Source organism: Callorhinus ursinus, unplaced genomic scaffold (assembly GCF_003265705.2).
Source record: "Callorhinus ursinus isolate GAN/ISIS: 27379988/994484 unplaced genomic scaffold, GSC_fseal_2.0 scaffold14, whole genome shotgun sequence".
Classification (NCBI taxonomy): domain Eukaryota; kingdom Metazoa; phylum Chordata; class Mammalia; order Carnivora; family Otariidae; genus Callorhinus; species Callorhinus ursinus.
This window is the reverse complement of record NW_027397076.1, coordinates 26984323-27124938: the sequence shown is the minus strand read 5'-3', so window position 1 is coordinate 27124938 and position 140616 is coordinate 26984323. Positions and strand designations below refer to the sequence as shown.

The following is a 140616-nucleotide window of genomic DNA, read 5'->3' as shown; positions in this document are numbered from 1 at the left end:
GGGGGGGGGGGGGGGGGGGGGGGGGGGGGGGGATGGTGCAGAAAGTTCTGCTGAGCGGAAGCAGTGCTGGCAGTGGGCCGTGGAGAGAAGGGAGCCTAGGGCTAGAAGGGGCTGACAGGCTATGCTAAAGACTCTGGACTTTGTCCTGATTATAAGAGAAAACCCTTGCAAGAGTTAAAGCACAGGAGCAACAGATCTGATCTGCTCTTCAGAAGGGTGCTTCCAAGTGCAGTGTGAAAAACAGATTGGAAGTAAAGCAAGGCTAGTGGCTGGGGGATTAGTTAGGTTACTGCACTAATACAAGTCAGAACTGACCATATAGGGAAAACTGGAAGGTACTGGGGAAGTTTATCCAAACTCTCTGTAACGCCCTGCCAACCCTAACAGCACTGGACTCCACCAGGAGCAAGAAGATAATAGTTTTGTAAGGAGGTAGTGCTGAGGCTGACAGCCGGCCCTATTCCTGCTTTTGGTCTAAACTTTATATTCAACCCCCTCTAGACTTGGCTTCTCTTTTCAGACCACCATGACCATAAAGATGCTCACCATGTGCAATGGAAAATTAGTTTACTCTTCATAGAGTATGAAATTGAGAGTCAGGAACACTTGGATTTCAAATTCCTACTCTGCCATTTTCAAACTAGGTGACCTTAAGTAAGCCATGCCATTTCTGATCTGTTTTCCTCAAATGTGAAATTTGGAAGATACTACATATATCTCATAGTTTTTACTGAGGGTTGTGACTACAAATGTAAAAAGAAGCCTTGTACCAGGTCTGTCCTGTAATGGGTGCCCAATAAATGTGGTTCTGTACCATTCAAGCCCTCTAAGATGGTAACTATGTGGTTAAAGTTGCCATCATAATTCTTCAATGAGAGCATGACATTGGAGAGTAGTAAGTAAGCCTTAGGCCCGGTACTGTCAATATTTTAGCAAGCTAGGAAAGACTATTCCACTAACAACCTAGAAATAGGTATTTGCCCAGATGACAAACATAAGTCATTTGCATCCATGGCTCCTTAAGTACGATTTCAAAATCAAATATATTTAAATTAATTCCTAAAAAGAAAGATCTGAGAGCTCCTCAGACAAGTCATCAAACAGGGCTTGTTTACACCCAAAAGGAAAGGCCAAAGTTCCAGGTAAAGTCTCTCCTTTCTAGCGGTTCAGCATAACTCCCAGGCAGCAGACCATATAAATAGTTTGAGGCACTGAACAAATGGAATGCTGTCTGGAATGATAATGTGGAGAGAGAAAAACAGTTCGTGTAAACACAGCAGGCAATTTAATATAAAGAAACACATTTAACAAGCCACCTAGAGCTTTCTAGGCACAAGTGTCTGGTTAGGTTTTTATGCAGAAAGGACTGCATTTAAAGAACAGGCAAGAATAGAAAGTATCACAAAATGTCTTAAAGCCTTACTTAAGGAGCTTATTGTTATCAGCACTAAAACCAAGGTCTTTACTCTCCTCCTTTCCCAGGTTGCAATTTCTAGTGATAAAATGTAATTTTGACACTGATGTAACCTAGTAAACGAGCCCCTAAACTTCTGGAAAGATTTCTCTCTCTCCCTTTCTTTCTCTCACACCCACACCCAATTATCTTCCATGTATTTGAATGTTTCCCTCTCACCCTCTTCCTATCCTAAGAAAATTTATCTCCAAAGAAACAACAACCTTCCCAAGTATTTTTCTTTCTTCGCGCATCACTGTAATGGGTTTCCGAAAGCACAAGGTGGCAGAAGCGCACTAGAAATGCAACTGGAATCAGCTTGGGCATCCTGGAAACTGCAGCAACAATCAAGTTATTTTTTAGAAAAATAAATGAGACTTCTCCGTTGTAAGAACAAATATGCTCAATAAAGTTTGGGAAATATAACTGTAAAAAGAAGAAAGCGAATTCTATCACCGAGAGATACAAATGTTTATTTCTTCTTCCAACTATCTCAGTAGTTGTGATTATACTAGAATATGCAACTTTATATCCTCCTTTTTAAACTTTAACAAGGTAAGTACTTTTGAACCTTATTTATTCATATATCTCATTTCAAAAAAGATTTAAGGCATCTTCATGTGTCCATATTTTTGTAAACCCTTTAAAAAGAACATTTATTAGACTGTAGCTTATTTAATCTAGCCATTTTCCTATTACCAACTACTTTAAGTGAAACATAATCAATAATGTCTCACCCAGTAAACTTACATTTTTAAGATGCCATTTCCAAAAACAAAATATCAGAGAGAATCAGAACTGAACAAATATAATGGTAACCATTTTTTTCTAAAACAGAGAATGAAATGATGGTATCCTTCTCTGTCCAAACAGCATCCACTCAAAGACCTTTGTAACTCCAGTAAGCAAGTACAGAACATATGATCTCTTGAGCTGACCTGTATGTAACTGGATCTTATTTTTCAAACCTATATCTATAGTGTATAATATGAGTTATATGTGTGTATAATTGTATATTTATGTATAATTTTATATGTAAGAAATATTACCTAATAAATTTTTTAAAATATTTAAGTTCTTCCCAAAGCAGCCAAAGGTCATTTATACTTTTAAAAGATTGCCACTAATTAGATTTGCTCCTGGAAAATTAACCAAAGCCAAAATTTATTGCTGCTTTGGAATCATGAATCTGAATGCTGAAAAGAACAGTATACAAGTACCTTTGGTCCAGTCACCCATTATTATTCCCCTCTATTCACGCAAGTGAAGCCTGCACCAGTATCAGGCAACTAAGTAGGAGGTGGGGTACTTACAACTGTGTAGCACCTGGAAAAATTTCGTATGTTTCAGGTCCTTAATTCATACCTTTAACACACAGGTCAAACTGAGAAATTAGAAATAATGTGATGACTCCTCCCCTTTTTTAAATGAAAACTTAATTTGTTAAATGAGCAAAATACTGACTTCTGTAGGAGGGAAAATTCAATTGTCAGGAACAAATATTATTACATTCAAGAAACTCCTGAATGCTAAGTCCTGACTCTCTCCTTTGTCAGAACTTAGTAGGTATCACATGAAATTCCCTTCAAAGAACAACTCCACTCCCCCCACCCCAGTCAGAACTCCAACTAAAGGGCTCTCACTCTGATGACTTCACTAGCTCCTTCCCAGGCAGCTTTGGAAAAGTTTCTTTTTTATTCAAATGCTCTCAGTCAGTTCACAGAGGGGATTTCTTCTCCTCTGAGCACCAATGTTAAGTGTTCAGGGTTCAATACATTGCAAGTTGGAAATAGTGGAAGGGGGAAAAAATCAGCTTAAAGAAATTCATTATTAGTGCAGGAACTTACTGCACTTTCTCCACATTTCTTCTCCTTAGGCCTATATAAGAAGCTCAAGAGTCCAGATAATCTGACTGTAAACTCAGTTCCAGAAACTTTTCCTGCCTCCCTGATTGCTGAGGTTCCCCAAAGATCAGGCTTATCTACTTCCAGAGTCCTGGAGAAGATGAAGAAGCAAGAGCCTTGTCTATGGAGCATCCACATGTTAAAAGCCTAGAGACTGTGGTTTGGGAAAGCTGGCAAAGTAAACACCAACCATGATGACTGGAGAAGCCGATCTTGCCTTTGCTCAGTCTTGTCCCCAAACTTCCAATAAAAATAATTTAGGTTTTTGCCCTCAGAAATATTCCTTACAGAAACTGCTTACCACCATACAAGAATAGCTTCCCCTACTTTTTGTTTATTTGTTTTTCCTCTATTTCTATTCTTTCCCACATAGATTAAACCAAAATAAGATTAGCCAGACCGAATTTGATTCCAATCCAAACCACACACCCTATGTATTCCATTCCAAATCAAGCTTAATTTACTGACTTCCTTGGGTCCCAACTGAATGACCTACTGGAATTCATGAACGAGGTCACAGAATATTACTGCAGGCCAAAAAAAGAATGTGAAAAACACAAACAAGCCTGGAAACAGATTGGCCCAAAGACATGACTTGGTTAAGATGTTTTTTGTGGAATTCAAATGATAAAAGATCAAGTCTACTGACAGAAAAAGCAGCTAACAGAGAAGCAAATGCATTTGCATTTACATATCATTCATTCATTCATTCATTCAGCAAATATTTATTATCTATCATACAATCAGCGCTTCCATACTTACAGACCTTAAAATAGTATAGGAGACTTGAAGAGAACATCTGCTTTTCTGGTGCCCAATTTTGCACTGAACTGTATGTTGTGAAATCTGTGAGCATAAGCTTTATTTTTTATCTGCTTTATCTTTTGGTATTTTAGAAGCTGAATTAAAAACCTCCCTTTTGATTCTGGCAACCCATAGCTTTTGGATTCTTTAATCCAAAGGATTTTAGACTTTTTTTTTTTAACCTTCTTTGAAGTCAAGACTGACTCTAAAAGATAGAGCCAATTTCATCTGATAACAATGTAAGAGCTAATAACATAACAGCTTTATATGGTTTTAAACTAGTGATAAGTCACTAATACTGTTATAGCTCATGTTACAAACTTCCACAATATTTTTGATCGAGAATTCCTCCCTATGATTCAGAAGATTCCTGTTTAGTCCTAAATCTTTGCTTTTGCTTTAACAACACATCATCTGCCCCATTTGGTTTAAAAACAAAAATTAAACACATGATAACAAGAGTATAAATAGATCAGACTTTCATAAATAGAACAAAAATGTTCACTTCTTGGTTAGAGCATGTCATTTTGGTGGACAGGAAATCAGAAAAACTTTTAGTTCCCATTTCAGCATTTTTAGCTGATTAACTTTGGGCAAGTCTCTCAAGTTCTGTGCCACAATTTTACACACAATTAAATGGGTATGAAAATTGTCCTTTAAGTTTTACAAGCAGTACAAAATCACTAATTGTAAAATATTTTACGTAGTTTCTAGTGCTACTGGTATATGAATTCTGAAAGGGTCCAGAAAAAAAACCCATTTCCAGTTTCATCTCATGTAGTATCTTGAGACAAGGTACATTTTTTTGAGGTTTCTTGTTTAATATCTAGAATATTGTGTTCACATTCATTGAATTCTTTAAATTCCTTTTACTGACATTCATTTGGACCATGAATTCACAATCATGTAGGTATTTTCCCTATTACACCAATGGACTGACTGGTTTGCTCAAGTTACACAGTTAAGTTAGTGGCAGGATCAAAGGTCAGAATCTCTGCTCCATAGCCTACGCATGCCAGGATCATTAGGTAACACCTCTGCTATCAGGTGAGAACTGTGACACCCTCTCTGATGTCAGCAGAATTCTCTAAGCTGAGCCTTATTTTAGCCATCAGTTTCTCTCAGTTCACATACTACATCTTTTTACCAGGTCTGCGGCCTTCTCTCTCTACTAATGCTTAACCAGCACAGACACAGATAAAAGGAGACCTGTAAGTGCAGAGGCAAAGAATGTGAGTAATCCACGGCCGGAAACCTGACTTAAATGAGGACTGACCAAATGGATCTCTTTTCTACAGTTTAGAAAGTGAATTTCCTGAAATCATATGTTGAGTCTCAGGATATACAGCAAGGTCCAATGTGAGTGCAATTGAATTTCATTTCCATGAGAACTTTTACATAGTCATAACGTGGAAATGAGAAAGCTCGTAAGTTGGTTTTACTAAAAGAGAAAGAAAACACCTGTCACAACTCTGTCACCAGAATAAAACAGTAAAAAATCATCAAAATCTTCCAGAAAAGTTAGTATAGTCATCCAAAGTAATTTATAAATTGGCTGGAGAAGATCCATTGGTAATAGACCCATCCTCACAGATTAGGAAGAACTGGAGGATAGAGACAAAGCATATGTGGAAATAACACCAATGGTTCTGCATTTACCATATGACACATACTGATCCAGGCATTCTTTACATCTTACTTCTTACAAATGCTAGATCCGTAAAAAGTTTCACCAATCCTTTCAGAAAATTAATCTCTCCTTCCTCTGTGCTTGTTTATATTATGTCTATCCTTTAACTATATGTAAATTTATTGAAAACAGAGGCAGTCTTATTGCTTTTAGTACTGCCTTGGGCATCTATCATAGTGCCCTGCCCAATAAACAGTACAGTTTAAATGAGTTGTTTTCAAACTTTGGATGCATAAGAATTATCAACAGATTTGTTAAAAGGGCAAATCCCCAGACTCCAGAAAACGGGACTCAGTCAGTACAGCTGAACTGAATCTAGTGATTAATTCAGATACTCAAACATTTATTAAGTACTTTATGTGGTACATGTTATTAACTCCACTTTATAGACAAAGAAAGACATGGGTAAAGTAACTTCCCAACGGTCATAAAACTTGTAATAAATAAGACTCAGAGTTAGGCTAACATAGCAATCAATCAAGGCTCTCATTCACTCATTCATTCTTTCTTGCATTTACTTATTCAACAAGTATTTGAAAACCTCCTATGGGCTTTCAAAAGGAAAATGGAGGCAGACACTAAATGTCAATTATTTCTGTACCATTAGCTGACAGTCCTGGAAAAGCTTTCCCCTACCAATTAGCCCGGAGTAGCCATCAGAAAGGGTGCACATCTAGAAGAGAAAAGGGATGTCCTACAGTTTTATTTCTAGATACAGCAGCACTTCACTATTTTAGGAATAGCTTTTTACTTTGTATACTAAATTTTTTCAATTGGGAATATATTTTTTAAAATACCCTTTCAATCTCTTTTCCTGTGTAGTGGCTTAGTTGACTATTTTTAAGACATTAAGAAAATCCAATTATCTTCTTCAATCCATTACCTTTGGTACCCCCACCAATTTAAACTGAAGTCCCAAATATTTTTAGTTGAAAAACTAAACTCTATTGCCTGCCTTAATTTCTCTTACTAATCTCACTCCTAGGGAAAAAAAAGTTCCTATTTCTGAACTTAATTAAAATAGAGATTGGGGCATCCGGGTGGCTCAGTTGGTTCAGCACCCTACTCTTGATTTCAGCTCAGGTCATGATCTCAGGGTTGTGAGATCAAGCCCCACATCGTCATCATCGGGCTCTGTGCTCAGCAGGGAGTCTGCTGGAGATTCTCCCTCTCCCTCTGCCCCTCATGTGCAAACGCGTTCTCTCTAAAAATAAATAAATCTTAAGTAAAATAGATTAAACTTTCTTATACTTTACAAATTTCATATAATGACAAGTAAATCAGCTGTTTAAGCTGAGCAAGGGAGGATCCTACTAGAGTGATATTAATCAGATATGTAAGATCTAAGAATGGGCAAGTATAAAATCCAGTATTTGAGGAAAGAATACAACAAAAGGAATGAGACTGTGCGTACAATTTCAAATTAATATGTATAATTGGACAATAAAATGTCCACATTCCAGTTAACTCTTTTTTTAGCTGGACAAACATTACTTTCAAATTTGTGCAATTCAGAAGGAAAAATGTTTTGTTCTAATCCTTTTTTCAATACCCCTGTGGCATTGTGCCACAGTGATAAAAAAAAAAAAATCATCCCCAGTACCTACACCTATAATTGCCATCCTCTGTTTTGCTGCCTTACAGTATGCATATCCAAATCAACAAAAACTCCTTCTTGTTATCAAGGAGCCAGTCAGTAGACAAACAACCTCTTGCTTTGATATGCTTCCTGTTCTCTTATTAGGACATACTGGTCACTAGTAATCAGGTACACTGAAAAAACAAGTGGAGAAGTAGAGAAAGAAATTGACTTGTTGCCAACCTTCGTGAATTCATGCTGATTCACCCTGTTTGTTTAATTCCCGTATCAGCTTGGCTAATGACACTGCCCTGGAACATGTTTGTCCAGGAGTCCAAGCAGAGGCATTTCTTAGTAGGAAAGCAGGCCAAGGATGAGGCTGGGGATTTGGAAAGAAGGGAGACCTACCTGGGAAATACTCAGAGCTTCTCAAGTAAACTAACTCAAGCAGCTCTTTATTTCTTAAAAGATATTTTCCTTTACCCAGGACTTTGCTCAATGTTCCTTCAATAGCTACATTTAGCAGGGGATATAGAGATTATATTACATTTGAATCAATATATACTGCATTCTTTTTTAGGACAGAGTTTTGACTTGCTTCTAAGGACAGATAACCTCCCTAGAAAAACAGAAATTTAAAACCAGATGGTAGTTTTATTACTTATCCAGAGCTTCCTGATTTTTTTTTTTTAATTTCAGGAAAAAGAACCATTATAATGTTCTCAACTTCACTGGCACAAATCACACTATAAGAGTTACTTCATTTTAATTCTTTTCCCATCATAGCCATAAACAGGCATTGTATCACATATTTTACATGATTTATCTCATTTATTCTTCACAATTGACAAGTTAGTACTACTTTGTCTTGTTGCAGATGGTAAAATTATAAAGCAACTTGTTCAAGGTCACACAGCTAACAGGGGTACAGCCAGGATCTGAATTCAAGTAGGTCTACCTTGGAAACTCGTGCTCAAGTGGGTTGGAAGCTGCCACTTCAATAGGTAGTGTGTATACAAAGAGCATTAGATGCGGCCCTCAGCTGTAATACCATGATTCATTAGATGACGAATACATTTCCTAAATATTCCTGGCTATGGTTGATACCAACCCTCCCTCCCCAACTCCTTCAAAGTTTGCTTCAAATGCTAGGCCCTAAAGAAGTCTACCCCAGTCCTTTAAGAATTCAATCTCTCACTCCTCTTTTACTTGTGTAGATTCTATTCTTTAACCATATGTAAGCTTTTTGGGAAGAGACAGTCTGACTCCTTTGAATATTCCTGTGGATGCCAGGGGACTCGGGTAGAAAGAGAGCAACTACCACACTTGAGCACAGCCTCCAACTATTTGTGACACTGAATTGAAATCATGTTCTAAAGAGATAAGCATAAAGAGTTAATTTCTCCATCAAAAAATAAGTTTTATAACTTTCTGTATCTTACAGTATTTTGTAATCTCTAACCTTCCCTCTAAACAGACCCATGTTCTAGACTAATCTTGTCAGTAGTCAGACACCTCAGTTTTCAGGTCCTAGCAAGATATGATTCCACTTACACCACCACGTAACATCAGGGGAAATGACATGCTCTTCTCAGTCTTACCTCCTCATCTGCACAGAGATCAGCTTTTTAAATGTTAGTCAGGAAGATATTATAAACCCATTTGAGACCAAATAAGAGAACCTCCTCAAGTAGCCTGGGAAAGAGAAACAGCTCATACCAAATTGCTATTTTTAAGAGTTTTTAAAAATCTAAGTATAAAAAGACTAATGCTAATCTATAAGTGAACCAAGGGTAAATCCTCAAAAATGGATCTAATGCTCCCACATATGAAATGAAATAAATTTTTTGGGCAAGAACCACAGCAAAAGGATAAAATATCCTAACCAATTACCAAAAAAAAAAAAAAAGGCAATTGATGATTTCATCACAGGGGAAGTGTTTCTCAAGTAACTAGACAACAAAAGTACACTGTACTTAGTTCCACCTCAACTGCAGAACTCAGAAGAAAAGAAAAATTCAGGAAGAAATAGTTTTATTTAGCTGTGGGTGACTTTGGGAATTTTATGAGCTATAGGAACACAGATATTTGAGATCCATTATAAAATTAAACATAGAAACTGAGTAATTACAAATGCTTCAGAAGATCAGAAGGTACTAGAAAACTGGGGCCTTGACTCCCACTGAGGACTTACTAGCATGAGCCATTGAAGACATGATTTTGGGGAAAAACTAAAATTCATATAACAAATTAATGACAATATGAACTCATGCTCTAAATCCACAATCACTCTCAATTTCTCAAGATCAGGGGAATAAATCCTTTCCAAACATTAGATTTATAAGCATGATTTTGAGAACACAAACTATATAGCCCATGACATGTATTAAGGCTACCACTGCCGTCAAAAGATAAATGAATTTCAATTCTCATCTTTTGGAAAGGTCCAAAGAACATTCTAAGAAGCAACCACTCCTCAACCCTGTGTCCACTTTTTTACTGGGAAATAAAGAATAAAATGATGTAGGTTAGGATTTTTTCACTGCTGTCCCTTGTACCTAGAACAAAGCTTAGCACAAAGTAAAGTATTTGTGAACCAATGCAAGATGCAAGAATTTAGGCTACAGCTGGTTTCCATATTCAGGAATAAAGGAGTGGATCCTTCCATCTGGATGAAGGTATTGGCAGGAGTAAAGGATTTTGCCAATATTAATTATTAGGTGCTCCCCTAGGATGGCTGCTAGCAACTGGGTTTTACTCTAAGCACAGTTTAAGGAGTCTTGATGGCCCAATCAGTCACATGGTAACTTCACAACCTGCCTCTAGCCATCATCCAACTTTTTTTTCATTTAAAAAAGTAAAGTAGTTTATATTAAGCAACATGTACCTTAACACTCAACTTGATGCCTTTTAAAAAAATCTAATGTAGGCAGCTCTTTCTGCCAACCGGTCCCGTCCCCCTTCTTTAATAAACCACCATTTTGCAACAAAGACATCTCAAGAATTCTTTCTTGGTGGTTGGCTCCAGACCTCAACCCATGGAACCTCACCTATATTCCAAAACCACATCATACGGCGACTGAACATGGGGCTTAGAGTCTTCACATCTGAACTCAGCTTCGGTGCAAACTTGATGTCTCAAGAATTCTTTCTTGGTCGCCGGCTCCTGACCTCAACCCACCAAATTTCACCTATAGTCCAAAACCCCCCATCAAGAAGAGCACCCCCTGGACTTACCACCACCCACTTCAGATTTCCCCACCAGGTGCGGGAACCTCAGGATATACTGGGGACCTTGAGAAGAGGAATCTGCCCACATCTATATTCTCTCTCCACTTAGTGCTGAGACTCCTTCCCCAAGATGAGTTCACATCAACAGATGATTCTTACCACCCACAGAGATACTTCCTTACTGACTTCCTGTCAGCCTTGATTCAGCTGCCTCCCCTTTCTCGTAACTCCCCCAGGTAGGGACATCTCTATGCCCCTTTTCAGCAGGAGGACGTTTTACAGAAAATGAGACCTTCCGCCTTCAACAACGTTAGATTTAAGGGTCAAAATTGCTCAGGGAGGAAATGAGGGAGCAGAAGGGGCTAGCTGAAGACAAAGTGGAAGCATACACCCTGCAACCTCTTCCACCCCCACCATACTCCCCCCCGCCCCCACTCTGGATAGGACGTGTGTGACATTCTTCCAGGAATCTCCCAACTGTTTTCAGGTTAATAGCTTTCTGGGGGAGAAACAACCCTGACAATGGCAAGGCCTCTGGTATCTTGTAAATCAGTCCTCTTTAGCATATGAAAGTTCTTTTGAAACCTCCCTTTTCCTTACTTGCCCCAACACGGGGACAAGACCCATGGTTTAATAAACCATTTTGCACCAAAAAAAAAAAAAAAAAAATCTAGTATAGTTAAAATACAGTGTGGTATTAGTTTCAGGTGTACAATATAGTGATTCAACAATTCTATTATGTTACTCAGTGCTCATCAAGATAAAAGTACTGTTATAACTCCCTCACCTATATCACCCATTCTTTTTCTGGTAACTCTCAGTTTGTTCTCCATGGTTGAGTCTGTTTCTCAGTTTGTCTTTTTTTTCCCCCCTTTGTTCATTTGTTTCTTAAATTCCACGAGTGAAATCATGTCTTCCTCTGACTTATTTCACTTATACTCTCTATCTCCACCCATTTACCACAAATGGCAGGATTTCATTCTTTTTTATGGCTGAGAAATATTCCATTGTATATTCCATATACCCCCGACCCCCCACACACACACAATTTTCTTCATCCATTCAACCACCAGTGGACACTTGGGCTGCTTCCATATTTTGGCTATTGTAAATAATGCTGCAATAAACACAAGGGAACATACATCTTTTCAAATTAGTGTTTTCATATTCTTTAGGTAAATAATCTGAGGTGGAATTATTGGATCATATGGTAGTTCTTTGTTTAATTTTTTAGGACCCTCCATCCTGTTTTCCACAGTGGCATTCCATCATCCAACATTCTTGGTCCTCCTCACCAGGACTGCCTCACAACCAGCTGTGAAGACTTATCAATGGCTGGCACCTCTGCATAGACTCTCATTCAGAGGTGGCTAGAGATGGAAATGTCTAGTCTCTATTAAAATCCACAGTATGAGTTTGAGTCAAATTTTAATGTGATGGGGTGAAGAAACTGCAATTTGGTCACTTTTATTATCAATTTTAGCTTATTGTATAAGCTCTCTTGTTCATGCCCAACTTAATGAATATCTATACATTTTTACACAGTTATGTGGCTGCATTCTAACTCAAACACTTTCAAGTGATTTACCTACTCAAATAAAATCTTGACTTTTATAATTAATCTGAGATTCTCAACAAGCATGAATAAATTTCAAAAAAAAATCAAGATATGTTTAAGATCTACCTTCTATTTGCACAGAAAATGAATGAGAAAATAAATGAAAAATGGCAAAGGAACAAGTAGGTTTCTGTCACCTCTCCTTAAAAATTTTCCAGTAAAAGTACAAGTTGGAATGTTTCAATATCCATATAGCTTTCACAGTTAAAAAGAGCTCTATAAATGTCCTCTGGTTTTTATACCATCTGATAATTTCAATGGCTATTAAGGCTTTAATTTTCCACAAAGAAAGGTAGCTCCTGATTCCAGGTCCTGAACGGGAATGTACAGGATGAGAATGAACACCTTATGCTGGAAAACAAGGAAGGGCCAAAAGGACACAAAAGCCAACTTGGAAGGGACCCCTACTAGCTAAACAGGAGACAATTTGGACATAAAAATAATAACTGCAGTGGACTAAAAACACACTAAGAATATAAACAAAGACTTACCTTTGGAGGTTCCTTTGGCTGTAGCCTATTATTATTAAAATGATAAAGGGAAACAATATGATCTTATCTTACTCATATTTTAAGGAATCAAGTAATTGATAAATGAAAGTTTCTCTTTAAAGAATTACAACTACAATTCCAATGTAAACAGAATGATAGAATTAGAAAACTATATGATCTAATGATTTAATGGGTCTGGGCAATAATTATCAATGTTTGCTAAACTATTACATAAAAGGTTGATGAGAAACTTTAAAATAGAGTAATGAAGCTAAAAGTATCTGAATCTGTTATTCTTAACATTACTAAAAAGCGAGAAAAGAAAGTACACACGACCTATGAATTATTGTCCAAAAGTGTATATATCGAATCTAATAAAGCCTTTACATCTAATCAACAATTTGCAGGAAACAGCGGGGATAGAGGAACAAATTAAACAACATCATTAAGATGTAATCAGTCAAATCCAGAATGTGGAAAACTCTACAAATTATCTAATTTCTTCAATTTGAAAAATGGCATAAAAATTGGAGATGTGTGTAATTTATAGGCTAAATAAAAAAGACTTAAGAGACACACCAACCAAATGACTCTCATTTGGATCTTTATTTGAATAAACTAACAGTAAAAGGACAGTTTTGAGGTATCTGGGGAAATTTGAACGTAATGTAGTTACTACCTGATGTGAGAGCCATGCAAAGGGGCCTCTTCTAACCTCCTACTGTGGGGAGGGTAATTGACAGTTCTAGCTGCTGTGGTCTGAATCCACCATGGTCTTCAACGGCTTATCCCTGCTTCCTACTTCCTACGGCTGTTCCCTGCCAACAAAAGAGTACAGCAGGAATACAAAGTCAAGCCCACTCCTATAAGAGATGGGTCTACTCTGATGAACAGGCACCTGTGGTCTGAGGACTTTTACACCTTCCTAAAACTTTTTTCAAACTGCACTATGTATTAAGACTGCCTGCTCAGCCATCCTTCCCTCTCTCCTTCACAGTAGTCAGACCTGTACTGAGGTCTCCCAGCTTCTCCTAGCTCCTCACAGGTGTTTTCCCCCAATAAATCCCTTGCAGTCCTTCCCCTCAAGAACCCAATCTAAACAGATGACATCAAGAAATTAGCATTAAATTTGTTAGGTATGATAATTTGTGGTTATTTTTTAAGTCCTTATCAGAGATACATTCTCAAGTTTTTATAGGTGAAATGATAGGATGATTGAAATTTAACTTTAAAATACCCCAGCAAAAAAAAAAGGGGGGGGGCATAAAATAAGAGCAGCAATATAGGGATTATTATTTTATCAACTTCTGTGCATATCTGAACATGGCCATAGTAACAACTGAGAAATACCTGACCCATAATCCTCAAGAGCTCATCAAATCCTGTCAAAGTCATCAAAAATAAGAAAAGTCTAAGAAACTGTCACAACTAAGAGGAGTGTTAAGAAATATAACTACTAAATGTAATGTGGTATCTTAGATTGGATCCAGGAACATTAGGGAAAAAGTGAGTAAATATGAATCAAGTATGGACTTTAGTATTAATGTATCAATATTGGTTCATTAATTGTGACAAATGTACCATACTAATGTAAAACATTAGTAATGAGGAAAACTGGGTGTGAGGTATTCAAATACTCTCTGTACTACCTTTACAGTAATTCTATAATCTAAAATTGCTCTAAAGTATTTAAAAAGCGGAAATAATTAAAAATAATAAACTATCTGGAAATAAAAAAATTATTCTAAATCAATAAACATAGATTTTAAAATTTTTCTTTACTCACTGATATATGCAACACTGGATTTCTCCTCACTGATCAATTAGCTAGAAGTTGTTACTGATTTTCTGAGTTTACAGTAAACTGAAGATTCAACCTCCCCATGGGCCAACCCAGTGTCCACATATGGAAAAAACAAAATAAAACAAAACAAAGACCAATAAAAACAAAACTGTAACTAATGAAATATACATTTATTTGTTCCAATCAAGTTTTATTAAAATTTGAAAAAAATGCATTCCTTACTAAAAACCTTCAGGCAATAACAGAGATCAAGCTTAACACAGTAAAACAAAGATTTGATTCCACAGTCTCCTGGACTTAAGAATCCATTTGAGTTCCAGAGATGATACTAAACTAATGCAGTTATGTCAAGCTGCTGATCTCCACACTGGGGCTTTTCCTGATACAATCTTTTGCATTGTAAGCAACAACGAAAAGATCACTTTTTTTTTTTTAAACAAGTTCATGTTATTTATATAATGTCCAAAGAAAGACCAAGATCTTTACCTAAAAATAGAAATGCACAATGCAAATTTGCAAGCTTTGACTTGCATCAGAATCACTTGAAGGGCCTGTTAAAACATAAATTGCTGGGCCCACCTCATTCAGGTGTTGGGTGGGGCCCAAGAGTTACTATTTCCAATAGGTTTTTTGTGAAGCCAGTACTACTGGTGTGAAGACCACACTTTGAGAACCACTGGCAAAATGTTTAATAGGACAATGATTATGTCATAAAAGTGAGTATGTTACAGTGTAAGCACAAAGCACTGCTTCGTAACTTTGGGAAAATTACTCTTCCTAATCTGTACTTTGCACAAGTTTTAAAGAATCAAATAAAAACAATATTCAAAGCACTCAACACAATGCCTGGCAAATAGTGCTACTATTTGAATTTCTAATTATTTAATGTTTTTATGCTATACTACATTAGTGTTAAAGTTGTGCTCAAATTGTTAACTAAGTGAGTCACTGTACTTAGCTGAACCTCTTAAGGTACACTGATCTTAAAGGAGTTACAAGAAACAAAAGGCACTTTTAGGCCCCCTATGATCATCAATTAGCATTTACAATGCCAAGTCATTCATCCCACTACAATTTTCACTGATTCATTTTAAAGAATACAGTTAATGTGACAGTTACTGGCATAATTTATTTTTTTTAAGATTTCATTTATTTATTTGAGAGAGAGAGAGAGAGCACAAGCAGATGAGGGGCAGAGGAAGCAGCAGACTCCCCACCAGGCAGCGAGCTCAATGCATAATTTTACTTTAAATTAGTGATGTTGTTCACTGTCCCAAATTACCCATACATGAAACTTTGATCTGCTATGGAAAGCTAATAATTTTCCAACTTTCCTTAACATTATATCAAATGAATGCATTCTTATCAAAAGTGATTGGCAGGTTCTTCAAAATGGGATTTCCTATGGCTTTGACTGATAGCTTTGGTTATACTTTTGCACTATAAGAATAATAAATCAGATACCTTTCTATTAATTTTGCACATTTTAATGTGAATAACACACTTAACTGTCAAAACTGTTACTTTTCTTTCACATGTGTAAAGTCAAAGTCCAATCTACCTTTCTTAACTGGTTCATAATAATTTTTTTCATAATGCTCAACTATCTGACACCAAGTAGAGAGCCTCTTCCTTTATTAAACCTATCCTGGGCACCTAGGTGGCTTAGTCGGTTAAGCGTCTGCCTTTGGCGTGGGGTCCTGGGATCGAGCCCCTCATCAGATTTCCTACTTGGTGGGGAGTCTGCTTCTCCCCCTCCCTCTTCCCCTGCTCATGGTCTCTCTCTCTCAAATAAATAAAATCTTAAAAAAAAAAAATTAAAAAACCCATCTTTACTCAGTCACACTAGTTTTTGAAAGTGAAGAGTAAAATTGTGCATTTGGTCCAATATTAAAAGGGAAGTTTTGCTTTCTAGCTTCCTTTTTAACCTTATCTGGTTAGACATCAAAATAAAGTGAATGAATTGTAAAGGATATTATAACCAGTCCTATCTCTTTAACATGAAGGTCCAACATTACATAAATTTTCTCCAAAATGTAACTCTTGTAGAGGTGAAAAGAGAAACTAGACACAGGAGATTAAGAAAATATGTGGGTAGTATACAGCTACTGATAGAATTGTGTGCATGCACAGAGTGAATCTAGAAGAAAAAAAATACGGATTTGATGAAGTCTAAGATAAAGGGCTCCAGGTCCAATTAGACTAAGAGACCTTACAAGTTTTTTGATAGGCTTGCTAATGGAGTAGGTTCTTATATAAGGACTTGAGACATTATCTAAACAGTCTGACTGAAGGATGCTTGTTCACTTGTTAGCCATGTATGACATTACTGAGAAGATTAATTTAGAGTTCTAGAAGTAAAGAAGACTGATTAGCTTGTGCAGGTGTATGAAGAATGACACATTAGCAAAAGGTTATGTAAACCATTTACTCAAAAAACAAAGACCGGATTTGTACATTCTCAGACTCCTACTTATCTTTTTCAAACTATGAAGGACCTGAAATTCTTTGAACACCATCAGATTTAGTTGATAATAGTTCCAATTCTGAATTAAGAAATTATTCATGTAGTTTTAAAACAAAGACAATTAAAATTTTTAGTCAGATTGAACATGTGTATACTTCCTTTCTTCAAGAAGTCCCACCATTGAAGTATAAAGATCTTATCAATATAGCGTTTTTTTTTTTAAACATTTCTCCTTCCACAATAATGTATATACTAAAGATTTATATGTACTGCATACTGTTTTAGTAAGAGGCACACAAATTAATTAGAATATTAACATTATCCCTTAACTCCGAAAGTAAAACTCATAGTCAGGGTTTTACTGATAGTTCAGGGAGAAAAAAATTAATAACCAGCGTTGAAAAATAAATGAAAATTTATTTTTTTACTGAGTATTTATTATTTTACATGCAAAGCCTATTAAAAGTGAATCTATATCAAGCTGACTATCCCACCATGAAAACCTATGCCATGGGAATTATGAAAGCTCTCTACACAATACTAATATGGTCAATAAATTATCGAGGTGTTTTTCTACAAATATTTACTTAACTGATTTTTCAACAAACCAGTAAATTTCAGTTTTCATATGGTTGTTGCTGGTAGCAGCAGCCATCTGATACTTAAATTTAGAAGAAAAACCCTGACTAAAATAGCCAAATCTTCCAAGAAACAAGTTCACCAAAAAAGGCAATGTATATCTCTTAGGTATCCAGAGGAGGAATCAAAACAAAACAGGCATGTAATTAGTGTTCATCAAGTGATCATCACTAACATTCTCTTGTTACCAAAGCAGTATGTGTCAGGATATGAACAGTTTATTAGATGTAAATACCTAAAAACAAACCAGTAATCAATAATGTACAGAGAGAATACCATTAATAGTTTGTTGTATCTGAAATACACTGAATTCTTTTTACTTTGTTACTGCTATAAATTCCTTAACAATGTTCTTTTCATAAAGCATAATTACCTAAATGAAATATGGTAAGATATTTCCCAACATGCATCAGGTCTTCCACTCCACCATTCAGTAAGTGCTGCAGCAAATTAAATGGTACCTATTAACTAGACCTAAAAGACAATGGCTAGATAATACAAAAAAAAAAAACAAAAAACACACTTTTGAATGAACTATTCAGATTAGACCAGCTAATGCTAATTAAGATTGCACTTTGCGCTACTGACACACACTACATAGATAGTACACTGCTAAATGAAGGGCTGGTCAATGTCCATTTTTAAAAAAACATCTATAAGAACTGTAATTAGATATCTACTAGACTAATAAATACTTGCTAAAAGAATAGATATGAAAATTTAATGTATTTATAGTCCTCATCCATATTCCTCTCACATATTGACACGTTAATGGGTACAGGATTTTAACATGCTGTGAGAGTCTAGCTAAGTAAAATAAAAAAACAATATGGGTTCAGGTTTTCTAGGGTAATCTAGGTAATTTTTCAAGTTTGAGAATGACAACCAACTTCTAAACTTCAATGAGAAATTTAACAACATGGGGGAAGCACCTGAAGAGCAAAATGTTTGTTGTCTATTAGTATTATGCTTTCAATTAAATGGAACAACAAAAGTGGCACTAGTTCTCACATAAGTAATATATAAATTATGATCCTAGTTGATGGGATGTCCTTTAACTTATGAGAGTGAGCATAGGAAGTCAAGCTTACTGTTACATATTAGGAATGGTTCAGATACAATAAGAGAATGTTTAGCACTGACTTTAACATATTATTTTAAAGTTCTGACTCCTGAATGCTAGTTCTTTCTCACTTACTATTCCTCCCAATGAAAACCTGGTGTGTTTTGTTTCTTATATTACAAGATGAAAATCTATGCCTGAATTTTGTAACAGGCTATTAACTAAACCATGAACAGTTATTAAATAAGTGCCAATACTGCATGGAACTTACTAGGCATGGACTCAAGATTATAAAACTACAAAAAAGATGAAAGATGACTATCACTGTACATATGAATATTGTCTAGGACATCAGATCAATGATCAAACCAAAGGTCTTTCCTGTTTTATATTACAGTGTTAAACTTACAAAGTCTATTATACTGACTTGTATTTTCAACAAAGTATTAGTGGACTCAAAATATCACATTTTAATTTCTAATTATAAAAATCCAGACTAATCCAGAAAACATAAACCCACATATAATTGAGGTAGGTTTTTCACCTTAGGAATACATTGCTTTAAACCACAATTAAAAAGTTAACTTTAAAAAAAAAGAATACACTGCTTCATGCGTCTGCCCCCCGATACCTAATTTTCTATGTTTTAAACTGCTTGAGCCAGTATGACAGTGCTAATCTCTGTATTTAGTAAATTCCCTTAGAAATACATAAATACCACCCTCTTCCTCTCTAAAGGTAACTGTAGTGCAATAAAATTAATAACAATTCTAGAAAAATGAAAAATGGAGGTTACTTTGTAATTCTCAAATTAATGCATGTCAGAAATCAGGGGGACAAGTCATGTTCACTTTAAAATAAACATTGTTTTGAAAATAATATCATAAACACAGTAAAACTTTGAATATGCTTTATTATGCCTTAAAGTCCCAAGAAATATAATTTCTGAATGGAACTAGTAATTTCACAAATACTAGCACTTTATTGACAACAGCCAGGTTTTCTAAGGTAGTGCACATGTATTTACCTTTTTAAAATCTCAATGCTTTTTATACATTTTAAAGGGAAATTGTAGCAGATCCTACTTAATTTTTCAATATTCAGTGTAAAAATCTTTAAGTGATATAAATACACATTTTAAGGACAGGAGGAAGGACTGCTTGTGAAATGATCTGCCTAAGTTGTCAGGCTTCTGTATTTGCACTAGGTACCATTATGTAAAAAATCATTGTTGGAAATTTTCCTAATAAACTGAAGAAAAGGAAAATTTAAAAACAGCTCAGTCTTTAAAAGCACTAATAACTGGTATAATTTTTAAAAGAGAAATGAAATATTCCTTTCCTTACATATGGATTAAATAGAAATTTCAAAAACTTTACTGAAAAACCAGCACACTATAATGCTGGATACTAACAGCATTTTCACAACATCCAAAGCTTGGATGTAAAACTACGTAATACCAATATTTCTGCAAAATACCTAAGGGTAACTGAAGGGAGATGAGTGCCTCACAGCCAAGGCAGTGACTGAGCCTGGCATACCCCTCTGACATGTGGACAGCAGGTCACTGTTCCCATGCTGGGTAACATTCTCCAAAAAGGATGCCCTTATGCAGTAATTCTGCAACTATATCAAGTTTGGTAATCTAACATTGAAATTTTTGGTAAATATATTTAAACATATGAAAACTTCCCCAGAGACCAGATAAATTATTAAATAAACTAAAAGGGGGACAAAATGCTGGTAACTAACATATGTTAATTCTAGGGTGTCCAGTGGAAGATATAGAAAGGAAAGAGGCGACAGCAGCTATTTCCAAACTTAATTATGATCGGAATCATCAGATGGTGAGCTTTAAAAATTCTATCCAGGGTCTCAACCTAAATCTATCTAGAAATTACAGCCAGGGAATTCTCTGTGAGCAATCCAAATGATTCTAATGATCAGCCAAGGCTGAAACTTCTGAAATGAGAAGCCAATCTAGGTAACCGCAAAGAATTTTTAGAATTCAACATGTGATATTTATCATTTACATTCTGTCCAGTTGTCTCACTTCCCTATTTTTTTAATAGTAAATAATGAAGGGACTTGGCAAGTGAAGAAAAAGAGACAGTAGGTTACCCAAAATGGATTTTACTACGTTTAACTGGACAAAACGGTATCAGTATACTGTTTAGGATTCAATTATCAGACAGACATTTCTTAATGTTAATATATTTTAAAAGAGGGGGTTTCCTTACTCAACATAAAAATTTAATATACAACTCTAAATATTAAATGATACTTAATAGAAAACGTATATATTTCTTCAAAATTTTTAGAAAAATTGTTTTTAAAAATCCAACATTAGGAAGAAAATCCCTAAAATTTGAAGTAGGGGAATAATTCTCTCATATGAGAACAACTGTATCACAGTGTTATTCTCCAAGTTAGAAATAAGCAAAGTATTTCAATACTATTTCTGTTTATGTATTGTTTTGTAAATGTAACTGTAAATGTTTTAAGTGTGGATAAATATTTTGGTTTTGTTTTTAATGCAAATGACAATTAAAAATATGGATTTTTTTTCTTTTACATTGAAATTGTACACACTCTCCAGGACTGATGAATAAACTTTTTAAATATCCCATGTTCATTTATAAATCTTGAAATAATAAAAAACAGTACCTACATAAGAAATTTTACAATGAAATTACAAGTGTATGTCTTTCAGAAGCTAAAGTGATTTTAAATTTTCTTCAACATTCAAATACAAAAATTGTATATTTTAATTTACTGTAGCACAATTCAAGTATTCTTTAAAATTTTATATTTAGCCAACTAGTACATGATATTAATTGACTTTTCATAATAGCTTTCCTTTTTAAAGATGACTTATACAAAATGGTGACACTCTATTACTCTAAATTGCTTAGAATAAGTTGAAAGAACAAATGACAATAGACAAAGCCTTTATGAGTAAATCAACAACACATATAAGTTTGCACACATCAGTAATAAGGCAATTGCTGGTAATTCCCCAAAAGTATTTGAATTCATGTAAACAAAGACTATGTGTATTCCTTTAGGGAGAAAACACACTACCATAGATAAAAATATATTCAAATGGTTGTGACTTTAAACCATGTATTACTTGAATACCACACAAAACCAAGAGGCATAACCTATCATTTTAATAACTGAAAGATGTTACTTATTCGTGAAATAGAAGGTTGATACTGTTTTGAAATAATGAAAAAGAAGTATTTTGAAAATAAAAACCCACTGTTTTCTAGAAATAAATACACATACTTAATGTATTGCAGCATAGGAATATTGTCCCCACCATCAACTATAACATTCAATCAGTAGTTTTAAAATATTTTTTCCACACTGGGACTTGAATCTTCTACCTTGTTAGCTGACCAACAACTTTCAAAAGAGTTTTATTTTCCTGCTTTAGTTGTTCATTTTCATCTTCTATGTCATCTAGGTCCTTAAGGAAACAAAAAATGAAAATAACAAAGGAGTTTTTTAAATAATTAAAAATATAAGGTGATAAAAGGTGATAAAAAACACTTTAAAATACACACATTCAAAGATAATTCATACAAGCATTTAATTTGGAAACAAGGACAAGTTCTGAAAACAACTTTAGATGAAGTATGCCCCACCTGAAGGGAGCATCCACTACTCAACTCCTTCTCATTATTATCATGATAAGACAGATACCTCTTGCCAGATTTTTCATTTTTTACGAGAAGTCAAAAATCAGAATTCTTTAATTGTGAATCTTCCAATTTTTAATCATTATAAATAGCTTAATTTTTCAGTTAAAAACAAATCTCCCCTTCCCCCAAATTGAGGGCTAAACAAAATACATATGTGGGCAATAGGAGGTTCAGGGCCTCGGATAACACAGCCTGTGTCAAATGAGGCATCAAAAAGATAAAAGAGGTACAAGTTCTGGATGTACTCCTACCACCTTGTATGATCTTTAAAAAGGGTGCGTGCTGGGAGGTGAAAATCTGAGGAAGTGATAAAATGGAGGCATACAGAAAAGGAGATCTGAAGCAAACAGAGTTGATCTGGTTCAATTCATGTTAGGCTTCTCTATAACATTTTGTTTGAGGAAAAGGTTTTAGAGCTTTAAAAAAAAGTGAAAGCCAATAAACTAAGTAATGATCCTCCAGGTTTAAAGTTATATGATTCCAGGTCTATGTTCCCTATGTTAATCCTAGAGGCATATATACAACCATGTAGTAAATATGAAGATAATCCACTCTAAGTTTTAGTTAGAAGAAACTATTTCAAGGCACAATGCTTACTGATAGTTGTAAAAGCACATATTTTTAGATTTATCCTTGTAATTCAAAATACTAAAACTTGGAGTAATCAGTTTAAATTATAAGCACGCTACTAGACAGCAGCATTCTGATAAATTTAGCATACTGCCTTTGGACAATTAGGCAAATGTTTTTAAAATGTGCAAAAATAGAATCTGCATTTACTCACAAACCAAATGAATGATGTTGGGGAACTTACCTGTTGAAAGCAACAACAATAAATATACAGGATTCGAAAATTACTACAACTGAGACCTATCCAAGATTTAGAATTAAATAATAAAATATATTACTGTATCATTACTTGATTATAAACTCTGTAAAAGCAGGTGTTTTATTATTCTTTTTAATGCACAGCACCTAAGACAGTGCTAATATATCACAGACTTCAAAACTATTTTCAGATTTTATTAAATCATATTGCAAAACCAATAGAGGAAGAATGCCTGTGTTCTAAACCAAGATGAAAGACTGTCTACAAAAATGGAGAGCTCAGAATTAGGATTTTGGAATACCTGACGTCAAATACTGGCTCAGATAGTTACCCCGTGATTACTACCTATGACCTTGAGCAAGTTAAACTAAATTTTGTGGTCCTCATCTATTACGTGTAGCTAATGCCTCAGGAGCTTTATTTAGAATTGATCTACATAATGAAGCCTCTTTATTTTCTCTTCTTTCATTGTTAGGGTTAAGACTGGATTAGGAATCTGTTCCCTTTTTCCCTGAAGCCAACTTATTTCTTTCCTCCATCTTATCTAATGTCTTCTAATATGCAAAACTATGGAATCTCTTCTCATTAACATTACCTAAGTACGGCCCAGCACTAATACCTGCTTCTTAAGCAGAAGGTAAATTCTAAGGCTGAAAGCAAGAAAAAGAGTTACAAAATAGTGTAATAGAGACCTAGTATAATGCTAAACCTAAAGTTGGAGATGGGTAAGTATAACTAACTGGGGAAAAAAGGTGGTGAAAATACATACAAAGACATCTGGAGTGTCTTATGGCAAGAAAGTAGCAAGTTTAGCTCTTCACTGAGGCAACTCTGTACCAATACCCTTTTATGTGTGGTGGTGACCAAGCTGCCTCTCACCTCCAGACTCTAACAAAAACACTGAACAAATCCATTCATCAGTCCATCCCCAAAAGAACAGTATTAACTGAATACAATGGATAACTGGCCAGAGGAAATCAGTTTATAGAATGAAATGATGGTTCTTATTACCACAAGTTACCATCTCATTAACAAAATAATGAAATTACATAATCTCTTCATACATATGTATTTTCATCCAATTGAAGGGGAAAAAAAACTATGAAACTGAAATGTGTGAATACTTACTCTATTTAACAAATCAATTTCTTCTTTGAGTTTTCCGATCATTTCCTCTTTATCTTGCATTAGTCTCACAAGTCTTAAGTTTTCTTGCCTTTCTCTTACTACTTCCTGGCAGATATAATTACAAAGTATTAATTGGGAAGTAACTGGTTGTTTTTAACCTTAAATGATATGTATCTGCCAAGTTTGGTGAAACACCCTAAATACAGGAAGACTTCCAAATGCATTTAAGTCACCTGGTGAGAGAAGGAAAAACCCATCCTAGGAAAGACCCAAAGAATTAGAGGAATACAGGAGTTTTAAGATATATATATATTTTTTAAGGATTTATTTGACAGAGAGAGAGAAAGAGAGAGTGCGCACATAAAGGTGAGCATGGGCGAAGGGGGAGAGGGAGAGAATCCAAAGCAAACTCCGTGCGGAGCATGGAGCCCGAGGCGGGGCTTGATCTCACAAACCATTAAATCATGACCTGATCAGAAACCAAGAGTCATATGCTTAGCCATCTGAGCCATCCAGGTGGCCACATATTTCTGATTAAACCTATGTTTACACAATTCTTTAACAAATACTAATACCCAATGACTTACCCTCTTTAGTTTATCACCACCACTGTTTTTTTATGTCATGTTAATCACCATACATTACATCATTAGCTTTTGATGTAGTGTTCCATGATTCACTGCATATAACACCCAGTGCTCCATTCAGTACTGCCCTCTTTAATACCCATCACCGGGCTAACCCACCCCCCAACCCCCTCCCCTCTAGAACCCTCAGTTTGTTTCTCAGAGTCCATAGTCTCTCATGGTTCATCTTTATCACCACCATTGTAATGATATATCTTATTTTTTAAATGGATAATATCCTGTTTGAAGAAATTCAAATTTTTTATTCAAAACACAAAGTTTAAGGGGCATCTGGGTGGTGCAGTTGGTTAAGCCTCTGACTCAGGTAGTGATCTCTGAGCCTCTTGTCAGCTCCAAGCTCAGCGGAGTTGGCTTGGGATTCTCTCTCCCTCACCCCTGTCCCTCCCCCATCAAATAAATAAACAAACAAACAAACAAATAAATAAATCTTTAAAACACACACAAACACACACAAAGTTTAAGAAAAGGAGATGGCTCTGGAAAACTCTAAACAGAAAAACAATGGTCCTCAATGTTACTTGTGGTTCTACCAGTTAATGGATAAAATAAAGGAACTGAAATAGATTACTGGTTTTTAAACTTTTTTTTTTTTTCAAACAATGCAACACCTTTTTCAAAGAAATCTTATTTAGAATCCAGGGCCTTGGGCTGGGTTGACTACCTTGGGGGCAAAAGAAAAGCAGAACTGAAAAATTTCACTCAGAATTTAACCTCTTTCCTACTAGCCCTCAGAAAAAGCAGCCAGCCCACCTCATTAAACAGCTGCTGCCAAACTACTCGGAACTGGATCCAAACTCATGTGGAACTCTAAAAGCCTTTCTAAAGAAACCCTTTAAACCGATTAGACTATGTATTCCTTAAAGTTTTTAAAATTTAAACTCACAGAAACTGGTATTAAAGCTGAGATATGAACTAAAAACAATCATAATGCTATAAAAATTTTTAATTAAATTTCTACTTAAAACAATCTTTGTATCACAGAGAATAATTTCAACTCAGCAATACAAAACATATTTTCAACAATCAGAAAGTAATCAGTACCATTACCAACTTTACATATTAAATGTTGACAGAAAAATACCTGAGACTATATGGTTAATATATTTATGCCAATATTCATTTGCCTTGTTGTACTCAAATACACTCCTAAATAGGTTTATTCTGACAACTGTTTCAAACACCAAAGATGGCTCTAAGCTCTAACCAGAACCCAGAAGAAAGTCTACAAATGATAAACTATACAGATAATATAATAAACACACAGGACATATTGCCAGCACAGACTTATAACCACTTCAAACACAGAGACTGTCTTTAATATGTTAGAGGTAACACGTAGCAGAATGGGAGTATCCATTAAATATTATGGAATACAAGAATTGGCTCCATTTCTAAAAGTTTTAACAACAGAACTGGATAGGAAAGTATTAAGGGAATCAGAAAATGCCTAGCCACAATGTATCTGGAAAATATATACTTAAGACAGTGATTTAAAACTGCAACTTGACTAAATATGGAAATACCAATTAATACTAATCGTATCTTCCACTAGCATCTCTCATTCTTTTCCCTTTGTTGGCACGCTCTCTCCCATACAAATTTCAATTTATTTTCTCAGCTGCTATGAAAGTAAAAAAAGGAATCCCAATGGTATATTAGATTTATCAATCTTAAATAATTTGTAATTCATACCTTTTCAAGATCTTCAATTTTCTTTTCCAACATGCTACTTGAGACCAAATTACCTGAAGCATTTGCATCCCTGTTGTATCTGCTGAACCCACTTCTATCTGTTCGGGGATATCTACTTGAGACATCTTCTTCAGAGGCAGTTGTGCTATGGAAATAAAAAGATGTATTTTATAAAAGTACCTAATACTCAGCAAGAAGAATACCAAGAATATTTTCTATTCACTATAAATAATTACCATTCCCTGAGGACACATGGTTATAGTAGCCAACTCATTTATAACTAAGGAAGTTAATCATTATTCCAACACAACAACAAAAAAAAGTTAATTCTTTTGACTAATAAGTACTGAGTAGCTGGCTGAGTACCAGACACTGTTCTGGGCATGAAGATATAACAGCAAACAAAGACATGGACTCTACCTTTCACAGAGCTTTCAGTTTAACAAGGAACATAACGAATTATAATAAAAGCAAGATGACCATCACAATAAGGTAAGTATAGGGTACTATGACAACTGACAGGAGACTTAATGTAGATTATCTGTGGTGGAAAACCATTTTGTTTTCTTTTTCCATTTTTTTTTTTAAATTCCAATCCATCATGGACCAATACTTTTTCTAAGATCAAATAAAAACTAGTGGAAAAACAAAAGTTAAAAAGGCCATATAAAATACAAGTTCAATGTTTTATTAGCCACGCCCATAAAATTTTATTTCAATAATATAATTAGAATGAACAGAAAAAAGAATTACATAAAATTGTTTACTTTCATTGAAATGTGCATATAAGCAATCACAGAAAACAGACATCACACTAATCATTTCATAATTTTATTTAACCCAAAGTGAGGACTGAAATGGCAATTCTTCATATTAAACAGCAATTCACATTCCCTGAACTAATAGCACATGTGTTAATATTTAAAGTTTTTAACATAAGTGAGTTTGTTTCTTGTTTTTTTTTTTTTTTTTTTTTTTTACTTTCCTATTACTGCATTAAAAGTTACACCAAAACTTAGTGGCTTAAAACAACACATACTTATCTCACAATTTCTGTTGGTTAGGAATCTGGAAGCAGTTTAGCAGGGTGGTTATGTTTCAAGGTCTTTTATGAGGTTTTGGTGAGGACTACAGTCATCTGAAGGCTTGACTGGTCTAGAGAATCTGCCTTTGAGCTCACTCACATGGCTGATGGCAAAAGGCTTCAGTTTCTAACTGGCTGTTGACCAAAAGCCTTAGTTCCTCAGTATGTAGACCTCTCCACTGGGCTGTTCACCACATGACAGCTGGTTTCCAGAGACAGACAAGACAGACACTGCAGTATCTGCTATGACCTAATCTTATACATCAACCCTATATACACTGCAGTGTGGAAGGGGATTACAAAGATGTAAATACCAGGAGGTAGGGCATCCTGGGAGCTCTCTCAGAGGCTGGCTACCACATTTGCTAAATGACCTATACTAGGTTAGACTGATGACAATGCCACCCATGAGGGATAAGGTATATCTAAACTACTTCTATGTATTCTTTTAATAGCACCCATAACAGAAAAACTAGTTTCATAGATGTATGTTAACAGGAGTTGAAGATATTTTGAATAAAGCAATTTCAGCTCAGGATAGTAATTTTTAACTTTTACCCAAAATCCAGAAAATGATGCTTTTTAAAATTTGTCTTCAATCCTTCATTGGTAGCCAATATCAATAATTTATCCATCAAAACTATAGCTCAATCCACAATAGTTTTTTATGAAAAAAAATGGATTCCTGAGCTATTAATTTCCTATGTACTGGCTTTCTTTTGATAAAAAATAAGATTCAAAGTGTGTCTTACGAAATCTGAATCTGACAAACTTCTTACCAAGTTTGTCTTACCAGTTTGATTTTAACATTTTATAAATGTGCACTACAAAAATCATCAACTACTTTACTGATAATTTTTACTGTGAAACCCATCATAACAATCTGTGGAACTTTTTCCCAAAATTTCTAACTTTCATTTTTGTCCTTTGATATTATATAACATTAAAAACATCTGACATTCTTTCCGTGCATGGAAGGCTAAGATCATTTTTAAAAAAGAATAAGGCTATCAGACAAATAAGTCTAATTCACATATTTAAAAAGTTTGGGAACCAAACTGGTTCCTTATCTTGCAAAAACACTAAGCATTCGTCCCAAAGTTCAAACACTTTTGTCTGACCATCTCCCTTTGAAAATTATTGTATTCCTTAGCATATGGTAACAGTTGACTGGCTCTGCTTCCAAACTATCATTTTTTTTAATCTCAAATTTAATGCATTAGTGTTTAAGCAATTCACACTTTTGTGAACTACTGTTAATTTAGGTGATACAGAAAGTACAGTTTAGTTCAGCTGATAATAGCAAGACTTTCTCAATGAAAGAAGCAGGACATTGATTTACATTATTGCACAAGTTCCAGCATGTTTTTCTTGTCACCATCTCTCTATAACCAGAACATACTCCTACAAAAGCAAAACTCCAGACCACATTTGTTGATTTGTTAACCCTTCAAAGTTTTACATAATTCACAATAAGTTGTGTTTGTCAGCAAGGAAGTTGAAAAATAAATTCTGCCTTCATATCACTGTCATATTAACAAAATCAACGTGTTCATCAAATTGTAACAAAAATTCCTTTCCTATCTTTATATGTCTACGGAGTCAGTCTTCTGTATCACTAAACTGTTCCTAAATATATCAAGCTATGGTGTTGTCAGAAAGTATTACATAAACTATCTTCTTTGTAACGGCTTCATCCAACATTTCCAAACACCTTTGTCTTTTCATTTGTGTGTAGTTGTTTTTAATGTTAGCAACATGATAATGAGACTTTTAAAGAAACTAAAAAAGCCCTAATGATTACATAAGAAATCCTGAAGATCCGCTTCTGCCAGCTTAACTGTAATATTCCTTCTTTCAAATAATTCATTTGTGGTTGTGAATGCACTTATGTAATACATATAAATGCCACTTAAATTTTGATGGTATTATTGTCGTAGCAGCCAGGACATCACTGCAAATAACTCACTGTGGTTTTAGCACTTCCCCATCAATTATGGGTAAAAATTGGACTCAACACAGGCATTCCTCGGAGATACTTTGGGGTTTGGTTCCAGACCACCACAATGAAGCAAGTATTGCAATAAAGAGAGTCAAATGAATTTTTTGGTTTCCCAGTGCATATAAAAGTTATGTTTACACCATAGACTATTTTTTAAATTTTATATAACTAAAAAATGTTAGTAAGTTTTTTTTTTAATTTTTATTTAAATTCTAGTTAGTTAAAACACAGTTCAATATTGGTTTCAGGAGTAGAATTCAGTGATTCATCACTTACATACAACACCCAGTGCTCATCATAACAAGTGCCCTCCTTAATCCCCATCACCCATCTAGCCCATCCCAACCCACCTCCCCCCTCCCTCAACCCTCAGTTTGTCCTCTATCATTGAGTCTCTTATGGCTTGTTTCCCTCTCCTTTTTTCTTTTCCCCTTTCCCATATGTTCATCTGTTTTGTTTGTTAAATTCCACATATGAATGAAATCATATGGTATGTTTATTTTTCTTAGCATAATATACTCTAGCTCCACCCACATCATTGCAAATGGCAAGATTTCATTCTTTTTGATGGCTGATTAATATTCCATTGTATGTAAGACTACATCTTCTTTATCCATTCATCAGTCGATGGACATTTGGGCTCTTTCCATAGTTTGGCTATTGTTGATAACGCTGCTTTTATAAACATCAGGGTGCATGTACCCCTTTGAATCTGTATTTTTGTATTCTTTGAGGAAATACCTAGTAGTGCAATTGCTGGGCTCATAGGGTAGTTCTATTTTTAACTTTCTGAGGACCCTCCATACTGTTTTCCAGAATGGCTGCACCAGTTTGCATTCCCACGAACAGTGCAAGAGGGTTCCCCTTTGTCCCCATCCTTGTCAACACCTACATTGTAGCCTATTAAATGTGCAATAACATTATGTTAAAGAAACAATGTAATCAATGAATCATGGAACACTACATCAAAAACTAATGATGTACTGTATGGTGACTAACATAACATTAAACAAAGAAACAATGTACATGCTTAAGTTTAGAAATATTTTTTAAATGCTAACCATCATCTGAACTATCAATGAGTCCTAAGTTTTTTGCTGGTGTTGGGGGTGGGGGGTCTACACTACCCAAAGCAATCTACACATACCTCAGTGTTGATGGCTGCTGACTGATCAGGGTGGTGGTTGCTAAAGGCTGGGGTGGTTGTGGCAATTTCTCAAAATAAGACAACAATGAAGTCTGATGCATTGACTGACTCTTCCTTTCGCAATCTCTCTGCAGCATGCAGTGCTATTACATACCATTTTACCCACAGCAGAATTTCTTTCAAAATTGGTTGTCATGCTCTCAAACCCTGCCAGTGCTTTATCAACCACGTTTATGTATTATCTAAATCCTCTGCTGTCCTTTCAACAAACTTCACAGCATCTTCACCAGGAGTGAAGAGGAAAACACCCATCTCAAGAAACCACTTTCTCTGCTCATCCATAAGAGGCAACTCCTTATCCAGTAAAGTTCTATCATGAGATTTCAACAACTCAGTCACATCAGGCTTCACTTCTAATTCTAGTTCTCCTGTTATTTCTACCACATCTGCAGTTACTTCCTCTACTGGTCTTGAACCTTCAAATTGTAAAAAACACAGTAACTACGAAGTACAAAAAAGCAAAGCGCAATAAAACAAGGTATGCCTGTATAAGAAAACTAATACTTCCCAACAAAACTAGCACAAACTCTTTTGGTCTGTAACTCTTTAAAATTACTTCTATCATCAGCATCATTTGATTTTGCTAGTGTCGAATTCAGAAAAGGTATTATCTTTTCCTATCAAAAAAAGTCTAGTAAATCTTGTTTTATTATAAGTAAATGGGATTAAAAATAAGGAATATAAATTTTACTTCCTAGATTTAGATACACTAACAAAAGCAGAAATTGAAAAGGATGAAAAAGATTTTCTATGTTTATTTTTATTTAATTATATACTTACGTTTTAATTATCTTCTTTATGAAACAAGAATAAATCTGATTAAATTCAATGCAAGATTTTTAAAGTAAATAACTCCTTGTTGTTTTCTTCAGTTCTTACACATTTGGGGTTACAACTAACCTAAAAAATAACACACATACAGAAGAATATTCTTTCCCAAGCTCGCATGGTACATTCATCAAGACCGACCATATTCTAGACCATAAAACACATCTTCACAAATTCAAAAGAATAGAAATCATACAGTGTCTGCTCTCAGACCAAAATAGAATTAAACTAGAAATTAATAGCAGAAAGGTAACTGGAAAATTGTAAAATGTGTAGAAATTAATTAATAGACTTCTAAATAACACATGAGTCAAAGAAGAAATCTCAAAGAATTTTTATTTGAACTGAACAAAAATGAACCCACGACTTAAAATTTGTGGGATGCAATGAAAACAGTGCTTGTAGGGAAATTTACAGCACTGAATGCATATGATAGAAAAGAAAGAAAATCTAAAATCAATACTTTTAAGTTTCTGGCTCAGGAAACTGGAAAAGAAAGAATAAATTAATCCAAAGCAAGCAGAAGAAATAAGAATCAGAGAAGATATCAATGATATCGAAAACAGGAAACAAAAAGAAAATCAATGAAACCAGAAACTGTTTCTTTGAAAAGATCAATAAATTCAATAGGCCTCTAGCTAGGCTAAGCAAATGAGGGAACACAGATTATTAGTATCAGAAATGAAAGAGGGGACAGCACTAGAGAGTCCATGGACATTAAAAGGAATACTGTGAACAACTCTTCTCACAAGTTTAATAACCTAGGTGAAATGGACCAATTCCTTAAAAGATACAGTCTGCCAAAACTCATACAAGAAGGGGTGTCTGGGTGGCTCAGTCGTTAAGCGTCTGCCTTCAGCTCAGGTCATGATCCCAGGGTCCTAGGTTCGAGCCTGGTATCGGGCTCCCTGCTCAGCAGGAAGCCTCCTTCTCCCTCCCCCATGGCCCCTGCTTGTGTTCCCTCTCTCGCTATATCTCTGTCAAATAAATAAAATCTTTAAAAACAAAAACAACCTCACACAAGAAGTAAACAATCTGAATAGGCCTGTATCTGTTAAAGAAATTGAATCAATAACTGACAACCTTCCAAAACAGAAAGCACTAGGTCCAGACAGGTTCACTGGTGAATCCTACCAAACATTTAAGGAAGAATTACACCAACTCTCTAAAATCTCTTCCAGAAAAACAGAAGCAGAAGGAATACTTCCTAACTCATTCTCTAAGGCCAGCAATTACCCTAATACCAAAATCAGATGAAGCTATCACAAGAAAACTGCAGACTAATATCTCTCATGAATATACAGATGCAAAAATCCTCAACAAAATATTTGCAAATAAAATTTAACACTGTATAAAAAAAATATAGGGGTATCTGGATGGCTCAGTTGGTTAAGTGTCTGCCTAGGGCTCAGGTCATCCTAGCCCCACGTTGGGCTCCCTGCTCAGCGGGGAGTCTACTTCTCCTTCTTCCTCTCCCTCTGCCTGCAGCTCTCCCTACTTGTTCTCTCTAATAAATAAATAAAATCTTTAAAAAATTATATTAAGCAGAATTTCCCAGGTATTCAAGGTTGGTTCAACATTCCAAAATCAATTATTGTAACTGAGAGCTTTCCCCTAAGGTCAGGAACAAGACAGGATGCCTAGAGTCTCACCACTTTTATTCAACATGGTACTGGTGGTCTTAGCCAAAGCAATCAGAGAGCATAAAGAAATAAAAGTCATCCAAATTGATAAAGAAAAAGTAAAACTCTATTTGCAGATGAAATGATACTATATATAGAAAATCCTAAAGAATCCACTAAAAGACTACTAGAACTAATAAATGAATTCAGTAAAGTAGCAGGATACAAAACCAATGTACAGAAATCTATTGCATTCCTATACACTAATAATAAAACAGCAAGACAGTGAAATTAAGAAAACAATCCCAGGGGCGCCTGGGTGGCTCAGTCGGTTAAGCAGTTGCCTTCAGCTCAGATCATGATCTCAGGGTCCTGGGATTGAGCCCCGCATCGGGCTCCCTGCTCAGCCAGGAGTCTGCTTCTCCCTCTGCCCCTCCCCCTGCTTGTGCTCTCTCTCTCTCTCAAATAAATAAAATCTTTAAAAAACAAAAATCCCATTTATAAAAACTGAAAACAAAAGCAATAAGATATCTAGGAATAAATTTAACCAAACAGGTGAAAGACCTGTACTCTGAAAATTATAAAACACCGATGAAAGTAATTCAAGATGACAGAAAGAAATGGAAAGACATTCCATGCTCATGGGTTGGGAGAACAAATATTGTTAAAATGTCTATACTACCCAAAGCAATCTACACATTAATGCAATCCTTATCAAAATACCAACAGCATTTTTCACAGAACTAGAAAAACAATGCTAAAATTTCTATGGAACTACAAAAGACCTCGAATAGCCAAAGCAATCTTGAAAAAAAAAAAACTAAACTAGAAGTATCACAATTCCAGATCTCAAATTATATTACAAAGCAGTGGTAATTAAACAGTATGGCACTGACATAAAAATAGATGCACAGATCAATGGAACAGAACACAAAACCTGGAAATAAACTCACAATACATGGTGAATTAATCTTTGACAAAGGAGGAAAGAATACACAATACAAATGGTGTTGGGACAACTGGACAGCAACAGGCAAAAGAATGAAACTGGACCACTTTCTTTCACCATACACAAAAATAAACTCCAAATGGATTAAACACCTAAATGTGAGACCTGAAACCATAAAAATCCTTGAAGACAGCACAGGCAGTAATCTCTCAGGGCCATAACATTTTTCTAGATACGTCTTTTAAAGCAAAGGAAATAAAAGGAAAAATAAACTACTGGGACTACATCAAAATAAAAAGTTTCTGCACAGCAAAGGAAACAACAGAACTGAATGGGAAGAGATATCTGATATGGGAGGATAAACCTGACAAATGGTTAGTATCCAAAACATATAAAGAACTGTATAATTCAATACCCCAAAACAAATAATCCAATTAAAAAATGGGCAGAAGACATGAGCAGACATTTCTCCAAAGAAGACATACAGACAGCCAACAGACACACAAAAAATTCCCAACTTCACTCATCATCAAGAAAATACAAATCAAAACTACAACGAGGGGTGCCTGGGTGGCTCAGTTGGTTAACCAACTGCCTTCGGCTCAGGTCATGATCCTGGAGTCCCAGGATCGAGTCCCGCATTGGGCTCCTTGCTCAGCAGGAGCTGAGCTTCTTCCTGACCTCCTTCCCTCTCATGCTCTCTTCTCTACCGTTCTCTCTCTCAATAAATAAATAAAAACCTTTAAAAAAAAAAACTACAATAAAATATCACCTCACACCTGGCAGACTGGCTAAAATCAAAAACACAAGAAACAGTGTTGACATGGATGTGGATAGAAAGGAATCCTCTCGCACTACTGGCGGAAATGCAAATTGATGCAGCCACTGTGGAAAACGGTATGGAGGTTCCTCACAGAATTAAAAATAGAACTACCTTATGACCCAGGAATCACACTACTGAGTATTTAACCAAAAAATACGAAAACACTAATTCAAAGGGATACAAACACCCCTATGTTTATTGCAACATTATTTACAATAGCCAAGATATGGAAGCAGCCCAAGTGTCCATCAATAGATGAATGGATAAAGAAGAGGTGGTGTGTATATACACAATGGAATATTATTCAGCCATAAAAAAGAACCCTGCCATTTCCAACAACATGGATAGAGCTAGAGGGTATAATGCTACTCAAAGTCAGTCAGTCAGAAAAGGACAAATAGCATATGATCTCACTCATATGAGGAATTTAAGAAAAACACAAATGAGCAAAGGAAAAAAGAGAGAGACAAACCAAAAAACAGACTCTATATAGAGAGCAAACTGATGGTTACCAGAAGGGAGGTGGGTGGGGAGATGGGTGAAAGAAAGGATGAGATTTAGAATACACTTCACATGACAATAAAAAAACAAAAATAAAAATCAATTAATGTAATCCATCACATCAACAGGCTAAAGAAAAAAAATCAAATGATCATACCAGTAAAGAAAAGCACTCCTTTTCAACATCTTAGAGGAGTCCTAGCTAATGCAACAAAACAAGAAAATGCTACATGACATCATTGTCTATGTAGAAAATCCAAAGAATCAAAAAAAAGAATCAACAAAAAAAAAATTCCTGGAACTAACAAACAATTATAGCAAGGCTGAAGGATACAAGTTTAATACACAAAAGTCAATCAATCACTGTCCTATATACTAGCAATAAACCAGTGGAATTTGAAATTTAAAAAAAATATTGAAAAAAACTCTGATGAAAGATATCAAAGAAGAACTAAATAAATGTAGAGATATTCTCAGCTAATGAATAGGATGATTCAATATTGGCAAAATGTCAGTTTTTCCCAACTTGATCTGTAGTCAATGCAAGCCCAATCAAAATCCCAGCAAGTTATTTTGTATTGACAAATTCTGAAGTTCACACAGAGAGGCAAAAAAAAAAATCCAGAATAGCTAACACAATATTGAAAAACAAAGCTGGAAGACTGATTATACCCAACTTCAATACTTACTATAAAGCTACAGTAACCAAGACAGTGTGGTACTGTTGAAAGAATAAACAAATAGAACAACAGAACAAACAGGGAGCCCAGAAATAAACTCACATAAATAACCCACAACTGATCTTTGACAAAGGAGCAAAGGGAATACAATGGAGCAAAGATAAAAGATAGTCTTTTCAACAAATGGTGCTAGAACAACTGAACATCCACATGTAAAAACTGAAAAATTAAGACAAAGACCTGAATCCCTTCACAAAAATTAACTCAAAATGGGTAACAGACCTAAATGTAAAATGGAAAACTATAAAACTCTTTTTTTTAAAGATTTTATTTATTTATTTGAGAGAGAGAGAGAGAATGAGAGATAGAAAGCACAAGAGGGAAGAGGGTCAGAGGGAGAAGCAGACTCCCTGCCGAGCAGGGAGCCGGATGTGGGACTCGATCCCAGGACTCCAGGATCATGACCTGAGCCGAAGGCAGTCACTTAACCAACTGAGCCACCCAGGCGCCCGAAAACTATAAAACTCTTAGAAGATAACCAACATAGGAGAAAACCTAGAAAACCCTAGTTATGGCAATGACTTTTTAGACTCAACACCAAAGGCATAATCTATGAAAGAAATAATCGACAGCTGGACTTCATTAAAATTAAAAATTTCTACTCTGGGGGCACTTGGGTGCTCAGTCATTAAGCGTCTGTCTTGGGCTCAGGTCATGATCCCAGGGTCCTGGGATGGAGCCCCGCATCGGGCTCCCTGCTCAGTGGGAAGCCTGCTTCTCCCTCTCCCACCCCCCTGCTTATGTTCCCTCTCTCGCTGTCTCCCTCTCTCTGTCAGGTAAATAAATAAAATCTTAAAAAAAAAAAAAAAATTCTACTCTGTAAAGGACAATGTTAAGAAAATGCAAAGGGGGTGCCTGGGTGGCTCAGTCGGTTAAGCATCTGCCTTTGGTTCAGGTCAGGTCCTGGGATCAAGCCCCCCTGTCTGGCTTTCTGCTCAGCAGGCACTCTGCTTCTCCCTCTCTTTCTGCCTGCTTCTCTCTCCTTCTGCCTGCCACTCCCCCTGCTTGTGCTCTCCCTGCCCTCCACTCTCTGTCAAATAAATAAAATCTTAAAAAAAAAAAAAAAATGGGAAGACAAGCCACACTGAAAGAAAATACTTATAAAAGACACACCTGACAAAGAACTATTACCCAAAACGTACAAAGAACTCTTAAAACTCAACAATAAACAATCCTATTAAAAAATAGGCCAAAGACCACAGGGCACCTTGGTGGTTCAGTTGGTTAAGCGGCTGCCTTCGGCTCGGGTCATGATCCCAGAGTCTTGGGATCAAGCCCCACATCAGGCTCCCTGCTCAGTGGGGAGTCTGCTTCTCCCTCTCTCTCTGCCTGCCTCTCTGCCTACTTGTGCTTTCTATCTCTCTGTCAAATAAATCAAATCTTAAAAAAAAAAATAGGCCAAAGACCTTAACAGACACCTTGTCAAAGAAGACATACAAATGGAAAATTAGCATATGAAAAGATGTTCCATATTATGTCATCAGGGAAATGCAAATTAAAATAATGCACACCCATTAGAATGGCTAAAATCAGAAACAATGAGAATCCCAAATGCTATTGAAGATATAGAACTGCTAGCAGGCAGGTAAAATGGCACAACCACTCTGGAAGACAGTTTGGTAGCTTCTTATGAAACTAAATATACTTTTAACCATATACTCCATCAATCATGCTTCTTGATATTTACCTGAAGAAAATTATGTCTACACAAAAATCTGCACAGGGATGATTACAACAGCTTTATTCCTAATTGTCAAAATTTAGAAGCAATCACAATATCCTTTCATAGGTCAATGGACAAATAAACTGTGGTATATGCAGACAATGGGATATTATTCAGTGCTAAAAAGAAGCTTAAATGCGTATTACTAAGTGATAGAAGCCAATATGAATAGACTATATACTGTATGATTTCAATTATATGACACTGTGGAAAAGGCAAAACTATGGTGAAAGTAAAGATCAGTAGTTTCCAAGGGGTAGAGGGAGAGCTAACACAGGGAAGGATAAACAGATGGAGTACAGAGGACTTTCAGAGCTGGGAAAATACTCTGTATGCCATAATGATGAATACATGTCTTTCATTTGTCCAAACCCATAGAATGTACAACACTAAGAGTGAACCATAATGTAAACTATGCACCTTGGGTGATTATGATGCCATATAGAAGTTTATCTTTACAACTGTGCCTCTCTGATGGGGAATACTGATAATGCAGGAGGCTATGAGTGAGGGGAGGCAGGAGATATACTGGAAATCTCTGTACCGTCCCCTCAATTTTGCTGCTAATTTTATTTTATTTTTTTTTTTTTTAAAGATTTTATTTATTTTTTTGTGATTGACAGAGAGAGGGAAAAAAAAAAAAAAAAAAAAAAAAAAAAACTCCCGAGGACGTGGGAGCCTGACGCGGGACCAGATCCCAGGACCCTGGGATCATGACCTGAGCCGAAGGCAGACGCTTAACCATCTGAGCCACCCAGGCACCCTTTGCTGCTAATTTTAAACAGCTCTAAAAAACTTAAGAGTTAAAAAAAAAAATCACACAAGCATCATGGCACTTGAACTAGTTAATATCCTATTCAGAAAGGAGAACACTGATCATGCACTTGGATGTGAGGATGACAATATCAAAATGCAATTTAAGCTTCTAAGTGTTTACTCTCTAAGTGCTGTTCTTATCTTGTCATGGGTTGGTAACAAATGAAGGACCATACTTTGAGTAGCACTATGCATGCTAGACAATATTTAAACTCAGACTTAAAAGAAGAATAAGAATGTACAAATATCTACAAACAAAGGGTACGTGGCCCATTTAAGAAAGAGAAAAGTCCAATATGCTTAGGCATGAAACGTAAATATAGGCATGGTAAGATATGATCCTTGAAAAGCAGGCAGGAAACCTGAAAGCTATTTTATGGAAGAATTTGAACTGGTCTCCAAACTTTATTTATTACATAACCATGTTGGTATGTATCTTTGTCTACAATTTTCATAATGATTTATAATCATATTATATAAATCATATATTTATATATACTATATACATTATTATATATAATACAGTTAATATATGTAATATATAATATATAATACATGTATGTAATATATAGAAAATATGATTTACAATATAATCATCCTATTAAAATATTATCATCTGTATCACAAAAAACAGAACACAAAGGGATGAAAAGAATTTAAAATTTGTTTTATTTATTTATGATACAAAATTTTTTGTTTTCCTAAAAACGGACTATAATATTTTTAATGAAAGTATCTAGTTGAATATGTTTCATTACTTCTTAGGGTCTTACTTTAACACTGTGATACAGCCATTCAAAGAGCTAGTTTTAAGATCAGTTTGCAAATTTGATCTTAAATGGCTTTCATAGCAAAAAGACATAAAATAAGAATTTCAATTTTTAAAACCTTTCAACTTAAAACTCCCAAATAAGCATATAAGAACAGATCTGATTTTGTATATTTTGCCTGCTGAACAACCATGTGATCATCTTTGTATTTATTTTTTAAAGATTTATTTACTTGAGAGAGAAAGAGAGAATGTGTGCACACACGAGTGGAGGAGGAGAGGGGAAGCCCGACTCTCCACTGAATGCAGAGCCCCACCCGGGGCTCAATCCTACAACCCTGAGGGTCAAGACCTGAGATTTTAAGAAGATTTTCTTCTCGCATACTAACATTATCTTGTGTATCACCCCACTTTGGAGACTAGTTTAGACTTAATTTAAAGGTCACAGGAAGCCATTAAAGTAAGGAAAGTGAAAAAATCATTTAAATAAATGCATGAAAGATAAACAAAACTGGAAGCTGGGAGGCCAGTTTGGAGGCTATCACAATAATATGTAAGAGATGATGATGTCCTTGATTGGTGTGCTGGCACTGGAGATATGCAGGAGATATAAACTCAATAGTCTTGATAAATGCCTGAATGTAGATGAGGTAGTGGGGAAAAAAAGAAGAAGAAAAAGGGTCATAAACAATGTCCAGATATCTGGCTTGAGCAAAAGCAGATCTTGATGCCAACTACTAAAATCCACCAGGTTTTACAAGTTTACTTTTGAACATGCTGAGTTTGAGATACTTCTGCGATATCTATAAGTAGATATTTAAAAGTTGTTGGTTATACAGATATAGAGTCAATGACTTGGGAGTCATTGGTGTATGTATAGGTAGTACCAGAAGTCAAAGAAGTAAAGAAAATTTCTGGCACAAATACACAGAACAAAAAGAGAATAAAGCTGAAGACAGCTGAGTAATACCAACACAAAAAACAAGTACAGGAAAGGAAGAACTACAAATAAGACTGGGAAATCGCAGCAAAATGGTAGAATGGAAATCAAGAGAGTAGGGTATCACTGAAACTATATCATATTATAGAAGGGCACTGGAATCATTTTTAAAAAGCTTTTCACTTAAAAAATCCAATTATCTGCATCAACCACAACATTATTCATGTAGAAATTACAATGCTGACAACCACAAACATAAAAACCTAGAAATATGGATATCCCTTAACAGCTTTGTATTTGCTTGATGCAGAAGCTTAGGACAGTATTTCAGAAAATTTAACCCATTAACAATTTCTGAAATCCTTCATATTAGGCTTGTCACTACATAAATGATACTATTACACAAATTCAAAACAAGGAATAATTATTACTAAAAAAAAATCAGTGCTTTATCGCCACTATGTATTAGGTCTATAAAGAATACTGTCAAAATTGTGAATAATACTTGATCTCTTGCCAAATTTAGCTGTTTATTTTTTTTAGATTTTATTTATTTATTTGAGAGAGAGAATGAGAGAGAGCGAGCACATGAGAGGGGATAAGGTCAGAGGGAGAAGCAGACTCCCTGCTGGGCAGGGAGCCCAATGTGGGACTTGATTCTGGGACTCCAGGATCATGACCTGAGCTGAAGGCAGTCACTTAACCAACTGAGCCACCCAGGCGCCCAGCTCGTTTATTTTAAAAACAGAAATGTTTTCAATCTATTTTGAGGGACAGACATGTACAGTGCAAAATATTCAGAATAAAAGACTGTTTCATTAACTCCAAAAAGTTTGTAATATTCTACTAGGAATGTTAACCTAAAGCTCTAAATAATACAATTCCAAAAAGAATCCCCTTTGCCCTTACCTATTAAAGATATTAACTATAATGTTCAGAAAAGGGAAAAGAATAAAGTGCCATCAGAGATAAATACTTCCATTTACTGGAAGGTTTCCCCCCTCTGGGAATTTTCACATCTTCTGTGGAAAGACTAGGAGGTGTTATGTTGGGGAATAAAACACTGTTATTCTAAAACTATCATGAGAACAAGATTGGCACAGCATTATAAGATTATAGCTAGAGGAATTTTCCACTAAAATAGGTATTTTAAGGCTTAGTAATTAGAAGAAATACGAGACTCCTGAGTAAAATCCCACTTTTAGAATGGATATCAAATATTTAGCAGTACTGGATAAACTATGAAATCCCTAATAACCAACAAGTACACGATTGCCCTCCATATTTTTAACATGTTTTGCTATCTTATTCTCTCCCACCATTACTCCCACTCTTTCCTCAAAACAGCCCCTTAACTCTGTGTAGGTCTTCCCTTTCTTCCTTTACACACACACACACACACACACACACACACACACACACACAGCAACTAAAGATCAAAATCAAAAACTCTCAGACTCTACTCAAATTGATATGTATTAACTGTAGGAAACAAAACATGTAAATCACTTATCTCCAGTAATTCCACCAACCCAGAGATAACTGCCGATACATTTTACAACATAGTAGTTCTTAACTTTTTTGGATCACAGCCCCCTTTGAAAATCTGACGAAATGATATTTATTTATTCATTAATAAACATTATATTCTATTACATAATTTTAGATTTCAAGTTATGAACACTTGATATATATTATACTTTGTTTTGTATCATTCTCTCTGTAATATACCCCCTTTCCCCATTTAACATAAATAGGTAATAATGATCCTATGTAACTGTTTTCTACAGGTTCAGTTTAATGTCTGCATTATAATTATTTATACTATACTAATACGTTATAGCTTATAACCTACCTCATTGTTAGAAATTTAAGTTTTTCCAGTTAGGGCTATCATACATGCTCATTTCTGGTATATTACATATAGTAAATTATCCTAAGAGATCAAATATGACAGTTATGTCATCAAATATAGCTAGTTGCTAAATTTCACTACCTGACAAACCCAGAAAACATTCTTCCAGATGGTCACTACATTTGGTAAGAACAGCTAAAATTATACTCTTCATTATTATCTTAACATGTGTCTCCCAAACACCAAACATAGTACCTTGTACCTCAGAATTATTCAAAACATATATGACATAAAACATCTATTTTTTTTCAGAAGAATTTTCAACTAAACAATATGAAAAATTTCTGTATATTAAGAATAGGAACCAAAAAAATTTACACATGAATGTTCACAGCATACTATATATTACATATCCTAATATAATTCCTATGAGCCAAAAGGTGGTAACACCCCAAATGTCCATTAAATGATGAATGGTTAAATAAAATGTGGTATTAACCAGGCAGGCTACAACACAGATAAATCTTGGCAGATGTTACACTATATGAAAGAAGCCAGACCAGAAGGCCACATATTTGTATGATTTCATTTATATGCATTACCCAGCATATTCAAATCTATAAAAACACAAAACAGAGTACTGGTTGCTAAAGCTGAGGGGAAGCGAAAATGGGGACTGGCTGGCCATTTAACAGGCATGGGTTTTCCCCTTTTTTTGGTGTGGGGGTAGTTCTGGAACTAGATAATGGTAATGGTTATACAACACTGTTTAAGTACTATCAACCACTGAATTGTATACTTTCAAAGAATGAACTTTATGATATTTGAAGTACCTCTCAAAGCTCTTAAAAGCAGAGATTAAATATGGAAGAGCAAGTTCAGATTAGTGGTTAATTTCCAAGGAAATATAATACATAAAATGCACTTAAAAATAATGTACCAAATGTTATCACATAATTTCTTTCATGATTATGAAGATAACCTTAGATCTTGTTGGATTTGAAGATGATAAGAACAAAAGTTGTTTTCCCATACTGTAGCCAGAACGAAAGTAAAGATAGCTGAGCAAACTCTGTGAAATCCAAAGCCACGTGAGGAGAAGTTACTTTGCAAAAAACAAAAACAAAAACAAAAAAACTATGTTAAACAAAAAAAATCCAGTTACTGGTACCTTCCAGTTCCTTGGGAGTCAAAATAAGCTAAATCAAACTCTGAATCAAACACTCTACATTCTACCCATACTAGGCAAATTAATATTACCATGAGGTAAAGCAACATATGTTGATAAGATCAACCAATTAATATGTCTGATCTCACACAAGTCATTAAATTTCACTGTGCCTCAGTTTGCTCATTTGTAAAATGGGGATAATAAAACATCTCCCTCATAAGGCTACCAGGAGAATTAACTGAATTAATGTATAAGGAAAGTACTTTGAATAGTGTATGGTACATAATACTATATAAATCTTAGCTAATAATATTTACAGCATAGATAAAAAGTCACAGATCCACAAGGGAACCATTAGGTCCACAAAATGTACCGGTAACTCAATTACTTTTAAATTATCATTTTTTGATATTCACGTCCATTTGTAATATCCATTAACCAGAAAAACCACAGCTAGAACATATAGCTGTTGTCTGCCTTACAGCATTTGGTAAAATACAGAATATATTAATACAAAAATAAGACATTTTGAGAAGGAATATATTTCCTTAGAAAACACATATAGTCCAAGAATCCTGGTTTCTCTTCAGTTATTGGAAGATACATTTGGTCTTTAGTCTGTAATTCTCACCTTTAAACAATTTGGCTGATTGTTTCGGTTTGATCCCTAAACAACAAACCAAAGAAATTTCTTGTGACTCAGTGGTTCTCAAAACACATGTGCAATCAAACAAGAACTCCTGGTTTTAAAACAATGGTTATAAAGAAAGTGCCATTTAGAAAAAAGCTGCAACATCTTAATTCTTTGCATGAAAATTTTCTGAATAAATTATTCACCTTCTAAACTTAAATAGGTTCTATGTAATTTCCTATGAAAGATCCTAAGAACCCAGTGACAACTAAAGGTTTGAACTTCTTTGTTTGGTAGTTCAAAACAACAGATGTGAGATAATATCTGAGATAGAAATAATCTGAAGTGGGGTGCCTGGGTGGCTCAGTTGTTAAGCATCTGCCCTCAGCTCAGGTCATGGTCCTGGGGTCCTGGGATCGAGCCCCGCATGGGGCTACCTGCTCAGCTCCCTGCTCAGCGGGAAGCCTGCTTCTCCCTCTCCCACTCCCCCTGCTTGTGTTCCTGCTCTGGTTATCTCTCTCTCTCTCTCTCTCTCATAAATAAATCTAAAAAAAAAGAATCTGAAGATACAGTATCTTTTAAAAGTGATCCCTTTTTTCCACAAGAGGTGTAAAAAGGAAAGTTATCTGAAATCAAATGGGAAGTTGTGATACCAGATATGTGAATGAATGGCTGTGGCTCACACTAAAGTCAGCTGGTAGATGTTTGAGGTGTGTGTTTTGTGTCTTCCTACATGGTTCAGTTGAGCTGGGTACAGTTTTCTGTGTTTACCTAGTGTTTCTTTTCTTTTCTTTTTTTTTTTTTAAAGATTTTATTTATTTATTTGACAGAGACACAGCGAGAGAGGGAACACAAGCAGGGGGAGTGGGAGAGGGAGAAGCAGGCTCCCCGCTGCGCAGGGAGCCCAATGTGGGGCCTGATCCCAGGACCCTGGGATCATGACCTGAGCCGAAGGCAGACACCTAATGACTGAGCCACCCAGGCGCCCCTTACCTAGTGTTTCTGATGAACAAAACTGGGTATAAGCAAACACAAAATTTGTGTTATGGTCAAATTGTTCCCTAATATATCCACTGGGACAACTTCGAGTTTCCAAAAACATGTATCAAAGCAGAACTGACTGGAAGAGAACGTTGGCTCTTAAGGAAAAGAACTGTAGTCACGTTTTGTCCTAATAAAGAATTGGGGAGCACCTGGCTGGCTCAGTTAGAATAGCATACAACTCTTGATCTCAGGCCCATGTTGGGTGTAGAAATTACTTAAATAAATAAAAAAAGAAATTATGGGTCCCCAAAGCAGTTATAATGAGTGTCTCTGTTATATTTATGCTGTACTTCATTGAAAGGGAGAAAGAGACTGCTCTGTTGATAGCAGCCATTCTCTTTAAAACTTAAAAGTTGAAGATACTTGTGTTACATTAACTAAGGAGCAAACCAGAATGCAAAATCATTCATCCATCATGCTCACCGTCATACAAATAAAAAGCCTAAAAAATAAAGTGGAAGTAAAAAATAAAAATAATGTTAATAATGACTAACTTGGATGGTAGGGTTATGAGTAGGCTTTTCTAATTCAAATCTTCAATAGTGAGGACTGCCTTTAAAAAAAAGAAAACAATTTTTAAATTGTATAAAAATTCTACCCTGATCATTTTTAGTAACTGCAAAAAATTATAAGGGGAAGAAAAGTCCTGGTGAAGTACACACATTATAGTTATAGAAAGAAGTACAATAATAACATGAAACACTACAGATTTGAAATAGGATTTTGCACCTATGTTTTAGTTAAGATAATGTTTATTCTAACATTCATATTCTGATATGTCCATGCTCTTTATAAAATCAAAACCTTGTAGTGCCTGGGTGGCTCAGTCAGTTAAGCTTCAGACTCTTAATTTCAGCTCCAGCTCCTGTCAAGATTATGATCTAACTGACGGTGAGATCAAGCCCCTTGACAAGTTCAGTGGGGAGTCTGCTTCTCTCCCTCTCCCTCTGCCCCTCCCCCCCACTCACTGGCGGCACGCACCCTCTCTCTCAAATAAATCTTTAAAAACAAAAAATAAAACGAAAACCTTGTAATATTTCCTCTCCTTCCCAATTAATTTCTGCTCAGAGGGAATGTGGTATTAACAAAGGTTCACTGAACTAAAGCCTTTTTCCTCACTTTGGAAAGAAGATACCTGTCCTGCTGCCTGATGGGATTATTGTTGGGGGAGAGGACTTAGAAGCACTTCTGACTCCATAATTACTTAATAAAATAATTAATACTGCATTAAATATATTTGTGAAAACAAAGGGACCAGTTAATTACTATGTGAGAATGATAAAACTTAGTATTTGTCTTAACTTGCTTCCTGTATTTTTTAATTCAGAGTCATTCCTGATGGCTTAATTACATACATAAATAAAAATGGTAAATTATATACCCAGGTTAATCCTGCTCTTTGCAAGTCACGTCTTGCCTTTTTTTTTTTTTAAGTGTGTGACAGTTTTATTTAGATACCACACTGAGTAGGGTATTTACAAGCACACATCTAATAACCTGTCTTGCCTTTTTAAAAAAAACTTTATTTTAACGAATGCCCTATAAACTTATGGGCATTGGTTGGTTATGCAACTGCCTTTAGCTCAGGTCATGATCCTGGAGCCCTGGGATCGAGTCCCGCATCGGGCTCCCTGCTCAGCGGGGAGTCTGCTTCTCCCTCTGACCCTCCCCCCTCTCATGTGCTCTCTCTCTCTCTCATTCTCGCTCTCTCAAAGAAAATCACACATTGAAAAAGCAAAACAAAACCACCTACAAATACATGATACTGATTCATCTTTCCTAAATCTTGAGTTGCAAGAATTTTGTAATTCCCACCTCCAAATAGTCTCTAAATATTTTTTTTTAAAGATTTTATTTATTTGAGAGAGAGCACAAGCAGGGGGAGGGGGAGAGGGAGAAGCAGACACCCCTCTGAGCAGGGAGCCCCATGTGGGGCTTGATCTTGGGACTCCGGGATCATGAGCTGAGCCGAAGACAGCCACTTAACCGACTGAGCCACCCAGGTGCCTCTAAATATGTTTTAAAAAGGAAATTAGTCAATATATAAGAGATGCTCTAGATAAACAAGAGTTGATTCGATTAAATACAGCCTAACTAGAGTGTTTAACAGACTCAAAGCTCAAAAAGTACATTCTTGATATTTGTAAGAAAAAATTAAATATTTAATTCATAATTTATAACAGCACACATACAAACTAGTTTTGTGGGTTTTGTATCCTCCAATTGACTTTTTAAGAGTTTGTCTAGCTGTGTACAGTATATCATAAAGTTATTTGGTACACTGGAAACATTTTCTAACCTATGAGGCCAAATTTCTATTCTTTAGGCAGTCTTCCTTTTTTTAAATGCCCAATAATCGGCAGACACTCTCATCAACAACATCCATTCTCTAGTCATTGCTACAACGTGCTGACAGATTAGCGAAAGTAATTAACTGCTGATGTACAATTTAACAAATTCCTCTCGATAAGGAATTGATAATTTCAAATTAGATTCTAGATTTTGTTTATTTTTTTTAGTTATTTTTCCTCTTTTTAAACAGTATTCAAACTACGAGTTGCTGTAAGTCAGTGAATAATGACTAGAAGCTTTAAAAAATGTTTATTTTATAATAGTATTAAACAGGGCTAAACCTTTGAAAGCTGAAAATTAACAAAACATGCTCTAGGTCATGAAAATTTAAAAAGTACCAGTGTAGGAACAGGTCCCAAGCAAAACAGTGGTCTGAAAAGCTTAAAAAGAGAAACATACATGATGGAAAACCAATCTTCTTCCTGATTTAACACAATGAAATGTAAATGAAGCTTTTGATGAGTATTTATAAGAAAATTATTCCCTGTTGATTCTACTTAAAGAACACTAATCTGAAAAGTGTCAATTATAATTCAAGGTTTACTATTTAATAAGTAAATATTTATACATTTATTAAGTTACTGAAATTTATCTTTATCCCCAAACCAAAAACTAATGATAAAAATGTTTTTGGTTTGTGCATGTGGCATGGAAATAAGCCAAATCAAAGCTATTTGGCAATAATTTCGGGCAAAAGAAAAGAGATTCTTTCCAATTTAAGCTATTCGTGTTAAGTAAAAATTATTAAGCAATGTATAACTGTTAGACACTTAAAAGAATCACAGGTTTCATTATACCTAAATCAAAATTACGCAGAAATGAAAATTAAAACAGAAGCAGTAGCAAACATACTAAGTTCACCTGAGACAGTTTTGCTTTCTTACTCAATTGTTGATTATTCTGGCCGTCTTACCTTTTTCTACTTGTAGTAGATATTATGGCCCATAGTAAAAATTAAAAATTGAGATTTACATGTAATAGTATTAAAATTAGAGCTCCTCTTAATCAATGTTTTATTTTAGATGGAATATAATAATCAAAACTTTCAACCAAACACTTCAAACTTTAACATACAAATAGAGGAAATCAAAGGTTTTATAGGTATGGTAAATTATATACCCAGGTTAATCCTGCCCTTTGCAAGTCATGTCTTGCCTTTTTTTTTTTTTTTAAGTGTACGACAGTTTTATTTAGATACCACATTGAGTAGGGTATCTACAAGCACACATCTAATAACCTGTCTTGCCTTTTTAAAAAAACTTTATTTTAACCAATGCACTATAAACTTAACCAATAAATTTTGGTAGATGGTGCAAGCATGTGTATTCTGGAGTCAGGCTGTCTGAGTTCAAATCTTTTTTTTTTTTTTTAAAGATTTTATTTATTTACTTGAGAGAGAGAGAGCACATGAGAGGGGGCAGGGTCAGAGGGAGAAGCAGACTCCCCGCCGAGCAGGGAGCCCGATGTGGGACTTGATCCCGGGACTCCAGGACCATGACCTGAGCCGAAGGCAGTCGCTTAACCAACTGAGCCACCCAGGCGCCCTGAGTTCAAATCTTGACTCTACTAATGACTAACTAGCCTTGTTCCCTAGTGAAATTATTCTACCTCTTGAGCCCCACTTCTCTCATCTACAAAATGAAAGTAAACATTGTACCTATTGTACCTACCTTTTAAGATAACTGCGAGGACTGAGATTGCTCTATAAACCACCTTGGACATTATAAGCACTTGATAAGGTTTATCATTATTCTATGATTATTAGCACATGTATGACCACATCATCTGTAACCTTTATGATGTCACCAGGGAAAAAGGAAGCTGATAGCCCAAGCATCTCCATTAAACAACTTCTCATATCTAATTCTGATTTTCTTCTTATACACGTACATACATACTCTCAAGCATGTTTTCTGGTAAAAGCATTACTCATAGCGTAGAAGACGTGGTATGGTCTGAATGTTCTGCATCCTCCCAAAATTCGTATGTTGCAATCCTCATGTTCAATGTGGTAGTATTGGGAGGTGGAGCCTTTCAGAGGTCTTTCAGAGGTGCTTAGGTCACAAACGTAGAGTCCTCATGGATGGAATTAGTGCTCTGATAAAAGCGATCTGAGAGAGTTCTTTGGCCCCTTCGATACCACAGTAAGGACAGAGCAAGAAGTTGTTAGTCTGCAACCCTGAAGATGGCCTTCACCAGAACCTGATCTTGGCGGCTCTCTAATCGCTGACTTCCAGCCTCCAGAACGGTGAGAAAAGTAATTTCTGTTTAAGCCATCCCTTTCCAAGGTGTTTTGTTATGGCAGCCTACGTTGACTAATAAAAGTAGTGTATTTATATTTTCAATGTTCAAATACATAAGGGAAAATGATTCTAAGTTTCTATTTTGCTAATTTCATCAGTTCCATACAAATTCATGGTATGCATAGTTTTCAAAAACAGTAGGGTATGTCAGAATCAGGCATGATCAGAGAGACATTACTATACTCCCACCCACAATGTAATTTCTTCTTAATAGCACAATATTAAGGTTTCTCATTTTTCAACAAGCTGTTTGAAACAGTTCTAGTTAGGCCACGGTCAGACAGATATTACAGTCATGTTTGTAATATGCTGTAAGTTAAAACTTAGGGAGTCTTACCTTTTATATCTGCCTGAAACCGTTCTAGATGGGTCCTGTAAAGCAAAAAGAATGACACCAGTTTGGGTGTGTGTGCAAGAACACAATTCCACATTATGTAAAACAGTTAATAATGTTTATCTTTGAAAGAAACTAATTTGGAACAAATATCATTGCTTTAAAAAACTGACAATGCTGGTCAAACAAAATAAGACACTACATCTGATTTCTCAGACAAAAACAACCACTTTTTTAAAATTATATTTCTAATTTAGAAGATTTTTAAAACTCAGAAAATTGAAAAAGGAAGCATCATTCATCAACCAATCAGCTTAAATCATTTTTGGAAGCCAATGAGCATTTAAAAACACAGTTAGAATCAAATATATATATATACACACAATATATAAATATATATATGCATCTCTCCCTTCTGATTTATGCCCTCAATTAAAAAAAGATTCACCCCAAATACATATAATGATTAATGCTTCTTTTAAAAGACAGCTAAAAATTAAAAGTAAGAAAGTACTATTTATGCTGATTGTATGCTATCCAAAAGAAAGGTTGCTGAAAGTAAACATTAACCACTAGGGTGGGGAAATTATTATCTTGCAATTAACCAGGCATTTTTCTGTTCAATCTTTTTTTTTTTTTAGATTTTATTTATTTGAGAGAGAGAGAAAGTGCACACCTGGGAGCAGGGAGAGCACAGGGGGAAGGGGAGGAAGGGGGAAAGAACCTCAAGCAGACTCAGCACAGGGTCTGATCCTTCCACCCTCATCATGACCTGAACCAAAACCAAGAGTCAGACACTTAACCAACTGAGCCACTCAGGCATCCCTGTTCAATCTTTTTTTTTTTTTTAATATTTTATTTATTCATTTGAGAGAGAGAGAGAGACAGCAAGAGAGAGCATGAGCGGGGAGGAGAGGGAGAAGCAGGCTCCCTGATGAGCAGGGAGCTCAACGCAGGGCTCAATCCCAGGATCCTAGGATCACGATGCCTACCCAACTGAGCCACCCAGGTGCCCCAACCGCTGATGAATCTTTTAATAGCCAAGGCTCTCCAAATATTTTTTGCAAATTTCATTTTAATTAAACCAGTCAAAATGAAATGATGAGTCTTTTTAAAAACTGATCATTCTTTTCTTCTAGTTATCATTTAAAGTATTCAAGAGAGACTCTACAGTTAAAGAATGTCTGATGTTAAAATCAGAGAATCCACTCCCTTTATAAATAAGATGACCAGATTCCAGACTAAAACAGCAAATACTGATTGCATGGTGCAATAAAGGGCATAATCAATGCAGAGGAAACAGTATAGCAAACCACATGGTTAAGAGTGAAGATTTAGATCCAAGTTTCAACCAGACAAGCTTCAGTAGCTATGAAGCTATGGATAAATTATTTAACTTCTATCAGTCTCGGTTTCCTCATCTCTAAAATAGGAATAACAATGTCAATGTTACTGGATTATTGTGGGGATTAAAGGACATAAGTGAGTAAAAAAATTACACAACTCCTTTACAAAAGGCTTACAATTTAAATTTTGCAGCTAAGATTTTTTTTAAACTGGGATACAGAAAAATCTTTACCAATTTTTCTATGTGGAATTTTAGTAAATCTGTCTCAATTATTCCAAGTCAGTATATTCCCATTAGAACAGCCTAACCTACTTATTTAAATAAGTTTATCTCAATTTTTCATGTCCAGTATATATTTTATTTTCTGGAAGATGGGGATTCCCACCTTTGATTCCTTTTTCCCCCAAACCCCAGCTCAAATAGTATGCCATAAATATATATCGACAATGCATGGAAATAACTTCCCCAGTAATCTGCCACTACAGGAAAATACCACTTTGGAATTAACCAGTTGCACAAAGTAACCAGGTGACAGAAAGGATACTAGAAGTGTCCGTACGTATAGGCTTGACCCCTTAACAGATTACCTCTGAGGAAGTTATGCTTTGACAGCTGGTTTAAAAGACATTTTAACTCTCCCCACCTTGGCATCACCTGTTCTTACAGAAGGGAGTAACAAAGCCTAGCAAGTAAACTTAAAGAGTTTCTTACTAACTTGTATTAAAGTGGCAGTCCCTAAAGATGGGGAAGATGAATCTTTGTACTTCATACATCAAACATGTAAACAAATCGCCTGTTTACAAAAATATTTCTAATAATTAACAACAAAAAATATACTTTGTAAAATCTAGCCCTTAAGTTATTTTTAGAACCATAATAACTAGATTAAAATGTTTAATCACTGGTTATTTAGATAAAGCAGAAAGAAATACTAAGCTTGTGTCTATCCAAAGTACATTTTACTGAATGCAGATGATTATGATTTCATACGAAACTTTTACTCCTAAATTTTCACAAACAGTACTTAACTAACATTTTATAAAGTTTTTTTAAAAACCTTTATAAAGGTTTTCATTTATAAATTTCCCTAATCTTACTCTACATGAACTAAAACCAAAACATAACATTAAATGATGTCCATCTAAATATGACTTAGAAAAAAATGTTAATGCCATAGGTTCCAAAACAACACTCTCTATCAGTTTGGTTATAACTGAAATATTTTAAAACATGACATCAGCTTGATTGCCCAGACTACATTTTACTGAAATGGAGTATGCAGAATTGCTAAATGAGAACAGCCTTTATTAGATTTATTGATTTGTGCGTTACTGATACACTGATTGAAATGATATGAACAACGCAATAAATCATATTTATGAAGATTAACACAGGCATTTTCCTGAATATGATAAAACTTTGATTAATACAGATTTAGAGCAGAATTTTAACAACTAGAGAAATGTGAAATGAAGGCTGTTTTCAGCAACACTATAGTGCCATTATACTAATTTTATACTTTGACCCAATTATAAATGACTTAGTCAGTACAAGAGAACTTTCAAGTTAACTATACTAATAGGAAGTTATATAATATCAGTTTTCCATATTTCTCACAGCATTTTTTTAAAACAACTAGTCATTTAAAACATATCTCAATTAAGTTTCACACAGTATTTTCTATACAGCTAGTATAGAAATCAGTAAAATAAGAACTCTGATCAAATCATTCAATGTTCATGTCCAAGATGTGCAAACAATTAGAATTTAGGCTTATTTCAATTTAACTAGTTTCACTAGTAAAGATTCTGAAGCAGACAGAAGACACTTAAGCTTATTCTTTATTGGTAGATTTAAAATAGGGTCTTTTATTAGTTTACATATTTTGTAACTAAATGTTATTTTCACAGTAATTCTAGTAATCAAATTACATTCCTTAACAATGGAATGTTCCCCCTCCTACACTGTTGGTGGGAATGCAAGCTGCTGCAGCCACTCTGGAAAACAGTATGGAGGTTCCTCAAAAAGTTGAAAATAGAGCTACCATACGATCCAGCAATTGCACTACTGGGTATTTACCACAAAGATACAAATGTAGGGATCCGAAGGGGTATGTGCACCCCAATGTTTATAGCAGCAATGTCCACAATAGCCAAACTGTGGAAAGAGCCAAGATGCCCATCGACAGATGAATGGATAAAGAAGATGTGGTATACATATACAATGGAATATTATGCAGCCATCAAAAGGAATGACATCTTGCCATTTGCAACAATGGAACTGGAGGGTATTATGCTGAGTGAAATAAGTCAATCAGAGAAAGACATGTATCATATGACCTCACTGATACGAGGAATTCTTAATCTCAAGAAACAAACTGAGGGTTGCTGGAGTGGTGGGGGGTGGGTGGGTGATAGATATTGGGGAGGGTATGTGCTATGGTGAGTGCTGTGAATTGTGTAAGACTGATGGAATCACAGATCTGTACCTCTGAAACAAATAATACATTATATGTTAAAAAAAAAAAAAAGAAGAAGAAGAAGATAGCAAGAGGGGAAGAATGAAGGCGGGGGAATCTGACAGGGAGACGAACCATGAGAGACTACGGACTCTCAGAAACAAACTGAGGGTTCTAGAGAGGAGGGGAGTGGGGGGATGGGTTAGCCTGGTGATGGGTATTAAAGAGGGCACATTCTGCATGAAGCACTGGGTGTTATACACAAACAATGAATCATGGAACACTACATCAAAAACTAATGATGTAATGTATGGTGATTAACATAATAAAAAAAATGGAATGTTCCCCAAACTGGATAGGCTATATTAGTATGAGAACTAGCATTAGACGAAATTGGGAGGAGTGATAGTCTGCTTCTCATGTGCATTCAAAATGGTCATTTACAGATGGAGTTTAAAGTGATTTCTAAACTCTTGCCAAAAAGAGAAAATGGGGTATTTCTTGATTGAGAAATATTAGATAGAAAAAGCAAAATCAACCTCTATAGTGCAGCAAGAGTCTCATTAATTTTAAGAAGGAAATGCTTGATGTTTTTACACATTAAATATACAAATATAAACTTCACCTCAGATTTGTTAACTAGAAACCTCTATATTTCTGTGGCAACAAAGACTTCCAAGCAAAGGATGACAACTCAATAGTTACTATACCTGTTAAAGCTGACAACTGTATTCTAAATGGGGGCAGGAGGTAGGAGATAAACCAGTACCACTGAAACCACTTATAAAAACTACAACTGTTAAGAGTGACATTGGTCTTAAAAGTTTCAAAGACTATGTAATTAGACCTTCCAATAACCCCAAAGCCTGTTATACAACTGATTTAAAATATACTTTGGCTGAAATAATCTCCCTTACAATGGGATGGTTTATATTACTAAAGAAGGGGGAAAGACCTATATAGCACTTAGAAAATGTTGGCAAGGCACAAACTGTTTTGTGTAAGTTTAAATAAAACATTCTGCTTTAGTCAAGCTTAGAATGGTCAGTAAGGAAATTCCATGAATTGTCTTTACAGGTGCAGTGGCAGACAGAACTTGTAAAGTATAAACAAATATAAAAGCATACATGAAATAAGATCAGAGAAATACAAGACCAGCTAAATACAGCAAAATAATACTTAAGTTATTCAAATAAACTAATTACTGACAAAGCCATAGCCCTCAATAAAATTATGGCATAACATGCTAACTGGCCCCCAGGACTAACTTAAAGTACCTATACTGGTAGACATAATGTAGCAAGATAACACTGCTGAAGATGAATGCAGAAAAAAATATCTGTAATGTATAAATGATAAAATAGCTAAGAAAATGGAAAACAAAACAAGAACTTTATCAAATTAACAAAGATTAAAAAAGGAAGAACTCACCATTCCCCTTTCCTTTCTGAATGATTCAGTCCTAAAACCATTAGGTGTGGCAGAGCTAGATGGGGAAGAAACAGAGTAGCCCAAACCACGGTATCAGAATACTGGAGCCCTACATGAAGAGGAGCTGCCTGGCATAGAGAATCAGAGTCCAAGCAAACTGACAAGAACATCCATATTGCAGGGGGACTTGGTGTGGCCTGAGAAATCAGAGCCAGAGCAGAAACGAGGGTGTCTACAAAGCAGGAAAGGGAAGGCAGACTATCAGTCCTGAGACAAACTCAGAAAGGGAGACCCATGTAGGGGGCATCAAGAGGCCCAAGAAGGGTGTGATGGTCATTCATTCAAGAGGGTGGCACAGAACAGAGTTTTAGAGCCCCAGAAGGGTAAAGAAAACAGCATGGCATGGGGAGTTCGCAGCCCTTGAAGAGAACCTCTCTGCAGAGAGATGAACAGGGATGATGTGCCAGAGCCCAAACACGATGAAGAAGAGTGTCCACACTGAGCGGTATTCTGGCCTGAAGGTGTCAAAGCCCAATCAGGTTGATGAGGGGTCTTCGTGGAGAAGCAATTCAGCATAAGATCTCAGAGTCTGAACATGAACAAAGACCCTAGGGAAGAGCAGCCTATCACAGGATGACAGAAGCTAAGCAGTGTAAGGAGGGAATCCTGGGGCATGGGGGCGGAGGGGTGATCCAGTGTGGGGAATCACAATTCAAGCAGGGTAAGGAGGGCATCCTACAGCCTTGCATGGGATGCTCAAGCCTGAAGAGGGTCAGCAAGTGTTCATGCACAAAGAAAGCCAACATGGGATGTCAGAACTCACTTGTGGTGAAGCGGGTATAAATGTGGGGAAGGGGTGGCAATGGAATAATAGGTTACATAGAAGGGGACTGAACAAATAAGAAAACATTAAGGATAATGGGAGTTTCTCAATGTCACAAAAGGGAGTTAACAACTACTAGAATAAAACCCTATAGTATTAGATTAGATTGGAAGTTATCAGTATAAATTAGTTTCAGTATCTACATAGATGTAGGCAGGTAGGCAGACAGAAGACAGATATGTGTATCTATATATATATAGATACACATATATTTTGTAGGTCTATACACAGAGAGGGACCAAGAATGGTGACATTTCAGTAACATAAACAAACCTACAGCCCAGATCGTGGCTTCAAAGTATTTTCCAGTAAAAGGAATCAGAGTTCCTTAGCTTCTTAAAGAAATGGCTGTTTCCAACCTTGGTGTAGGAAAGTCAAAGATGAGCTGTAACATATTATGCCAAGAAGTATTCCAAAAACGATGGAGATGTAGCAAAAGCTCCAAAGAGTTTCCACTGGCAAAATCTGGGATAATCTGAACATCAAAATAGACAATGGTGTGGTAGGCAGATTAATGACCCTCAGACATGTCTGTGTCCTAACCCCTGGAACCCTCAAACATGGTGGGTTATAGAGCAAAGGGTTGCTAACCAACAACCCTAAATAGGGAGATTATCCTAGATTATCTGATGGGACCAATGTGATCACAAGATTCATTAAAAGTGGAAGACAGAGGCAGAAGGTCAGAGGGAGATATGACTTAGAATAAAGGTCAGAATGACAAGCTGCAGGAAGTACTCAACCCACCGTTTCAGGTTTTGACAGAAGAAGAAGAGCCATAAGCCAAAGAATGTGGGTAGCCACTGGGAGCTGGAAAAGGCAAAGAAACAGATTCTCCCCTAGAGCCTCCAAAAAGGAATGCAGTCCTGATTTTTGCCTTTGAAGCCTTTTATTTTAGGCCTTGATTTTGGCCAATCAGACCCGTGTTGGACCTCCAATTTACAAAACTGTAAGATGATAAATTTGTGCTGTTTTTAAGACAACAAATTTGTAGTAATTTGTTACAGCAGCAACAGAAAACTAATACAGATGGTAACAGTATAATCCATCAGATAAAAGAGGTAATAGTGAGTCAATACACATATACAGATATAAACACAGGAAGATGATAAATAGAGAAAGTTTGATGGGGATTAAGATATCTACATGTTCAAAGCACTTACCCACAAAATACTTTTTTTTTCTGTTAAAGGATTTCATATGATCAGCAGTTCCACAAAACACTCATTAACACTTTTATTTAAGAAAAGAAAAGAAAATAACTGCCCTATAATCTTTTAAAGTGGGAAGATTAAGAAATTTACTTATTTTTTTAAAGACAGATTGATCTGACAGAGAGAGAAAGAGAAAGAGAGCACAAGCAGGGGGGAAGCAGCAGGCAGAGGGAGAGGGAGAGGGAGAAGCAGGCCCCCCGCCAAGCAGATAGCCCAATGTTGGGCTCCATCCCAGGGTCCTGGGATCATGACCTGAGCCAAAGGCAGACTCTTAACCAACTGAGCCATCAAGGCGCCCCAAGATAAGAAACGTAAAGAGAGACAGACTGCTTCATATTAAAGGAAACTAAAGAGATAACATCAGCTAAATGCAACACCTGATTCTGAATGAGATCCTTCTGCTATACTTTAGAACATTACTGGGACAACTGGTGAAACCTGGAAAAGGTCTAAGTATTATATGGTAGAAATGTGTCATTTTTAATTTTTTTTTTCATTTTTCATTTTCTATTTTTAAGAGCCATGCTGTGGAAAATACCCCGTAAAGGGAAGAAAGGCTCTTTCCTTTCTGTCTGGTGGCAGCCATCTGTTCAAAGCTAAGCCAAGGTGGGCGCTTACCAGTCCATCCAGGAGCTAGCTACGGAGGAAGCAGCAGTTGGCTGTAATGTACTTTCTTCTCAGGGGGCACTGCTGGCAGTACCCCCAGCTCTCTGTGCTCCACAGGGACCCTGCCCAACCTGGTCCAATAAAGCGCACAGACTAGCGTACAAGGCCAAGCAAAGTTATGTCATATATAGGATTCATGTGCAATGTGGTGCCCACAAATGCCCAGTCCCTAAGAGTGCAACCTATGGCAAGCTTGTCCACCCTGGTGTTAACCAGCTAAAGTTTGCCTGAAGCCTTCAGTCTGTTGCAGAGGAGCGAGATGGACACCACCGTGGAGCTCTGAAAGTCCTGAAAATTCTTACTGGGTTGGCGAAGATTCCACGTACAAATTCTTTAGGTTATCCTCACTGATCCATTCCATAAAGCTAGCAAAAGAAATCCTGACACCCAGTGGATCGCCAACCCAGTCCACAAGCACAGGAAGATAGAAGGACTGACATCTGCAGGCTGTAAGAACGTGGCCTTGGAAAGGGTCACAAGTTTCACCACACTACTGGTGGTTCTCACTGTGCGGCATGGAGAAGATGCAATACTCTCTAGCACCACCATTACTGCTAATGTAAGTAATGTTTGTAAAATTAAAAGTGCTCCTTGTCTGTTAAAATTAGTTGTCTACAGAATGTTCCATGAATACACTGTCAAATTATGAAAGTTAAAGTGCAATAATGTTTGAAGACTCTAAGTGGTGGTATATCTTGTTTCTTATAAGATAAATGCTTTTATCTTTGCTTTATCTTATTAGGGATTTTATACTTCAGTGTTTAAAATGCTATTTGGTATAACAGGTATAATATAAGTTCTGTAAAAGTGGAATGCAGAAGCTAGCCATGTAGATTTGCTGGTGCATGTAATGAAACCTACAGCTTCACTGAGATGATGTAATGCTCTACTGGTTTACTCTCAAATGGCTATTTTTAGGGGTTTGGTAAGACCATGCTTTTTAAAATTGGATTTTGTCTGGAAATGTGAAGAATACCCTAATCTTTTATATATATAAATATATTTATATATAACATATAAAAATATTATTTATATATTATATATTTATTATATAAATATATATATACACACACATGTAAAATCATATGCAGAATAATATAGTTAAGTGGGGTCCACATTTTTAGGTTTAATCCAATCTTCCATTTATGTAACTGCTGCTTCTAAAAGAATAGTTTAAAAGAATGCCACCATTTTTAGGAGAATTGAATAAGCCTGTTGCAAGAGGGTTCTCTTACTAATGAAAGTAAATCCTGCTTAACCTAAGCAAAACTGCCTCGGTCTCCACAGTACCGCTGAAGTTCCTATAAAAGATGGAGGCTCCTGGTTCTATTCCACAACCCTATGGGATCTGTAGAACATTGAATTTCATACAAAACAGTCAGTAATGGTATTTACACTGGCATATATTAAAACTGATGGAAAGTGAACATTAGGTAAATGAGAAGAATTTACCTTAAGATTTGTAAGATTTGTAAGCTAGTAATCAATGCCAGGATGGCTATCAGAATTGTCAACTCACTTAAACTTACTAATTCTAACTTTACTAAGAGCAAAGAGGTAATTATTTTTCCTATTTTTTCAATAGGTACTGCTTAACTTGCTTAATCAGTCAGACAGCAAATATTCACTGATCAAGAACTAAGAACCATACATACTGTTTTTAAGTCAAGAAGTATTTGGATAGAAGGAAAGTCAATGCTTAAATCCACTGAAAATACTTAAATGGAGCTGATGTAACCAAAAGGAGAATGGAAAAATTATTAAAAGCTACTTAAAAATGATTGTTAAAATAGCAACTGACATCCTGGTATTTTTAAATATTCATTTGTAAAATAAAAAAATAAAAAATAAATTTTTAGGGGCACCTGGCTGGCTTAGTTGGTAGAGCACAGGACTCTTGATCTCAGAGTTCACAATCAATCAATATATAATAACTCATAAGAAAATAAATTTTTAAGATAATTTTTTAAAATTAAATTTAAATAAATAAATACTCACTTGTAGCAGGTAGGAACTGCCTGGATCTAATAAGCTGACAGCTTCATTCTGCATCGTGTTCTGTTGTGTAATTGCATCTTCACGTTTCCGCTCTTTCTGCCCTGCTTCATCATCTTCATATTCATCTAAGCACTAAAAGAAAAAATAGTTTCCATTTTATTTCTACATAGTACTAACAGATTGTACTGACAGTATGTAAAGATACATTTGGATAGCATTAAAGAAGTATCTGTACATTCAGAAACTAATTTATATGATAAAGGTGTTCCTTTCAGTAATATGTACATTTAATTCCTATAAATTATCTGCTTAAACCCCAAGCTCCACATTGATGCCCCCAACTTATCTTTTCTCTAGACTATAAATAGCAGTGACAGAGCTTGCTTAAAGGCAAGGTTTACTCATTCTTTTACATTCATTCAACAAGTAAACGAATGGTGTCTACCTTAAACAAGGCACTTTTCAGAGGGTAACAAATGATATACCCAAGACATGGAATTTATAGTCTAGTGGGAAGTTAAGATGTAAGATATAAGACATATAGAGATACAGATATAGATGCAGATAACTCAATGATAAAGGCTACTTTCCAGCCTAGTACTACCTAAGAGTATATACAGAAAGAGTATTTGTACCTGGGGAGTAAGTCTTCTACAAAAACTCTGTGGAAGAGTTTATAATTTAAAGGATGGGTAAAATTAAGAACTGCAGATATAGAAAAAAGAGAATTTCAGATGGTGGGAAGAGCATATGGAACGGTTGTTGCTAAAAAGCTCAATCAACACCTGCATTATCTATCTCCAGACTCTACATGAAAAAAAGTCATAAACAGAAACAAAATTCTATTCATTATACCCATTGTGGTATGGGTTATCTGTTCCTTGCAAATGAACACATTCCTTTTGTTTTTAAGATTTTATTTATTTGAGAGAGAGAATGAGAAAGCACAAGCAGGGGGAGCAGCTGAGGGAGAGGGAGAAGCAGGCTCCCCACTGAGCAGGTAGCCCTAAACGCGAGTCGATCCCAAGGACCTGGGATCATGACTTGAGCTGAAGGCAGATGCTTAACTGACTGAGACACCCAGGCGCCCCTGCAACGGAACACATTCCTAACCAATATCGCCTTAAAGGGTTCTGTGAGAGACAAAGAATAACGTTTCTGCAGGCAGTCTGTAAACAAGAAGGCACTAACCAAAGAAACAGGACTTACAAATTATAAAAAGAGAGTAAGTTAGGCCACTGTGCAAACTAAGAAGGGACACTGGAGTGTCTGGAATAGGAGGGACACAGTAGATAAGCAGCACATTCAAAGACACAAGGTCCACAATGGGCGATATGGAAGAAAGTACCTCTCTGAGATGGAGTCTTAAAATTAGATTGATATGGAAAGGAAGTGAGGGGAAAGAATGAAAGGGGTGAGATTCCAGAGAATGCTCCTGCCCTCCCTGTAATGGAACTGACTGTGTGTACAGGTGTCATCTGGCCCTTGTCATGCACCCAGTGAGAACTGGGACTTGAGTTACCAGTGCAAGAAAAACAGATACTGAGGCTACTTGACTCTGACCCAGGAGACTAGTGTGATCTGCCATGATCCATGAAATGACAGCAGGCTAACATGGTTAGCTTGAAAGTAAGGTAAGATCTCAAACCCTTCACAGTTCTTGACAGAGGTGAAGATCGGAAAGGCAAATGATCTGATCACAAAGAACATAAATAGCCTGAGAAGCGTGGACTTTTCATTACATAACACAGAAAGATGTTATGGTGCTACAATTCCCTGGAATATAGTTTGTAAAACATGATCAAAACTGATTGGAGGGGGGGAGTCCTGGGTGGCTCAGATGGTTAAGCGCCTGCCTTCAGTGCAGGTCATGAACTCCAGGTCTTGGAATGGAGCCCCATGTCAGGCTCCTGGCTCAGTGGGGAGTCTGTTTCTCCCTCTCTCTCTGCCTTTCCCCCTGCTTGTGCTCAGTCTCTCTCTCAAATGAATAAATAAAATCTTCAAAAAAAAAAAAAAACTGATTTTGGGAACAGAAACCTATATAAAGCAGTTCACAGTAGAAATTAACAGGACGAAAAGTGGAGAGTAGACAACAAAGAAGACAATTTGATTCTATGAAAAATAATGTATCCTATGTAGAAAACAGAATCAGTAAAAGAAATCTAGTAATTGTACTAAAGTTTAAGAAACTAGTCCTGATTAGAAAAAGACTCTTAGGACTCTTAAAAATCCTTTCTCAGACAATAGATGGTATCATGTTTAATGGCAAAATATCACCAAAATTTAAAAGCAAAATCAGACTTAAGACACTGATATCCATTCCACTATCAACATAGTTGTTAACATCACTCTGGAGGTGCTATCTGATAAAACCAGGTAAGAAAAATAAAAGATTTCAGCAGTAGAAAGAAAGCAAAATTTCATCATTTCAGATGATACAATTTTGTTGAGATAACATAAAAATGTTTTAGAATTACTAAAGTTCATTACAATGGTTTTTATAGAAGTATGCAAAAATCGCTTCCCAAAGTAACATGAACAGCCAGTTAGACTGTATAATTTTAATAGTAACTATAAAAATAAACCAAAAAACTTTATGAGAAAAATACACAATTTTACTGAGAAACACAAATTAAAGCCTATTCTTAAATGAGAAAAAGCTAGTATTGTGAAGATGTCAATAAGCCAATTTATAAGCTGAATAAAAATTCCAATCAAAATCTTAAGGAATTTATTCGGAAAGTAGGGGTGATCATCTGAGTAAATAAATACGTAAGACATCCAGAAAACTTTTTTAAAAAGTTACGACAAAACATTCACTCTAACATTAAAATGTATAAAACCACAAAAATAAAAACTGTAACTGAGGTCCTAGAAAAGAGAATAAAGTAAAGGAATTCTTCAATACACATTACTGAGATAAGAGGTCAATCATTTAATGCACAGTGGGGGCTGAGAAGCAAATATGTAAGATCTGGAAAAAACAAAAGAGTAGTCTCATCTCTAGGCTTCTATTCCATGAAAGGGATCATCTCATTCTCCAGTACCTGAACTGCAAAACTCCCTGACCATAGGACTGAATGTCAGTAGCATAATGCTAGAACTCTTAAATCCTAAAGTAGTGTAGATAGAAAGTAAAAGTTGAAGCAGATAGCCATGAACTCCCTGAGTGCTGGGATATTATTTTATTTATCTTTGTTTTCATTTTCTGAGATCCAGTCCCTCAACCTCAATAAATGAGACTCCCTTACTAGCACATTAAAAAGAGGAAGAAGAAAAAAAAATTCAGTAAATGCTTGATAAATGAATGAGTTACCAAGATAAGACAAATCAGGGAGATGGACTGTAGCATCCCAAGCTAAAATGGAATATTCTTTTCCATGGCAACACTGTTACCCACTGACCTGGGAACCTATTCATCACACATACTACCTCTGTGGAGAATTTGTACATCTTACATTCCAGGCAGCTTTTAGAATAGGGATTACTTGATGAATCACAACTTCCCTCCAAGGTTATTCTAAGCAACCAGTACAATTCTTTTAGCACAAGCATCCTACAAATTCTTTAAGCTATCTTATATAACTGGGATAAATACACCTGGAGGAAACTCTGGTGGAAATGGTAAGAAAGAATGAAAGCAAAAAAGAAGTGAGTTACTAGACCAAGGTAGGTTAAGATATTTTCCACTTCTGGGCGCCTGGGTGGCTCAGTTGGTTAAGCGACTGCCTTCGGCTCAGGTCATGATCCTGGAGTCCCTGGATCGAGTCCCGCATCGGGCTCCCTGCTCAGCAGGGAGTCTGCTTCTCCCTCTGACCCTCCCCCCATCTCATGTGCTTTCTCTCTCATTCTCTCTGTCTCTCAAATAAATAAATAAAATCTTTAAAAAAAAAAAAAAAGATATTTTCCACTTCTATTTCTTGCAAAAATTAATAATTCTCTAAGTGCACAGCTGATGGTATCCTTAACGGAGACAGACTTATTTTTTTTAAGATTTTTTATTTTTAAGTAATCTCTATACCTAACATGGGGCTCAAACTCACAACCTCGAGATCAAGAGTCTCTACTGAGCCAGCCAGGTGTCCCAACAATAATTTTTAAATAAGTACCAGCAAAAGAGAACCAAAAAGAACCCAAACATGTTTTAATGTTTTTTTCTACTAATCATAAGCTTTTTATCTGAGAGAGAAAATGATGAGAAGAAAATAGATGCTGACTTTATATTATAATTACACCATGTGGAACTCAATGCCATCTTTTCCCAGCTCTCATTTCCAGATAAACGTAATCATGTCAAAGTTACTCTCTCCTTTCACATAGATTAGAGAGAAAGAACTGCATGAGAACTGGGTTAACAATTATCTTAAATTGAAACCAAAAAGTCAAATTTTATGAAATGACATTTTTTAAAAAGAAATAAGTATCACTGACTGTCACCAAGCTCGTTGCTACTCCCAAAACTGCATTTTGGAGCACCCAGTATTTTGGCAAATAAAACTCCTGAATAAAACAAAGGTATGATTTTCATTCTTAATAACAAATTATTAAGATTAAGATGCTATAGTATGTTCTAAAAAATTATTCAGGCTATTGCTAATCTGACAAAGTAACCAAGTAAAAAGGAAATCAAGTATTTTTAAAGTCCTATTAGCTGGGATCAAAAAATACAACTCACAGGAAAAGAATAGGTAATTCAGAAATAGATCCAAATACACAGACAAATTGAGTTTACAATAAAGTGGAAACACACAACAGTGGGAAAAGAGGAACTTTTTAATATGTGGCTTGGGGATAACTGGATAGCCATATTTAAAAAGATGAATTTAGATTTATTCCACATACCACATACCAGAATAAATTTCAGTGCATCATTAAAAATGAGCAAAAATTGAACAGACACCCCACCAAAGAAAATACAGGCATTGCAAATAAACACATGAAAAGAGGCTCAATATAATTAGTTATTAAGGAAATGTGAAATAAACTTTGACAGACTATCACTACACACCTACCAAAATGATTAAAATTAAGGACTAATAATGCCAAGTGTTAATGAGGATTTCAAACAATTGAATATCTCCTACACTGCTGGCAAAAACTCAAACTAGAAAACAGTTTGGCAGTTTCTCTCTTTTTTTTAAAGATGTGATTTATTTATTCGACAGAGAGTGAGAGAGTACAAGCAGGGGGAGCAGCAGAGGGAGACGGAGAAGCAGGGGGAACAGTAGAGGGAGACGGAGAAGCAGGCTTCCCACTGAGCAGGGAGCCTGATGTAGGGCTCGATCCTAGGACCCTGAGATCATGACCTCAGCTGAAGGCAGATGCTTAATCATATGAGCCACCCAGACGCCCCAGTTTGGCAGTTTCTTATAAAGTTAAATACACACTTACCATATGACCCAGCAATTCTACTCCTAGTTATTACCAAAAGAAATGAAAACACGTTCACTCAAAACTTGTACTAAAAAAAAAAAAAAAAAAAAAAAAATCAACTCTTTTCGTAATAGCCAATAACTGGAAATAGTTCAGAAGTCTACCAACGAATGAAGAGATAAACAGTAGTACAACCATGTAGTGGAATACTAACTCAGTAACAAAATGAATGAAATCTCAAAAGCATTATGCTAAGTGAAAGACACCAGAAAATAAAGACTATATATACTGTATGATTGCATTTATATAAAATTCCAGAGAAAGCAAAATCATAGTGACAAAAAGCAGATCAGTGATTGCCAGGAGTTGGGTGTTGAGAGGATGGGGCTGACTACAAAGGGGCAGAAGGAGTGATGGAAATGTTCTATATCCAGATTCTCGTGATGGTTTACCCAGGTGTGTACATTTGTCAAAATTCATCAAAGTGTATCCTTAAAACAGTAGCATATTATTGTATATAAATGACAAACTAATAAATATGACATAAAAAATATAATAGTGGAGGTATAGAACAAATGGCATGGTAAAAAAAAAAAAAAAGACTGAACCTAAATCTGATTAAGCTTCTAGATTCAACTACTAATTACAGAAAACAGAGAGGACATAAAAACATATTAGATAACCAACCACCATGGAGACGCAATCATGAAAATCCAAATTGTAGGAAACTCTAAGCAGGAGTCAGAAAACTGTGAAAAAACAAGGAGGAAATATTTTAGTCTCCTGAGCTACATAAAATCTCCTGCTTTTTTTTTTTTTTTAACAATCCTTTGAAAACACAAAAACCATTCCTAGCTCTGTCATACAGAAATAAGCCTCTACTAAGGCTTAAAAGACAGCCAGTTTCTACAACTAAAAAACTGCAAGAAGAGAGAGAAAGAAGAGACCCATAAATTTGAAACTCAAAGGACACACGAACCAATCCCAAACATATGGACCTCCTCTGCATCCTTATTAAAGGAAAGTATTTTTTAAAATTGTAATTTAAGAGATAGTTTGAACAATGCATATATGGTAAAAGTAAGTCTCAGGAGTTTCATGAGATTAATGATTTTTAACTTTTTTAGGTATAGTGATATTTTTCTTTCGTTTAAAAAAAAGATTCCTTGTCTTTATACTGAAATACCTAAGACATTGATGATATACACTGAAATAATATGTCATCTGAGATTTGCTTCAAAATAATACAATAAATAAAATGAGTAGTGTGTGGTGGGTATAGATAAAACTAGCCAGAAGTTGATAACTGTGGAAGCTGAAGGATGGGTACATAAGGGACTTCATTATACCATCTTCCTTACTTTTGTATATGATTAAAAGTCCCATAATAAGGTTTTTTAAAAAGCAATAAAATTTAACTGACCATTTACTAAATAACTAAAACTAGATAAATATTTTATTCTAAGTAGCATAACACTTCTGCTTCTAGAGAACAAAACGATGGAGTATTATTCACAAAGTGTTTTCCAAAAAATGGAAAATGTTTGCAATTTCATGCAGAGTAAAAAAAAAGATATGAATGACAGAAAGAAAAATACACATTATCTTTAGATTGATCTTTCTTTATGGTTGTCTGTAAGGCATATGTTTAATTAGAAAATTATTTAAGAAATCAGATTTTGGAATCACAAAGACCTATATTCAAATCCCAGGTCTGTAACTTAAAATACTTAATTGTGTCTACTATTAACTGACTTTCTAGGTTGTAGGGCCCTGTTTAGCACTAACATTTAATTTTTCATAAAACTCTCACAAAAACCTTGGGAGGTGTGTACTACCTTACAGAAGAGGAATATGAGGATTAGAATTAAGTAAGAGGCTCAAAGACACAAAGCTGTTGAAGGGTGCAATCAGAACTCCAACCTAACCCTAAATTCAATTTCCAACTGCCAGGTATAACCTATTCATCAGTCATGAAATTCACTTAGTACATCACAACCCAGGATTTTATGAAAAGAAAATAGAAAATATCAAAGAACACATTTTTTGTGAAACTTTTGCTTTAGATTGTGAATATATTGGCTCACTTAGTACAATACAGAATTAGTAGGAGTTGCAGGGAAAAAAGAGTGGCTATGAGTTGACGATGGCTGCAGCCAGATGACAGCTGGATAAGCATTTATCTACCCTGTAGTTCTATGTATGTGTATTTTATTTTTTAACTTTAAAGGGACTTTCTGGAGGTCAGGTCTCATTTCCACATCTACTTCAGTCACTGACAGCAGACCAAGCTTCCCCAGGTCTCTTCCATCACTGTACAGACTCTCATTTCCATCTTATTCTGTACATTCTACAACCTGATTCAATCCTGTATCCCTCCCTCCTCTCCCTTCCAAATCATTCCACTGTATCCTCTGAATTCCTGTAGATTAATATTTTGCTCTCCTCAACTGCAGAATGAAATCTAGCTGGCTCCCTGAAAAAGCCCTTTCCCCCATAGCTGTCTCAACTGAAAGCTATTTGTGTTTTAATTTCTCTAGTGTCTTCTGACTACCACTCTAAGAGCAAGTCTCTCCTTTGGCCACAAAGTTCTAGCCCAGTGATTCTCATTCAGTCAATACCACTCCCTACAAGGCATGGAATTTTGTGAAGGCATTTTTGGTCATATTGATGACTAAAGGATGCTACTGGTTTATGGATCAGAAGCATGGAATGAGTATCTTGCAATTTCAAAAATTAGTCCCTCTAAGAAAGAACTGACCCACATCCCATTCAACCAAAGAATGTAATACTGAACAGTCATGCAGGTGAAAAATCTATTTATAATTATCTGAACCTAAACATACTTTACCTCTAAAAAACAGTGTGTTTGCAGCATTTAAAAATATAGAGAGATCTTTCCAGGAAGACAACTATACCCTGTAAATGATATTTTGTTAGTAATCTTATGAAAAAATTTGCCTGACATTTCAGAAAATGTCACTAACAGCAAAACTATTCATGGTATTTTAGCCATTAATAAAGCACACTTTTATCAGTCCAAAACAAAGTTTGAAAGCCAATGCACTATGTTTTTATAGCTCTAAGACTTTGCTTGAGGCAAGAGACTGCACCATCACAATAGCAGCATCACCACAATATATCACACTTACAACAAAACATGACATATACAGTATATATTCAATGTTTGCTGAACTAAATACTGGGGTGCATAGTGAAAAAACAAGACTAGACTGAACCAGGTTACAAGGACACTGAGACTAAGGAGAAGCTGGGGCTGAAAGTCGTAAATACAAAGTAACCAGCCAATCATCACTCAATTTCTTGAACAAATGAGAGACATACTGGTTTTGAAAGACTAACCATAGAGTGATATATATGTGAAATATGCAAACAAACTTAGAAATCTTAAGGCTGTAGTTTCCACTACTAAAATTTTTATTACTATACCTCAAAGGTTTTTTGGGTTTTTTGTTTTTTTCAGCTCAAACTCATTTCCCTTTTATTAAAGTCCAAGTTACCATTACATCATTTGGTATTCAATAAAGGAAAACTTGTTCAAATAAGGTAAAATGTCATCATCAGTATTTCCAGGTGGTTGTTTACAGTCAAGTAGTATCATGCATAAATCCTTGAGAAGCCCATCCATGAAGTTTATACTTTGTCAAGGCCCAATTCCTCTGGAGTGGGGAATCTCAATTCATTTAAAATTGATCTAAGTTCCTGAATGACTTAGGGGTAGATTTCCTTATGAGGTCCTGCTTTGTCCTTAACAACTTCTAGGATGCAAACTGCCCTAGCAAAATCATTTAACCACCTGCATGCCAGCAAAGCAGCATCATTAATTTTGGGTTTTGGAACCAGATCATAGACAACAAGTATGTTCATCCCTTTACACAATTTTCAGGCATCAATATCTGGCTTGTTGAAGTATGTCACCCAGCAAGCGTCAAACTCATCTGTTTCCTGTGACCCACAAGAGTAACAGCATACTGACTGGACAGTGGCAGCGGGGCTGAGGGTCTGGGGCCAGGTACAGGAGGCCTCAAGAGGTGGTGAGGGCCGTTATAGCTGCTGCTACAGTGCAGGAGCAGAGAGCGATGCCAAACCTAACGGTGAAGGAAGCCTGTCAAGGTTTTTAATATATCAAAAATGTAGTAAGTTCATAGAATGAAATAACTAAAAAGGATCCATTTCATGGTAGCTTTTCCTTATCAATTTCATAAACAGAATTCCACAAAATTCAGGAGTTCAGAAAAAGCAATCAACATATCATTTGTCACCTTTATTTTTTTTTTAAAAGATGTATTTATTTGAGAGAGGGAGTGCACGTGTGTGAACGAGCGGGAGGGGGGTGGGGGATGGGAACAGAGAGAAAGGGAGGAGCAGACTTCCCCGCTGAGCACAGAGCCCCACTTAAGCCCCACAGAAGCCCCACATGGAGCTCGATCTCAGAACTCTGAGATCATGACCTGAGCTGAAATAAAGAGTCAGATGTTTTACCAACTGAGACACTCAGGCGTCCACATTTGCCAACTTTAAACACAATTTTATTAAGGTATTTTTAAATGTTTCTAATATTTGGAAAACAGCATACTCCATATGGAGGGACTTTTTACTTACAATAGTAAGAATTCTTGGACAGTAGGGGTATACCTAAGCATAACAGATATCATCATTCACAACTATTACTTATCTGAAACTATGCATACAAAACAAAATACAAATCAAAAAAATTGTGATTCAAACACATTAGAAATTGTTAAAATTAATTCTTGTTAAATATAAATGCTTAAGCCAAGTTTTGAGACTTTGATATTTTGACAGAATAAATTGTGTGATATACTATCTAGTTCTTGGAAGAGTTCAGCTAGATAACTGCTTCACATTCCTTTCTCTTTTTTCACATCTGTTCTCTTTCATAAGTGATGAGTCTTACAAAGAATGAAACAATTCATTCATCTCCAAACAATACTGAATAGTTCATAAAATCCATTAAAAAATGCTACTTCCTTTAATTTTCAGAATCCCCCCAAATTTTAATTTCCTCTTCTATCCAAATGCTTAAGTCTATATAACATATGCACATTTGATCTTAAAATAAAGAATCCACACAAATTCCTTAAGTGTTCTGGTTTTTTCAATAAATTTTTGCAAAGTATAAATACTTCTTTATAAAGCTCTAGCACTAGGGAGCAGGGAAACATTTTCTTCATATGAATTAGAATGAGGACAAAAATTACAACAGAACTAAAATGAAATGCAAATTTCAAACAGCCAGGAAAATTTAACTGTATCTATGTTTAATAAATCATATAAATGTGGCTCTAAAAGCATTCTGATTGTCCTTTGCATTTAAAAGAAAATCAAGTAAGCAATCCTAGCAAAGCTTTTAGGGAAAAGAAAGAAAAGCTATATAGCTCCAAGAAAATGAAAAAAAGTTTCTATTTAGGAGCACACAATTACAAACCATGAATATGGGTAAGTGGCTGTGCTTTCCAAAATGAAAAGTTACTATACCCATGAAAGGCATCAGGAAAGTTGAGATTTTCTTCAGTAAGACCATGTCAATCCTATCAGTACTGCTGTGCTTCATCTGTCTTCCTCTCTGGTAATACCCTTTTTACATCCTCCAATACTCCTTTATCTAGCATACACCAGTCTGTCATCACTCAACCTCTGCCTAGCTTTTCCTTACCTTCCTTCCCCTGCTCCTAAGCCAAGAGGCTTATTTTGAATGGTTAAACAAAAGAAACTCTCCAACATAACAAAAAGAAAACTGAAATAAGATCAAATTAATAAGTATCTCTACATGAAAAGAACTGAACAAAATGAACAAATGACCCCTCTCTCCTCTCATCAGGTGGCTGAAAAAGCCATGTATATCTGTATCACAATGATTAAAAACTACTACTACTGCTAGCACTACTACTACTACTACTACTACTACTATTATTACTACGACTACTACTACACACAGCCCTAAGTCAGAAAGTATGGGAACTAAATGGAGTAAATTAAAATGTATGAAATTTCCAAAACTAATTATTAAACAATAATTCAATAACTGAATGAGTTATGCTTTCTAACAACTTTGTAACATCTAACAGAAGCACTCTGATTTCATGGATTTAAAAGCTGAACTTACAATAAAAGTTAGCATTTTCAATAAAAAAGAAATCTTAGTTGTAAAGAATCCCAAAATATAACCCTCCAAAAACAGGAAATGAAATCAGAGTTTCATTCTTACACAGTTTTAAAGAACCTTTCTCACCATTAAAATCTGCACCAATACCATCAGATACGATTCAGCCATGGTCAGACCCAACCACACAATCTTGTGCTGGGATCCCATTGGACCTCAGACCTAAGCAAGTGTTAAATTCTCTATAAAGCAATATCCATGAATAGACAGGTAGCACTCAAGCACTCTCATTTTCAGCCATTTCAACTAATACTAGTAATAATAATATTTTTTAATAATTTTAAAACTGTAGTTGGGTACTTTTATTTGAAGAGAAAATGACATTTTTCAAATTACAAAATTAATGTACATTACCAAGACACTTTTTTTTTAAAGATTTTATTTATTTATTTGACAGAGACACAGCGAGAGAGGGAACACAAGCAGGGGGAGTGGGAGAGGGAGAAGCAGGCTTCCTGCAGAGCAGGGAGCCCGATGTGGGGCTCAATCCCAGGACCCTGGGATCATGACCTGAGCTGAAGGCAGATGCTTAACGAATGAGCCACCCAGGCGCCCCAACAAAACACTTTTAAAATAAAAAAAGAGGGGCGCCTGGGTGGCTCAGTTTGTTAAGCGACTGCCTTCGGCTCAGGTGATGATCCTGGAGTCCCGGGATCGAGTCCCGCATTGGGCTTCCTGCTCAGCAGGGAGTCTGCTTCTCCCTCTGACCCTCTTCCCTCTCGTGCTTTCTATCTCTCATTCTCTCTCTCTCTCAAATAAATAAATAAAATCTTTAAGATAAAATAAAATAAAATAAAAAAAGAGGAGCACCTGGGTGGCTCAGTTGGTAAAGCGTCAGACTCTTGATTTCAGCTCAGGTCATGATCTCAGGGTCCTGAGATCAAGCCCTGGGAGTCCGCTTCTCTCCCTTCCTCTCCCCGCCCCCCCCCCCAACCCCCCCCCCCCCCTTTTTAAAAAAAAAAACTCTTAAAAAAAAAAAAAAAGACAATTGGTATCACTTTGGTACAAATCCTTCCTTCTACTAGAACTTTTTTCTTAAATTCAGGTAATTATAGGCATCCTGTTGGGACTTACTTGCACCATCTCTTTTTTTTCAACAAAAATTTTAGTAGCTGCATAGTATGATATCACATTAATACATCATGATTTGTTTAATCATATCCAGGTGTGGGTCATACAAACTGAATAGTCTTTCATATAAATTCTAGTGTACATCTCTAATTTTCATGGCTCTTTAAGCATGCTGCCAAATCTTCTGCCAAGAAGGCTGTCTAATCCTTATTTTTTTTTTAACTCTCCAAACATATGAGGCAAATAATGGTTTGACTGAATCCTAGTTAGCAGAATGAAGAACTTGTGTTATCTTTATTGACTTTATGTATTTCTTTATGTAGCTTTACTTTCCTCACTATGTCCTTTCAATTTTTATATTAGTTTCATTTCCCTAGTATTTCTCAAAGCTTTTTTTTAAAGATTTTATTTATTTATTTATTTGAGAGAGAGAGAGAGAGAGAGAGAGAGAAACAGCATGAGAGGGGAGAGGGTCAGAGGGAGAAGCAGGCTCCCCGCTGAGCAGGGAGCCCGATGTGGGACTCAATCCCAGGACTCCGGGATCATGACCTGAGCTGAAAGCAGTCGCTTAACCAACTAAGACACCCAGGCGCCCCTCTCAGAGCTCTTAATACAATAAGATGGTAACTTCTGTCTATCATAAAGACAATCTTTTCCTAGCTCACCTTTTAATTCTATTTAAGTTTTCCTTTTGAAATTTTCTCCCTGTGGTTTTATGTTAAGAAAATGTTTTCCCCGGCGCCTGGGTGGCTCAGTTGTTAAGGGTCTGCCTTCGGCTCAGGTCATGATCCCAGGGTCCTGGGATCGAGCCTTGCATCGGGCTCCCTGCTCAGTGGGGAAGCCTCCTTCTCCTTCTCCCACTCCCCTTATTTGTGTTCCTGCTCTCGCTGTCCCTCTGTCAAAAAAAAAAAAAAAAAGATTATTAAAAAAAAATGTTTTTCCATGTTGAGATCTTTAGTAAACATACACTTTCTAATTTTTACTATCTCATTATTAATTTTTTAACTCATCTCATATTTAATTTGTCATATAGTCAGGCTGGAAACAAATGTGTTTCCTTTTGTTATAATTAGCAATTGTTCTAGCCACATACATGGAATAATCCAGAACTGCAGCACTGGTAGTGGGTTGTTTGAGTAATGGCTCCTGGAGGACTCTAGCACCCCTTCCAAGTTTCATACCCAGGGGCTCTGAACAACCCATCTCCTCACCATGGATACAAAATGCTACCTTTATTATATATTTTTATATATGGGTATGTTTTTAGCTTTCTGTTTGTTCCACTGATCTATCTATATTAATACTCAAATCACATTACTTTTATCATTGTAAGTTAGTAATATCTAGCAGTTCAATTATTATTCATTTTTAAAACTCTCTTGACCATTCCCAGCCAATGTATTCTCCTAGTAGATTATTTCAATACATTTGAAATAATGTATAAATTACTTGGAAAAAACTACTGACAACATTTACTAGCTGTGTGACCTTGTAAAATGGGGACAAGAGCAGTGCCACATAATAGGGTTGTTGCTAAATAGGTTAGCAGTAAGTTAGAACTAAGGAAATGAAAGTAAATATAGACAATGGATAGACATGGCAAACAGAAGTAGAACCTGACCGGACTGGGAAAGCCAAAAGCAATCAAGTAACAGTAACAAGATGACTCCTAGCTATCTAGCTCATGGTGTCATTCATGTACACAGAAAATTTAAAAAGGGAAATGATGAGGAGTTTGGTATTGAGCATTTGAAATATTGAGGTATATACAAGAGGAAAAGAAAGACCAAGGTACAGATCAAAGGCTAAGCCTCTTCTAAAACTGCAGGGAAGGCTCTCAATATGGATCTAAATGCAGATAACTTAGACAATACAGGCAAAAAAAAAAAAAAAATTTGAGAGAGTTCTGATTGAGAGCTCTCTAGTTTCTTCTCTGAGAAGTTAACTGTGCTCTTCTGCTGACAGTCATAGGTAGAAGTTTAGGATAAGGTAATGGGTAGGAGGTGGGTTAAAAGTTTAAACTACCTATAGTAGGAAACATAAAAGTGAGGGAAATAAAAATACATAAAGGACTTTCAGACAAGTGCTGAGGGTCTAGCTCAGAATGAAGAACCTAAGACTTCAAAATGGCACAAATCTGTGATATCAGAAAACTCATTAGTGCTATGAGTCCAATTCTATTATGAAAACTTATTTATCAATATTTTCAGCAAGTTATCTAATTATTTCTGGAATGGATGTGAAAGAGGGCCTTTCCATATCCCTCAATTGTTGAAACAGGTAATTCAGAAGCAAGTCCTGACCAGCAGGATATTAATTGTGCAATTATACTTGAATATATTAGCTATGTTAGTATCATTTCCCATCAATATCTGACTCCCCTGTGGAATTTTTTTAAGTATTAAACTTAGTTAATCCAGGATCATACTAGTTTTCGGTGGAAATTCTTTCCACAGCCCTATATTATACACTTTCTTCTATTATCTACAACCCAGGTCTCAACCTAATTAGACTTGTTCTAATGCTTTAGCAGGGAGTAATAGGTCTGGGTATTTATAACATACAAATTCCTCAACATTAGTCACACAAACAATGCTAGGAAAACAAAGTAGGCACTAACTAGTATAAGAGACTATCTTCAGAAAGAACTATTAAAAAAAGACAAATATGCAAAATATATTCTATCTTAAATGTATCGATGATGGCTCTTAAGCATAGTGCTAAGGTCAGAAAAATAAACATCATACTCTTCAGCTCAACAGTTCACACATTACTGACTACAGCCCTAGAGAGCGATGATATGAACAATCAAAGAAAATGAACAATCCAAATTATCTCTATTTAGTTTTCAACTATTATCAGATTTAAACAATCCAGTATTCACAGACTTCCTTCAGCTACATCCAATGATGCAATCTAATCCCACGGTAGTTATTCCTCAACTTCCAAGATATTTGGGCAATATACTGAACCACTCTATGCTTGTTCTGCTCATCTCCAAAATGGGGATAACACCAATAACTATGCCCCATAGAACTGTAAGGATTAAAGAAAATAATGCAGAAAAGCTAAGAACAGTAACACACACAGCACTTGGTAAATACTGTGTTATCATAACTCCCATCAAAGAACACTCAGACATACATTTAAACATGGTAATGACAAGAATAGCTAACTTTTACTATACACTTACTATGAACTAGGCATTTTTCTAATACTTTACTTGGATTATTTCAGTTAATCCTCACAGACAGGTACTACTATAGATTTATTTGGTCAATGCTGCTTCAGCTGGAATCTCTTTCTCCTTACTTCTCTATGCTTCCAACTCCAAGTATCCAATTCTTCCACATAGTAGGAATATATATGTTTATAGAATGAAACCTTATCTGATTATTTCAAATGTAAAAATCAGATTATAAATTCTCAAATTCTTAATATTTAACTCATTCTAGTTTTCTTTTTTTTAAAAAAGATTTTATGTATTTGAGAGAGAGAGAGAATGAGAAAGAGAGAAAGCACATGAGAGGGAGGAGGGTCAGAGGGCGAAGCCCACTCCCTTCTGAGCAGAGAGCTCGATGCAGGACTCAACCCAGGGACTGGATCCAGGGACTCCAGGATCATGACCTGAGCCAAAGACAGTTGCTTAACCAACTGAGCCACCCAGGCGCCCTTAACTCATTCTAGTTCTTGATTACCTACCACTACATAGCTCCTTTCATTTCATGTTACCTAATGAAATTTTAAGGTTCCCAAAAGCAGGTACCTCATCCAGTACTGTTTCTGGATCCTTCAGTCTCTTGTCAGTAGTAACTACAGAATGGGAAGTTAATAAATACAAATGCATATTTCCTAATTTAATATTTCCTAAGAATGTACTATAATATTCTAAAATAATTTTAACAGCAAATTTATTCACTTATTTGAGGACATTCCTTCTGCTTAAAAATACAATTTGAAAAATACTCAGGCACACAGAAATAACTTCTGGTAATCACTTTCCATTTTATCCCAATTTCATTACAGATTCTAATGAGAAACACAGGATTTTCAAGAACTCTCATACATAGCATGCTCTAAGAAACACTAGAGAAATGCAGTAGTCTTATTTCTCCAGCACTGAACAAGCCAAACTTCCCTACGTTTTAAATAATTAATATGGGTCACTCTCAATCTCAAACCCCTCTCCCCAAATAATGAAAAGCAGTGATTAATAAATTCAGAGGATCTAAAATTAAGCCTAAAAAGATTGCAGGCAGAAGCTTTGAAACTTTTAAAATAAGTTATGTCTTCTAGTTTTTGTGGGAATGTTTATTTATAAAATCATTTAGAATTTCCTATAAACTACCTATTGAGATTTTGGGAGGCAGGAAAAGAGAAGACTATGGAAGAGAAAGCAATATACCGCACGTCGAGATTTCTCCAATGCAATGTGCTTTTTCCAAGAATTTAGAAATATTTGGATAAACACAATGACAGAATAATTTGTATACATACTTGAACAAAAGGAATGATAGCACTGAATCCTTTGGAACTGAGCAATTATCCTGGAATCTCTTTTATGCTTGGAGAAACAAAACCACCAAAGAGCTCCTCTCTATTTTAGCCAGAATTTTCAATAGAGAACATTACCATTTGGTCAATACTACTAAAAAGAAATTACTAAATAAGGGAAGGTTATAGGAAAAGGAATCCTAGAGAAGAAAGGAGGGTCACAGTTTTGCTAAGGTTTCTACTTGCTAAGGTTTCTACTATTTTCTGTAGATGTTCTACATAAAACCTACCTTTTTGGTTTAGTGTCCCTGAAGTGCAACTTCAGTCTTCTTTTTTCCCTTAGGAACATTCATCTAGCCCCTCTTAGGAAGCTTTACATTTCTGTTTAAATTGCCTTGTCCCCTATACACAACCTCTCCCATCCACAATATAGTCCATCCGAAAAGAACTTAAACTTAACATATAAATCATTCATACTAATATGTACTTCCATTAAGAATGGTTTCTCTCACAAAAAATAAAAAGTGTATGTCTACATAATACAAACTAAAACTGATCCTGAATGTAAGCCAGCACTTGGCACAGAGGCTGGCAACTACAGGTATTTAAAAATTAACTAGATGAATGAACTTAACATGTGAACCAATGAATCTACTTTTGCCTAGCAAGCTCCCACCCACCAAGGGTCTTTCCTCAGCACTCCCTCAGTCCTAGATCCTCCATTTTTCTCCCATCCATTGACCCCAAGACTCAAAGACCCAAGTCCTACTTGCTGTACCTTATTCTTCTATCCCAGACCTACAATCACTGTGTGACCCAAACACGCAACCAGCCTGTATAACCAAGAGAGATTCTGCCTTCTCAAACTCTTCAATCCTTTGGATACACAATATCTCAGGCATGAAGAAGAGAAAGACTACTTGGGAGCACAGGGGTGTAGCTTAAAGGAAGTCAATCCTAGAATAGTTTGACAGGTAGGGATCCTGGAAGAGAGCTTAAGAATATATGTATCCGAGAGTCTGAGGTCAAGAGGAATAACTAAAAACTGTAGTGGCAGTGGCTAGATAGTAAAGAAAATATAAGGAGAACTAAAAATTTAATCTCAATTTTGTCTAATTACCATATAACACCCACCATTAAATGGTGGATTCATTTTACTTTAAATTTTATTAGACAACATTAAACTCTACTTGTGCCCTTAATTCTCAGGTTTTATTGATTATACAAATGTAGTTAAACTGATTTTTTTAAATTTGTTAGACAGTACATGATCATGCTAAATCAAATGTAGTAACAACAGTAACAGTTAACAATCTTAGAGCACTTCTGTGTCAGGCACTGGTCTAAGTGCTTTTCAGAGAATAACTCTTTTAACTTCACAATCCTGTAAAAGATAGGTACTATTATCAACCCCACTTTATAAATTTAGAAGCAGTTAAGCAACTTACCTAAAGTCACACAGCTAACAAGTGATGGAACTGTGATTTGAACTCAGATAATGTGGCTGCAGAGCCTATGTTCTTAACCACTAAGCCATATTTACTATTTTGTGGTGATTAGCTTATTCTCTACTCTTACAAAAAATTAAAAAAAGGGGGGGGTCTCAAATACAACAGATACTTTATACAATGTTTATTAATAGGATTAAGAAAGTCTAATGATTTACCAAGGGAAACTGCATATCTCCTTTCATGAGCATTCTGAAAAATCATAAATATTTATCTGAGATGCTATAAGATGGAGGTGGGGGGAGGGTGTATAATAGGAAAAATATATTTTATTACATCAAAGATGCCAATGACTGAAAACATACCATTATTTTACATACCACTGACACACAAAAAAATTTCCAAACTATAATACAATGTTATTTTAAAACATATCTTAAATGAAAAGTGAACAAAGGTATAACTATTATCAATGAACTACAGTCACTTATCAAGGAAACTTCAATATATAGTTGCTTAATAGATGAGACCATGTGAAAATTAGTATTTCTTGAAATCTGCTATATCATTCTGGGAATCTACATATGTAGAAGAAATTAAAGACCTGAAAACAAACTAAGACTGGGGTTTAAACTGTGGTTGTAGAGAATTTCAAAACTACATGAGAAACTGGTTTACCAACCATATGCCTAGATTAGTTAGCTGGGGCTACCATAACAAAACACCACACAATGGGAGCTTAAAGAGAAATTTAATTTTCTCACAGTTCTGGAGGCTGGAAGTCCAAGACCATGGTGTCAGCAGGTTTGGTTTCTACTGACACCTCCCTCCTTGGTTTGCAGACAGCTGTCTTCTCACAGTACCCTCGTACGGCCTTTTCTCTGTGTGTGTGTTTGTATGTGTGTTTCTCTGGTGTCTCTCTCTCTCTTATTATGGACGCCAGTCATAATGGATTAATGCCCGCCTCTTACAATCTCATTTAACCTTAATTATCTCTTTAAAGGCCCTATCTCTAAAAACAGTCATACTGGAGGTTAGGGCTTGACTCAGTCCATAACAATATACAAGAGCTGATCTTAGTAGAACCCATTCCTAGAATGCAAAACATCATTTCTGTTATAGGGAGCTACTGTTGAGGTAATAGTCCTCGGTACGAAGTCATTTCTACATTAGGATTAATAACAACAACAACAAAATCAGAATAGCTCTTTGTTTGAGACTAAAATAAATTATTCTGGGATTTTTAAGAATTGTTTACGGCTCAACAAAGTGCCTTTATTTCTGGTTCTTGCTATATACTCATACTAGAATCAATTTACATTTTATATGACAAAGGCAAAAACTGCTTTCAGGCAATTTTTGCACATTATTCTATATATTACTTAAGAGTAAGAATTACTATTTACCTTTGACTCACTAGCACCTCACAAAGTGCTGGGCATGTAGTAACTGCTTAAGTATCAGAGGGGGGAAATTGAAAGAGAAGAAGGAAGAAAGAAGCTGTTAATTTAGATACAGCACTCTTTCAACTCTTACTAGCTTTTAAAAGGAGGTATCCTGCAAATTACCTGAACCAAAATACTTAATATTCAAAGAAGGTATAAAGATACATGCAGCAAATTTAAGGTCTAACACTTCAGCTGGTTCTTAGCTTCATGTCACAAATCCTAAAAGTAGAAAGCAAGAAAATCTCATGAACAAAACATCAGCTCCCCCTGAATGAGCATTTAAATGCTATTTGAAAGCAGAAAACACAGTTTTTAAAAGACTTTTCAAAGCTTACAGGGTCTATTTAATTGCCAGTAAGTCTACTAGTTCAAAAGTTGGTTTTTGAAGCCTGCTGGTTTTTGAAGCCTGCTGGTTTTTGAAGCCTGCTGATTCTGTTTCAACAAGAAACTTTTACAAAATTTTATCTGCTTCGCCCCCCAAAAAGCCTACATAAAACACAGCATTTACATATAATGCCTACTCTAAACTCCAGATATTCAGAAACTATCCATGCAATAAGCTGTCAGCTCATTCAGGGTTTATGTGTATGGCTCCATTCTACAAGGGGAAAAAGTAGAAGCCTAGAGTAGGCTAGAGAGATAGGTGAAAAGAAACATTCTTAATGGTTACCCGCTATTTTTCAACCATCAAGGAGTATCAGAATGTATGTACAAACCAAAAATAAAGCAGTATCTAAATATTTGGTTGGGGGTGCCTGGGTGGCTCAGTTGGTTGAGCATCCAACTCTTGGTTTAGGCTCAGGTCACGATCTCATGGGTGGTGAGACTGAGCCCTGCGTCAGGCTCTGCACTCAGCGGCAAGTATGCTTAAACATTCTCTCCCCCTGCCCCCCACTGCTGGTGTGCTTGTACTTACACATGTGCATGTGTATGCTCTCTCTCTCTCTCTAATAAATTTAAAAATCCTTAAATGTTTGGTTGGGATGTTAACCATAACAGATACATGAACAAAGGTGGACCATTTTTAGTTTATTATTTGGGTCCATGCTTCTCCATAAATTTAGACAATTAAATATGAAAGCAAATAGTAGTAACACTACTTTGGTTTGACACATCTGAATCAATGAACATTAACACAATAGTTATTTAGAAAGGAAAACATTCCTTCAGTACAAACGTGCTTATTATGTGGTTTCTTGTCTTTGTAATTGAAATTTAAGATTTGTTTAAATTGCCAAAATCCCTGATCATTGAGTTTTAGTTTATTTTAAAAGGATCCAAAGTTTTTGATCTGTCAGAAGAACTGAAAAAAACTTCTATAATGAGAAAGAAAACAAAATGCCTACAGAAAATGGTAAGTTCATTTTGTCTTAATTCTGACATTTACTGAAAAACGTTCTTGTGTAGCATACTTTTCAAAGCCTCTCAAAGAATGGTAATAATATGCTTTTCTTACTACATAGTTCAGATCAAATTATATGCCTACCAATTACAAACATAAGTATTCATTTACATACCTTCTTTCAGTGTTGAGAACACATTTCCTATTGACCAAATCACTTACGTGAAAGATTTAAATAAGACATTAGGTAACAAAAATTCCACTTCTCCTTAGTTGTTTTCCTATTACCTTTATCAAATACTTTCTGAGCCATATACTTAAATATCGATATCCTCATTATCCCAACTATAGCCTTGCTTTGTATAATCTGAAGGCCCATGGAACCAGCTCAATGTTAATCTGGTTATAGCAATTCAAACAACTCCTTTCAGTAGTAAGCCCAGTATCTCAATTAGGAACAAGAGTGTTTCAGTCAGGTTCTACTACCATGTACCTACCCTTAAAGTAGTGTCTCTACTTTTTTATATAACCACATTTAGTGATGTTCAAATGAAATTATGCTTATTAAAGTACCTCATAAAATGTTACTTGTTACACAAACAATTTAATGGATACACCATTCCTTCAAATATTTACATTCAAGGCAGTGTTAGCAAATGGGGACTGAGAAACAAAACAGAAAGAATCCCTCTCTTCATGGAACTCAGATTCTAGCTGTGGAAATAATTAATATATTTAATCTCAGTTTCCTTCCACTAAAAATGACAATGAAGAAATGTTAAAAAGATATTAGCACATAATGACAAAAAAATAAGGCAAGAGAATGAGAGATGACAACTAAGTCTTGGACTACAGAAAGCAGATGGACAACTGCTGATTTAGCAGAACAGATAAATCTGAAGTCTATACATCAATCAAAAAAGGAAAAGTATACCAAGGAATTGAAGAAAAGGCTTAGGAACTAGAAGTATCAAAAGTCCCCTAAAGGCAAGGGGGGAGGGGGTTGGGCAAAAAAAGGAGGAGTAATGAAAATTCTATGTAAAAGGAAATTAGGACAACCTGCTCCCTACCCTCCTCGTCAACTATTTTCTCCCCACAGACAAGGTTTACTCTTTACAAATACTGAACCAAAGAGGTGCCTGACTCTGTGACATCAGTAACAGTGACATCGGTAACAGTGACATCGGTAACAGTTAAGGGTGGAGGTGAGGAATGAATCACACTGAAACAAGGAGTGAACATATGTACATATAAAATAGCGTAATTTTTTAAAAATAGTGTCATTTAAAAAAAGTGTCCATTTCAGTACCCTTCACCACATGGATCTCAAAACATCCAATGACAAAAGTGTAACAAGTATTCCCCATAATTTCAGACCTACCCAAGTTGTTAAATACAGTAAGTATAATGCTTCTTGCTCACCAAAAAGCCGTATTTCGCTATCAAAATAATTTATTATTTTCAAGTTTAGATGGAAAGAGAGAAAAAGGACAAAAGGAATTATTTTTAGAGGTTAGATGATCACCGTGTCAGGGATGCTTTAGGCAATGAGTAAAAAGGTAATCAACAGAATTTTAAATAGCACACAAATAGTTATGTAGTTATTTTAACGTACATTAGAAAAAATGTTGCTAGTATACTGAATCTATAATTTCAGAAATATTGTTGCTTAGCCAAGGCTAAATTTAAAAAAATATTATTGTAAATACTAACAAGGCACTTTGCAGAAATAAGAGCAGTAGGTAAACATCTAAACTGTGCGGCACAGTACTGCAGAGACAATGACTAAATTGGCTGGTGACGCTAAGACCAGATAAAATTCCTTCAAACTCCAAGGATTCCTTCAAATCTGTTTCTAAAAACATTTTTAATAAGGGTGCCTGGCTGGCGTAAGTCCATAGAACATGCAACTCTTGATCTAGGGGTGTAAGTTCGAGCCCTATGCTGGGTGTAGATTACCCAAAAAATAAAATCTTTTAAAATAAAATTTTAATAGGGGCACCTGGGTGGCTCAGTTGGTTAAGCAATGGACCCTCGGTTTTGGCTAAGGTCATGATATCAGGGGTCATGAGATGATCTCCATGCTCAGCGTGGAGTCTGCCTGGGATTCTTTCCCTCTTCTTCTCCCTCCCCCTCTGCCCCTCCCCCCCCCCTCAAAAATGAAGAAAGAAATAAAATTTTAATAGACCTATTTTAGGAAGCAAATATTTTCTGGATCTGTACTGACATAATGTATATGACCAAAGGGATGCTTTTTTTTTTTTAAGATTTTATTTATTTATTTATTTATTTGAGAGAGAAAGAATGAGAGAGAGCATGAGAGGGAAGAGGATCAGAGGGAGAAGCGGACTCCCTCTGAGTCAGCTCCCTGCTGAGCAGGGAGTCCAACGCGGGACTCGATCCTGGGACTCCAGGATCATGACCTGAGCCGAAGGCAGTCACTTAACCAACTGAGCCACCCAGGGGACATTTTCCCAAGAAAGGATACAACACTAGACAAAATTAATTCTTTGAGCTATAGTAATTTAAAAATTTGAAAACAGAATAATACATTAATGAAGAAATAAGGAAGCACTTAGAAAAAAAGGGAGAGGAGAATTATATTAATAGAAACTACCATTTACTGAGGTTCTACTATGTACTGAGTCAGACAATAGAAATAGGCAGTCTTCACAAAACTCTCATTTATAGATTAAAAATCTAAGACTCAGAGATTAAAAAATGTAGCCATGGTCCCAGCTGGGGGGAAGGAGAAGGGAAAAAATTAAGAAATAAGGGGAAAAATTATTTGATAACCACCAAATTCTCAATATAGTTTCCTAACATTCCTAACATCTAAAAATCCAGAAAGTAAATGACTAAAGACTATTAGGCAAACAAAATGGTCAATAAATTAGATTTACTACAATTAACATTCCAAGGAGATATTATCCCCAGAAAAACCATCAATTTGATAAAATAGATTCATCATGTTCATCTTATTCTAGCTGAGGATTTAATTACATTGTTGGTTCAGCCAATGAAGAGTTATAGCAAAAAGAATGCCCAAAACTTAAATGGTCACATACCACTTTTCAATTACACAAAGTCAGAAGTTATTTAGCAGCCCAACGAAACAACAACAAAATTTAGCCATATGCTTTATATTTCTATGACCTGTGTCCTTAAAATGTCAAAGGATGTTTAGCAGTTAAATTCTCTAAGTTTTCAGAAACCCTCCCATATTTGTATTATCATAAAAAGTAGTAATTTTGTGAAACTGAAGGGAGACTCTGCTATTCATGCTTTTAAAATGTGCTTTTAATTTTTCTGACTACTAAAGGCTATAATAATGTCACTTGGAAAACAGAAGGCTGAGTGAGCATCTGAGGGTAAAAAGGAATGTTTTCACAGGCTCAGTTGGTAAATACCACTGGCTCTAGATGAACATTCTTCCCTAACTGGAAGCCAATCACAATTTAACTTGAAAAATCTCGTTACACAGAGCAATGGGAGATCGTATTATCTCAATTATCCCTTCACTTAAACTCAAGGGTTCAACTAATACTTTAAACGTTATTAACATCTGTTCCTTTTTACTATGTTTCCAAGTAAGTCCATACCCAGAGTTAAGATTTAGCTAAACTAGTCAACAAGCCTACATGTTAGTTCTCTAGTTTGGGTACTACAAAAAGCTGATTTTTATACTCCATACTTTGCAAACGTTCAATTTGCAAGTTACAATACAAGTGCTCTAAGGGAAGAACTTGAGACCCCCAATTCAAAATTTTAATGTCATAGCAATCATTCCTTGTATTACACACAGCAGTATTCAACACAGCTGAATAAGGCCAATATGATGGGAAGATATAATTCTATACAATTCCAGAGTAATAAATCTGCAATCAGTAAATCACTTGGATACTAGAGTACATGATCTTGAACAGAAAGAACTAGGTATCCAGGAGATGCATGAAGTATAATCATATGAAATAAAAATTTTAAAATTAAGCAAAATATTACATTTCTGAAATTTAAAGTATTTTTCTTTCTTCTGATGTAAATCTTGACTCTTTGTGACTGAATAGGGAATACACTATAAACATGAACAGGCAATTCAGAAAACACCAACACCCACTTAAGTAAGTGTAAACATGTACTATCTCAAAGAAAAACAAATTATAACCAAAAAAGAGAGAATTGATTAAAGATATTATGGCACACAATTCAAATCTGAATCTTTCCCTTATAAGCCTGAATCCTCAATCCCAGATCTTAGTCTTCCATATCTTGGCTCAATCTCTCAATACGGATGCCCCATGTGGTATCTCAGCTTCCATTTGGCCAGAGGATCAAGGTTATTACCTCTAGGCTGGACTAGCAAAACAAACACTCAAGTAACAATAAGAAAATCAAGGAGGAAAGTAATAGTCCCAAGGCTTAAATCCCTTGGTCACTTCTACAGGGGATTTCTGAACCACTCTTCATAGTTGTAAAACACTAGAAAGCACTGATATGATCAGTATTTTAAATTTAGACTCTAAAAGGAAAGAAAAGCAACCCATGTCACTCAACTTGATGAACGGATGAACAAACAAACACAAACAAAAGTGGTATTTATGTATAGACACACACACACAGCCTTAATAGGAAAATTCTGACATACACTACAACATGCATGAGCCTTTTAAGACATATACTAAATGAAATAAGCTAGTAACAAAAGGACAAATACAGTACAATTCCACTTCTATGAGATACCTAAAGCAGTCAAATTCATAGACAAAAAGTAGAATGATGGTTGGGGGGTGGGGAGAAGGAAGGGGAAATGGGGAATTACTGTCCATTGGAGTTTCAGTTTGGGAAGATGATAAAGTGGCTGCACAACAATGTAAATGTATTTAATGCCACTGAACTGTACACTTTAAGACAGAATGGTAAATTTTATGTTATGTATATTCTACCAAATAAAAAAGGGAAAGGAAAGATAAAAACGATTAAGCTCACAACTGCAAAGACCCCTTAAGACTTTCAAAAACACTAGTGGAATTTAAATATTTAATTGACTAAGTAATACAAAGATATTCTTTGGCTAAATATACCTTGTAATACAAATTACAACCTGATGAATGTGAGGATTTGAGCTGATAAATGAAAGGCTTTCAATACAAGTCCACTTAAATCTTTATGGAAAAATCTTCAGATTTGTGATTCTATGGAGAATGTCATTTCAAAAGCTCTTTGGAAAGAGTTCAATGATAAAATAAGATAAAAATATGGACCATCAAGCACTTACTTCATTTTCCAAACTCTGTATTAACCTTTTCCTGAAAGGAATGCATATTCTGCAGCAAATCTTTTCATCAATCACCATGTGAAAACCTTTGGCAGGGACACTGTGCATTCCTGGGAGGATTTAAATGAGTTTGTGAGAGACTGAAACCTGGCTTAAAAGCAAAGAATTGGATTTAGAATTTGACAAAGAGTTTCTTTTCTGAAGAACTTAAAATGTTCTATCATGAGTTTTCATATTTATTTGCTCCATCGTTAGCAAAGAAGCAAAATAAAATTATCTTTTGGTAGTTTTCTACACTTTACTGCCCTAGCTCTATCTGCCTACACTATAGTCCTATATTTGAAATACATTCCTATCTTTAGCAAAAAAGAAATAAATTAAAAATTCCAATTACAGGAAATCCTATTTCAAATCCATCATTTAAAAACTCTTAATTCATCTACTTTTGAACTAGTTCTCTACTAGAAAGCAGGATAATTTTTTTAAATGATGCAATTTCAATCTCCTTAAACACTTCACGTGAACTGATATCAGTGCTTATTAAAAATAAATCAAGCCTATCTTTTATTTCAAATTCTTGGGAGTTTTTCTTAACATTCATTTGACAAATTATTTTAATTGTAAACAACAGACACTCATTTAATTCTGCAACATTTATTTTACACCTAAAAACTGAAATTGTTCTAAAGAATCCTTATTTGTAGTGGAGTAAATTAGAGAAAATCAAGTACTACGACAGGTGCTATCTGAATGATACAAAATCTTCCTAGAAGAGCCAGATTGTCAGATCAGCTTAATTTAAGTACTCAAACATGTTAAAACAGCTGCTGTAAACCCGAGAACAAGATGAAAAGATTAACAAAAATGAATTGACAGTCCTTAAAGAATAGAAGGGGGGAAACCAAAAGATCCTTGTGAAGAATATTCCAGTCCTATGAGTCAGCAAAATAGCATCCTACTGGCACAACAGTGATTAGAAAAATGGAGAAAAGTCTACTCATAATGGCATCACCCACCATTTCCATAAATAATGTTTGCTTAAACATGACGGCATTTAAAATTTACCATAATTACAAATAATATTCTATTAAAGCACCGAAGTCAGCAGCTCATTCCTGCTGGGTGTTCAAGAGACAGTGCAATAGAAACTCAGTATCTAGCATCGTTGGTTTTCTTGGCTTCGTGCTGTTAAACCTGGTATTTTTATTGAAACAGTATTCCTCTAGTTTTTCATACTGTTCAATTTGAGAGAATCTACAGGAGGAACTAAAACTTCTCTCTTTCTAGGGGTGTTTGAAATTGAGAACCAGGCAGATCCAGGCTCAGACCCTAATGGGGCCCCAGAGTAAAGACACTGGATCCCAAAGATTACAGGTGGGGAGTTTTTGAAGTATGTCCGTATTCAAGTGGAGATCGAAGAAGCTCAACCGAAAGAACTCTGGACTGACAGTGACAACTGTGGATTGAACAAGTTCTTTTTAAAAGGGCTATTGTGAAGATTATGATTCTGACTTTGGAGGAACTACGGTGAATGGAAGCGGAAGGAATCACATGTAAAATTCCTCAAATAAAAATTTATTAACTTTAAAAAAAATAAAAAATAAAGCACCAAAGTGTGGGGAATGGGGAGGAAGACATGGACTAGTCAATCCACTGGTTATAATATGATCAAATATAATAATAATAATAATAATAAGGCAGCCTCTGTGATCAATATATTAAAAAAAGGAATACACTCCCATATAACAAAGCTTTGCATCAATTATAAGACAATGATTCAAATGACAGCCCTCTTGTCCCTCTGTACAAAAGCATGTGTTTCTCCTTCCCATAAATCAACCAACCAAAGAAGGCTCTGGGAGAGTTTCCTTTCCCTCTTAACATGGAAAACTGCTCAAAAAAGCCTAATTTTAATGGTGTTTTATAACCCCATGCAAAGGGCAATTATCACTTGGGTACTGGGGACTACAGACACTTAAATGCCCTTTCTTCCTTTCAGTAACAATCAAGGAACTCTCTCACCTTGTGAAGCATTGCTACTGTACTCTATGGAAAAAAAACTAAGGAAGTAGAAGGAAGTTCGTTTGTTTTTATTAAAGTCACTTAACATCTCTATTAGTTTTCTAATGCATTTAAGCCTGCTAAAAATGAGTAATCTCAGGCCTCGCCCCAGATTCTTTCAACAAAATCTGCATTTTACAAAAGCCTCAGGTAATCTGTAGGCACATTAAAGTCTGAGGTGTAATGGTCTAAAATGGCCACACCTGCCAACCTGACTTCCTAATTAGCCCAGGCCCAATCACATATCACCAGTCTCCAAACATTTTTGGCTTTAAAATGGAAATGTGAAAGGAGCTCAAAATCTGAATATGAACTAACATCTTCTCCAGTATCAGACTAAAATGAGAGAAGGCTTCAATGGAAGTGTAGGATCCCCTTGGGAGTGTTAAGAAAATACTGATGTCCAGGACACACACCACAGGATTAAATACGGAGCATCAGTCCCCCAGGTGACTTTAACATACAGCTAAAAAGGATAACCAATAAACTAGAGCCTGGTTTCTCACACTTTCACCTATCACCTGTGGATCTGTAAAAATGCAGATTCTAATTCATTCTCTGAACTGAGGCCTGAAATACTGCATTTCTAAGAAGATTCTGAGAAGCAACAGCCCAGCCTCTGTCCATGTGGTCTAACAACTCAGGAACAGGTTGTCAAAAACAGAGATTTTGAGTTTTTGCTCTCCTTATTCTCAACAGTCAAGTGTGAATATGGATGATCTCCAAATTCAATATTCACATTATGTGTCAGACACTGTTTTAGACAAACCACTACAAAAATTAACAAGATACATAAATTCCTACCCTCACAGAGTGGATCATCTAATACATGAAAGAGACAATTAATTAAAATAGTGCTGATGGAGATACCTAACCCAGACCTGGAATGGAGAGAGATTTCTTAGGCACCATATGACAGAGATGAGCACATTTGGAATGGAATTCCTTCCGGGGTAGAAGACAGTGCATGTGAAGGTCTCAAGCTGAGGAAGAGCACATCACACTGAGAAATCCAATATTCACTATGTTTAAAGAGTCCAGAACGTGAAGGAGAGAATCTGAGAGATGAGACTGAAGGGCAGACTGAGCAAAGGCCAAAACATGAAGAGTCTGGTACACTAGGAGTCTAGACGTTTCCTAACTCCTTTTTGAACAGGAGAATTATATGACCAGATTTGTGTTTCGAAATCTAGCTCTTACTATAGGACGGAGAACAGATTGGAGACATAAAATTAATTAGAAGCCACCACAGTGATCCAAATTAAGTGATACCAGTAGCTTGAACTATTGCAGTAATAACGAGGATGGGAAAAAAGTAGATGAATCTGAATGATATTCAGGAACTAAAGTTGACAAGATGTGGCGAACTGAATGGATGTGATATGGAAGTGGAGCAAGAAAATATGGAAGATAATCATGTTAATTCAGAGCATTCATATCAATAACTTGGAAAAACTAGATGGTCATACTACTCTCAAGTTAGGGAACACAAGAACAATAAAGTTCAGCAGGAAAAGATTATAAATTTTTAGGGAAAAAAGCAGAAATATTCAGTAGGCAGACTGGCACACAAGTCTCAAGCTCAAGAGGAAAAAAGACACTGGAAATACAGTCATAAGTTAACAGTGATGACATCAATTTCTGGCCAAGTTGGAGTAATAGGGGCCAGATTTACCTTCCTGTAAATTTCATATAATCCTGTATGAAAAAACAACAACAAAAAACAGATTAAACATAAGAAATAATGGTTTTTAGACAATGGACATAAGGCAGCACACAATAACAACCCCTGAGAGACAGAAACTAACAAGGTAAACTCCACAGTTACTGCTTAGTTTACAGACTGCAACAGGGTGAAGAACCACCTGGGTAGAGCCCAGCAATCTCTTGGAATTGAAGAAATAGATGTGGGAGTCTTGGGATGGCTAGAATTTGCAGGGCAGAATTCTGAAGACAAAAGAGGTACAGAAATCTCCAGAGATGGATCCCCTCTCAAGATTTAAACTAAGTTATTGATCAATGCATGCACATGAGGAAGCACCCCAAAGCTGGGGAGAGAACCATCCCTTAGGATTAGTGGGAGCAAATCCAAACAAAGCTAGAACAGGCAACACCACTGTGCTGAAGGAAGCCAGATTTAAGAGTCCATACTATATGATTACATGTATATGAAATACTAGAAAATGCCAAATAATCTACTGTGACAAAACAAATCACTGGTTGCCTTGGATAGGGGAAAAATTACAAAGGGGTAATGAGTAAACTTCTGAGAGCAATGATGTGTTCAATATCTTAACTGCAGTGATAGTTTCAAGGGTGTATACAAATGTCAAAACCTGTATACTATACACTTCAAATGTTTGGTTTACAGTGTGTTTATTATATCTCAATAAAATTTTTAAAAACTACCAGCATATACATACAAACTGAAGCTATGGGGGTAGCTGAGATCGCTGAGCAATCACATATAGATTCAGAAGAAGATCTAGGGTAGGACCATAAAGAAAACCAGTATTTAGAGAAGTAATAAAGCAAAGAGATTGTGAAGGAGTGTCCAAAGAATTAAAGGAGAAATCTGGAGAGTATGGCATCACTGAAGCAAAGGAAAAAGAGTTTTCCCTCACGGAGACTCTCAAGGAAAGAGCAGTCTATAATGTCAAATGTAAGATAAGGCCTATGAAAAGTTCAATGCGCAAAAGAGATGAAGATTATGAGGTAGGCAACATGGTTTAGGAGAAAGAGCACCAAGACAAACATTCTTTATTCAATAATTTGTCAAATTTCACAAGAAAGACTAAGAAATAGGGTGACATTTTTATTTTAGGTTTGACAGTTAAGAAAAACCATGACTACTAGATGCAACAGATTGTTACATCTGGCACTAGCACCCTAACTAATATACTGTGTGCAACATAAACAACAGTAATTAATTGTCCTTAATTGAGTCTTTAAAGGAAATTAAATCAGATCAAGCTAGCGTTATTGGTGCATATTCTCATTAAGTATGAGGAAAAATCTAACTTGGAGGTCCATCTTCCCATCTAAATTTAATAGGAAACTAAATACTTGAAATTCTTCCAGTTTTTCTTTTTTAATGAGTAATAGGATTATTTATGTTCTTCCTATCAACCAAGCAGAAGATTTTTTTTGCCTCATGTTAAAATAAGAATTTATGTTTACATGCAGATGCACATCATCAGTACACATAAGAATTTAATTCAGTAAATTAAAGTTAGTGAACAATCTTTAAAACAAATGCAGATTTATCTGTTATATAACACTAAAATTCCAAGAGAATAAATTAGTCATCCCTCAAAGTAAATACGAGAAAGTAGTTGTTTTATTGTTCCTTTTAAATGTTTATACAGATTCAACTTACTAAATATCTCAAAATGAAAAAGTTATAAAATAGATTCTATATGTTAGTCTCTTGATTATCTCTCTATATATTTTAATCTAAACTCAAGCTACAAATATCTGTAATATTTTGTAGCAGGAGTATTTTAGACATCGGACAAAATAAGCCAATACAGACGGCCAAATATAGCCACAGGCATTCACAAACATGGACAAGCTTTATTTGATCTTGTCATGAAAAACACTGCCCCACACTCTATCTCGTTTTAGTAGCATCATCTCCAGCTGTACAGTAGTAACACATGACTGGAGAAAACCCACTAGTTCTCATATTGTCCAGACCAACTGATCCCTAAATAAGATTAAAGTGTTAAAAATGTTTTTCACAGCAAATTCCATTTTAGAACTATGTATATTTCTATCTGTGGTCACTCAGAATATTTATTGCATTCTTATGTAACGGTAAGAGAAAAATAAGCTATAGCAGCTTGAGACTAGACGTTAATTGAAAATTTATCAATCATAAAGAACATCAAAGTTTTTAAAAATAATTTACTGTGATATTTAAAAAGGATTTTGTCTCTGGTCTATCCGGTTTCCCTTTTTTTCTTTTATGATATTTAAGAGAAGAAAATATTTGCGTTTAAAAGACTACATACTCCCCAAACACAGTGCTACAAACTGTTCAAAATAGAAAGGTTAAAGAGAGAGGTGGGAGAGAGAGACCTGGAAAGAAAAGAGTAACTCTTACTAACCAACTATTTTATTAGACAAGGCTGCAAGAAATAACAGTAAAAAGAAAATGCTGAAAACAATATATTCCTCATGTTTAGTGCTAGGCCCATGTTAAAAGTTTGGGAGACATAACTAGCCTTTAATAGGCATTAAAAGCAAATTTATCTCAGACATATTAATTATAAGCTCTACAATCACCTACAGTGAGCAGCCCAAAGTCTCTGATGAATTTATCCTGGTCAGGAGTAGCAGGGGAAATGAAGCCAGGGAAACAGGAAACAGCATGGATAAAATGCTTTTTCCTAAGGTAAACTTCAAAGTGGCATTGAAAGGAATCTGGTCCTTTCCTGATCAGCTGAACATGTTAAGAGGCAGAGAATGAAAGTACATAATTATTAGGTACCACAATACAATTCAAGATGACAGAGACAGAAACATGCAGAAGTGCTAAGATAAGGCACTGGGAAAAAAGAGGAGAATGAAGGAAAGCAAAGGTTAAAAACACCTCCTGGGGATAATCTTCTTACACACACACTATAACCACCACCATCACCTCACAAGACAAGAATACTTTCCTCTGCCATAGACTTTCGTAATAGCCCATACCAAAGGTTCTTAAGCTCTAGCACCCATCAGTGTTATCCAGGGAGATTGCTAAAACAGTAGGTCCGGAATGAAACACAAGAATTTGAATTCCTAACAAGGATGTTAGAAATCCTAACATTTGATGAGGCTGCCATACCCAGAACCACACTTTAAGAAGCACTGCTCTATACTTACCTTTTTATAACACTTATCCACTCATGACCACTTATTTAATATCTGTCATCTGGGAGGAGAGAAACTCTGTTAAATCCATCACTATATGCCTATCACCCAGCACAATGGGTGATATAACATAGCCTCCAAATATTATTCAATGAATAAAGACCACTTTGAAAAACCTGGAATGCACATAGAACAGAAGTAAATGCGGGGAGGGTGGAGATGCACTAAAAAGAGAAATAAGAGTACAAAGATGTAGAAAACAAAAGCACGATATAAATTTACAAGTATTTACAAAAGAATGGCAGCAATTGTACACTGATCTAATTTCACAGAGGTCATAAGCAGAGAAATGTGTGTGACAATGAAGCAGCAAAAAAGAAGAAAAATCAAAGAGTATTTGATATTAAAAAGACGGTATTTTAAAAGAAAAGCAGTAAATTATATTCAAGTGGAGAAAAGAATTTGTTATGGACATACTGCTGTTAGATAGCTATGATCCTAATCATCATCATCACTGCTAAAATTCATTAAGTACCTATGAGTCAGATACTACACTAAGCAGTTACATTTAACCAACTACTCCAGATAGCTGTTCTCTACATTTTACAGATAAGAAAACTAGACTGTAAGTGATGAAATCATTTGCCTTTAGAGTCAGAGGGACCTAGACTTGAATCTCTAGAATAGCCTTAAGCAAAAAATTTAGCCTTTTAACTTCTTGCTTAACTGTTATTCTTTCCATTAAGTCGGGTTTTTGTTACAGTTGTTTATTTTTAACTTAGCATTTAATGAGTACCCTGCGTGCTAAATAACATGGTGGTCAAGAGCATCAGGGTGTAAACTCAATGAACTGAATACTGCCTGGGTTTAAATTCCAGACAAAGTCAATTTCATTTATAAAATAGGTATAATAATAAGACCACCAGCCACACAGGGCTTAAAAGAGTGTTTAGCAATAAAACCTAGCATCTATTATCATTATACATCATTGCCATTATTACTATTAATCCATATATCAACACAGGTATTAGTCCTAGCCAAAAGAGAATAGGACCTGGGATCTGTAATTATATCTATTTATTTGTTGAATTTAGTTGTTTTATCTATACTAAAAGTGCTAAGTTATTTTTTACAAACTTTAGAGAATTGAGTCTTTTCATTTACAGGAAAAGACTTTGTGTATGTGACGGGGGGGGGGATACCCTGTGTAACAAAATTAACATCTAAGTAAGAATAGAGAGTGTAAAAGAGAAAAGAAAGCAGAAGACAACATTATCTTGTTATGTCCAGAACTCATAAAATAGGCCCTCAAGATAGACTCGATCTGATACATTTCTACTTCCTTGGAAGCTGTATTTCTCATTTCAGGATACAATCACCCTTCCTAGAAATACACCATGACACCTGGTATGAAGAGGCACAATACATATATGATCTATTCTTATAGCACCAAATATATTCAAGGATGCAGGAGGAGGGTAGTACGTAGAGGAGTGGAGACTTCAAAGAACTGGGCAACCATACCAGTACAACTCGGGCCACTTGAGATACACAGAACTGTATCCTCTCTTGCCCAGGAGTCATTTGATGGCAGTTTGAGAAGTACTGGTTTCTATGATAAACCTATCAGTGGTATAATATTAAATCTTTTTCTACAATTACTAAAAATGAGGTCAGTATGATCAAATCAGATAATGCATGTACATTTTCTTCAAACTGTCAAGACCCATCCACATAAATTAGTATTAATGTCCTCTTCATTTTTAAAAAACTATGACTCCGCTCCTTGAGGAAAGGGCTCATGTAACAAATAGTTTTTTCTCTCCAAAGTCATTTTTATAATTAACATTTATAGAAGATTCCCTACCACTGTATTTTTAGAAAACCTATGCAAATTGTTAGTGTCAAGCCATTTAAAGATAACAGATCTGCGTTAATCTTTTTTTAAGGATTTATTTGAGAGCACACACGTGTGCATGAGTGGGAGGGACAAAGGGAGAGGGAGAGAGAATCTCAAGCGGACCCCACGCTGAGCATGGAGCCCAGGGCAGGGCCCTGGACTCACGGGCCTGAGACCCAGGCCAAAATCAGGAGTCAGGCGCTTAACCAACTATGCCACCCAGATGCCCCTGTGTTAATCTTTTCATAAAATTGTATGATTCACTATCCAGGTTCACCTCTTTACTTCCATACAAAGTTTATTCAACCACTGACAAATACCAGAATATTAAAAATTAGATGTTTCTATTATGATTTTCCCCATCCCCAGATCCATGCTGTCCAATGGAAATAAACTATAAGCCACAGATTAATTTTAAATGTTCTAGTAACCACATTAAAAACAAGTCAAAAGAAACAGGTAAAATTAATTTTGATAATATACTTTATTTCATCCAATAGACCAAAAGTATAATTTTAGCATGTAATTCATATATAGTATTTTAATGTTCTCATAATTTTATATTAATATTTTTTCAAACAAAGTCTTCAAAACCCAGTTTATATTTTGTTTTTTTTCCCCAGTGTGTATTTTATACTTAACAGCACATCTCAACTCAGACCAGTCACATTTCAGGTGCTCAGTAATCAGTGGCTATCATACTAGCTACAGAAACCCTATATGGTGACACAAACAAGTTTCATTGACCTAAAGGCTACAAATTCCTGATATTTATGCCTACCTAATCTACTAAAGGAATTTAAAGAGAAAACCTTTACTCCCTTCTCCTTTCATTGTATATCAGAGAACTGAAATTGAATGCAAAAAAAGATGTAATTCAACAAAATAAACACAAAAAGTATAAACCTCTGCACTAGCAAAATTAAAAAGATTCAGTGGTACATCAACAATCCAGAAACCAGAAAAGACCATATGGTGAAAGTGAAAATTCATTCACCGAGTACCTACGGTGTCTAATATTAATCTATAAAAAATACAGCTATTAAGTATCAGTTAGTGATTCTCAAAACATGGCTGGAATTCTAACACAGGCAAACTAATTTCAGAATTAGAAAATTCCACTAGGACTTTTTTGCTGGTACCATGTTCTTTCTGTCATAAACCCAAATGACTTTCCTCTTGGTAACTGCTAATACTTCCCCCACTTTTACACCACACCCACTTCCCCTGGCCAGCCTGGGTATGGAAGAGTCCCTACTACAACCCCTTCCTTCTGTCCTCAAGGCAGGTATACAGACCTTTTCTTTAAAACACATAAATTCTTTCCTCAGGAATTTTTTTTTCCTTTTTATTGACATATAATGTATTATTTGTTTCAGGGGTACAGGTCTGTGATTCATTAGTCTTACACAATTCACAGCGCTCACCAAAGCACATAGCCTCAATGTCCTCAGGAATTTCTTTTTTTTTTTTAAGATTTTTTATTTATTTATTTTTGAGAGAGAGAGAATGAGAGAGAGAGAAAGCACATGGGGGGGAGGGTCAGAGGGAGAAGCAGGCTTCCCGCCGAGCAGGGAGCTGATGCGGGACTCGATCCAGGGACTCCAGGATCATGACCTGAGCCGAAGGCAGTCGCTTAACCAACTGAGCCACCCAGGCGCCCTCCTCAGGAATTTCTTAAATCCTTTACCATGTTTGTGTGTATTCTGAAACTTCTAAGAACAGCAATATAACACAACAAATTTTCCAAATTTATCTAACTACCAGAACTCTTCTCCTCCTGGACAATACTTCACCCCCACCTCACCCCATCCCTTGACTCCATTAACTAAATAAAGATGCTCAGTGCTCAGCCCTCAGAACTTTGCTCTTAGGTATCTAAGCTACCTCCCTAGATGATCTATCTCCTCATATGGTTTAAACACCACAGATCACTAATTCTCAAAGTGTGGTCCCCAGAGTTAAAGCAGCATCGCTTGGGGACATGGGCAAACTCTTGGGACACCAATTCAGACGTACTGAATCAGAAACTATTTGGGTGAACCCCAGCAATGTGTGTTAGAACAAGTCCTCTAAGTGATGTTAATGTGTGCTAAAGTCTGAGAACCACTGCCCGCAACAGACTTACTAGCTCCAAATTGTTACCTTGAGGCCAGATCTCTTTCGTGAAATACAGACTCAGCCTAACTAGTAAGATAGCCAAAAAGCATCTTATAGTATTTTTTTTTTTTAAAGATGGAATTTGGGTGCCTGGGTGGCTCAGCTGGTTAAGCAACTGCCTTCGGCTCAGGTCATGATCCCGGAGTCCCAGGATTGAGTCCCACGTCGGGCTCCTTGCTAAGCGAGAAGCCTGCTTCTCCCTCTGACCCTCCCCCCTCTCATGTACTCTCTCTCATTCTCGCTCTCTCAAATAATAAATCTTAAAAAAAAAAGATGGAATTTACATAAACTAGAGAATATAAATAGTAAATACCTACAGCTAAGAAAAAATATGCCGTTAAGAACTTCTATTTCAACTCTTAACCATAATATTTCTAACCAGAAAACTTAATAACAAAAGATTTCAGGGCGCCTGGGTGGCTCAGTCGTTAAGCATCTGCCTTCGACTCAGGTCATGATCCCAGGGTCCTGGGATCGAGCCCCACATCGGGCTCCTTGCTCGGCAGGAAGCCTGCTTCTCCCTCTCCCACTCTCCCTGCTTGTGTTCCTTCTCTCGCTGTGTCTCTCTCTGTCAAATAAATAAATAAAATCTTTAAAAAAAAAAAGATTTCAAATTGAGGATGGTGTTCATTATCAGCCTTGAAAGAATCTCTGTGAATATCCAAATGTATCTGTTGGTAAACAAAAATATCTTTGGAAGGCACACAAGAAAAATAACAGAGGTTATCTATATGTACTATTTGAAATTTTGTCATGGGCATATAAGTTTTAAAAATTAATATATTTAAGGTAATATTTCACTTTTAGTTATAAGAAAATAGTTTTCTTATTTACTTTCTTAAAAAACTGCTATATTTCTAACAGTTTAATTCAAAGCCATATTAAACTGAGAAACTGTTAACTACAAAGTTTGATTCTGCCTTTGCATCATTACATGCATTAAACCAAAGCCCCCTGCCCTCACTTTGTTCCCCTCATCCTCATAAACATTTCAGTAAGCATCTAAGAAAAGTTCATGTGTCATCAGTAAAAGATACTCAGTTAGGGTCATACCTTAAACAGGGGTCAGAAACTATAGGGTCCAGGGAATTCTAATATAGAAGGGTTACAACAGTCTGGTTAATCACACTCAGAAAGTAAAATGGAAAAGCAATTAAAAAGTAAAAATAAAAGTACCTCAAACAGGGGCACCTGGGTGGTTCAGTTGGTTAAGCTGACTCCTGGTTTTGGTGCAGGTCCTAATCTCAGGGTTATGAGATCAAGTCCTGTGATAGGCTCCCCACTCAGCGGGGAGTCTGCTTCCCCTCACTCTCTCCCTCTGCCCCTCCCCTGCTGTCATAAATACATAAATCTTTAAAAAAGTAACTCAAATGTTGCCACTAGAAAAAAAATGCTAGAAAACATTCTCAAACTGAAATCACAATGTTGCACACCTGAAACTAATGTAACACTGTATGTCAACTATACCTCAATTTATAAAAATAAAATTTTTAAAATAAGTTCTCTGTATAAGTAAATTATGTTTATAAAAAAAAAAAGATTCTCAAAAATAAGTACAGTAGGGCTTAAAAGATCCAGACATTCAGTAAAGGAAACAGTGATAAAGATCATTTGTAGGGATAATACTTAATATCTGACGAAATAATTTTTACAGATATCCTCTCATTTGATTCTGACAACAACCCTATAGGTAGGCTGTGATATTAGAATAACTAGGTTATGATGTATTCTAATAAAGAAATCAAAGAAATTAGGTAACCAACCGCTCAGAGTCATATAGCCACAGAAAAATAAATATATATACGTGTATATATATATATATATATTTTTTAAAGATTTTACTTATTTGACAGAGAAAGAGATAGCGAGAGCAGGAACACAAGCAGGGGGAGTGGGAGAGGGAGAAGCAGGCTTCCCACAGAGAAGGGAGCCCGATGCGGGGCTCGATCCCAGGACCCCGGGATCATGACCCGAGCCAAAGGCAGACGCTTAATGACTGAGCCACCCAGGCGCCCCAAGTAAAAAATATTTTAGTCCTTAACCTGTGACCTTCTACTTTATCTCCATATGGGAAATCTAGATCGTCTGGGATTATTTATCTCTTGCTTCCATTCACATCTTCGTTCTGGCTGATTCATCAATGGACTCCACTGCCAAACTGAACTAGGATTCAGTTCAGCTTGCTTCCCTCTGCAAAGCAAAAGGTATCATTCACACATAAAGGCCAAAGTAGGAGCCCAGCTCTTCTGGATTCCAGGGTAAGAAATCTACGAAGGCTTAAACCAAATCACATCAAGTCCTTTTAAGCATCTGCAAACTGTAATAAAATGGCATCCATTCCAATCAGGCCTATTCCTAGAGAACAGAGGACAGAGATAAACAGAAATAACTAAAATGTATGAATCAACACTTAAAACCAAAAGAGAGATAGGAAAAATGGGCAGGATACCAACAATAATCTCAGCAGATCTCCATACACCTGATAAAACACATAGTAAGTGACTGGTGTTCATTCCATGGCAACACTCATCCTCACCTTATCAAACACTTACCCATTCATCATTTTTCTCCCACACAAAGTATTGTTAATTTAACATTAAGATTTATTAATTCTTAATATTTCTCCTTCATATTAATTCTTAATAATTATTACTGAATACTGTTAACTATTAATGACGTTACTAAGAAGGATGGATGTGGGAGTGAGATAAACCTGAATTTCAATCTTGACTCCATCAGTTAGTAGCTGTGTAAGACTGGGTAGGGGCACACGTGGCCCTTTAGAAAAATGGAGTCACTCAACTATCTTTAGAGTCAGGATTAAATTAGAAGTGCTTATCCAAAACTTCTCCCATATAACAATTCTCAGATAAATAGTATATTTGTATTTACAATGACAACATAGTATCATTTTTATTATTTCCTTTATGATCAGTGATTAGCATTTTTTATTTTTCTTTAAAGATTTATTTTTAGAGAGAGAGAACAAGAGAGAGAATGAATGAGGGGAGGGACAAAGGAAGGGAATCTCAAATAGGCTCCCCGCTGAGCGCAGAGCCTGGTGAGGGGCTCAAAACCCATGACCCCAAGATCACAACAGGAGCCAAAACCAGGGTTCAGATGCCCAACCGACTGAGCCACCCAGGTACCCCAGTGATCAGCATTTTTTAAATAGCATTCTCTCAATGTTTCCTTATTCCACCTTCATACATCAAATACCAAGAGTTTAATAAACTCTAAGAAATCTAAGAGGGATGCCGGGTGGCTCAGTCAGTTGGGCATCTGCCTTTGGTCAGGTCATGATCCCAGGGTCATGGGATCAAGCCCTGCATCAGGCTCCCTGCTCAGCAAGGAGTCTGCTTCCCCCTCCCCCTCTGCCCCACCCCTTGTGCTCTCTCTCTCTCCCTCAAATAAATAAAAAATTCTTTAAAAATCTAAGAAAAATTAGAATTTTTTAAATGAAAAAAAAAAAAGACACCAGACTTGAATTGGGTAATCTGTTTTAGTTAACATTAAACTATTGATAAATCCTGTAAATCAATGTTTCTCACAGGTATTGTTGATGGTACACTTTTCATCACAATTATCTGATGAGATCTTTAAAATATAGATTTCACAGGTCCTATCCTACACTTACTAACTCTTCCTTAATGATTCCATGGCAGCTAACATGTAGTAACATTTGTTTTAAATAGCCTAGTATGAACTAAAGCAGCAACTTATAAGAGAAATAAAGTTATACCATATGTAGTGATTTACTAACATCCCAATTAATTCAAGAATAATATGATCAATAAGTAATGTGTTCATGATGTAATAAACTGACAAAAATAAATTCAACTGCAAAGCATATGCAAAACACACATTCCAGGAAAAGTACTAAGTGTTGGCAAATACGAAATTGTCAAAGGGAGTAAGAGCTCATGTCTTAGTCCCTCTGGGCTGCTATGACAAAATACCATAGACTAAGTGGCTTATATGCAACAGAAATTTATTTCTCACAGTTCTGGAGGCTGGGAATTCCAAAATCAAGGTGCTGGCAGATTGGTTGTCTGGTGAGAGCCCACTTCTTCATTCACAGACAGAGGTCTCTTTTGCTCTCCTCACAAGGTGGAAGATGCAAGAAAGCTCACTGGAACCTCTTCTATAAGGGCACTAATCCCATTCATGAAGGCTCTGCCTTCCTGACCTAACCACCTCCCAAAAACCCCACTTCCAAATACCATCACATATGAATTTGGAGGAAAACATTTAGTCTATAGCAGCTTATAATGAAGTTGTCCTTTACATTCTAAACAAAAAATTGCCCATCAAAAATAAATAGACCTAATGAGAAATTTACTATTTACCTATTTTCCATAAGTGATTATTTTTGTAAGAGCTGCACAAATCTCCTGAAAACAGTCACCAAAGCCTACCACTGCATAGCAACTAGCCCCTAATTGTTTTTAAAATTTTTTATTTATTTATTTGAGAGAGAGGGAGAGTGCACACAAATGGGAGGGGCGGGGGGAACAGGCAGAGGGAGAGGGAGAAGCAGACTCTCCACTGAGCAGGGAGCCTGATGCAGGGCTCAATCCCAGGACCCTGAGATCATGATCTGAACCTAAGGCAGACACTTAACCTACTGAGCCACCCAGGCACCCCACCCCTAATTTTTTTAAGTAAGCTGTCATTAGTCAAAATGATCTGGAGATAGAAAAAGGATCCAATTGATCCTCTTCTTTGACTACACCTCAGCAAAACCCTCCCCTCAATTAAAAAAGAACTTACATAATAAATTAAGCACTCAGGGTGCCTGGGTGGCTCAACTGGTTAAGTTACTGCCTTCAGCTCAAATCATGATCCCAGAGTCCTGGGACAGAGTCCCACATCGGGCTCCCGGCTCAGCAGGGAGTCTGCTTCTCCCTCTGACCCTCTCCCCTCTCATGCTGTTTCTCTCTCGCTCAAATAAAAAAAATCTTTAAAAAATAAAATAAATTGAGCACTCGAAAAGGAGGTCTCTTTACTGTCAGAGAGTCTTCTCTAAATGTTGGCCTTGCAGGATAATGTGCTTTTAAATTATTAATTACCATGAGCTAACATTACGAAGTTTTTACACTGAATCTGTATTAACTGGAACATGCCCTGAAAGTATATTTTTGTTTTATGTTTTCAAATCCATGACATTACCTTGTTTTGGGTCATGTTATTGTTTTTTAGTAAGTCAGTGTTTTGTTGTTTTTTTTTAGATTTTATTTTTAAGTAATCTCTACACCCAACGTGGAACTGGAACTCACAACCCCGAGATTAAGAGTCACATGCTCCAATGACTGAGCCAGCCAGGAACCCCAGAAAGCCAATGTTTCATAACATTAAAAAGGAAGTCCTAGAACACAGGCAGCAACCTCTTCGACCTCAGCCGCAGCAACTTCTTCCTACAAACATCGCCAAAGGCAAGGGAAGCAAGGGCAAAAATGAACTATTGGGACTTCATCAAGATAAAAAGCTTTTGCACAGCAAAAGAAACAGTCAACAAAACCAAAAGACAACCGACAGAATGGGAGAAGATATTTGCAAATGACATTATCAGATAAAGGGCTAGTATCCAAAATCTATAAAGAACTTATCAAACTCAACACCCAAAGAACAAACAATTCAATCGAGAAATGGGCAGAAGACATGAACAGACATTTTTCCAAAGAAGACCTCCAAATGGCCAAGAGACACATGAAAAAGTGCTCAACATCACTCGGCATCAGGGAAATCCAAGTCAAAACCTCAATAAGATACCACCTCACACCAGTCAGAATGGCTAAAATTAACAAGTCAGGAAACAACAGATGTTGGCGAGGATGTGGAGAAAGGGGAACCCTCCTACCCTGTTGGTGGGAATGCAAGCTGCTGCAGCCACTCTGGAAAATAGTATGGAGGTTCCTCAAAAAGTTGAAAATAGAGCTACCATACAACCCAGCAATTGCACTACTGGGTATTTGCCCAAAGATACAAATGTAGGGATCCGAAGGGGTATGTGCACCCCAATGTTTATAGCGGCAATGTCCACAATAGCCAAACTATGGAAAGAGCCAAGACGTCCATCGACAGATGAATGGATAAAGAAGTGGTATATATATACAATGGAATATTATGCAGCCATCCAAAAAACAAAAACAAAACAACGAAATCTTGCCATTTGCAATGACGTGGATGGAACTAGAGGGTATTATGCTAAGCGAAATAAGTCGATTAGAGAAAGACATGTATCATATAATCTCACTGATAGGAGGAATTCTTAATCTCAGGAAACAAACTAAGGGTTGCTGGAGTGGTGGGGGTGGGAGGGATGGGGTGGCTGGGTGATAGACATTGGGGAGGCTATGTGCTATGGTGAGTGCTGTGAATTGTGTAAGACTGATGAATCACAGACCTGTACCTCTGAAACAAATAATACATTATATGCTAAAAAAAAAAAAAGAAGAAGAAGAAAGGAAGGGAAAAACGAAGGGGGGAAAATCGGAGGGGGAGACGAACCATGAGAAACTATGGACACTAAGAAACAAACTGAGGGTTCCAGAGGGGAGGGGGTGGGGGGATGGGTTAGCCTGGTGATGGGTATTAAAGAGGGCACATACTGAATGGAGCACTGGGTGTTATACGCAATGTATCAGGGAACACTACATCAAAAACTAATGATGTAATGTATGGTGATTAACATAATAAAATAAAATTAAAAAGAAAAAAAAGGAAGTCCTAAATGTGATACCAAATTATTTCTCCTTTTTTTGAGACACCAAATTATTTCAAGGTGAGAGTAAACGTTTTTTTCTTAAAGCTCCAAATTTTATACTTTAGAAAAAAGAATGGGAACAGAAAACATACTAATAATTATGTAAGTATAGTCAATATGCATCTACTACTTACATTAGCAAACCAAAAAATTTTTTAACTTTGTAATGAACATTCAGTCACTGCATTCATCATTTACAACTACACAACTCCTCTTTAACTTCCAGGAAGGAGAGGCAGTTCAGCACATATTTTTCCAAAAATCATTATTGATATTTTAGGGTTCAACTTTGATATATACCTCCAATAAATATTTTTTGAAAAACAGATTAAAACAATGAAAGAAAAGATTTAATTTCTTTTCCAACTGAGATATGTTTCCATGGAATGATGGTGGTTATTCATAAGATTCTCAAAAAAAAAAGCAGTTTTTTCAAAGAAATTTTATAAATGCAAAAATTAATTTTTAAAATTCTTCTTATAGTCTACAAACACAAAACTAAAATAGATACCTTCAAACCACAGCTATGCTATTAAATTCTAATCTCTAACATAGTTTTCATCAGCTCCAAAAACAACAAGAGAGTAAGTCTAACTACAGAAGATTTATTCTGCTGACAGATTATTCTTTGTGGTTCAGCTTCCTTCCATCCTTCAACTCACATCCTTCTCACTTATGACCCACATTAAATAACAATTTAAACTGCCAAATATTTTAAGATCTACAGATAGTTGGCTCAATAAACTTGTCTCAACATATTTCTATTGTATTGTAAAAATTCCAAAAGTCAATTAAAATAAAAATTGTTAAGTACAAGAAAATTGATTCCACGTTTCATCTCAAGTATACATAAGTAAGGAATTAAGATGACCTCCCTCTTTCATTTGTGAAATTTTATTATGACTAATTAATCTATTGCTTACACTACTCTGACACACATCTCCTTTCTCCAGACTCCATTCCATTCCAAGTTTTAGTCTCTGGGCTTTATCATTTATGACAGCTTACAACTCCCAATCTTGCTTCAAGAGTGCTCAAATTTTGGAAGCAATTATGGAAGTGGATTACACAGTTCAGTTTTCTAAAACCAAACTGTAGTAAAACCTAACATCCCATAACAGAGCCTATATTTTTCCTTCTATGGATTTAACAATAATATATCTCACAATACCCAAGAGCTTTAAACTATTCACAGACATTATCTTGTTAATCTTTACAACCTTTCTATAAGGAAGCAATAGGTAAAAGCATCAGATAACTTGGAAGTTTCCAATCCTTTTTAAACTCCTCAAGCAGTTTCTTAGAGATTATGTTATTTGATATACTACTAAAATAAGCAACCTGTAAGATACAAACTGCATCTTAATAATTTAAGAAGGCAACTCAAATGGATTAGTAGAGGGCTTCCTTTCCCTTGTAGGAGTCTAACTGAAAGTAGTTTCAATTAGTACAAAGTGGGTTTTGTGGTCCTCTTTCTCTTTCTCACATGGTAAAACAAATGCAGTAAAGCTTCTATCTCCCTAAAGAGAAAGAATTGATAATTTAACCCACCTTATTTGCACAAACCATATCTCAGGGTAACTAAATAGTTGATAAAAGTTCTCTTTATAGGGAGCCTGGGTGGCTCAGTCGTTAGGCGTCTGCCTTCAGCTCAGGTCATGGTCCCAGGGTCCTGGGATCCAGTCCCGCATCCGGCTCCCTGCTGGGCGGAGAGCCTGCTTCTCCCTCTCCCACTCCCCCTGCTTGTGTTCCCTCTCTCGCTGTCTCTGTCAAATAAATAAATAAAATCTTTAAAAAAAAAGTTCTCTTTATAAAATACTCCAGCTAATACATTTTTTAAAAAGATTTATTTATTTGACAGAGAGAAAGCACATGGCGCACACAAGTAGGGGGAGGCAGAGGGAGAAGAGAGATTTCTCTAGCAGACTCCCGGGTGAGCACAGAACAGTGGCAGGGCTCAGCCCAGGACCCTGAGATCACGACCTGAGCCAAAACCAAGAGTCTGCTGCTTAACCATCTGAGCCACCCAGGCGGCTAGGTGCTCCTAGCTAATATATTATAAGGGTATGACAGAATTAGAATATCAACATTTTGCAACCCCTAATAAAATGGATCCAGACCAGGAGTCCCTAAAGCATGGTATGGGCACCCCTATGGGTCCCTAAAACCCTTTCAGAGAATCTGCAAAGTCAAAACGATTTACAATACTAAAATGTTACTTGCACTTCCCCCACTCATGCTCTCATTAGCATACATGAAGTTTTCAGAAGCTACATGATATAGATATCACAAAATACTAAATGATAAAGTAGATATGAGAATCCAGCAGTCTTTTTTTAAGCCAGATAATAAAGAGGTTTACAAAAATGTAAAACAATGCCACTCTTCTCGCTAAGGTTATATTCTGGAAAATAGTTTTCACAAAAATGTTATTCATATAAACATATAGTTATTGTTATTTTTAAATAAATAACTGATTATTTCTAAAATTTGTTTTAATTTTTATTAAAATAAACACCAATAGATATAATGGTATTTACACATAAACTCTTTAGGATTCTTAATAATTTTTAGGAATATAAAGGGGTCCTGGGACTAAAAAGCAATCCATTAGTAACTGCTAACATCATTAAAAAAGAGATGACCAAACAATTTATTCCTCCTGACGTAAGTACCAAATACCACGTATGAAATATTCTTGCCCCACCAAAAAAGAAAAAAAAAAAAAAACCCACACCGGAACATGAATCTGATCAGCTTCTAGTTTTAATCTACCAATTTACAGGAAATAAAGGGTGCCGAGGTTTACAATAAACACCACCATGGGGATGCATTCAACAAAATCCAGACTACAATAAACACTACAGAACAATCAGCTTTATTCAATAAACAAACTGCCAAAGAATAAAAAGGGAGAGAGAATGTAAAGATTAAAAGAAACATAAGAGATACAGCAATCAACTGCAGTGTATAAACCTTATTTAGGCAAAACATAAAAAAACTATATATGAGACAATCATACAAATGTGAACAATGGATATTTGATATTAAAAAATTATTTACATGTAATCATATTGTAATAGTAATATAGTGGTTATCATCAAAAGAATCTTTCTCTTTTATGAACCTATACTATTTACAAATGAAATGATGGGATTCAAGGATGTCTCAAAATAATGAGGACTAGCGGAAAATTATTGAACCCACACAGGGTTCATTATACTATTTTGTTTACCTTTGTTCTTTGGTTTTTCTATAAGTTGTTGTGGCTTTTTAATGTTTCAAGTTAGGAGAAAATGTATTTCCATAGGTAAGTTCATTCACTCACTCTGAAACCAAAGAAAACTATAACCAGTGTTTGCTCCCATTAAGCTGCCTAATAATGTGTTGTTTTAGCTTCACAAAGCAGCCCTAAGCAGTCTCTTTGGTTAACCAGCATCCCACTTCTGAACTCTTCACCTCCAAGAATATAGAAACAAAACAAAAAAAAAAACTGAGCGAGGACAAATATAAAGAAAGAAATTAAGACAAGTTGGGGACTTCACACTAGAAGGAAATAGTCTCTTCCCCAGAGAACAAATACCAGCATGCTTACACACAGGCACATACTGTCCATTATAACCCAGAAATGGGAAAGTTCCAAACAGAGCCAGGGAAAGGAAGGACTGAGTACATTGTTTTTTAAAGATTTATTTATTTGAGAGAGAGTGAGAGAGAGAGAAAGTGAGCGAGCATGAGGGGCGGGGGCAGAGGGAGAGGGGGAGAGAGAATCCCAAGCAGGCTCCCCGCTGAGTGCGGAGCCGGACATGGGGCTCAATCCCATGATGCTGAGACCACCACCCAAGCCAAAATCAAGAGTCAAACACTCAACTGAGTCACCCAGGCACCCCTGGAATGAGTGCATTTTTTTAATTTAAATTCAATTAGCCAACATAAAGTACATGATTAGTTTTTGATTTGGTATTCAATGAGTGCATTTTAAAATAATTTCACTCCTGCCTTTTTCTATTACAAACACATCAAAGATTGATTAGTCTTCACATTTTGATTTGAAAGTCTTCAGTCCTAGAGCTGTTGAAAGGCAAGCCCTAAAAGTTACTGCCTTCAGTTATCTATAGGATACCCCACCAATTGGAGACTATGTAAAGATTAAGGATATAAAATCAATAATCTTAAATTCAGTTTCTTGTACATGATATTACTTGTTTTTTTAAAAGTAATCTGCATGACAAACTTATGAATCACAAAGGCCTCAAACCTTCCCTGCATGGAAGGAAAAGGGTAAGCCATATACTCAAGTAGGACCATGTCCGTTTATCCAAGATAATCTACATTTCAAATTTCCTATCTTGTCATCAGGTCTTACATTCTGATTATTGGTTTGGGAAATACAGTCATCAGATCTACAGAACTTAAGTAACTAAGAAATATATTTAAATAACATCTAAATAAATAAATAACATCTAACATCTTTCCCATCTAATAAGGTTTCACTTTCAACACCTCCAAAAGAAGCAACTCTATCAATAATCTATCCTGAGTTGAATAACTCTCACTCAAGTGTTCTTTAAAAAAAAAAATCATATAATAAATGGAAAAATAAACTGAAACTGTTAAGTTCTTCTATATGGACAGTAGTCAGTCTTTATTTTTAATGATTACTTTGCAAGAAAAGTTAGTATTTTTAACCTATAGATGGACAAAAAGCTAAAGAATCTTTCTTCTAACTAGGAAAGAAAGCTGTTAATCACATTTTCATTCCCTGAACCAGAGCAAATTTTTATTATTTTTCCCCATTTTAGCAATGTAAACAGTTTATACAAAACAGCAGAAAGTTTTGAGGAACTAATTGATAGTATGTAACCAAGGAAAACTGCAAGGGAAAATTACAAAAGGGTGTTTCTGTTTGTTTGTTTTTAGAACTGTATTCTCAAAGATTACCATGGAATCACATAATTTAAGCCTAAAAAATGCACTATCATCCTAGTTAATACAGTAAGAAAAGAAAATGTATACAGACTGGGAAGGAAGAAATAAAACTTTGTTCATAGATGACATGATTGTCTATACAGAAACCTCAAAGAATCAACAACAATAAAAAATGCTGGAAATGGGGTGCCAGAAATGGGGTAGCTCAGGCAGTTGGGTGTCTGCCTTTGGTTCAGGTGGTGATCCTAGGGTTCTGGGACCAAGCCTCGCATTGGGCACTCTGCTCAGCAGGGACGTCTGCTTCTCCCTCTCCCCTCCCCCCCACCCCACTTGTGCTCACTCGCTCTCACTCTCTCTCAAATAAATAAATAAAACCTTTTAAAAAATTCCAAAAATGATAAGCAGTTATAGCAAGGTTGCAGAATACATGATTAATATAAAAAAAAATCAATCATTTTCCCATATGCCAGCAATGGACAAGTGGAATTTGAAATAATAACATGATACATTTCCATTAGCACCAAAAAAAATGAGATACCTAGATATAAATCTAACAAAATATATGCAACATCTATATGAAGAAAACTATAAAACTCAGATGGAGAGATGCCAAAGAAGAGCTAAATAAATAGAGAGATATTCCCTGTTTATGGTTAGGAAGACTCATCACTGTCAAGATGTCAGTTCTTCCCAACTGATCTATATAAATTCAATGAAAGTCCAATCAAAGTTCCTGTAGCAAGTATTTTGTGGACATAGACAAACTGATTCTAAAATTTATAGGGAGAGGTAAAAGACCCAGAACAGCCAACACAATACTGAAAGAGCAGAACAAAGCTGAAGGATGGATACTACCCAACTTCAAGACTTACTATAAAGCTATAGTAATAAAGACAGTTTGGCACTGCTGAAAGAATAGACGAATCGGAGCACTGAAACAGACAAGAGAGACTAAAAATAGATCCACGTAAATACAGTCACTTGACAAAGGAGCAAAGGTAATAAATACAATGGAGCAAAGATAATCTTTCAACAAATGGTGCTAGCACTACTGGACATCCATATACAAAAAATTAATCTAGACACAGACTTTACAACTTTGAAAAAAATTAATTCAAAAAAGATCACAGACTTAAATACAAAACATTAAATTATAAAAATCCTAGAAAATAACTAACCTAGGGGTGCCTGGGTGACTCAGTGGTTGAGTGTCTGCCTTTGGTTCGGGTCATGATCCTAGGGTGCTGGGATTGAGCCCCCCACATTGGGCTCCCTGCTCAATGGGAAGCCCGCTTCTCCCTCTCCCACTCCCCCTGCTTGTGCGCTCCCAAGCGCTCCCTCTCTATCAAATAAATAAAATCTTAAAAAAAAAAAGAACAGAACAGAACACAGGAGAAAACCCGTATGACCTTAGGTTTTACAATGACTTTTTAGATATAACACCAAAGCCACAATTCATGATAGAAATAACTGATGAGCTAGCCTTAATTAAAATTAAAAAATTCTGTTCTGAAAAAGACAGTCAAGAAAATGAAAGGACTGGAAGATAACATTCACAAAAGAAAACATAAAAGACCGTTTTCCGAAATATATAAAGAACTCTTAAAATGCAGCAATAAGAAAAGAACCCAAAAAATGGGCTGAAGACCTAACAGATAATTCACCAAAGAAGACATACAGATAGCAAATAAGCATATGAAAAGATGCTTCATATCACGTCATCAGGGAAATGCAAATTAAAACAAGATACCACTACATACCTATCAATCAGAAGGGCCAAAATCAAAAACACTGACAACCCCAAATGGTATCAAGGATATGGAGCAATTGGAACTCTCACTGTTCATAGAAATACAAAATAGTACAGCCACTATGGAAGACAGTTTGACAGTTTCTTACAAAACTAAACATACTCGGGGTGCCTAGGTGGCTCAGTCAGTTAAGCGTATGACTCGGTTTTGGCTCTCGTCACGATCTGAGAGTCCTGGGAGGGAACCCTGTGTCAGGCTCCCTGCTCAGCAGGGAGCATGCCTGAGATCCTCTCTCTCCCTCTGCCCTTCCCCCTGCTCTCATGCATGCATTCTCTCTAAAATAAATTAAAATAGATAAATAAATAAATAAAACTAAACATACTCTTACCATGCAATCCATTAATCACGCTCCTTGATATTTACCTAAAGAAACTGAAAATTTAAAAGAAAAAGAAACTGAAACTGGGAATTATGTCCACACAAAACCTGCACATGGGTGTTTATAACAGCTTTAATTATAACTGCCACAAGTTGGAAGCAATCTTCTTTAGTAGGTGAATGGATAAAGTGTGGTACATCCATGGAATATTATTCAACACTAAAAAGAGCTATGAAAAGATGGAGGACGCTTAAACGCATATTACTAAGTGAAAGAAGCCTGTATGAAAAGACCACATACTGTATGATTCCTACTCTATGACATTCTGGTAAAGACAAAGCTATGGAGATAGTAAAAAGATCTGTGATTGCCTGGCGGGGGGGGTTGCTGAATAGATGGAACACAAAGGATTCTTAAGGGAGTGAAACTACTCTGTATGATACTATTATAATGGATACATACCATTATACATTTGTCCAAAATCACAGAATGTACAACACCAAGAATGAACCATAATATAAAATACAGACTTGGTGATAATGATGTGTCAGTGCAGATTCATCAGTTCTAACAAATACACAACTCTGGTAGGGGATGCTGATAATGGGGAGCCTATGCATAGGTGGGGGCAGAAGATACAATGGATATCTCTGTATCTTCTGTTCAATTTTGCTATAAACATAAAACTGCTCTAAAATATAAAGTCTAGGGGTGCCTAGGTGGCTCAGTTAGCTAAGCTCAGTTGATTAAATTGGTTAAGCTCATTTGGTTAAGAGTCCTGGGATTGAGCCCCATGCCAGGTTCCCGGCTCAGCCGGCTTGTCCCTCTATCTCTGCCCTGCTCATGCTCTCTCTTTCTCCCTCTCAAATAAATAAATTTATAATCTTAAAAAAATGTTTTAAACACAATATAAAGTCTATTAAAAAAAAGCTATCAAATCTGTTCCTGGAACCAAAATTAAATTAAATGGGTGTAACATCTTAACATTAAAATATGCATCTTACGTGTTATTATAAATGCTTTTCTTAAACAAAAAATTCCAGTTAGTAAGAATGAAAATTCTTCATAGAACAATCAATTGGTTTCAAAAACACTAAAAATAACTTATTCAGAGTGCCCGGCTGGTTCAGTCCATAAGATTCTCAGAGCATACTCTTGATCTCAGGATTGTGAATTCAAGCCCCACGTTGAATATATAGCTTACTTTAAAAATAAATAAATAAGTAAACAAACTAAATTAAGTTTTGCTAAAAGAAAAAAATCGCTTATTTAGTTTCATTCTGAAAAATTCCATTTCACATTAAAATAAAATGAGGTTTCCTGAGATTCAAAGGTTGCAAAGGGAATAATCTGCAAAATATCAAGATAACAGCAATTACTATGACCAATTCTTTCTTATGCCCAAACAAAATTTTTGGCAGTTATTTTCTAGTATTTATATTCAAATATTCATTGGAATGAATAACCATACTAAAAACTGTAGTTCACAATAAAAATGTCTATCACAGGTTGAACTCCAAATTTTAAGTCTACCTCAAGATTTGATGATGTTAAAGGAGGAATCCAGGAAAAAACACAATTTATATATGAAATCACTTATCAATCAAGACATCTGCACCACATTCTTAATAAACATTCTTACTTATACATAGCAAGCAATGAACTAAGTATTGACAATACTAAAATAAGTAAACTCTCAAGCAAAAATAAGTTGAAAAAAGAAAACATTACATCCAAATATTCACTCCAAACCAGCTATAGCCTAAAGCTGCTTTGTGTTCACGCTTTTTTTTTTTTTAAGATTTTATTTATTTGACAGAGAAAGACACAGAGAGAGGGAACACAAGCAGGGGGATTGGGAGAGGGAGAAGCAGGCTTCCCACTGAGCAGGGAGCCCGATGCGGGGCTCGATCCCAAGACCCTGGGACCATGACCCGAGCCGAAGGCAGACGCTTAACGACTGAGCCACCCAGGCACCCCTGTGTTCACGCTTTTAAAGATTTGTTTATTTTAGAGACAGAGAGAGCACTTGAGCATACAAAAGCAAGCAGGGGGAGGGGCAGAGAGAGAGGAAGAGGGAGATGCAGGGAATCCCAAACCAACTCCCACTGAGGGCTGAGCCCCATCTCAGGATCCTGAGATCATGACCTGAGCCGAAGAGTTAGACGCTCAACCAACTGAGCCACCCAGACACCCCTGTGTTTGCGCTTTTCAACTTGAAATCAGCAAGTGAAGTGTTGAGAAATGTAAGTGAAGTCTCTTTTCTCTAATCAATTTACCATCTAAGATATTCCACCAATTTTTTTTAAAGATTTTATTTATTTGACAGCACAAGCAGGGGGAGCAGCAGGCAAAGGAAGAGGGAGAAGTAGGCTCCCCACTGAGCAGGGAGCCAGCGGTCCCAGAACTCTGGGACCATGACCTGAGCCGAAGGCAGACACTTAACCGACTGAGCCACCCAGGCGTCCCTATTTCACCAATCTCAAAATTGAATCCCTTCTCTGTGAGAATGATGTGGATAAATTTCACTGACACAGGAAAGGTTTTAATCAATATGCTAGAAACACTGGACTTACGTTCTGTGTCCTGAAGATGGAAGTAGCTTCTCTGAATTCAAATCTACTGCCATCTAGAAATGAAGCCAGGCAGAAAGAAAGCACTTAAGCTCTAAATGTTTACCCTACCCATCTCACTGAATCAATAAAAATGAACATCCCTTTCTAAGGATCTTTGAAAAGTCAAAGATGGATTTGATTCCTTGTGAAAACACTTGATTAGATACTTAGAGGAGGGGCGCCTGGATGGCTCAGTCAGTTAAGCCACAACTCTTGGTGTAGGCTCAGGTCATGATCTCATGGGGTCCTGAGACTGAGCTCCGCCACAGGATCCACACTCAGGGGGGAGTCTGCTTGAAGATTCTCTCCCTCTTCCCCCCCCATTCACACATGCATGCTCTCTCTCTCTAAAATGAATAAATCTTTAAAAAAAAAAAGATATTTAGAGGAAAACCACATAAAAACTACAAATGTGGACCAAGAAGGGATATGATTAATATTTCAACATAAACAAACATTCTAATTGACATGATCAATTAAGCATTAGTATCTTCTCAAAGCTTTATATATATCTTATGAAGCGGTACACATTTAATGAAAATATCATCATTAACCAAAGTATTTTTGGTGCTCTTCTTTTGGAATTTCCATTACAGCTTTGTCATATTTTCCAAACTGTTCATTTGATAAACATTAATTCATCACCTCGTTTGTGCTATAACTACTTAATGGTAACAAATGTTTGTCATTTGAGGGTAGATCTGACTTTTCTAAAATTCACCCCAGGTTATCTGGGTAACTCAGGTGATTAGGTTAAGTAAAATAATTATTATAGGATCAAAAAAATGAAATGTCAGAACCTTAAATGCATGTTACTAAAATGAAAAGTAGCCACTCTAAAAAGGCTTTACACGGTAGGATTCCAACTACATTACATTTTGGAAAAGGCAATACTATAGAGATCATAAAAAATCAGTAGCTGCCAGGGAGAGAAGGAAGTATGAACAGGTACAGCATAGAGGATTTTTAGGGCAGTGAAACTATTCCCTATGATACTGTAATGGTAGATACATGACATTATACAATCAACAAAACCCCAAAAGAAGTGTGCAGTAAAATCTAATGTCAACTATCAACTTTAGTTAATATTGGTTCATCAGTTGTAACAAATATACCACCACACCAATGCAAGACGTTAATAGGGAAACTGGGGTTTGAGGGCAAATATGGGGATTCTCTGCTTTCTACTCAATTTCTCTATAAACCTAAAACTGCTCCAACATGTTACTATAAATTAATATGAGTGGTTCAGATGATCCAGAGTAGAGCTTTTAAAGTAACAGTAGGGTGCCTGGGTGGCTCAGTCAGTTGATCATCTGACTCTTGGTTTAGGCTTGAGTCATGATCTCAGGGTCGTGGGATCAGGCTGCACATCGGGCTCCACGCTTGGCGCAGAGTCCGCTTGAGATTCTCTCTCCCTCCCCCCTTTGGCCCTCCCCCAACTCATGCTCTCTCTAAATAAATAAAATCTTTAACAACAAAAAACAGATACATCAAACCAAACTACCAATGATAATACCTGTATATCTCTACTATGTATTTTTCCATTAACCTTCTGCTTATAAGATGTAATTCTGTCAAAGTTCAAAGAGAAATTGACAAGCCAACAGCAGTAAACATCAGTATGTCTTCTAAGAAACAACAGCTCAAACAAGCCAGAAATAAGTAAGGTTGAATGATTTGAAACATAATTTGGGAGATTGGCTTAAGAGAAAATATTTAGAATTCTATACCCAGAAAATACACAATCTTTTCAAATACCCCTGGGATATCTACAGAAACTTCCCATGCCTTAGGTCATGGAGAAAATCTCAACAAGAAAGATTACACACAGAACATTCCAACAACAAAGAGCTCCTTAATTCAACCATCCAGAGATAATCACTGTTAACCAGTGCATGATCTTTCCAAACCTTCTGCTATGCCTGACTCTCATATGTAGCTTTAAAAGAAAAAAATCTCTTAAAATAATTAAAAACCTGAAAGATGGGACACCTGGGTGGCTCAGTCAGTTAAGCATCTACCTTCGGCTCAGGTTATGATCCCACGGTCCTGGGATCGAGTCCCACATGGGGCTCCTTGCTCAGCAGTGAGTCTGCTTCTCCCTCTCCTTTTGCTTGCTGCTCCCCCTGCTTGTGCTCTCTTTCTCTAACAAATAAATAAAATCTTTAAAAAATAAAATAAAACAAAAGCCTGAAAGCAAGTTAAATATAAGGATGCCAACTTTGCTTGGACTAATGCTAAAAGGTGATACTGCCCCTACTGTAAACTGGAAAGCACCGGGGGGGGGGGGGGGGGGTTTAAGGGGGAAAGTTAGCATCTAATTCTTCTAATCAGAAATTCAGTATGGCCTATCATCTCTGTACTTCACTTTCCTCATCTATAAAATAGGAAGAGCACTGACCTTCCTGGAGTTTTTCTAAAAATTAAGTGAGGTCAGGGGCACCTGGGTGGCTCAGCCAGTTGGGTGTCTGCCTTCTGCTCAGGTCATGATCCCAGGGTCCTGGGATCAATCCCCATGTCGGGCTCTCTGCTCAGAGCCCGCTTCTCCCTCTCCAACTGCCTGCTGCTCTCCCTGCTTGTGCGTGCTCTCTCTCTCTCTCTCTAATAAATAAAATCTTTAGAAATAAATAAATAAAAACTTAGTGAGTTCATACCCTTAAAGGGCTTAGAACAGTGCCAGGCTCAGTAAGCATGCAAATGTTATCTATTTATTAACATGGCTTGCTTATCCTGAGAGACAAATGCCTTTCTCTTCACCTACAATCAAAATAATAAAATATTCTAAAAGCCAGTTTGTAGTATAAGTGATTTCTGGTTTATTATCTTTGAAATTATCATGTGTTGTAATGGTTAGCACTCTAGACTCTGAAATTATCATGTGACTCATAATAAGCTCCCCTAAGCACTCCAACTGAAAACAGTAACAGTCAATTAAACAAAACGTAAAACTGAGAATGTTAATGAACTATATTCTACTACAATGTTCTAATGGTTTCACATATAATGTCTCCCCCCTCGTGTATGACAACCTCCCAATTCATCTTACTTATGTTCTCCCCTTCCTCCAATCTATTCTACACACCACTGCCCAGCAGATCCTGTTAAAATCCTGGTGTCACAAACATGAACATATCTTGCTCAAGGTTCTCCTATAGGCTGACACATTAAGCCTAAAATTTTCAGCCCATTTTTTTAAGATCCTTCACAATTCCACTCCCTAATGTCTCTATTATTATTTCCTAATATAAACCCTTTATTCCAATCAGACTGCTAACTCTCTAGTCCTTCAAGATCAGCTCAAATCTCACACTCCCTCCATGAAACTTCCTGGACCATTCAGTTCTCTAGGGATCTCTCACCTCTCTGTACTAAGAACATGGCATAACATTTAACACTTTAGTATACATTTTTTTTTTTAAGATTTTTATTTATTTGACAGAGAGAGACACAGTGAGAGAGGGAACACAAGCAGGGGGAGTGGGAGAGGGAGAAGCAGGCCTCCCGCGGAGCAGGGAGCCCAATGCAGGGCTCAATCCCAGGACCCTGGACCATGACCTGAGCCAAAGGCAGTCGCTTAACGACTGAGCCACCCCGGCACCCCTAGTATACATTTCTTTTTAATGTTTCAAAATGATCTTACATAATCTTATTTCTCCAAATTAGATTATAATTGCTCAAGAACAAATGATGAACTACAGTTCATTCAAATCCTGAGTGCTGATAACAAAACAGATATGGCAATTCAAATGCCCAAAAGACCTACTTCAGTGTCTAACATGTAATATGTACCGAGACTGAAAAATGAAATAAAATATGTACCAAGACCACAGTCAATATACTGCAGCTTTATCAGAACACCCAAATTATGAAATATTCCGTAGCCATTAAGAATAACAACAACAGTGGGGAACCTGGGTGGCTCAATCAGAACACGTGATTCTTGATCTTGGGGTTGTGAGTTCAAGCTCCACACTGGGTGTAGAGATTACTAAAAAATATAAACAAACTAAAAACAAAAAAAAAATACAGGTATATATTTGCTGGCATACAAAGATATGAGATACTGAAAACAACAGTTTTAACAGTTTTAATAGTATTTGTAGAATGATTAAATTTCTGGATATGTATTTTTTATATGTATGCCTAAAAATATACTTAAGAATTATATGCCAAAATATAAGGTAATAGTTACCACTGGATAAACATAATTCCCTTTATGTTTATGAAACAAAAAATATGCAGCAATTAACATCTTTCAAAAAGTTTAAAGGGAAGTATTATTATCACTGGCCATGTTTAAAAATGGAAAAACACGTCAAATTGATATAGTAATCTACAGCTTATCTTTGCACAATCCCGTTTCTGCTAATTTCATTTCTAATTTTCCACAAATAAGCAGGCATTACCTTTGCATCACCAAAAATAAACCAACACTATTCCTAAAACATGGTTTGGAGAAGCACTTGTCTTCCCCTAAGATAATAGAGGGCAGAAGGGACGAAGGGGGAGGGCAGGGAGCATCTGTGGAAGTTGAACAAATAATATGTGAGAAAAGATTCAAAGGCAATGCTCACCCTTTAACCTGTATCCCAAGCATCTATGTTGCCAGATCAACACCACCTTTTATATCAAGTACAGGGTCATGTCTAAACCCAGGGTCAATATTAAACTATAAACTTCATGGTAACACTCAGTACAGAATCTGGCAATTTAGTATCACCAGAGCCCCCATCTCCTCTTCATCTTACTCCACTAAAAATGTCATTCCCAAATCTACCTACAGTATAGAATTATTTTTGTAATAAAAAGAATTACTTGGGCACAACTTTGTTTAGAGGCTATCCTCTCATCTTTTAACCCACATAGAAATCTGAATTTATTCATTCTATTATATGCAATATAATTTGTACATGGTTTTGTATTGTTTATTATTCTTAAACAGATACCTGTCTCCAAACAAGAAGATCCTCTTAGTGACTTCAAATTAGGCAGGCAAAAGTTTTCCATTCCAGAAGCTGTCAGGGTTACTGGATATACAGGTATGGACAGAAGAAGGAAATACCCAGCCAACAATACTAATAGAGAACAGCAGAATAAAGTCTGAATTCCTTGGCATGACATTCAGATCCATCACAATTGGTCCGTATTATTCCTTTTCAGCCATTCTCCACTCATTCCCCACTAAGAATTCTCTGCACATCAAATTTCCTCTGTTAGAACATATCCCTCCCTCTTTCCAACAATGATAACCAATGTGAATGCACTGGCACCCAAACAAATCTGGAGTCAAATCCAAGTTCTGTCAGTACAGCCTTGGGCAAGTCACAACTTCTTTGAGGCATCTTGTAAAATGAGGAATATATTTAAAAAATTCTACCTTGTGAATTAATGTGAAGATTAGAACTAACACATGGAAATCCCCCAGCACAGTACTGGGCACAAAGGAAATATATTTGTAATAGAATGCTATTATTTCCTGGCTTTGTGCCTTCACAAATGCTATTTCCTCTACAGAGAATGTTACCGAGTCTCCCCTCTCTGTTTGGGAAATCCTTCGTATCAGTCAAGACACAGGGCTCAATACTACTTTACCTTATGTAAAGGTCTCTTTGACTCCCTCATGTAACTGATGGCTCCCTTTTCTGACCTAGTTCAGTACTCTGTTCTTTTCTCTATCATAGTTCTCATTATACCAAATTCCATTTAGCTGTTATGAACGGAGTATTTGTATCTCCCCAAAATTCCTATGAGATCCTAACCCCCAATATTACAGTATTAGAAGGGAGGTCCCTTAGGAGGAGATTAGGTCATAAGGATGGGGCCCCTCACGAATGGGATTAGTGCCCTGATAAAAGAGATCCCAGATATCTCTCTCACCCCTTCCACCATGTGAGGACAGAGTGAACCCAGAAGCAGGCTCTCACCACACACCAATTCTGCTGCTGCCTTGGACTTTGCAGCCTCCAGAACTGTGAGAATAAATTTCTGTTGTTTGTTAGACACCCAGTCTATGGTATTGTTATGGCAGCCTGAACTAAAACATTATCTTTTTCTCTAAGAGAAGACTGAAGTTCCTTAAAGACTGGTGAGTACGTAATTCATCTTTGTATCATCTAGCACTGAGCTTGGGGTACAGCAGGCACTCAAATGTTTCTGAGTCAACCAAGTAAAAAAGAATCTAACAGGTCACAAGCAACCTTGTAGAGACCAACTGCAATGAGGTAGCAGGAAGTGAGCAATGAAATGGGAGTTAGCAAGTGAAAACAATGCCTGCAAGTTGAACAATTAAGTTGAAAGTAAAGCAGAATTAAGGGAACATTTCTTCATGGCAAGATGAACCAAGAGGGAAAGGCCAAGTATTTAAGAAAGAAGGAAAACAATAAGCAAGATTTAGATAGGAATCAGGGTACAGGTAGCCCTGGGGGGATGGGAAGGTAGGTGTGTGCTACCCTCACCTAGAGGTAGGAAGGTTGAGGAGGAATTTTCCAGCTCAAACATTGTTATGTAATTTTCTAATACCAATGAAATACTTCTTAATTCATCCATTTCTTTCCTTTTCAGTATTAGTATACTCTTAAATGAGTATTCTTATATCTAGTCACATCTGCTCCCTAGCCCTTTCTCCATCTCATTACTTGAACTGATCTTCTCAAGCCACTGTTTCACGTATTTTGGATAGATGAATGTGGATACGCACATAAACGTGTAAATGGATGTATATGTATGAGTACATACATATACACTATAATATTTATTTAGAAACCTGGATTTGTTCCAATGCAACTGATATATTAGGGAGTAAGTTGAACATAATACAAATTTCGCATCTGCTTATGCACAACTGAAACACTAGGTAAGCACAGAAAATGCAACCCAGTCACAGAGAATGACATAGAATGCACACATCTCAAACATCTGCCAGCTCACTCCTCTTGTTGGAACCCATCCACATCTGGTGTTACAGTTTCAGTCCAATTCAGATAACCCTTCTTCTAACACTTCACAAATTGCCACCCTTTTGACACCCACTTCTATAAGACAACTCAGGTTTTTTTCAAGATCAAGTGTCATATCTATTGTAGTATTTATGTATTTCCTAACCATTTAACATGTGTAAAATTGTGCTAGTCTTTATTATGTTTCTATCTTTTTACATGTCACTGACAAAATTTCTGAGTATTATGCCCTTAAACTCCATTTTTCCTTATGCCCTGTAGTTTTCATTGTGTGATTTTGCATGTATGATTAGGAACTTTTATGTTGAATTATAACTTACACACACTTATAATTATTGCAGCTCTGATCACCAAGTTCCCATTGAAATCAAAGGCTACGGAGGAGGTTAAAAAAAATATATATATGGGCATAAGGCACCTGGGTGGCTTAGTCAGTTAAATGTCCCGACTCTTGACTTCAGCTCAGGTCATGATCTCAGGGTCCTGGGATCAAGCCCCGTGTTGGGCTCCGTGCTCAGCTGGGAGTTCACTTGAGGATTCTTTCTCTCCCTCTCCCTCTGCCCTCTCTCTCTCTCAAATAAATAAATAAATCTTAAAAAAATAATTGGGCATCCCTCACAATTATCTGAAGGTCCTAGTATCCATGAAGTACTTTGAAAGACGCAAACACTTGTCTTGAAGAATGCTTCAGGAAACCCAATACACAAAAAGAAAAAAATATATACGTTTATCTTAAGACAACTTATCTGCCAATCAGACAGCCACATAATAGGCCAAAGAAGCAGTAGAGTCCTTCACCAATGAAGTAATGCTCTAGTATTTTAGTATCAAATAACACAAACATATCCATCCCTAAAGACCGAAACCATAATGGTAGCTGCCAGGGGCTAGGTAGGTAAAATGGGGAGTTGTTGTTTAATAGGTATAGAGTTTCAGTTTTACATGAGAAGAGTAATGGGATGGATAGTGATGATGACCGTATAATAATACAAATATATTTAATACCACTGAATGTATACTCAAAAGCAGTTAAAATTTTGTTATTAGTATTTTACCACGAAGAAAAGAAATCCCTATATTGCACACCTGAAACTAATTTTTTTAAAAATCCATCCTTATTTTTGAAGAACACCATCATAAAAATACTCATGATGAATGACTACTAAATGCACATAAAATCTGTATAGTGTGGTTCCATTTTTTATGTAGATATAGAGAAAAAGGATCAGAAACAAGTATTTATATGAATTAAGATAACAGGTGATGTTTCTCTATCTTTTCCTGTATTTCTAAAAAGGAACTACAATGAACACATTTTTATTTTTTTTAACACATTACTTTTACCAGCAGAAAAAAATTAAGATTACGTAAGTTTAGTGTGGATCAACTTTTGCTTGCACTACAGGCTATCAAAAAGTCTAGCCAAGAATTTCAAACCCGAAGTAACTTCTTTGACTATTGCAGCTAATATAATCTTACTTTTTATTCCTCAAGTACCATCTTCTGAAAGTTAATATTGTTCTTCAAACTAAGATTTCCATTCTTTTTTAAAGTACTACTAAAAATATTCAAGAAATTCCAAAAGCAACAGAAAGTAATACTTTGTATACAAAGTATACTTTGTATAACTTGCAAATTTCACTTTTATGACCATAAGCTTAATATTAAAAAGTACCATTTAAAGTTAATTTTATTATAAAACATGTTTTCATCCTGTATTTCAAACTGTATTTTTATTTCTTATTCAGCTAGTCCCCCAGAGTTTATATAAAGAAACTGCAAACAAAATTTAAACTATCACAGAAATGTAATCTGTAACAAAAATTCTCTCCTTTCTATTCATTTCAGCAAAACCCTAACAAAATGCCATCAGAATACAACACTGTTTAAAAAAAATTCAACCATATAAAACAAATGAAAACTATTATTGAAAACTACCCTGTGACCCATAGAATTTGGTGAAGCAATTTTCTAAACACTATCACAGAATAAAATATTATTATCCAATTTTCACATGCTAGGTTTTGAACTCACTGGATCAGTTTCTACCTTTTGAGATATATAATTTTGCTGCTTTTAGAAACTAAATGTTCTTACAATTTCATTCAGACATAGTGCCTAATATATTTTTAAATAATCCAAGGAGAATATGATAGATGGCTAAGGCTTGATTCTATATAGTAGGTGTATGGCTATAAACACAAATGCCTAAGATTTAAACTGAAAGTTCCCTCAACAATAACCAGATATTTTAAGGATCAACTGGCCAGCTAAGAATGCCTATAGATTTAATATGTGATAGTGAACAAGAGAAGAAATCATGCAGTTGGGAATATTTTGTGATAAGAGGGGCAAAACCTGTTTTAAGAGTTTGAACCACAAATTATTAAATACATTTTCAATCATAATTATACACTTTCCTTAAAGATATGTAAAAATGAAAAATGAATGAAAGTTCAAACTACACATTAAGGTAGAGTTTTTTTTTTCCTGTAGCCTAGGCTTCTAACAAATTCAAGACAAGAAGCAAGGCAGATGCAACATTTTGCACCAACTGTACATTACATAAATGTTCAAGGTGCTTTGAATTTCCAAGTAGTTCAAGTTGTCTTTGTTAAAATGTTTATTAAGTTTTTAATTAGAAGGAAAAAAAGAAAGAATTTTCAACATCCCAATAAGAAATTTCCACTAGACATCAACAACCAGTTATCAATATAACCACACAGTAATAATTTATCATTTTATCATTTTTGGAACATTTACACCAACATTATTTTATTTGATTCATGTAATAATCCTGTTAAGATAATCAGTATCAATTTCATTTGACAGATTAGTAAACCATTACAGGGCATTTAAGTCAGTTCTTCCCAAACTTTAGGGTGTACAAGAATCACTCAGGAACATGTTAAGACTGCAGCCTCAGTAACCCCTCTCTCTCCCCAGACTGAGGTGGATTCCAGGAATCTCCATTTCAAATAAACAACACAGGTGATACTGGTACAGGTGGTCCCCATCCCTAAATCCCCAAGCCACATCTTTTAAGACACTGATTTAAGTAACATGACTAAGACTTTAGGTGGTTTAAAACTCCATCTGTATTTTGAATCTAAGTTCCCAAATGTATAGATAGTAGAGCTTTGCAGATCTCCTTGAAATATACATAAAATTTTAATTTTTAAAAAACTTTACACTTATTTAAAGTAATACCTCTTATACTAAACTCCTATATGAACAAATGGTGGTAAGTATTCAAAGAAACATAAAACTGAGGAAATTCTACCATCATTTCATTTTCTGTGAGATGCAGGAAAAGCTGGTATTGAATTACTTGAATACTGCTGCATTTTACAGGGTGGTAAGCTAAAACTTAGGTACCACAGGTTCTAAAAACATAATGAAAAATTAAGATGAAAATATAAAAGCACTTAGAGCACAACTTTGTGAATACACTAAAAACCACTGAACTGAATAATTTAAAGGATTAATTTTATGATCTATGAATTATATCTCACTTTTTATTTATTTTTTAAAAGATTTCATTTATTTATTTGACAGAGAGAGACACAGCGAAAGAGGGAACACAAGCAGGGGGAGTGGGAGAGGGAGAAGCAGGCTTCCCGCTGAGCAGGGAGCCCGATGCGGGGCTCGATCCAGGACCCTGGGATCATGACCTGAGCCGAAGGCAGATGCTTAACGACTGAGCCACCCAGGTGCCCCTATATCTCACTTTTTAAAAAGAAAAAAGCACTCAGAAAATTTCAAACCCTTAATATTTGCCAATCATTTTAAACTTCTAAGACATATTTTAGCCTTTCTATTAAACAGCATAATTACTTTCTGGCCTATATTACAGGTGCTAAAAACCAATGTAGAAATAATAAAGAGCATAAACAAAGCCACTAGCTTGATAGTGATTTTATTTTTTAAGATTTTTTATTTATTCATTTGAGAGAGACAGACAGCAACAGCACAAGCAGGGAGGAGAGGGACATGGATCATGACCTGAGCCCAAGGCAGACACTTAACCGACTCAGCCACTCAGGTGCCCCTTGATAGTGATTTTAAATAAGAATTTTAATGTCACTATGTATTTCCTCTCAAGTTTTTCTAATAAAGTTCCACTTTATCTGCCTTTTATTATAGGGCTATTTTCAAATTCTATAGTCATATGTTAGCATCTTCTAGTTTACTACTAAAATAATCTTTCTTAACTAGGTATATAGTATATAATACACTGAAATATAGTAAGATGGTTGGTTATTAAGCACCAGGCTTTAAAGGCTTTATCTCTACTCTGCTTCATACCACATATGTGACCTGAGGCAAGTAAGTAACTTACTTGCTCTCCCCCATCTTCCCATAGGGTTGTGGTGAGAATTAAAGGCACCAATACATGTGAAGTGCTTAGAACAGTGCCTAGCACTTAATATGCACACCATAAATGTCATCTACTTTAATTACATAATTATTTTTACAGAAAAAGGCATCCCAGCTTAGACCACTCATTACAAATCCTGATAATATTAAAATTTTAATTTACTTTACCAACATTTAGGAAAGTTGAGCTTGTTTATGCTATATCTACCCTATTCACAAGTTCAATTTTCCCCAACCCAGAGTCACTATTAGTTCCTCTTCTGACTCATCACATAGAAAGGTAGACAGTCTGGAACCTACTGGGCATACTGAAAGGAATTTCTTAATCTACCTGGATTTACATGGTTTACTAAGTAGAATTTATCTTACATAATGTTCAATAAATATGCTGAATAATTATGACTTAAAATTGTGCTCACTTAAAAGTGCTTTCTATATATCACATGCTCCTTCAAACTACAGGGTAGGTGTTTAGCCCCATCTTGACAGAAAAACGACTTATCACTTAAGTAAAAACAAAGATTCACATTTTCTGACTTCTAGCCAAAAACAGATTTTGCGGGTGGCCTGATGTTCAAAATTTTGCCAAGCAAAGTATAAATTAGAGAGTCAGAAGCAATCTCAGAGCCTACAAATTTGACTCTAATTTCTATTCAGTTCCTTTTACTGTTTTCCCCATTCAGATGTTTAAATTAAGATAACCTCTAATATAAAGTTATAGAAAAAAACAAAGTTATAGGGCAATAAGCTAAATAATGCAAAGCAGGTTAATTCTTTTTTAAATTTTTTTTTAAATTTTATTTTAAGTAGGCTTCACACTTAATATAGGGCTTGAATTCATGACCCCAAGATTAAGAATTGCACAATCTACCAACGGAGCCAGCCAGGTGCCTCCAGAGTAGGTTAATTCTTAAAAACACTTTTCCCAAGATGCACAAAAAACCCCACAAAAACATTTAAAATATTGCTCTACCACTTATTCACTTTCCATGTGATCCTGAGTCATTTTTAAATTCTCCAAGCTTCCATTTTCTCTTCTGGAAGTGAGGATAAAAAGAGAAACTATAACTACCACAAGGGATTGCTGTGAGCATTAATTAAAACAACACATAAAGCACTCTAGCCAACCACTGCGAAAACAGTAAGTTTCGACATATATTACCTTTATATTTAAATCAAAACTTCAGTGCCATTTGACCTCGACCTATTGGATTATTATATTTTCTAGGGTAATCAGATCTGTTAACTCTTCTGCAAACCTATTAAATGGCAGTAACTTCATAAGCACTATGAAAACAGGAGTGACACTGCCTAGGAATCCTTCCTCAACTGTCCCCCACTCAGGAAATAGGCTGTACTTAACACTGTACTTTACCACAGTTCCCTATATTACTTGAGAGGCCCTGTGGACAAGCCTGTGTCCTATTCATTTCTGTATCCCCAGACTGCAGCCCAATAGTTCTTAACCCTGACTCACTGTAGAATCACATGCGAAGTTTATCAAAATATTAATGCCTGGGATCCATCCCAGGCCCATTAAATCAAAAGGGGGTCAGGGAGGGAGAGGGGAAGTATTCTCCATGGGGAGCATTTTTTTAAGATCCTCACATGATTTTAATTAGCTACCACAATTAAGAACCACTGCACTCTGATATTTAAAATATTATACAAACAGGTATATATACATGTATGTGTGAATATATGTATAAGTATATAGCTACAGAAATGTAAGTCTCAGCTCAAGACCCTCACCCTCACTAGCTTCTCACAGCCCAATCATCTCTTTCCTCTAACAAACTATATATATATATATTTTTTTTTAAGATTTTTAAAGTAATCTCCACACCCAACGTGGGGCCTGAACTCACAACCCCGAGATTAAGGGTTGCACGCTCCACCAACTGAGTCAGTGAGGTGCCCCTGAACACAAAAAATTTCTAATAAACAATTTGCTGTTAAGATGGCTTTTCAATTGTTAACTCAGTACTTAAATTTTTTCATATAATTATGCCTTATCCTTCCTCCTGGATTACAGTTCTGCTCCTTGAGAATATACACTGCCTTACTCTTCTTGTTTTTTCCACAGCACTTACAACAGTGCCTTGAACACAGACATGTAATAAACATCTGACAGATCTAATAAACATATACCAAAATTATTGGCAGGAGGTATATTACATCCAAATTATCCAATTTGGGCTACTGCCCAAAAAAATGTAAGAATTTAGAAAAAGAAACATTTTTAAAAAAATCTTTACCTCAGTAAATGAGAACTAAAGTTCGTCTCACTAACGACAACTGAATATTTGCACTTTTTATGACAGTTATCAGAAGCAGTAACCCCCCCAGGTTCACATCCCCATCTACCACTTTTAGTTTTTGACTTGCTTCCTCACTAAAACTATCTTCTGGTTGTTTGTGGTATCTTTAGCTGTTGTCAGGTATCTTTACAACAATTTTATATTACTCTGTAATTAGTAAAATAAGTTAATGAAAGTCACACTGATGTGTCATGTTACTCTTCTAATATAAACTCGGTGGAGAATACTGCCTGAAAATAAGAGGCTTTCTCAACATTAAATAATAATACAAGTCCACTCTTGAATATTGACAGATTGGTGATTTTGTTTTTATATTTGCAAACCTGAAAATTTTGTAAAATATTATGACTTCTTAAACCAGGAGCACTAAGTTATATTACACAAGAAACTCCACAGCAACTGATATTCTCAATGCTGAAACTACTAAGTGAAATGAATGGCACACAATTCTAAAAAAACAACGCACAACAACCTAAAGATATAAAGATGGCCCACCTTTAAAGTTTTGTGTCATATATTTACCACTATTAAAATAATCTGAACGACTTAAGTTGTTTTTATGAAAATATGAGGAGGAGGCCCTCAAGAAGTATGCCTGCTAATTAGATACTGCGGTAAAACATTACCATGTTTTGTTGCGTCCTACAGCAACAGATAGAGCCATAGTTACCACGAAAAGAAAGCAGTCCTCAATTCCCCTATTCAATAAAAAAGGTTCAAATTCCACAGACCAAAAAATGGTACCCTGGGTTGTTTGTTTTTAAGGAAGATTAAATTTAGGACTTGCCAACACCCAAACGAAAAACATTCCAGAGTATTAGACTCAATTGTAGTGGGGAGTCATCTACATTCTCAGCACTATGTTCTCTAACCCAAAGCAGGAGTATTAACAAAGGATGTTTCTTAGGACCTCGTAAGATACACCACACTTATTTCCCCCAGTAAACATTACCCTTGTTAAAAACAAAAACAAAGAAGGTACTTGAGAAGTACCAATTCTAGCACAAGCAGCCAGACAAAAAATGAAGTTTAACATCTGCCAAGATATTTCCCAAAATAAGACCCCTGTCAGATGAACAATGAGGAAAAGACTGAAAATGACTAATTCTTTTATTTGGACCATCAGCAACTTTTAAAAATAAAGTTGAGGAATGTAGCTTTTCCAAAGCCTTGTCTCTAGTTTCCCCTTAAACTTCATATTTTTAACTTAAGAAAAAAAAAAACCTAGAAATTTGATTACCACTCTCATGAATTCCTTTTAAAGCAATTTAATGAATAACAGATCCTTTGTGCAAGTAGCAAACCACAGAGGACAGTTTTGCTGGCTGATAAAAATCTGTCTGAAACATGCATATAAAAACATATATCCTTCAAAGACAAACCGTAATTTTCCAGGTATGGAAAACATATTAACACTTAAAAAGTGGGGTATGTTGGACACACACCCTAACTTACTGTGAATGCTTTTACTTGAACCACAATTAAAGTTAGCACATTCTTATTAAGTATTTACTGGTTATCAAAGTTGAATAAATTAGAAAGCCACGAGTAAAAAAAACTTAAAAAATAAAAAAATAAAACCTAAAGAGCCAATGAGAAAAAGATGCAACTACTTTGGGTGAAACAAGGTTGTGTAATCACTTCCCAAAACCAGTGCACTTCTATTAAAGTTACCAAAATTGTTTAGGATTTTTTTTTTTTTGAGGGTAGAGATAGGTGCGGTTACACATTAAGGAAAAATGTTTCACCACTCACTCTAATAAGAAGATGCTGCTGCCTGCAGGAATGCTGACACCTCTCAAAAATACAAAACAAAAACAAAAACCCTACCACAACTGTTTTCCAAAATATACAGAGCCAAATACTTAAATACAAGGAAAGATGGTCTTAAAAAGAATTGTGGATTACTACAACGTTCCTATTGTCCTAATACCACTCAGAATAAAGTGTAAGGGTGTGTGTGTGTGTGTGTGTGTGTGTGTGTGTGTGTGTGTGTGTGTGTTGGGGAGCGCTGTTCCCAAAAGCCGGTTTACAGACGGAAGTGATATACTAATTTAGATATACTCATCTTGGATCCACTGAAAAATAAAGCTGTGCTGCACAGTGCTAAGGCCACGTTTCTTTACAGGTGCTATTAAACACTATCAAGAGAAGAGACCAACAATCCAGTAACTTCAGATAGACACGTGGGAAACTAAACTTAGTATGTCGTCATCACCATTAATCAATTTTTCTAACTGATTAAGCAAAAACAAACAGCCCTAGGTGGGCAAGTTTTGGAGCCACCAGCTGTCCTCTAAAGAAGGATCCTGAATCTGAGACTTTAGCCAGGAAGCCTGAAAAGCACGTGTCCTACTTTGGGTTTGGGGAACTTCCCGGGAAGCATTTGTTCAGAGTAAAACTCCATCACCCTCGGCGCCTGCCTAACTCGGCGAAAGGATAAGTACTGCCTAGCGCGGGGAAACTCTGCCGCCGGGAGGACGGGGGAGCTCCCCGCCGCGGCCCCCGCCCGCTCACCTCCGCCGTGGGGATGTTGACCACGCCGGTGGAGCGACGCTTCTCCCGCAGCTTTCTCTTCTCGATTTGCCCCTTGCCTTTCCTGGCACTGGGGCCCGCACTCTTGCCCTTCTCCGGGGCGCCGTCGCGCTCCTCCTCGTCGCCCCGGGCCGGCGGTGCCCCCGAGGCGGAGACCGCGGCGGCGGCCGTGGGGGGCGGCTCGTCCTCGGGCCGCCGGGGGCCGGGGGCGGACCGGGGCAGCGCCGCTGGGCCCACGGCGCAGTTCACGCCCCCAGAGCCGGGGGCGGCAGGTGCGGCCGCGCCGCCCGGGAGGTTGTTGTTGAGCTCGTTGGCCGCGGCGGCGGCGGCGGCGGCGGCGGCGGCGGCGGCGGCGGGGCCCAGGGCCCCCGCTGGGGGCTTCCCGGTCGCGTCGCTGCCGCCCCCGCTCGGAGGGGCCGGGCCCGGGGGGTTCTGCTTCGCACGCATCTTCTCGCGCTTCGCCTTCCACTCCTCCAGGAAGTCTGTGGTGCTGCCGCTGCTGCCGCTGCTGGTCCGGTAGCCACCGGTCGCCATATTCCCAGCGGGACCGGCCGGGCTCTCACCTCAGGCCGCCCCGCCCGGCTCCAGCCGCCGCCGCCTCTGCCTTCCCGAGGCCGGGAGGATGCGAGGGAACGACCCCCGGGGCGCGGGGGCGGCCCGGACTCCCCCGGCGGCCGGCAGCTCTGAGGCGAAACACAAAAGGGGGCGGAGAAGGGAAGCGTTAAGGTCCTCGCCCGGCCGGAGGGTCTGCCCCGCGGCCCGCCCCGGAGCCCCCCGCCCCCGCAGAGCGCGCTGACCAGGCCCCGCTGGCAAGTGGCTGCTGAGTCCCCACCCTGCAAAGTTTCTCCGTCGCACCTACACGGCGGGCCTGGACGATCGCCGCCCCTCGAGGGGAGGAGAAAAGGGCTTGTCCCCACCCCCCGGCCCGCCCGCCCCATCCCCACCGGGGTCTGCGCCTGCGGCGGTCGGGGGACCAGGGCCAGACCCCGCCACCTGTCGGCCCGTCGCATCTCCTGCCCCTCGCTCCGGCCCCCGTCGGCCCAAGGTCCCCGCCACCAGCACCTTCATTCCTGGGTGAGGCGCGAAGCCCCCAGGCGGCTCGCTGAAGAGGCGGGACGCGTACAGACACCAGCTGTGCAGCCGCGTCGGGAGGACGGGTGCGCGGGTCGAGCGCGGGCGGCCGGAGCAGCCCCTTACCTGAGAGGTGTCCTGGAGGGCCAGGCGCGGGTCTGGGAGTCGGCGCCCAGGTGAACCCACGCGGCGGCGCGGAAGGAGCCGCAGCCAACTCGCGGCCGGAGCTCAAGGCTCCGCCGGGCCAGGAGGGAGAGAGAGAGGGAGGGAGCGAGGGGCGGGAGGGGAGCCGAGCGGCGCCGAAGCGCGGGCGGAAAGGGCCGAGACGGCGAGCGAGGGGCGCGGCGCGCCGTGGGGGGGAGGGTCGTGCCCGCCGACGCCCCGCCCCCGGCTCTCAGGTGCGCGCCGCCTGGTCCAGCCCGCCGCTGCAGCCCGTCCCGCGCGCGCCAGTCCCACCGCACTTTCCTGGGCTCGCGGCCCCACGGCGGCGGGACCCGCGGCAACTCTGACCCCGAGCGGGGCAGCCCTCCACGCCCTTCACCCCGCTCCTGTTCTCCGCCTCTTCGTCTCCACCACTCTTCCTTCTAAGTACAAGACATATTCTTCGAGGGAAAATCTCGAATGCTGCTGGCCGAGGGGGAAAATGCAATGAAGTTGTGATGATTCAGACCTGACTGGCCAGGATGGGAAAACGCTCGCGCGTCACTTTTCCTGGTCGCTGCCCCCTTTTCAGATGTACTAGGGTGGCAGACAAAAGAGCTGAAGAAAAAAAAACGAACCAAACCCAGACGCTTCTTAGAAAAGCCTGTGGTTTCTGGGTGAAAGGGTGGGCTGAAAGAAGGAGGGGCTTAACTTATCAGTGAACTATCAAGGGTTTACTACTATTTTAGGCTTGCAAGAGAAAACTAAAAACTCATTTTGACAGTGTATTGCATTGGCATCCCAACCCTATTTGGAATTGTCCTTTTAACCCTGTCTCTACACCTCTTCTTTACAGAGTGAATTTAGCAGTAAAGTTCCCTACCAAGACACCAAAGCTGTGTTGATGCTGATTTGATGCGACGTGGGGCGGTGATTGACTCTCTTTTTCCATCCTTAAACGTGTCATAAGGGTATATCTTATCCTCAGATGCAAGTCATCTAACATTTCTGGATCAGGGCTGGGTGAACTGCCACCATCATGCACCTGAGGAGACAAACCTCGCTATATTACAAGTGGTGCCGGGGCACATCATGGTCACAGGCTACAATTGCCAGGTCACCACTTTGTTAAAAAAAAAAAAAAAAGTAGGCGAGCCCTGAGTCACACTCTTACCTAACATAAATCTTTCTACCTACTTAGTATTCCTGTTTTGCCCAGGTGGCACATGGTGGGTGAGCAGTCAGTGTGTGCCTGCCACAAGAATGAGATTGGGAGAAAGTGATTCACATGCTATTTATTTCTCGGAGGGAAAGTCACACAGTTCCCGTCCTGGGTCTGGCTGTTGGGGTGAACGCGTGGGTAGCAGGGAGGGAGCTCTGGAAAAATCCTTAGAAAATTAAAGGCCTTCTTTGGGAACTGGTTTCAAAGGCTGAGCCTAGCTGGTACCATCCTGGGTGTGCCACCTGAAATTCCTCAATTACAGACTCACTAGAGTGTTTTGTTTTCTGAGTTTTAAGGGGGTAGTAGGAGGGTTAGGCATTAAATAGATTCACATTAATGCTTTGTAACTTACCAAAGGATTTTCACCTGGAGGGGCTGCGGGGTACAGTAGAAAGCGGATACAGTGTGCCTGAATCCAAGTTCTTAAGTAGCTGCGAGATCTCCCGGGTGTTTAAATTCTCTGAAACTCAGCTTTCTTTACTATCAAATCAGCAACAACAGCATATATTTTTAAGCTATCCTAAGAATTGACACTGTGTGCTTGGTTCAAGGAAGACACTCAGTAAATAACCCTTTTATTAATAGGATATCAAACAGTTTTTGGTCTCTAAGAAGTTGGGGAGGGGTGTGGAGGGAGAGAAGGCAGGCCAAACAGTAAAGGTACTGAATATACAATATTAATTTGAAAATTATAGACAGAATGAACTAGAATAACGCTTACGTCACAAATTTATCACTGCACTTTTGGACCAGTTCTCAGTATTCATAGGCTCTGACTCAGGAATTGGCTACTACTGACTCCTGTGGCTTTGGGCAAGTTGCTTAACTTTGGGGCCTCTGTTTACTTACATATAAAATGGGGATAATGATACTTCCTACATTGTGAGAGTGTTGTGAAGGTGCCTGAGATCCTTGGATAAAAGGTAGTATATGAGAACCAGAGTAGTTATTATTAGTCTATAAATGCCCTAGGAACTATGGATGAAAGAGATTATTGAGGTACAAAGCACTGTGTATTATTATTGTTATCATTTATTATACCTTTTGTCTTTGCCTTACCATTCTCATTTCCAAAGATGTATTTCACAGCCAGACTGCTTCCAGCACTGCACCAAGATATTTAGCTGAGTCAGTCCTAAATTACAAAATGTTTGCGTATCATCAATCTTTATGTTTAGCATTCTGATGAAATAATCCTCAAAGACTCAGAGCATTGTTTCTCAACCATGGCACTGTTGACGTTGGGGACTTGGTAATTCTTGGGGGTTTGTCCTGTCCATTGTAGGATGCTTAGCAGCATCCTTGGCTTGTAGCCACTAGATATCAGTAGTTGCCCCCAACCCCCAGTTGTGACTTTGCCACATGTTCCCTGGAGGGGAAAATCTTCCCCAGTTGAGAACTGAGCTAGCCCTAAAATAACTAATTTCGGTGATACACTTGCTCTTAAATAATAAAGGGAAATATGATGATGCTAACAAAGAGATTCATTGTAATATATCTGAATGAAACTCATTCTAAATGTTAAGTCTTCATGTTTTCAAGGCAGTGGATTAGCTATGATGCGAAATAGCCGATTTGCATGTGTTGAAATAATTAATAGGATATTGAGGAATAGCTATTGTGCCTTCAATGCAAATATTTCTGGAACATACGCAATTCACCCTCTAAAATCAAAATAATAGATGTACATAGTTTTAGAAGGTAAATACTTTAGTTCTGCAAGGATTATTACAAAAGACAATAATCCCCTGCCTAGCCTTCCCACTCCCAAAACCCTACCCAAGATTTTAAATTTTTATATCTATTTCTGCTACTATAAATCACCATATTAATTTTAATAGCCTTAGCACCTTCTTGATTTCTTCATTTTTAGACATACTTTTTTGACTTTCTAATAGAGAAAAAGAAAATGTAGCTCTCTTATACTAACTACACGTATACTTTTCTTATTCCTAAACTCCTGCTGTATTTATATTACAATTTTATTAAATAAACATTTAATGTTTGTTGTGTTAAGACTATGCAAATATTGTTCACAGCTGAGCCATGCAGTGTACTATGATTGCATTTTTACAACTTTTGTCTTTTTACACAGTTATTTACTTTTCTTCCACAGGTAAAACTTGCGATTTTTAAAATCATTTCATCATATTCCATATAGCAGTCACAAATTGAAACCCAAACTTTCCTCCTCCCAGTGTAATTAATCATATCATGTAACCTATCAGTTCTATTTCTTTTTCTTGGAGATATCTCTCTTGGAGTCCTCCATCCCCGGGTGTGATCTGGGTTGATTTTAAGACTCATGGCTCTGTGGTCATCCTAGGATTATGTTTCCCTAACATCCTGGGAATCATTTCCTATGCAAACCTCTTGTTTCCTGAATCCCATATTGTCCTCTTTCCTTTCTACCCCCATCATTTCAGTGGAGTACATCTTCAGTTTATTCTGGAGATAGGATTTCATATTCTTGAAGACCTTGTATGTTGGAAAACATTTTTAATTTATCTTCACACTCAACAGTTTGGTGGGGCATGGAACTCTAGGTTAGAAATCACTTTCCTTCATAATGTTAAAGGTGTCATGTGGTACCTGGTGGCTCAATTGGTTGGACATCCAACTCTTGATTTTGTCTCAGGTCATGATCTCAGGGTTGTGAGATGGAGTCCTGTGAGGGGCTCCATGTTCAGCAGGGAGTCTGCACTAGATTCTCTCCCTCTCCCTCTGCCCCCCCCCCGCCACACACACACACTCTGTCTCTTTCTCTCTCTCTTAACAAAAAAGAAAAAAAAAGTTCACTATATTGTCTTCTAGTTTTCCATAGTTGATGCTGAGAAGACCAATGGCATTCTGATTCCTTTGTATTTTCTCTCTGGAAGTTTCTGGAACGTCTTCCCCAGATCTTCTGGAATATCTTGGATTTACCCTGATTTAGCCTTTCTTCATTATTATATTGGCACTCAGTGGGCCCTTTCAGTCGGCCATCTGCCCTTTAGCTGGGAAACTTCTTTATCCTATACCTTTGGTAATTCTTCTCTTCAATTTTCTCTGTTCTCTCTAGAACTTCTGTTAAATAAATGTTGGACTTCTAAACATTCTCCAGTGTTTAATCTTTTCTCTCCTAGTTTCCATCTCTTTGGCATGTTTTTCTACTTTCAGTGAAATTTTCTTCATCTTTTTTTTTTAAGATTTTATTCATTTATTTGACAGAGAGAAAGAGAGAGAGCTCAAGTAGGCAGAGTGGCAGGCAGAGGGAGAGGGAGAAGCAGGCTCTCCACTGAGCAGGGAGCCGGATGTGGGGCTTGATCCCAGGACCCTGGGACCATGACCTGAGCTGAAGGCAGCCGCTTAACTGACTGAGCCACCCAGGTGTCCCCAAATTTTCTTCATCTTATATGCCAACTTTTCTATCAAATTTTCTATTTCTGCCACCATTTTTTTGGTAAGATTTGTTTCTTATTCTTGAAGTGTTCTTTTTCCATATCATCCTGTTCTTGTGTAGATTCACCATCTTTTCTCTCCCTAAGGAAATTTTTTTTAACTTTTATTCTGCTGGTCCTGCACTCTGTCTCTTATCTATATGTTCCTTTTTTTCTTTTTGATTCCTTTAGTCTTCATCTTTTGAGTTAGAGGATTTCCTCCTCCGTCTGCCATTCATTCATATTTAAGACCGTAGTGCTGAAAAGCTGCCTGGATGCTCTTTTGTGAAAAGGCAGAGCTTGTGGACTGATGGTCCTCATTTAGGAGGCTGATGTTTGGACCCAGGCATTTTGTGGAGGCATGTGTCAAATGTCAGCATCTATGGGACTTTTCTCTTGTCCAGAACAGTTTCCCTGAGAGAAATTTTGTTTCTGCCTGTATTGCCAGTTGGCAACCTTTTCAGGTGCCAAGTAGGGAAAGAAGACTTGGGAAGTCTCATTACTCAATATGCAGGTTTTACCCCATACCTATGCTCAATATTCCTGGTGTACGCAAGTTCAGTACATTCGTGATTCAACAACCACGGAGTGTGAACTTCCGGTTCTCTGGCAGGATCAGGAGAGACAGCCTCCTTGCTCCTGGGCCTTAGAGAAGGGACTTGAGAATCTAACTGTTCCTCACACAGATTTTCAACTAATTCTTCTGTTTTCACCACCTTCTTCTGTTTTCGGAAGTACGTGCTTCTGCCTCCAATTTCTGAGCTTTCTTCCGGACAAAAAGGATTACTTCTTGTCAGCTTTGTCTCTTGCAGGTGGTTGGAAGTCACCTTTCCCTGCTCTGCTAATGTCTGTTTCCCATCTTCCATCTTCCAACATTTTGTTCTCATCTTCCATCCTCTTTGTTGTGACTGGTTTACTTTATTTTTGTTTTAGTAAAATTACTTGAGGGAATAGAGGTAAACATGTGTATTCTGTCTGTTATGTTTAACAGGAAGCCTAATCTATCCATTTTGCAGATTTCCAGATACTTTGAAATCTAATCTGTGATGAGGACAGATAAGTGGAGACCTCTACATCTCCTTATTGAATTACATCCTAAGTCCCTATTGAACTGACACTATTAGAAAGAAGTCAATGAGGGTGCCTGGGTGGCTCAGATGGTTAAGCGGCTGCCTTTGGCTCAGGTCATGGTCCCAGAGTCCTGGGATCGAGCTCCGCATCGGGCTCCCTGCTCAGCAGGAAGCCTGCTTCTCCCTCTCCCTCTGCCTGCCTCTCTGCCTACTTGTGCTCTCTATCTCTCTGTCAAATAAATAAAATCTTTAAAAAAGAAAGAAAGAAAGAAGTCAATGAGATGTATTTTCTGTAGTCTGTGTATAAAGATGTGGCATGTTAATATTACATAATGTTCCTATTATAATAAAAACTAGGAAAAATGACATTAATATTAAAAATAGTTACATGGTTTTGTAAGAGCATCATCGTACAGCGATAGACTGTAGCTACACTTACAGTGAGCACAGCACAATATACAGAGTTGGTGAATCATGACACTGTACACCTGAAACTAACATAACATTATGTTCCAACTATACTTCAATAAATAAAAATAAAATAAAATAAAAGGATGGTATCAAACAGAGCCTCTCACATGGCAATCATGACCCCTTAATGGGCTGTGATCGAGTTAGTGGGCTATTGGGATTTTTTAAAAAAGAAAACATTAGAGAAAAGCCCTCATGTGAAGGTGAGTGTTGTTTGGTGACCTACTGGTCTCAGTTGTGGGAGGGTGGTTGGGGGCCCCCACTGTCAGCATGTGAAGTTCATCCTGTATGGTGGGCAGAGTCAAAAAAGCATGAAAATCAATATTATAAATAGATATCTAAAGATATGGAGTAGTAAAAAACAGACAAACAAATAAAGATATGGAGTAGGGTTTATCCAATTAAAATGCAAAAACCAGTTTACATAACCAAATGCACATTATAATCCCAGTCTGTGGAAGAAAAAAAAAAGAATAGCTGCATATTCCTTCTGTTACTGGTTTTGTGGGTTTTTTTAACCATAGTAAAACTACGTGTTATATAGCTTGTAAGTTTTCCCTTTTTCAGTTGACTGCTGGTAATCTTAGGCCACATTTGTGGCTTATCCAGGAAAGACCTAGGTTTTGTGGTATCTGAGGCTTGTATAACTTAAGAACCTTCTTTAAGAAAAAGAATGTATAAGAAAATAAATATTTAGAATAAGACAGCTTTAAAAATTATGAGTTAACAAATTGAAAAATGCCATAAACATTGCAAAATCCAGAAAGATAACCTAAATTATTCATTATTTTACTCTGATGTATTTCTATATACCATTTTGTCTGCATTTTTATTATTGATTTTATTATTACTGATGCACAAAATAGGTGACTTTGCACACAGATGTATCCTCTATTTGCAGTACAAATATATAGATGAAGGTACCATACACACAGGAACTCTGATAAATTCTATTTCATACTATTCCCATCAAAAAAGAAAATAATATACTCGGCATTTATAATTTTATAGCTTGTATTATGAAATATAACCCAGATAGGAAAGAGCTTCTGTTTTGACTAGACTTGCCACCCTCTAGAAGGGGCAACCTCTTTGTTGTGGTCACTAGCCAACTTCCCAGCCACTCTGAATCACTGAGGATCTTAGCTCCTGGCTGTCTTTTTCTATTTATGTCACTTCTTAGTGATAACATGCAAAGATAATCTATCCAATCTCTCTTAGCGTCTCAGATACTTGACTTTACTTCCAATAATCTTTTCCTCTGTATTCCTCTTTGGTCAGACATCTCCACAGTTAGTACCTTGACTTGGTCATCACCAGCAGTGCACCTCCAGATTCCCAGTTTAAACATTCCATTTCCCAACCACTACCTCCTACTCCTCTACCACGCTTACTCCGGTACCCCCCGCAAACCATTTTTTGTTCTGTTGATCCACCGATTTTTCATTATCTATTTTTTCATGTCCTAACTTCCTTACTCAGCTTAGATTCTAAAGTTGATTGTTATTAGCCTCCTCTGTGTCTGCACCTGCTCAGCTAAATAAGATTAATGAAAACAGTAGGGCATGCCTTCTAACCCTACTTTAACTGTATGACCATAGTTTCAACTGGACAGTCCCTACTGTCTAGCAATTCTGCAGTCCTTGTAAGCTTGCTCTTCTGTGCTCCAAAATGACTCGTTCACGTCAGTCCCTTAAACCTCCAATACTCCTCCTCCCACCCTTGCTCTCAGTTGACGAACTTCTTGCTTTCCTGTTTCATTGACTAAAGTAGGACTGATTAGAGTGGACCTCCTCGTATTCCTAAGACTGCTCTACCCACTTTCCTATGTCCGGATGTACTCTCTGCCTTCTAACTTTTTTTTTTTTTTTTTTTTGACAGAGAGACATAGCAAGAGCAGGAACACAAGCAGGGGGAGCGGGAGAGGGAGAAGCAGGCTTCCTGCAGAGCAGGGAGCCTGATGTGGGACTCGATCCCAGGACCCTGGGATCATGACCTGAGCCGAAGGCAGATGCTTAATGACTGAGCCACCCAGGCGCCCTCTGCCTTCTTACTTAAGATGGAGTTCAAAAGCAGTTCTGCCATCTGTGTCTTTCCCTTTTCAGGGGTTTGCTCCTGCCACTATACTCTCCTCTTGTGCATAATCAATTCCTCCTCCTCTATTAAATCATTCCCTTCAACATACAAATGAACTCTAGTTATCCCTTCTGTATTAGTTTTCTATTTACTGCCCTAACAAATTTTCACAGACCTAGCGTCTTAAACAACACAACTTTATCATTGTGTAGTTCTGTAGTAGATGTCCCACCTGGGTCTCACTCCTCAAAAATGAGGGGACTGGCAGGCCTCCATTCCTTTTGGGAGGGTTTCTGGAAGAAACTGTTTCCTTGCCATTTCCAACCTTTAGAACCTCCCACATTCCTTGGCTCCAGGTCCTTTTCCCCCATTTTCAAAATAAGCAATGTTGTATCTCTCTGTATCTTTCTTTCTTTATCACAAATCCCTATGA

The 140616-nt window shown here is 36.7% G+C and overlaps 1 protein-coding gene, 1 long non-coding RNA gene and 1 other non-coding gene across 3 annotated transcripts; 2 read left to right on the top strand and 1 right to left on the bottom strand.

Annotated features, from left to right (window-relative positions):
- Positions 1 to 19636: 19636 nt before the first annotated feature.
- PAWR (pro-apoptotic WT1 regulator) lies at positions 19637 to 132329 on the bottom strand. Its single transcript, XM_025882579.2, has 7 exons — positions 131911 to 132329; positions 130696 to 131396; positions 60442 to 60573; positions 50447 to 50481; positions 26750 to 26894; positions 24411 to 24515; positions 19637 to 22218 (listed from the first exon to the last, which is right to left on the bottom strand). Exons 2-7 carry the CDS (start codon positions 131245 to 131247, stop codon positions 22132 to 22134), a joined length of 1056 nt encoding a protein of 351 aa, XP_025738364.2. The 5' UTR covers positions 131248 to 131396; positions 131911 to 132329; the 3' UTR covers positions 19637 to 22131.
- On the top strand, positions 49740 to 60295 carry LOC112831053 (uncharacterized). Its single transcript, XR_012380680.1, has 3 exons — positions 49740 to 50054; positions 58684 to 59002; positions 60029 to 60295. It is a non-coding gene; the product is annotated as an uncharacterized lncRNA (long non-coding RNA).
- LOC112831256 (small nucleolar RNA SNORA8) lies at positions 88189 to 88314 on the top strand. Its single transcript, XR_003210112.1, has one exon. It is a non-coding gene; the product is annotated as a small nucleolar RNA SNORA8 (small nucleolar RNA).
- Positions 132330 to 140616: the final 8287 nt, after the last annotated feature.

Bases quoted from the DNA above. Each gene is read 5' to 3' on its own strand.
- PAWR (XM_025882579.2), bottom strand. From the start codon at position 131,247: ATGGCGACCGGTGGCTACCGGACCAGCAGCGGCAGCAGCGGCAGCACC. The intron at 50,482-60,441 runs GTGAGTATTTAT...TTTGCTTTACAG, and splicing joins GCAGTTCCTACCTGCTACAA to GACCCATCTAGAACGGTTTC. The intron at 26,895-50,446 runs GTAAGACTCCCT...TTATTTCCATAG, and splicing joins GTTTCAGGCAGATATAAAAG to CACAACTGCCTCTGAAGAAG.